Consider the following 144,179-nt stretch of genomic DNA (forward strand, 5'->3'; position numbering starts at 1 on the left):
TATCCTCATCCAGATCACCTAGGCAGGTTAAGTTATCAGGGGTATATCTCAGTTTTCCTTCATCATCTTTCTCAAAGTTTCCTCCATGATGAAACATTATATTCAACAACACATCCATCTGCACCAACAAATCAAAACCATTAAAACTCACACAATCATATCACACGACTTCAACATCGATTAAAATCCCTATACATTAATATCACAGTCACCACCATGCATTAACCCACTATTGAAAAAACCTCTGTTTTATTGCAAAAAAACAGAGCATATACACATCAAACCCTTTGCCCTAACAAAAATTCTTAAACACAATCCTTTAAGGTAATGCAGCCATGAAACTCTAGGACAACCCAACACAGTAACAAGACAATCATACACCTTCATCATAATTTGATTCATAAAATAAATTCAAAAATTATTTCAACCAACACATACCTTCAACAACGCAGAAGACAGAGAAACCACTTGACTAAGGAACACCAAACTCTTCAAACGACGTCTGACAGTGGAGGAGATGGGGAAGACGAAGCTAGGTCGCTGCCATTGATGGGAGAATGAGAAGACGAAGACTGAGCGTGGTGGAGAGGAGAGGAAGTGTGAGAGTGTTCAAACAAATATGGGACTGAAGGCAAACCGTTTTCAAGGGATGGAGCGTATGAACGACGTCGTTTACTTCTTCATTGGGCGCCAAATCGATACTGCGTCGTTTTGCTTGGCTCCAGCGTGGCAAGGGAGGTGCCAGATCATCCTTCCGTTTGCTGAGTTGGCGTCGGAAAGGGTTGAAGGACAACTATGGGTCCCGGAGTAAAATGTCAGGGATGCTTTTAGTGAATTTTGAAAGTCAGGGACAAGTATGGGTAACTCGCCCAATCTCAGGGACCACTTTGGGGTTTTAGTTAATTTAGTTTTATTTTTTTTTATTCTTTCTCTTTTGTTTTTCGTTACCTCACCCCAAAAAAAAAAGACTATGGGGCCTTTCTAATAGACTGTTAAAGAATTTTTAAAAATAAAATAAAATAAAAATAACAATAAATTCGAATATAATTAATTGAAGTAAGTCTAAATTATCCATTTAATGTTTAGTATGTAGTCAAAATAGTTTTGAACTACGTTAATAAGAAGAGTAAAGTATCGTTTTTGTTTCCAACGTTTGGAGTAAATTCTATTTGTGTCTCTAACATTTGTAAAAGTGATTCAATGTTATCTTGCCATCGATTACACATCATGAACGCTTTAATTTGAGTTTTAAAAATCTCTTCTTGAAGTTAGAATACAAATGTCTGTCATAGAATCAATAATCCACTTCGAAAAATAGCTTATCAAAAGTTGAAACTAATTCCTACAATATTTACATAATTTACTTTTCTAAGGGACATAATTGAATCTAAACACAAATAATGAGTATAATATTAAAATCGAACACATCCAAGTGAGACGTAATTGAAAATGAATATATTCAAGTGAGAATAATTGAAAAATATAATCTGATTTGTTAATATAATTGATAGTGGGATAATATTGAATCACTTTTATAAACGTTGGGGATACAAATAGGACGATTTAAATGTTAGAGATATAAATAGAACTTACGTCAAATATTGAGAACAAAAACCATATTTTACTCTAGTAAGAATTAGTTTTTCAAAATTTATTTAACGTGAATCAAATTAATATACCAAAACAAAAAGTACCCCCAAAAAATCACCACAATCCCCAAGGCCATGTATGTTTCCTAGTTCCTTCTCATTTTACTCAAATACATTAAACTCTTCATAATGATGCAGACAATCATGGGAAATAGATTATTTAATAGTCAATATTTAGTATATAGTAAATTGTTTTGAGAAGCTAGTTTTAATGATGAAGACCAATTAACACTTGTAGATCTTGACAACTGAATGACTTGGAGATTATTCCATTCATTGGAATGTTGAAAATGAAGATTTTTTTTCTGAAGTGACCAACTACGTGATCTCAATCATGTACACTTAAATAGTAATAGTTCATAATAAGAATATAATTGATTTAATTCTAACATTAAATTATTTTATTGAAATAGATAAAAAATAATAATTAAATCAATTTATAAATCTATAGATTTATATTATTTATTAGGGGTGTTAAAAATTTTCAAGAGGCGGGAATCCCTACGGGGACCGTTCCGAATGGGATTCTAATGGTGGAAAATTTTTTCTGTGGGGATGGAGAGCGAACACAGGGACCGAGCAGGAATTCCCGTCCCATCTCCGATAATTCTTCGAATTTTTTAACTTACTTAATAATTCTTACTTTATTTTTAATATAGGAAATTTTTTAGTAATTTCACTCATTGAAAAACCTAATTCTATTATTGAAAATTTTATTTTATAGACTATGATTTGCTATGTTATATTTCTAGACTTATAATATTAAATAAGATATGTTTGTGTGTTTGTAATAATATTTTGTAGTTTATTTTTTTTATATTTTTATTATAATTTCCATATGAAAATTAAACATAAAGAAACGAGGAATGTGGCCTCACAAAGAATGTGGGAAACTTAAAAAACAGGAATGAGGACAATTATTTTTCCATGACAAAAAACGGGACGGAGATGGAAATTAATTCTAGGGGCGCGGTCCATCCGCCCTATTGACATTCCTATTATTTATAATAACTAAACTCAAATTCCTTATTTTTTATAAAATTTTGTTGAAATTTAAATAAAGGGTTATATACACAAGTATTAGCTCATCATAGGTGTCCAGTGTCCTACTTTTTTTTTTATTTAACCAAACTAAAGCTATCCCGAAATTGTAGAAATGCATGGAGGAGTTTTATTATACACAAGAGCAGAGAGAAGAATAGGTGGTGGTGGACCTTGGATTTAAGGAGAATAGACGGGTATGGAGAGACAAAGAGAATGACAATGATGACGGTAGATGAGTTTAGAAAGAAATAAATATTAAAAGTCAAATATTTTTGGAATTTTGAAAAATATGGTATGATATATTTCATAATTAAATTTATAGGGATCAATGGAATATAGATGAAAAACTGGATTGGGATTAAAAGCGATTTATATTAGCAAATTTGATTTAACGAAAATTTGGATACTAATTTGACTTGTTAATAAAAATTAAGAGATTATTTTAATTATTGATTATTTTCAAATAGTATAATTTATTAATTATTTGTTTAAAATAATATATATTAATATTGTAAGTATATTGGGTATATAAAATACTTAAATGGCTGGATAATGATTTTATAAATAAATAAAATAAGAGAAGCTATAGAGGAAATGAATGAAGCAAAAAGATTTATTTAGTTGTTAATAGAATAATAATAATTAGTGGTAGGTGTTGGCATCGTTGAGAAAAAGGCTTTTGGTGAATTTGAAAACACACATGAAAACAAAGCAGTCTCAGCAAAGTAAGCGCTGTTTGTAGCTGTTGTTGTTGTTGTTGTTGGGAGGGGGTTTCTGTCCCAATCCTCACACAACACGTAACACGCACGGGGACACCGCTCTCTCAAACTGGTGAGTGGTTTTGGTTTCTGCTGTGGATCTGGGGTTGTTTACCGAGCTCTGAATTCTGATTTCACTTCTTGTCTTTTGTTGTTTTTCGCTTCTGGGTTTTGCTGCTTTTCTCCTTTGGGTCTTGTTTTTCACAGGATCATGTGTGTCTCTTCTGGAAATTCAGCTTCAATTTTTGTTTTTTGGAAGGGGGGATGGGGGGAGGGGATTAGATTACTACCTTGGGGTGTGGTAGAATCTGTTTCAAAGTTTTTATTTTGCTGAAATTGTGAGCTAGGGGGAGCTAGAATATTGAAATTATTGCAACTTTTGATCTCAGTGGTTTGAATTGTTCAATGAACCTTGCCCTATTTCAGCATTGTTTTGTGAAGTGGTTGATTATCATTGCCGTGGTTTTTCTTTTGCAGATCAACTGCTCTGGTTGAATTCAAAAGGAGAGAGAGGTGGTCCTCGCTGGTTCAGGTTCATGGTATCGTGTGCCTTACGCGGAGTCTCTTTGTCAAAACATTTTGGCTTTTAAAGCTTGAAAAAAGGGTTTTTGGTGTATGATTGTCTCAGCAAGAAAATCAAAGGCTTCCCCTTTGTGCTTGGTAATACTCTTTTGTTAAAAGGGTAGTTTCAATATCCTGAACTAGAAATTTCAACTATCACTTCTGGGTTTTGACCTTTTGTTTTGAGGAGCGAGGATTTGTGTTTTGGTATGGCTATTGCCAAGAGTAACAACAATAGCAGCAATGAGCCTTCTACTTCATACAAGTGTTACAAAGTAGCAGGCTTGACCGAAACCATATTAGACACAAATCATACTGCTAATTTGAAAGATCGATATGTTCTTGGGGAACAGTTAGGCTGGGGACAATTTGGTGTCATCAGAGCTTGTTCTGATAAGCTGACAGGAGAGCTTTTGGCTTGCAAATCAATTGCTAAGGATAGGTTGGTTACGTCAGAGGATCTGCGAAGCGTGAAGCTTGAGATCGAGATCATGGCTAGGTTGTCTGGGCACCCGAATGTCGTCGATCTCAAAGCTGTTTATGAAGAAGATGATTTTGTTCATTTGGTGATGGAGCTTTGTGCTGGAGGGGAGCTGTTCCACAGGTTAGAGAAGCACGGGCAGTTTTCTGAATCTGAAGCCAGGGTTATCTTTAGGCACCTTATGAAGGTGGTTTTGTATTGCCATGAAAATGGTGTTGTTCATAGAGATTTGAAGCCCGAGAATATTCTCCTTGCTACTAGAGCATCATCATCTCCAATCAAATTGGCCGATTTTGGGCTCGCAACCTACATCAAACCTGGTACTTCCATCCTTGCAGATTATTAGTCTTCTTTTGCTCAAGCGGAAAAAAACAATATGTGATATTTATCTTAAGATGTTGCGCTTTGTTTAAGCAGGACAAAGTTTGCATGGGCTAGTTGGGAGTCCGTTCTATATCGCTCCTGAGGTATTGGCAGGTTCATATAACCAGGCTGCTGATGTGTGGAGTGCAGGGGTTATTCTTTACATTCTATTAAGTGGGATGCCTCCATTTTGGGGGAAGACCAAATCCCAGATATTCGATGCTGTTAAGGCGGCTGCGCTAAGGTTTCCTTCCGATCCTTGGGACCACATTTCTCAGTCAGCGAAGGATTTGATCAGGGGAATGCTCTGTACAGAACCTTCTCGAAGGCTTACCGCCGAGGAGGTTTTAGGTAACTTTTTCTTTCCTTGGGCTGTTAATGTGAATCTAGTGAAGCTGTTTTGTTTAGATTTGTTATTGAAGTAGTAAGAGAGCATTTTAGAATTTAGACAAGTAGGATGATCACAAATCTACCAAGATGATACTATTACTCAAAATTGAATGTGAAGAGGCATACATTTACCATATATGTATCACATAACTCCCGCAAACCTTCGCCGTCTCTTTTCTTTTACCTAATATTTGAAGGATATAAATATCACCTTGTGCATTTATAAATACTCAGCATGTTTTCTTAGGCATTCCCCCAGATTTCTCTTTTTCAATGTTGTAATATTTTACCACCATGAAGCGTAAGAGTTTTGTTTTTGATATCTCTAACTCATCAATTGGTTACATGAAGAGCAAATGATGTCATATGTTATTTGTTGGCTTTTTTTTTTTCAAAGGTCGTGTGCTTCTTGTTTTGATGATATTCAGGGAAAATATTTTTAGTGGATTAGGTAACTGCACTAAAGAAAACATTTTAAAGTATTGCTGTGTTGTAATTACAATTACATCTTACACTCTTTCTATTATTCTTTATCGAACACAAGTTAATTAGATGGATTGTAGTTCTTATTTAATATGTTTTAACCCTCGCGAACCACTCCCAAGCGATAAAAAGCACAGGAAGAAGAATAAGACACAAAATGAGAAAGAAATCAAATAATATATTTTCTGATGCTCTTATGAACTTCCCCTTCATAGATCATTGCTGGATGGAAAGCAATCAAACAGATCCTGAACAACTAAGTGAGCATAAAACCGGAAGTTGTGAAGAATGGGATGTTGGTGGTGGCTCATTCTCTGCCTCTTTTATGTCCAGGAGTCAGGATATCAGCTTTGGTGCTGGTTCGCCTACTTGCGATGCTCAATCACCTACATTCACATGCAGATCATCATTTTCGTCGTTTCTCGTGGAACCAGTTACTCCTTGTTTGGTTTCTGGTGGGTTTTCATTTCAGAGCACCAAAGATTCCGAAGGCGTGGAATTTTCTTCTCCTGTTCAATCAATGCTCAGCTTTTCATTTATTAGTCCCGGTTCCGTTGTTGAGCAAAAGAGCTGTAAATTGGAGCGCTCAACTAACACAGCTGCAATAGATACGCTTGCTGGAGGTATGTGTAAATGTTTTTGGTTTAACTTTATTTACTTTTTCTTAGATACTCCAGTCTGATTATGTTCGCGATTTATTCCAGAAGCAAGCTTGGGAAATTTGCTTCTTCTATCGGAGTCTCCCCCTTGCATCGTCGGACTTGATGTTAAAGAATCGAACCGGAAGCCTGCAGAGACTAAAAGGGCAGGTGGAGTGAATGGACAACGGGTAATGGGAATCCACAACAAGAGAAACCGGACAATTGGACTTGGCGATTGCGAGCAACTAGATCTTGTGGTGACTGAGTCAATCATCCGCTGGTCGTCGTGCACACAACTCCCTACATCTTTGAGATCATCACTTGTCTGCTAAAACCAGATAGACTTCTTGAGAGATTAATCAAACAGCTCCATGTTGTGCCTAAGTGGGCGCATACCTGCACAAATTTTGCCTAACGCATTGTATATGTTTTCTCTTTTGCGTTGTTGATACTGTCTTTATGCTGGTGTGATGCTGTGATTTGTAGTATAGATTCTGATTGAGTTCTAATTGCTCAGTTTCTTGTTTTTCCTTCATTCCCTTTTAATGTTAAGTAGCTTGTTAAGTGTATGTTATAATCGGGTTTCTATACTTAATGATAAAGCTGCATGGCATGCTTTTGAGTTTTGAGCGTATTTTCTGATTTAATTTCTTTTATTTATTAAATCAGATCTATTAGCAAATCAATTATAACTAATTGATTTGATTAATTTATTATATGTATAATAGAGCTACAAATAAAACAAGGAACATAGATGTTGTGGGATGAATTGAAACTGAAAGAGATTTGGCCTATGGAAGAGGTGTGTGCTTGATAACCCTCTTCTATATATATATATTTTAATGCCTATTGCAGAAATCTAAATATGATGCTAAGTAATTTTTATTTTTAACTTATAGATTTTTTCCCTCTTAAACCTCAACTATAGATGCCACATTAGCATTATTGTTTGTCATCATAGCTTCTTCTATTTAAATCTTTGAGAAGCAATTTTTGGTAATTTACTCAATTTTAATAAATTTCATTAGTTGAATTAAAAATGGAAAAGAATCTATTTTATTCATAACTGTTAAAATCTCGATTTACCTCTTAAAATTTTTTGATATTATGATTTTAAATAAATAAATTAATTTTATTATTTGATTTTATTATTAAACTTGTTATAATGCCATGTTTTAGTACTTAATTTGCTTTTTCGGTTGAGATTATCAACGAAAAGTTTATGATGGGACCATCGATATAAAATCCAGTAACTGCTTTCACTCATTTCATGTATAATTAGTCCAAATTTGTAAAACATATCAAATGATCAAATACTTGAATCCAGCATACCCATATTAAGCACATTCGTAGCTAAATTACAAAAAGAAAAACAACAGCAAAAAAACAAAAACAAAAACAAAAACAGATTCATAATTTGGCATTTCATGAGCAATTTGTCACCAAAGGCCATTGTCCATCACAGCCGAAATGATGCCTTTAAGTGTTTCCTGCATGACATTGAAAGTAGCATTGCTCGGTATTTCTTTCTTTTCTTTTTCAATTTTGGACCTTCAGTAGAGAAAAGCATATACCAGTGTATGTACCTTAGAATGGTCTTTAAGACCAAGCGAGAGCACCAGTGGCTTAGAGGAGCCAGAGAGACTACAAATTAGGAATAGGGTATATATCAATATAATTTAGCTAAGTTGCACAAGCACAAGTATGTCTTAAAAGCATCTCTTGTAATGGATCTTTGTATTCTGAACGTCGAACGTTTTTTGGCTGAAATTACAATACCGGAAACACTACAGAAGATGTGCAATTTCAACAAGTTTCTCCTAACAAGGAAGAGTAGTTACCTTATCTTCTCAATCAGTTGACGGGCACACGCAGCCAACATTGGCTGCAGCAAATGAAGTTAGCAAAATATAAGGACAACCATCATTTAGAATATCAACGTGAACAAATAATTGCGACAGGAAAGCCTACCTCATCCCGTTTGCCAAATATAACAGAAACATTGAACGTTGGATTAATAGACACACCTTCCTTCCTGGCATTGGAAAAACATGTGATAATGCAAAGCATCACTTTTTTAGAAAGTGCAAGACAATCCTAATTCAAGTTGGCAAAATAGAAAATGGAATTTTCTAAAGTCGTAGTTCTCACAACAATTTTTTCGTGTAGCTGTTTAATTTGAAAGTTCCAATTTCCCCGAAAAAGTAAAATTGCATACACATCTTTAACTTTTAATGAAGTATATTGAAACTTAAAAACAATTTAATGTAATTAAGCCATTCATTATGCCGAGAGTATTATCTAGGTCATCCCAACCAAATTAACCTTAAAGACACCGTCTTCGGCAAACTCTGTTAGTATAAAAAATCTCAGTCTCTAATTACAGACAAACTTCATTGAAAGAATGACCTATCATATCCTACACAATCATTACTTTCCGCCAAAAGATAGATCACCTTCCTTGTATCTAATTATAGAATACTAGTATCTATATTAGAATTCCATAACAACACATTATGCACAAACAACCAAACCTTAACTTCAAGGGGTGGTGTAGTGAATTTCCATGAACCCACATAAGGAGACAGTAGTGAAAGAAATAGGGGAAAAAGTAATGAGAACTTCACAGTTTACAACCAAACATGTACCATGAATTTATCCCAGGAACACAATGGCATGGCTTAATTACTTACAAATATACTCAAATATACTTCATTTCTCAAGCAAAATGTAAACAAAACCAATGGTATAGGTACCTGGCATGCAGTATTGTCCCCATGGTTCCTATTTGAGTGGCTATAACCTGATAAGTGGGTCAAAAGGTTAAGACTGAAGCCATGAAAACATATATGTAGAAGAGGCAAAATGAACAAAGTCCACCTACCTGAAAATGGTCTTCATAACTCATAACAATAATCTGTGTTTTGTTTCCCTGACAAGCACAAATAAACAGGCTCAGTTATATAGAAAGCAAGTAGAGATAATTGCATCCACCCCCTTTTTAATACAAAATTATTTTTTTGTATCAAACAAATATCAAGCTTTTCCACAGGCATGCATACCTTGATTACAACAGATAAATGATTGTGGCGTACAGGAAACTGTGGGAAAGGCAAAGTGCTGGTGTTTGAATTCATTGGCAGAAGTGAAGGTTCTGATTTTGATATGGCACTACTTGATTCATCAACTTGCACAATGGATTGAGTCATTCAGTCACTGCTTTAACACAGTCAACCCTAGCATCACCATTATCACACACAAACACTAAAGTACTAAACCCTAAGCAGACAAACACAGGTAATGGAAAGGGCCTACCTGCACGGTGCAGATGCACGGAGTTGGCAACATGCAGAGGCGCAGAGAGGCGGCGCCAACGGAGGGGGAGGAGCCGATTGGCGCCGAGGCAGAGAGAATGAGAGGGGCGACTGGGCCAGAGGGTGGGAGAACTAGAAACTCAAAAAGACAAAAAATAAAAAAAAAAAGTTATTAAAAATTAAAAATTCACATAGGATTTGTCTTTCACTTAAAAAAAATTAATTTTAAAACAAAAAATCTACTTTTCTTCTTGACTCTATGAAAAATAATGACCCTCCATCACCATTTTCACACAAGGTCTGCTAGAAGCATTGGCCTTCCATCATCGTTCTCACGCAATGTTCCAAGTCTCATCATTTTTACTTAATGAAACATTTGATGGAAGTATTGATCCTCCACCACATTTTCAGACAATATTACATCTGAACAACTTACTGCATATATTCCTTATAAATAATTTTTTTTATCATTTTATCACTATTTTTTATTATTAAATTTGTATTCAAGTGTGGTATAAAATTTCAGTTTTAATTTTATTTTTTTCATATGTAATTTTATAGCTTATTATTATTTTCATAGTTAATTATAACAAGTTCTTCACCTCAATAAAGGAGAAGAGAGTTCTAATAGGAGTATGACACACATTTTATATTTATTTTTTATTTTCACCTACCATATCATACACAATATTAGTGATTAGGTTATGTAAAATCAACATTCAATATTGGAAAGTATTTGTTATCATCGTTATTTTAATATTCATTCTCTTTTGTAAAAAAAAATTATCTTTTGAGTTATTTATCCAAACGTTACAACTTTAAAATAAGTACTTTTATAACTAAAAATCCAAACACAAAATAACTTATTTATAAGCTGTTATTAATAAAAGTCCTTATGTTTTAAGTTCCTTTTCCAAAAGAACTTATTTAAGTTATTTACCCAAACTGGGCCTTAATATGTTTGATTAAATTATTATTTAATAATTTTAAATTATTAATTTTGTATGAAAATATTTATATGTAAATTGTTAGAGAAAATTTTGTTAATTTTTTAGAGATGTTAAAATAAATTTTTTTATTTATAAAATATATATTTTTTGGTAATTTAAATTTTTTTTAATTTATTTTAAATTTGTTGTGTTAACTAATATTAATTTTATTTAATTTTAAAAAAATAAATTATTTTTGATAAAAATATTCTTTAACAAAAGTTTTATTTATTTTTGATTAAATTTTGTTTAATAAAATATCTTTTAACATATTTTTTTACTGATTAAATTGTATTTTTTAAAAAAATTTTAATGACATTCTTTAATAATTTTTTAATTATTAAGAAACTTATTTTGTAAAGATATGAAAGAATGAGATGTTAATTTTTTAAATTTAGAATTTATCCATTTCGACTTATTTTTAAGTTTTGATAAAGTTTTTAATAATTTTCAATAATTTTATGAAATAAATTATTTATTAATATTAATTGTTATATATATTAATAGTGCTAAGATTTTTTTTTAATTTAATGTTAAAATAATAAATATTGATATCGAAAAATTAATAGTAATGTACAAAAATAATTGTTAATAAAATTTTTGGTAAAATCACAATTTAATAATTAAAAAATTATAGAAGAGTATTTTAGGAAAAAATAATTTAACCTTTAAAAAATTTTAAAGAATATTTTTTATAAAAATACAAATTAATCGGTAGAAAAATAATTTGTTAAAGAATATTTTGGTAAAAAAAATTTAATAAAAAAAATTTTACTAGAGAATATTTTTGTAAAAAATAATTAATTTTTTCTTAAAAAAAGTAAAGTTAACTTTAGTTAATATAAACATTTTTAAATGAATTAAAGATGATTTTTTTAAAAGTTATAAAGAAAAAGAATATATATTTTACAAATAGAGAGGAGGAGAATGTCATTTTAATATCTCTAAAAAAAAAGAAGTGAAATTTTTTCAATTTTTTATTATTAAAAAATTATTGAAATGCACAATAGAATAATATAGGACAAATTGTAATCTTAAGAGGGTGAATAATTTGTCGAGTCTAAATTCAAAAATATTTTTCTATAGACAATATTTAAAGTGCCACAAGTAGAGTACATTCAGTATTCTTTATTAGAACTTTTATCCATGAGAAATAATATAGAATTAATATAATTTATTATTTTTGATTAATTAATTATTAATATTCAAAAATATAGACTAAAAATATATTATTAAATTATTAAATTAAAAAATTAGATTAATAATTAAAAATAATAATAAAAAATAATAAATTTTACAAACTCCTAAATATTTCTCTCTACTCAATTGCTATGTACACTCTAAAATGTCATATAGAAAGAGAGTTTATGGAGACATGGAGATCCACGCGAAATTATAGTGAAAATCACCAAGTACTACAATGTTACTACCAAATGGCATGTTTGGTTTAAAGTTATGTGTAGACTATAGTACGTCCCTCAACAATATTTGTTTAAGATTAGTGCTTCATCTCAAATGATCAACTTTGTGTGAGAGATAAAACTTTCTACGAAGATCCTTGCTTAATGTTACAAATTGAATCCCAATCCATGTTAGGAGGAACTTTGAACTGGATGCAATACCACTTAACACCATGTTGAGGAAATTTGACCTCCTTATGTAAATGTTGATCATAATAATAATAATAATAATAATAATAATAATAATAATAATATATTCTATAAAATAATTTTTTACCAGTCCTCTATAGCCATAGATAAAAAGTAAAACCCACTAATATCACTTGTAATAGCATTTAAATCAATAGCATTTTTTGTTTTGCCACGATTGAAAGGTTAATCAAGTTCTGTTAATAATTCCTTTTTGTATAAAAATTATAAAATGAAAGGCTGTCTTCTTTGGCAGTTGTGTACTTTAAATCATGCTATCATATATCAATTCCTTTTAAGTTTTAATTTACAAAATTATAACAAAAGGAATACCAATATTTAGTTAGTTCAAGAGATTCGATACTTATTCTCTTTTAGTAGTGAACCAATGGATTTTCATACTCTAAAAAATAATAATTATAACAATAAGAAAAGAGAATGAAAGAGCAAAAACCAAAAGAGCCGCCCCACGATTATAAAGTACAGTTTGAATGCTTGGGATTTATGTATGTGTTGATGATGAGAACGGGCAATAACAGATCCACTACTAATGATGTTGTTGCTACACTCTTCAGAGAGAGACAGGGAAACGCCTCAAAGCTTCAATGTCTCCTTTGCCAAAAGCAATTGGAACTTTAATTTCCCAACATTTTTGGGTAATGAGACATTGAAAACATGGCACATTATTGTCCAATCCTTTTAGTGACCCTATACCTATAGTATGAGGAGAACAACTAAGTTACTATGCAATGGTTTATCCCTGCCACGTTGCACAATGATGTTGATTAATAAAAAAGAGGGACAAAAGATTATTCATTATGATTCCATGCTATATCATGGCATTATCGCCTCTCATGTTCTCAAACATAATGAAACATTTATATGCCAAAAAACTTGGAGCAGACGTGTGGATAACATTATATTTTGCTTTTCAAAGGAAACAATCATTAACTTGTGGATATAAGATTATCATGACAAGGGTTGAAAACTTGAAATGCTATTGCATCTTGTATGACCCATGTGGATACTACAAAATATAATGTCAAGATTTTTTTTGGTTATCTTGTTCATGTTATGGGCAAGTGAATGGTTTTATGGTAAAAGCTGTTTATTAATTTACCGAAAAATAAAAGAAACTGTTTATTCGGAAGATCCTTCATTTTTCAGGGAATAGAGGTGGCATAGGCCATGTAGTGTAGATTTGTATTTATACTCAAAAATAAAAAATATATTGATGCAATTCCTTAACTCCAATGCTATTAACGAATTGCAAGTGTTGGCTACTGATTGCACAAAGGAAAGACCCCAAGTGAAGAAGATAAGAGATTCGCAGCCACAGACCAACCCAGCCTCTTGTTCTTTTATTGGCCTCAGGATGAGGCATATAAGATTTTGGATTTTTTTCGAAAAATAATTCCTGTTAGAGACACACCATAGGAGCTGTAAAATGAACTCCTTAAGTGCACCAATTCCATGCAAATTTTACACAAAGGAACCAAATCTTAGAAGAGGAAGAAGAAGCAGCAGCATTATATTTTCTTCTACATCCTCCACTACAAGCACAACCACCATTAAACCCTCAAAAGATGAGTCTTACACTGTTAGTTTCAAGACACAAAGGGCTTGCAAGCTTGGCATTTCAAGGTACCCTGATTTTGAATATGATGCACAAGGTGGAATTGGAACTGGTTCTGTTGCAAAGGTGGCCACAGATAACATTAATGAGCTTCTTGTTTCATTTGACCTTAAGACACTCTATATTCCACCACTAACTAATTCTACAACCAAGTTTCTGGGTTGCCACTGCCCCCATTCTTAAAGATTGATATAGTCCCAGAAGCATTCTAAGGAACCATTAACCAAGACTCTGGCAAGGTAATCAATTTAATCTCATAGGAGATTAGTCTTTGAACTCTACAATTTTATATATATGGCAAAGTAATTCTTACATCAATAGTGGGAATTGAACTTAAATTCTTGTTAGATACGATATTTATTAACTGTGCCAATCATCTTTGTAACAAGCTAGGTTGATTTTGAATTCAAGGCCAAGTTCTTGTTTTCTGCTGGGAGTATCTACATGGCTCCACCACTAATGATGAAGACAGTGTTGACATCTGAAGAATCGAAGGGTGACATGAAAAGTGGTAGAGGGAAGAGATTGGATGAAGAGGGGAATTGCGGGCTGGTTGGTGTGGCAAAAATTTATCCAATTGATGATTTTCTCATGAATTCTTTCCTTGCCCTTCCAACTGAGTGCTTTGCTGACCTCAATGCTCTGATCTCAATTTCTGCCTCATCTTAAAGAAGAGATCATCATCACACTTTGGATATTGTTGAAATCTATTTTTAGTCTTTTGTAATAAGTTGGAAATATTGAGCAAAGGTTTCACTGTTTCAGCGAATACATAAGTTAAAATTGGATTAGTTTATTCACTCTAGAGCTTACTGTTATGTGTCTCATAATTTACATTAGTTTATTCTTGAGATTTGGATGTGAAATTTGAGAATGTCACAAGTCATAATATCCATGGCCAATTTACGTAAGCTACATAAACATTAATGTATATAATTATATTTTATAAGTATTTATTGCTTTAAATCAAAATCATAACACTAAAATAGTTTGAAGAACAAGTATTTAAAATAAATAGTAAATAATCTAAACAAAGACTTGGAAAAAGAATATATTAAAATCCAAAGATAAAAACTGACTGAATTAGGGTAGCAACCAAAGGGGAGGACAAAAAAACTTCACATCTAACAATAGTCTATAAAAACGTCTGTTTTCCAAACTAAAGACGCCAAGATCTTGAGCAGCAGCATAGTCAATTGATTTCTCTATCATGTTATCGGAGAAGAATATCTGATTTCCTGTCTTTGGATAAGATGCCGGTATTTGAACAGAAGAAGTAAATCCGATCATTAGTATGTAATCATCCAAATTATAAACTCTTGACCATTTCTTTCCATTTTTTTTCAGTTCATAGATGTCGAATTTGTAAGTTTCATCAAAGCGTCTTCTATTCAAAGGAGTGCGAAAATGTCTTACCAACATTAATAAACTTCCATTGGCACATCCAATCAGATATTTAATCGTTAAAGTGCTTGTGTCAACTCGAGATGGAGGTCTGACTTCATGGATTCCTCCCTCAAGCCGCCCTGATTTTGTCTTTGTATCAAATTCATATAACTGGCCAGCATGGTTTACTGCATATATCTTCTCTCCAAAAAATATAACATCTTCAAACTCGGTATTTCTAGTTGGAAACTCTACCCATCTCATATCATTAGGCTTGTAAAAGGCTAATCGACGTTGAAATCCATATATGGCAGCCGCCATAAAATTATGATTGTTGCAGTCAGGAGGTGAATTTATAACAACCTTCAAAAGTTGAATTTTATGAGTCGAATCGCAATCAAAAGTTTCACTTCTGTCTTGAAAATCCAACAGAGTGTATTCGTCTCCATGATTATCAGGCTCGTACTTAATTACATTAGGAAAAGTTGATATGTGAGGAAGACTAAACTCAACATTTGTAAATGGATTTAACAGTAGCAGGGTACCTTCAGATAAGGATACCATAATTAACCATCCATGAGAAGAACCACGGATGACAGAGTTCTGCATCTGCATGTTTGGCAGCATGACATGGTAGATTCCCCGCTCTTTAAGGCCGTGAGTATCAAGAATTTCTTGACCTGCAACAGGTAATTGCATGAGATGATAGATCTCCTCGTCTTCATAACAATTCTTCTCTGTTTCTTCAGGTATTAGCAGCCACGGAACATTGTTGGCATTGGGAATCTTTGGAAGTTTCAACCTCCATTCTTTGCAAACCAATCCAAGTTGGATATAATCATCGTATGAAAACAACCGTGTTGAAATTTCTAGCAACAAATCTTCATCAATGTGTGCCCATCCATCAATATCACCCATGTCTGAGGTACAAGCAATGATAAGAAAATAGAAATTAAGGATAAAAGAGATAAGAAAAAGACCACACAAAAATATAACAGAAACATAAAAAGATAGATAAATAATTTTTTAAAACTTTTAAAAAAATTGTTCTTAGTAACTTAAGTTACTAAAAAATTTTTGGAAATTCAAAGAATATTTTTTACGATCTAAATTAGAGGGATGAAAAGTCATAAAAAAATAGATGTACGGAAATTAAAAAAATACTAATATAATTACTTTAGTATTAGATCTTTCAATCTTTTTCATAAACAAATCACTCACCTCACTTAATCACACAATAAAAATGCGAATAAAGTAACTAACGAATTTTATTCACTAAATTGTCTCAAAATATTTAAATAGACCTCTAAAAGACTAACCTAAAAGATAAGATAACTTAATTTAAATAAGATTTGATCATATTAGATTATATCAAATTTGATTTAAATTTAAAATTATAAATATATAATAACTAATTTAAATCGGATTTGATCTTATTAGATTATATCAGATTTAATTTAATTTAAAATTCCTAAAAATACTACTAAATAAATAATAACTAAATCAAATCTTCTAACAATTCCTAACAACAAAACAAACTAAAATATAAGCCTAATAATTTCAAAAATTAATATTAAATTTGTATCTTTCATTGAACTTGAAAAATATTGTTAAACATCTTTTTTCACGCCCCAAAAGACGCTAAGCGCCACACTTTTTAAATAATAAAATAAAAAATAGGGCATAAAAAAATTTTAAAAAGTATAATTTAATAAAATCACAGAGGTAAAATAGAGTTAATTAAAATATTGAGGAACTAAGATAATTAACTAAATGTTGGTAAGTTAAAATATTGAGATTAAATGTAATATTTAAGTGTAATATTTAAAAGTTAAAAGATATAAGAAGAATTTAAATAAAGATCGAGGTAAGTAATGTAATTTTTAAGAATATACCGATAATTATAACAAAAGACGTAAAAAGACCATTTAATAGCCTAATCTATTTATAAAACACTTAGGAAAAGGTTCGAAAAGATGTTTATAATTGTTTGCAGTACTAACAAAGACTAGGAATATTAAGTGAAAATGATAATACAAGAGAAAAGATAAATGATATTTGTAAAAGCGAAATTATTAATCCTAAAAGATTAAAAAAATGGAATTTGTAAGTTGAAGATCGTTTACAAAAAATGGTAATTGTAGGTTGAGATAATAATCGCAATAGTTGCTGAGAGAGTCTTTGGACTAGATCGACTTAGGCCATTGTATAGTAGGAAGTAGGAACACCTACCAATTATTTAAAACTCTTTTTTAGATCTTTTTGTCTGTTATAAAGAGCAGAACTGTCATTGAAGATAGATGGCTTATTTTAGAGAGTAAAACTACCGCTGAAGACAAATAAAATGTTGTAATGTGAACAGTTCTAAAAAGTCATATCCAAAATTTGTATCGCGTAATATTTAAAACGGGTAAATAACTGATATATAAACTCATAATCTGCAATAAGACAAGACCTGCAATAGATAATTTTTTCTGTTGTTTTTTCAAAAATAATAGATTTGATTTGAAATAAGATAATATAACAGCGTCTGAATTAATTAAGATTGAAAATTTTGGTTTGATACCTTTTTCCAAATTCAATTTATTTGATGGTTAAGTTTTCAAGGCTTGATCTAATAAATAAATATCATGTTAAGATCAACCATTGTTGAGTTTTTTTTTTTAAATTTAATTAGAACAAATGTTAAAGTTATTGGTCAAACAATTTATTATAGAAAATTGTACAAAATTTAAGCTCTAGTGCCATTGTATGTATTTATTAGAATATAATACTTATAAAAGAGTGAAACTTTCTATTAATAAAAGAAAAAAATATAAATTTTTTTCATTTACCTCCACATACACAAATATTCTAATTTTTAGTGAAGAATTGTTGATGCAAGAAGTTGCAAGAAATTTTTCAGTTAAATTCATTAGTCAAAGAATTGACAATAAGGATTAGTCTTGGTAGAGATACATATAGTACATTCGTAATAATACTTATAAAAGAGTAAAACTTTCTATTAATAATAATTTTAATTTACGTTCAAAAAACATTAAACTCATTTTTATATCCGCATTAATGCTGAGGGAGAGAATACGGTTCCTGACTGCTGAAGGGAACAACTCAGTGATCAAATCCTGGTTCCATCTTCGCGTCTCGGTAAGTAAATCCTTTACCATATTAATTCCTGTTATTAGACTGCTGTTACTGTTTAGTTGAAAGGGATAAAGGGGTAGTCAAGGGTCGTGCCATATGCGAATATTCTCTCCTGTGCCAATGCTCCAACACAAACCTTTTTCCACCACTTTTCTCCCCTCTAATAAGCTCTGCCATCCCCAGGACGGCTGGTAACCTTTTACAGCTTGTAATGTGTTTGAGTATCTATAGTATCTCCCTTTCAGTATGCGAGCTAGCAATGAGTTAGGATTAATAGTAATACGCCAGAATTGTTTGCCTAGCAGTGCCATATTCTGAGCCTTCAAGTCCTTAAATCCCAAGCCTCCTTGTTTTTTTGGTCTCGTCATATGGTCCCAGCTGATCCAGGCCATCTTTCTCTCTGAACCACGCTGACCCCATCAAAATTGTGATAATATCCTGTGGATATCATCTATGAGTGAGTCTGGTGGTCGAAAACAGGAAAGGGTGTACACAGGAATAGCTTCTCCAACTGCCTTGATTAGGACATGTCGTCCCCCAGCTGATAATAGTTGCCGCTTCCATGTCTGGGCTCTTTGGCGGATCTTGTTTATAACTGCACCAAAAGTGGCTTTCTTGGATCTTTGTATCACTGATGGTAGACCAAGGTATTTATCCTGAGCTCCTATATGTTCGATGTTAATCACCTCTGCCAAATGCTGTCTCAGAGTATTAGGAGTGTTTTGGCTGAAGAAAATTGCTGATTTATTTAAATTAACCTTTTATCCGCTGATTGTTTCGTAGTCATAGAGTAGAGCTAGGATATTATTGCATGCCTCCTCTGTTGCTTTACAAAATAGTATTGAGTCATCCGCAAAAAGAAGGTGGCTAACTGCTGGACTTCTTCTATGAATCTGAATGCCTTGTATGAGCCTGTTTTGCTCTGCCCTGTGTAGCAGATAAGAAAGTCCTTCTGCACAAAAGAGAAAAAGGTATGGTGACAAGGGATCTCCTTGACGGATTCTCCTTGTTGGCTTAAAGAAGCCATAAGGTTGTCCTTCCACAAGTACAGAATAAGAAACAGTAGTAACAAGTTCTCGAATCCAAAATATCCATCTAGCATCAAAGCCCATTTTCTCCATTATAAACCATAGAAATTTCCACTCCACTCTATCATAGGCTTTACTCATATCCGATTTAATGGCCATTTCATGTACCAAACCAGATTTCTTGGTTTTTAAATAATGCATACATTCATGAGCCACAAAAATATTATCAGAAATTAGTCTACCCTTTAGGAAAGCACACTGATTAAGGCTAATAATATCATTCATAAAATATTGCAGTCGATGCACCAGAATCTTTGAAATAATCTTATAAAATACTGAGGATAGACTAATAGGTCTGACCTGAGACACTATTGTATTCTCCCATGTTGTTATATTTAATTTTTAGGCTTTACATACATTATACTTTTAATTTAAGACATTACATACTTTAATCCCTTTTTATGATGTTAATTTTGCAGGAGATGTTATTAATCTAGGAAGTTGAATTTAGATATGAAGAAAATTATGGATTAATTACTATTAATATGAGCGTGCCAGTGAAGAAGTGATACCAATGAAACATTTCTATGGGCTTTTGAATCAACCACTAAACCTTGCAACCACAAAGTTACCGTTTCCAAGAGCCAAAGGTACTGAGTTAAGTTATGTTGGTTCGTATGTTCATAGAATAACGAATGATAATGCCATGCATAGCACAATAGCTAAAAATTAAGAGCGTTCTAAAAAAAATCTCAAGAGTTAATCAATTATGAATTTGATTAGGGTAATCAAACAACACATTTGTATTGATAATTTGTGGTTCTAAAATGCTTCATTTATTTTAGAAATTCAGAACTACTAAGTTCCATATTTTCATTACATGTTAAAAGACTTCATATAAGTTTTTTGGAATTTCTAATATTATTATTATTCTTTTTCTTTTTTTTTTTCTTTTGGTATCATGTATAGGTGTGTATTATACTATTCTTTTGTTAAATTTGATAATATTAATTCGAAATAAGAAAATAAATGACTAAACCCAAAATTCATGTTGTTGCATGTTGGAAGGGAGAAATGTCTTTTGTGTAATAATATCAAAAATTCAAAATGCACAAATATAAATACTCTTATATTTGTTTTCTTTCTCACAAAGTTAAATCCTTATTTATTAAAAGAAATCATGATAGTATAAATTCATATCTAAAAGGCCCAAATACTCGATGTATTCTATATGCTTTACAACTTATTTCTTTTCATTCAATAGTCATTTAAAAGAAATGATATTATATTTCTTTGCATTAGGTATACCCTCTTGCTCTACCTTCTAATTGTTAAGAAGAGAAAAATCAAACTTTGCAAAAAGAATTAAAAGAATAGTTGATGAATCCATGGAGCGATTCCCCTTGATTTGTCAAAGTTGTTATACTTCATCTTCAGGCAATATTGTATCAAGAGAGTCTCTTGAGAGAACCCATAAGTAACTTCTGTTAATTCCTACACTTAATTTTATATATGGATTTTCCTAATGAACTCACTAATAATCTTCAAGCAATCATAGTCTATATATATTTATTTTATTTTATTATAATTTTGTTGTTATCCCATAAACTTAGTTACTTTTCAAACATCTTTGTTGTTTTTTAGAATCAAGGCGTCACTTTCTGTTGGAAAGTTGAAGTTTCTACTATGCGGTCTCTTTTTGTTAGTTTGTTTAGTTATGACAGTGGCTGGCGTCTCGATAGACTTTTGGCTGTGATGCTGTTCTTAGAGGTAAAGCCTTTTACTCAAGTTTCTCTTTTACCTAAGTTTTGTTTAATTCTGGGATTGTTTCGGTGTTTTAGCTCATGTTAGTTATGATTATGATCTATAGGTCATTATGGATACAAATTCAGCCATTTTGATCTGTGTTAAGGCATGTTTGCGACTTGCGAGTCAAAATTTTGGATCCAAATTTGGTTTTGTTTTTAAAAGCTATTTTTATAGTGGAGTTAGAATCTTTTGAATTTGAGAACATTATAAAAGCATGAAAAAAGGGTTAGATGTTTTGATTTCTTATTTTGGTATTTGCAGCAAATCATAATAATAAGGTTGAAAATATATATTTTTTATCTAATTCCAGGGCCGATTGCGTTAATTTTTTTGGGGAATGAGGGTAGTGTATAGATTTTCATCCTATTAAAAAAAATAAAAAAGCAGCTTTGTCACTAAGACACTAATTCACTGTTAAAAAATAAAAAAATAAAAAAAGGAAACGGAGTTTGCGACAAAAACCAGGTTATAATATCTATAAAAACATTCCGAAATTTACTCAACGGGTTTGGAAAGTAGTAGAAGCTATTTTTGTTCACTTTTGAATTGTAAAAAATCACAATACGCGTGTTTGGTATAATTTTAAAAAAAGTTTTTAACTTCCAAAAAGTTAATTCACAATTTTTTTAAAGAGTAAAAATATATGAGTTCTCCTCTTTAATAAATTATTATTCTATCACTTCCGTAAAAAAATATTTCCTGTTTTTACTTGAAATACTGATCCTCCACTACTATTTTCATGGCAAGGTTCCATCTGCTAGAAGCATTGACCCTCTACCACCATTTTAAAAACAATGTTCCATCTAAACACCAACTGCATATATTCTTTCCCGTTATTTTTTTTTATCTTTTTACTACTCTATTTTATTATTAAATTTGTATTTAACATTGTATTTGTGTGTGGTATAAAATCTCAGTTTTAATTTTATTTTTTTACATGTGATTTTATTTTTATATAACTTGCTATTATTTTTATAGTTAATTATAGCAAGTTTTTAACTCCAATAAAAGAGGGAGTAAAAAAATAATAAAAAAATAGTAATAAAATATATATTGACACACATTTTACATTTGTTTTTTTTATTTTTACCTACCATGTCATATATAATAAAATAGTTTTTTTTACCTACCATGTCATATATAATAAAATAGCAAATATTAACTATACAATTATTTTTTTGGTATTGCCATCAAGATTAGTATAAAGTAAAATTTTGTTACTATTCACCACATACAAGAACAGTAAAAATAAAGTAGAAGAACTAATTTCTAATATTTTATATAAATATAATGGATATTATGGACGTTTCTTTTCTGATTATTTGCATGTTTCTTGTGATTTGGCTATGGTGGTGAAATTATAAAGTGGTCCTTAAAGGACACTTTATAATGATTCCAAATGTGTGGCTATTGTGTAATCCGTACAAGTAGAATGTGAATTTATATTCTCACCCAAAATTTATAATAATTACAAAGAGGCATAGATCATTAATAAAAACTTTTTTATTTGGTTGTAATTAGAGGAGGATTAGGTGTATGGGCTTTTTGCAATTTGGGCTTTTAATGAACATTCATATAGAGAACTACAATTTCAGCTCTATATATAAAACTATATTGGACACCAATAAAAAATATTTTGTTTTTACCGAAAAAAAATTTGTTACGTTAATAGCTTATTTGTCACAAAGCAAAGCATAAAAAAAAAAAAAAACTCACCAGCAAAGTGTCATCAATAATAATAATAATAATAATAATAATCTTTTATTATATACATTATTTCAGCAAAATATTAATTTCGGCCAAAACATATAACAATTATTTAAGGGGCATGTTTTAGGATTCATTATGTTTAAGGTAGAGTAAAGAAATAGTCTAATCTAGTGATAGTTAAATTATTTTTTATCCCTCAAGTCTCTTTTTGAAACTCACATTTAAATATCACTAAAAAATAAAAAAAGATCTTATTTTTTTGTCAATAATTTATTTTCCGTAAGAAATTATTAGAATACTTATTAACGAATAATTTATATCTATACGACATTTAAATAAGTTTTTATTTCAAAAACAAAGAAGTAATAAAATAGAGTAAAATAATTAAACTAAAAGACAAAATATGAAAAAATATTTTAATTATAAAACATAATTAAACATATGTATAAAGTCTTTAATATGATATCATGTTAAAATTAAATTAAAAATATATAAATTTAAATTATTTTAAAAAGAAAGTAAGAAAAAAATTATAAATTAAGTTTGTATTATTTTATATAAATATATTTTTTATATACAGGTTTAATTTTTCTGATATTTATATATAATTTTAGTTTTAAATTATAAATATTAGTGTATCATTAGGTGCTAATGTATTAAGTGATTCAGTCTTTTATTATTAGGTGTGTATAAAAATAAATAAAAGCAACATTAGTTAGGATAATAAGTTATTTATAATTTAATTAAAATATTTTTAAGTTCAAATTTTAAAAATAAAAGATATTTTTTATAAATTATATATAATAAATAATATTTTAATAATAAAATTATTCCTGAACTCTTTTTAATTTTTATATCTCTATTATATTTTTAATATAATTAATAATATTCAACAAAAATTTATTTTAATATATATAATTTTTTTTATTCTTAAAATTTTCTGAGTCAATCACTAAATACAGCATAATGACCTCTCAATTTGAATAAAATTTAATTCAATTATGGAAAGTACAATCATCTTGTATATAACATTTTAAAATAAAATGTATGTTTGCAAGTATTTGAATAAAAAAATTGTGTTATATAATAATATATTTTTAACAAATTTGACTACAACAATATTTTTAAATTTTAACAAAATATAAATATTGCTACATGATATGATTTGGGTTTTTGGGGACTCTTGTAGATGACAAAAAAAAGTTTTCGGTTCAAGCATTTGTGTGGGGCACAAATTGTGGTTATGTGACAATAGAAGTTTATGATGAATTGTCATATTAAAAATGAACCAACAAACTTCTTAAAATTTTATAAACTATCCTGGTCCTTAGAGGACCACATTATACTTTCCCCATAGTAGAACCAGCCAAGAAGAAAGTAGATTTTTCTTATTAGTTTTACCAGTTTCAAAAATGAATGTTTCGTTTATTTGGGTGTTTCTTTTTCTTTAATTTGAGCTTGTTTGGAAAGCTTAAGAATTCATTTTCTTTAATAATATTTTCTTGAATGAATTCTTATGTTTTGGAACACACAAAAAAAATTCAATTCACATTTACTTCATTTATAAATCAGACTTTACTGGTTAAGAGCATGCTTTTTTATTGATTAATCGGATGCTTCTTTATTTATTCGATGCTGCTTTATTTGAATTTTACTTTTAATTCAAATGTATTTTGTTGAACTACTAGATATTTCTTTTAAATAATTTTAGATAAGTTTTAGCATCCCATGGTACAGTTCCCTAGTACTTTTTCAGTTTTTCTAATTCAAGTGAAAAGACTTAGCACTATATACATTATTTTCGAATATTTTCATTTTTCTCCCCTTTCAGTCCAATCATCAATGGGAAGACCACCGGTTCCACTGTTGCCTTCACCTCGCTTCCGTATAATTGCTCTCATTGTCTGCTAAAGCCAGATAGACTTCTTGAGAGATTAATCAAACAGCTCCATGTTGTGCCTAAGTGGGCGCCTACCTGCACAAATTTTGCCTAACGCATTGTATATGTTTTCTCTTTTGCGTTGTTGATACTGTCTTCTTGCTGGTGTGATGCTGTGATTTGTAGTATAGATTCTGATTGAGTTCTAATTGCTCAGTTTCTTGTTTTTCCTTCGTTCCCCTTTTAATGTTAAGTAGCTTGTTTAGTGTATGTTATAATCGGGTTTCTATATTTAATGATAAAGCTGCATAGCATGCTTTTGAGTTTTGAGCGTATTTTTTGATTTAATTTCTTTTATTCGTTAAATTAGATTAAATCAATTATAACTAATTGATTTGATTAATTTATTATATGTATAATAGAGCTACAAATAAAACAGGGAACATAGATGTTGTGGGATGAATTGAAACTGCAAAGAGATTTGGCCTGTGGAAGAGGTGTGTGCTTGATAACCCTCTTCTATATATCTTTTAATGCCTATTGCAGAAATCTAAATATGATGCTATGTAATTTTGATTTTTAAAGATGAAAACTATAACAGAGTCCATTTGTATTTTCTTTTTCACTTATAGATTTTTTCCCTTAAATTTGTTACCTTATGTGTGCTTAAACCTCAACTATGGATGCCACATTAGCATCAGCTTCTTAGATTTTCTTTGGGCACTTTTATTAAAGTTTTAAAAAAAATTTATAGCATTTTTTTTTCATTTTCTATTTGTAAGTTATTTCTTAGACGTTTAAATCTGAGATGCAATTTTTAGTAATTTACTCAATTTTAATAAATTTCATTAGTTGGATTAAAAACGGGAAAGAATTTATTCTATTCATAGTCAGTTGAAATTTCGATTTAATTCTTAATAGATTATGATTTTAAATAAGTCAATTGATTTTATTATTTAAACTTATTACAATTTCATGTTCTACGTATTTAATTTGCTTTTGGATTTCGCATAAAATCTCAATTTTCTTTGCTTACTTTCATCCAATACCACTTCAAAAACGAAAAGTTTATGTCTTTATGATGGGACCATCGATATGAAATCCAGTAACTGCAAATTGCAAATCATATCAAATGATCATATACTTCAATCCGGCTTACCCATATTCAACACATTTATAGCTAAATTACAACAAAGAAAATAGCAGCAAAAAACAAAAACAAATTCATAATTTTGGCATTTCATGAGCAATTTATCACCACAGGCCATTGTCGATCACAGCGGAAATTATGCCTTTCAGTGTTTCCTGCATGACATTGAAATTAGCATTGCTCATTATTTCTTTCTTTTCTTTTTCAATTTTGGACCTTCAGTAGAGAAAAGCATATACCAGTATATGTACCTTAGAATGGTTTAAGACCAAGCGAGAGCACTAGTGGCTTAGAGGAGCGAGCGAGACTACAAATCAGGAATAGGGTATATGTCAATATAATTTAGCTAAGTTGCACAAGCACAAGTATGTCTTAAAAGCATCTCTTGTCATGGATCTTTGTATTCTGAACGTTGAACCTTTTTTTTTGGCTGAAATTACAATACCGAGAAACACTACAGAAGATGTACAATTTCGACCAAGTTTCTCCTAACAAGGAAGAGTAGTTGTTACCTTATCTTCTCAATCGGGCACATGCAGCCAACATTGGCTGCAGCAAATGAAATTAGCAACATATAAGGACAACCATCATTTAGAATATCAAGGTGCACAAATAATTGCGACGATCACGGTAAAGCCTACCTCATCCCGTTTGCCAAATATAACAGAAACATTGAACGTTGGATTAATAGACACACCTTCCTTCCTGGCATTGGAAAAACATGTGATAATGCGAAGCATCAGTTTTATTTCAAAGGTGCAAGACAATCCTAATTCAAATTGGCAAAATAGAAAATGGAATTTTCTAAAGTCGTAGTTCTCACAACAATTTTTTCGTGTGTAGCTGTTTAATTTGAAAGTTCCAATTTCCCCCAAAAAAGTAAAATTGCATACACATCTTTAACTTTTAATGAAGTATATTGAAACTTAAAAACAATTTAATGTAATTAGGGCCATTCATTATGTCGAGAGTATTATCTAGATCATCCCAACCAAATTGTGCTTAAAGACACCATCTTCGGCAAACTCTGTTAGTATAAAAAATCTCAGTCTCTAATTACAGACAAACTTCATTGAAAGAATGACCTATCATATCCTACACAAGCATTACTTTCCGCCAAAAGATAGATCACCTTCCTTGTATCTAATTATAGAATACTAGTATCTGTAGTAGAATTCCATAACAACACATTATGCACAAACAACCAAACCTTAACTTCAAGGGTGGTGTAGTGAACCCACATAAGGAGACAGTAGTGAAAGAAATAGGGGAAAAAGTAATGAGAACTTCACAGTTTACAACCAAACATGTACCATGAATTTATCCCAGGAACACAATGGCATGGCTTAATTACTTACAAATATACTCAAATATACTTCATTTCTCAAGCAAAATGTAAACAAAACCAATGGTATAGGTACCTGGCATGCAGTATTGTCCCCATGGTTCCTATTTGAGTGGCTATAACCTGATAAGTGGGTCAAAAGGTTAAGACTGAAGCCATGAAAACATATATGTAGAAGAGGCAAATGAACAAAGTCCACCGACCTGAAAATGATCTTCATAACTCATAACAATAATATGTGTTTTGTTTCCCTGACAAGCACAAACAAACAGGCTCAGTTATATAGAAAGCAAGTAGAGATAACTGCATCCACCCCTTTTTAATACAAAATTATTTTTTTTGTAGCAAACAAATATCAAGCTTTTCCACAGGCATGCATACCTTGATTACAACAGAGAAATGATTGTGGCGTACAGGAAACTGTGGGAAAGGCAAAGTGCTGGTGTTTGAATTCATTGGCAGGAGTGAAGGTTCTGATTTTGATATGGCATTACTTGATTCATCAACTTGCACAATGGATTGAGTCATTCAGTCACTGCTTTAACACAGTCAACCCTAGCATCACCATTATCACACACAAACACTAAAGTGCTAAATCCTAAGCAGACAAACACAGGTAATGGAAAGGGCCTACCTGCACGGTGCAGATGGACGGAGTTGGCAACATGCAGAGGCGCAAAGAGGCGGCGCCAACGGAGGGGGAGGAGCCGATTGGCGCCGAGGCAGAGAGAATGAGAGGGGCGACTGGGCCAGAGGGTGGGAGAACTAGAAACTCAAAAAGACAAAAAATAAAAAAAAAAAGTTATTAAAAATTAAAAATTCACATAGGATTTGTCTTTCAGATATATATGATTTAATATGTTTGATTAAATTATTATTTAATAATTTTAAATTATTAATTTTGGATGAAAATATTTATATGTAAATTGTTTTTTATTAATTTTTTAGAGATGTTAAAATAAATTTTTTATTATAAAATATTTTTGGTAATTTAAAATTTTTTTAATTTATTTTAAATTTTTTGTGTTAACTAATATTAATTTTATTTAATTTTAAAAAAATAAATTATTTTTGATAAAAATATTCTTTAACAAAAGTTTTATTTATTTTTGATTAAATTTTGTTAATAAATATCTTTTAACATATTTTTTTACTGATTAAATTGTATTTTTAAAAAATTTTAATGACATTCTTTAATAATTTTTTAATTATTAAGAAACTTATTTTGTAAAGATATAAAAAATGAGATGTTAATTTTTTAAATTTAGAATTTATCCATTTCGACTTATTTTTAAGTTTTGATAAAGTTTTTAATAATTTTCAATAATTTTATGAAATAAATTATTTATTAATATTAATTGTTATATATATTAATAGTGCTAAGATTTTTTTTTTAATTTAATGTTAAAATAATAAATATTGATATCGAAAAATTAATAGTAATGTACAAAAATAATTGTTAATAAAATTTTTGGTAAAATCACAATTTAATAATTAAAAAATTATAGAAGAGTATTTTAGGAAAAAATAATTTAACCTTTAAAAAATTTTAAAGAATATTTTTTATAAAAATACAATTTAATCGGTAGAAAAATAATTTGTTAAAGAATATTTTGATAAAAAAATTTAATAAAAAAATTTTTTTACTAGAAAATTTTTTGTAAAAAATAATTAATTTTTTCTTAAAAAAAGTAAAGTTAACTTTAGTTAATATAAACATTTTTAAATGAATTAAAGATGATTTTTTTAAAAGTTATAAAGAAAAAGAATATATATTTTACAAATAGAGAGGAGGAGAATGTCATTTTAATATCTCTAAAAAAAAAAGAAGTGAAATTTTTTCAATTTTTTATTATTAAAAAATTATTGAAATGCACAATAGAATAATATAGGACAAATTGTAATCTTAAGAGGGTGAATAATTTGTCGAGTCTAAATTCAAAAATATTTTTCTATAGACAATATTTAAAGTGCTACAAGTAGAGTACATTCAGTATTCTTTATTAGAACTTTTGTCCATGAGAAATAATATAGAATTAATATAATTTATTATTTTTGATTAATTAATTATTAATATTCAAAAATATAGACTAAAAATATATTATTAAATTATTAAATTAAAAAAATTAGATTAATAATTAAAAATAATAATAAAAAATAATAAATTTTACAAACTCCTAAATATTTCTCTCTACTCAATTGCTATGTAGTCACCAAAAAAAAAAATTGCTATGTACACTCTAAAATGTCATATAGAAAGAGAGTTTATGGAGACATGGAGATCCACGCAAAATTATAGTGAAAATCATCAAGTACTACAATGTTACTACCAAATGGCATGTTTGGTTTAAAGTTATGTGTAGACTATAGTACGTCCCTCAACAATATTTGTTTAAGATTAGTGCTTCATCTCAAATGATCAACTTTGTGTGAGAGATAAAACTTTCTACGAAGATCCTTGCTTAATGTTACAAATTGAATCCCAATCCATGCTAGGAGGAACTTTGAACTGGATGCAATACCACTTAACACCATGCTAAGAAAAAAGGGGTGCCCCGACAGGCCTTTTTTCTTGCCACGCTTTTAAAGCGTACCCAAAAATAGTTTATGGGCACGTTTTTGCGAGAGTGGTCATTGATTTGTGATTTGGGTACGCTTTTTTTGTCACGCTTAAAAAACATGGCCATAGAGGGAAATTAGCACGCTTTTTTAAGGGTGGCCACTTATTTGAATTTTGGCCACGCTTTCTTACTGCCACACTTAAAAAGCGTATCCATAAAGAGAAATCGGCACGCTTTTAGGAGAGTGGCCACTGATTTGATATTTGGCCACGCTTTTTGTTGCCACGCTTGAAAAACGTGGCTATAAAAAGAAACCGGGACGCTTAAAAAGCGTAGCTATACTTTGTGTATTTTGGCACCGTAAAAAAAGGTACCCATAGAGTTTCTTCCCCTAAAATTTAGCTTCCCACCTATTTTGAGTGAAACCCCAAAATGGTCCTCCAGATTGGACCCGTGCACCAATGTTGCCCCTCAGTTTCTAAATGCTCTAAATGCACCCTCCAATTTAAGCTTCATGCGAAATCCTGGTCCTTCCACCCAATTCCGGGATGACTCAGCAGCGGAGCGCTGAGCTGGCAGTTCCACCCCCCTCCACGTATGCTTCATCACTCCCACCATCACCATTGTTCCTCCTCTTCTCCCAACGGAGCCATTACCCTTTTCTCTTCTTCCAATCCTCATTTTCCTTTCTCCCTTCCTCAAGCATTGTAGCCCTTTCCATTGGCCTAAGGCTGAACCACCACCGCGAGCCATCATAGCCTCCACCATATGCGACCACCGCGTCCAACCTCCTCTCTCTATCCTCTCCTTCCCCGTCAGATCCAGAAACGTCGAGCTTTCTTCCTGGCGAACCACTTCCGCCGGGCGCCGCCAATCTGCCATCTTCATCACCCTCTTCCACACACCGAACCCTAGCCCTATCGCAGCTTCCAGCATCTCCATAGCCACCACCATCACCTCTGGCTTTTACCCAGCGCCGCCACATCTTCCTCCCCCATTTCCTCTTCTCAGCTAAAGAGTCGGGTACCTTCATCTTTGTTCCTCATCACCGAACTACTGCTACCGCAATAGCCGCTGCAACCACTACTCTGCCGGTGTCCTCCCCTCGTCTGCTTCTCCTTGTCATTTTGATCACCCATGATGACTAACCCTACTCTCCTTCCTCACATTTCGGTTTGCCTTCTTTCCCTGTCTGACCACCCCAACTTCCCCTATTAGTTTAGGTTTATTTAGAATTTAGTTTTAATTTTCACCAGTTTTAGACTTAGTTTAGTTTAATTATCTGTTTTAATTGATTTTAGATGGTTATAATAGGTTAATTTAGTTTGTTGGATTCTGATTGTTGCTGAAAGTGTATGAAAATATTCTCCAAGCTTGAGGAAGAAGAGAAAAGAACAGAAGAAGAAGAAAAGAGAAAGGGTTGCGGCGATGGTTCTCAGGTAGTGATCTAAAGGCTGATGAGAAGGAAAGGCCGCCATGCTTGAGGAAGGGAGAAAGGAAAGGAGAATTGGAAGAAGAGAGAAGGGTAGTGGCTCTGTTGGGAGAAGAGGAGGGACGATGGTGATGGTGGAGGGTGATGAAGCCTACATGGAGGTGGTGGAACCGCCAGCTCAGCACTCCGGCTGCTGAGTCATGCCGAAATTGGGTGGAAGGACCAGGATTTCGCATGAAGCTTAAATTGGAGGGTGTATTTAGAGCATTTAAAAACTGAAGGGCAACATTGATGCACGGACCCAATCTGAAGAACCATTTTGGGGTTTCACTCCACCTATTTTTCCCCCTTTTTTTTTTTTTCTAAGTTATCAAATTTTACCCAACAACATACACTAATAACTTACATACTAACTAAAACAATGAAACCCTAAAAGTTCAGCGTTCATCTTCTCGCTCGAACCCTCTCGAACCCTAAAAGCTAAGGCGCCGTTAGCTTCATCTTCGCGATCGAACCCAGCCCTGGTCGTGGTGCTGCTCGCCTCTCTCTGTCGCGGTGCTGCTCAGCCTCATTGTGGTGCTCCTCGCCTCTCTCTGTCGCGGTTCTGCTCAGCCTCATCTTCTCGAACCCAGCCCTGGTCGTGGTGCTGCTCGCCTCTCTCTGTGTCGCGGTTCTGCTCGCCTCTCATCCCGCATCTGGCATCAAGGTTTGTTTTTTCTAGCTTTATCGATTTTGTTTACTTGCGATTATGCTTGGTGCGTTCTTTCAATGTTAATTCTCTGCTTATTATTCCATTGCGGATCATTTTCTATTACTTTCTGGATGGTGATTGGTCATAGGTGCTGCTGAGTAGTTGGGGAGCAGGTGTTTGCTCATCCTCTTCACTCTTTGAGCATCTCTCAAGAGCTAAGCTTCTTTGTTTTTCTTTTATCAGAACCATGTGTTCTCGAAGCTTTCCGGTGGAGGTGAGGTTTTTCAGCAATGTTCTTTTTTATTATTCATTATTATTTTATCAAAATGGTTATGTATTTTGATAGTGATAATGCGTCCTGTGGCATAGTGTTGTTCAATGTCATGTTTTTCTTCATATTTTATTTTATTTTTGGGAGTTTGGGTTTTATACTTCAATTTTTGATTTCTAGAATTTGAATCTGGTTATGTTTATATATGCGTGTTCCTCATATTAATATGAAACTACAATGTTTGGTGTGAATGAATTTTCTTTTTGCTTTGGATTTGGACCTCTCACCATTGATAATGTGGTTAATTTCATGGGCTTTTTTTAATGCTAAATATTTCTGGAAGAATGTATGGAACTACTAATTCAGAATTTCCTGTTTCAATTGAGACTCTCAATGTTTTTAAGTTTTTGTGATTCAAGGAATTTATAGGTACTCAGAACTGTTTGTTAGTCCAGTGCCAGAGATTGATCCGTACGGAAAACCCTGTTTAGTGAGATAAGATCGGATTGTTTTTCCAATTGAAACAAGTAATGAAACTTGATAGCAAAATAAAATGACATGCAACTTGATTATTTTCAGTGTTTGTTCTCAAAATCTTTGCACCAAGACTAGCCGTTCTTGTTATTGATGTCAAGTCAACTTGTTTGATCCTTGAATAATCATGTTCTTTTAGAATTGTATGGAAACAAAAACTGCTCTTATAGTAATTTTGATTTTCAAACTTAAACATCTCTAGAAAGCATTTTGCATTTAATCTGTTCATGATGAGTATAGCTTTTCTCAGGAGCAATGATGAGAATGGTGGTTTTCTGTTCTTCATGCCTGATATCCTTAGTTGATTCAGGCCCTTAGTTTACTATACTTGAGCAATGGATCAGGGAACACAAGGCATCATCAACATTCTGTAAGAATATTATATATTAATTTATGATAAATCCATTTCTGGTTAATTAGTTAATTTAGCATTAAGTATAATTAACACTTCTGATGAAAGCAATTATGAAGAATAATATCACACACTCTCTAGCTCTGAGCCTTGTTGATTCTTTTTGTCTTGCAAGTGCATGTGTGAGAATGTATATTAATTAATTAGAAATTGATGAGTAATTATGTGGTAGTAATTGAGTGATGATTGTAATTATCTAATGTTATTAGGTTCATCAGGGAGAGAAAAATTGTTTATTCCCTGAAGACCCCGGTCAAGTATGCTTTTTACATTGGATCCATTAAATCTTTTTAAGGGTTTTGGTGATTTTGAATTTAGAAATTTTAAAGAATTTACCTTACATTATATTATTAAATAAAGAAAAGCATATAATTAAAGAGAAATATTGTATCAAAAGCGACCTTTATCTGATGTAATATTATTTTAATTAAACTAATAGCTTCCTTTACTACTTTACTAATTGCAAAAAGTTGAACATAGTTTATTACATTCTCATTTTAATTTGTTTCACTTTTTGGTTATATAGCTACTGCATGAAAACTGCTTGAAGAGGAAAGCACCTACTAGTGAACAGGTATGATTATTGCCCTCTTCAACTTTAATATTTTAATATTTTTTCTTTGGTTTTCTTTCATAATTTTACAATGAGAGTTTCTGTTTCATAACCCTCTTCTACTAAAATGATGCAGTAATTTTATAACTGAATAAATAATTCTACAGTCAACGAAATTGTAATGAGTTAAATTCTTGGTAAACTAGAGTAAGTCTAGTTGCTAGAATTTAATTTTAAAAGGATTCTATTATTTGTGAAATTAGTTGTAAATTTTTTAAATTGGACTACTAAATCTGTTTTTCTGCATCACTTTAAAATAGGGCAGCAACTTTGAAGGGTTATAACTAATTTCACACTGATCGGAATCGCATGGGATAAAGTTTGGGGTGAACATAGAAATGTTTAGGACTAGGCTGAAAAGTTGGAAGGCGATTCGTTAAGTATATGATTTATGGTGGATTTTTTAAATTTGGTGGTCGAAAATCTGTTTGCTGCAGAAAAATCCAAGTGAGGCAACAACTCAAATTTATCATCAAAGAATTGCTTCCTGTAAGAATCACTCATAGAGGAACTACTAAACATAAATTACTTTACTTCAAAATCAGTTCCATCTAGAATCAATTCGATAAAAAGCAGAATCTTACTTAGGAAAAGTTGCATAATGCTATGCTTGGTTCTCTCAAATTTAATGTTGGATAGTTCTGAAGTCCTTGGCATTATTTGTAATAGTGAGTTTGAGTATAATTGACTTAGAAACTGGGAATCACGTGCATTTTGAGACCACAGGTCCTGAGATATAGGAGGATATGAATGTAAATGTAAATGTAAAAAATAATCAAAATTAGGATCTAAAAAGATTATGATATTTACTGAATTAGATTGGGAAATCTTTATCTATTGTTTCTTTTTTCAAATCTATGGAATCACAAACTTTGATATTGTTCTTCTAGATAGGTCCACATCATATTACTGGCAATGGGGTTGGATTTAAACCAGACATATTGGACATGGATGTAATGGAGAAAGTTCTTGAGGTAAATGGAAAAACACTACTTTAATTTGCTCACCTAACTTGAAAATATTATGCTTCTCCTAACTGTCATTTCAAACATGTGTGGTAGGTTAGCAGTGAAGATGCAGTCAACATGCCCAGGGTGCTGGCCTTGAAGGAAGGACTCATGGTAACTTTTTCAAATGACCATTTTTGCATACATCATGTTTAGAATCAATGACAAGTTTCAAACTTTATTCATTCAACCATTTTGTTCAGTCTAAGACATGCATCTTTTCTTTAAATAACTGTAACTGATATTCCAACTTCTTTTTTTATTGTTCCTAATTACTAGTGTGTTCCCCGCGCTTCGCGCGGCTTATCCCATAATCTTGTTTTTTTTTAGTTTGTTATTCAATATAATATACACATAAAAGTTTATATATAAATAATACATTTTATTTGCTTTTTAGGAGTTATTTTAAATAACGTATAATTTATATATTATTTTATTATGTTTTATTAAGTTATTAATTGTTATTTTGTTATATTTATGTAAAATCATTATATATAAAAAATTGTATATGAGAAATAGATTGATTAATATTTATCTATGAATTAAAATTTTTATCTTTAACATAAAATTAATCATTTTCAAAGTTTAAAATTTTTAAATTATCTAATCTTATCCTGTTAAATCAAATTTATTTTTTACCTTTTAAAATATATTATATTTCTGAAAATTTTATCTAATATCATAAATTACAATTATGATAAATTTTCAAGATTTTAATTATAATCAATAAATTTAACGTAAGAATCCATATATTAAATATTTTACGGTGTTATATTGAACATAAATAATTATTAGTGTTGGTTGTTTTATCTATTTAATATTATAAGATTTAGTTTATTTTATTTAGTTATTCTTTTGGTACTTAGAACTTAGAACACACATATTTTTATAATAGAGATTTGTGGAGACGTGATTAGTGTAAAACTTAAAAGTTATATATATATATATATATATATATATTAGTATTAGTATTAGTATTAATAAGTAGTTAATAGAGCATGTGTAAGACTGTAACAAAAATCATCAATACACATCAATGACCAAGGAAAATTGTAATATAAAAACTATAATTACGAATTTGGTATATTTAATAATATTAGATAAGTAAAAGTTTCTGGTATTTGAATGTATAAGGATATGATTAATTGAATTTTGATTAATCACCTTTTTATTAGAAATAAAAAAATTTATAATCAAAAGTAAAAAAAAATGGGTGAAGTTAGAATTAAATAATGTTGTATTTATTTGAAGCAAACACTTGTCCTTATGATGTGTCTTAAATGTTTACAGCTGTTAGTTGAAGAAGGTTCACCCACCTTTTTATTGAAATCCACTAACTTTTGATAAGAAGCATTCCTTCATAATTAATTATCCTACCTACTACATCCATCAAGAGAACAAAAAGGCATAGAAAGATGTTTGGTTTTTTCAGAAACAAAAAGGCTAAAATATTCCTTTAAATGAAGTCTCCGCCTCTTTGGTTTTTTCAGCTACTGACTATTTTCTTCGAGTAGAAGCTTTGTTGGCTCAGAAGATGTTTAAAGAGTTCGAATTTGGGCAAAAGGTAAACTAATAAAGTTGTGTAAATGAAGTTTTGCGTAAAGATGATATTATTCTCTATACATTTGTATAGTTTATTCAAGTATTAATCCCCTTTCTTTTAATTTCCTGAATCAATAGATGCATCGGAGCTTCTATTTTAAAATGGGTTGAAAAAGTAGATGCATGGAGCTTCTATTTTAATATGGGTTAGCTTTCAGAAGTAATTCAAGCTTGTATTATTTTGTTTTTTTTTAATTTATAAATTTATTTAATTTGTGCTTAATTTTTTTCTATTTGTTGATTATCTATTGATCGTACTTTTTATTTGTTATATATATCTATTTTTTTAGAACTGATGATAAGTTTATATTTGGTTTAATTTACGGTAAATTTAATTTGAAACGGATACCATTATTTGATCTATGCATGCAACTATAAAACGGATTCCCTTTAAATATTTATGGGGAAAAAAAATTTATCTTTATGATAGTATGATGCTCAATATTAAATTGTGAGTATAAGTAGATTGTACATAGATACCGTGAATATTTAGATAGTATGAATAATTTCAGAAATCTTTTAAAAGTAATATTAAATCACCGTAGAAAGTAAATATAGTTAATATAATTAGTAATCTCTATACCAAGTTGATTAATCTTATTCTGGTTCTGCTAATAAATGACTAATTAATGGTTTGGATTTAGCAGGTTTGTGAAGTTGCAGCTTTCTTTGAAGTTATATGAAGTTGCAGAAAAATAGAAACCTTTTTAAAGAAAGAAAACTGCAATTATATTTCATCTCCATAATGAGGTTCATTACTTTACTTGTAATATTTATTACTTGATCTGAATGGAAACTTTGATGTGGCTAAAGTTCTAAGATAAGAGTCTCAATGAGAGTTCTTAATGACTTAAAACATTAGTTTCTGGCGGAATAACTGATGTACCTCAAGGTATGTTGTAGAAATACAAATATACATATACAATTATTGAGACATTTTTTCTTTGAATTTTAGGCTAAGAGTATGGATGATGTTTGGGGAGAAACAGTTGGTTTCGATGGCCAATTGTGGCTTTTGTGTCGTATATTTTTGAAATTTCAGGTTTCCGTCCTCTTTAGATTTACTTTTGAAGTTCACAGCGTTGATTATGAGCAATATATATATTTTGAACACCGTACTGTGGCTAAAAAGTTGCTCTCTTTTTTCTTTGTTTTGCATTTTCTGTCTGTATCCACTCTATTTTTGTGGCGAAGATATTCTTTTAGGATTTATGAGTGAAGTTTGCAAATGGATGATTGGAATAATCTGTGAATTGTAATGTTACAACTGTTTGGGAATTTGATCGCTTATTTTTTTTTTTTGCATCACTATTTATAATTGTAGCATCTTGTGATTTTGTATTATCCGTATGACAATATTTGTTTTAGCCTATGCTTGCCAAATTCTTAAATATTTGTGTGCATTAATCTGTGCATACTCTCAGTATGTAAGCATCTCTATTCAAGATTCCAAAATGAACACTCTATAATATGAATTTAAAAGAGTTTTCGTTGATGTCAGAATACTGACGGTAGTGTGGCTATTGAAAGTTCAAAGGCTGCTGATGAAGCTGCTGAAATTGTTCGTAGTGAAATTATTCTGGCATCAAAGGTTCACTGCATAGTATTCACTGAATGAATTGCACAGACTTGATATTGGCACTACCATGGAAGAGGTACTGATCATAGCTTCTCCTTGATATCATGTATAATGAAATTGGAATGGCAATATCATTTCATAGGCTAATGATCTTTTTCTCTATGTATGTTCTTGGTTTTAAACATTTGTTTTCTTTTGTGCCAGTTGTAAGAATGTTTCCATAAAGGTTCTCTCATGAGCAGGGGTGCGCTCAATAACATTTCATCCAGATGGAAGAATTGGACATGAAGATGCCTTAAAGGTAAAGGATTGTAAAAGATAATATAATAGCACTTGAATAAGGATAAAAAGAGTCATTTAAAAGTGTCAAAATGATATATTGTTGGTGTATTCATGGGAGACTGTTAAGCTATTATTTCAGTGGCAATTTTATGAGTTTTTAGGTACCAAATTTTTTATTTTCAATAGAAATTTGAGAAATTAATATGTATTTATTAACTACTATATAAAATTAATAAACAATTTGAATTGAATTTTGAAATAATATTTTTTAAAATAATATGACATGTAGAGAAGAAAGGATAAAAATTTGAATGTTATCATTTTATTTTGACTAATTGGATCCAACACTAAAATAATATTTTTGTTTTGCTCCAATAAAAAATGGAAGTTTGAACTTATATTTCAGTAATAAGCTTCAATGTATAGTTATGCATATCATTCTGGACTTATTTCAAAGTGCTAACACGGACAAATTGAGAGAGATTTGAGCCTTTATACTAAATCCAACTATGAGGTCGTGAATATGCGCCACTTTTAATATGCTTATTTTTTATTATTTATAGTGAAAATCTGTTATGGCGCTTGGTAATTTTGCAGGGACTTTTCATATTTTTCTGATTAGAGGACTTGCGAGAGATAATAAAATCTAAGAAGATAGTGTTCTGGAGGCTGAAGTTGAGATGTTCAAGAAGATTTAAGATCAAAGTGAGTGATTTGTATATTTATCCAAAAGTTTTAGATGTTTTGGACATTGATTTTATATGTTATTTTGAACTTTGCATTAAGCCTTTATGTTAAAAGCTTTGTATCTTGATCTTTGGTTAGGGTATCAATTTGCTTTTTATTGGTGCCTATTATATCAACAGGGTGTACCTTTCATGGGTTTTCTATTATATTTTATTTAATTTTCAATATTTTTTGTGTATATTTTCTTTGTTACAATTTTGGATTTCTATGTTTTTCATTTTGGGCCTGACTATGTTAAGTGTTAGGAATGCTATAAAGCACATTTGCTTTAATTTTAATTTTTTTTATGATTTTCTAGTGTTCTTTTGATAACTTCTGCTAAGCCGTGTTGATAGAGACTGAATTTTTAGATGCAGAATAGGATACTTAATGACAATCTTCTAATTAGTCTTCAATTTATTACTCAGTTGAGGAAATGAAAACTTCAAAAAATGAGTTGTCCTATATGCCATTTAATTTTCCTTTCATATGAATTTAATCATTGTGAAATATTCTTATTTCTTCTGATATGGTGAATTCTGCCCGTTTGTATATTTTTAATTTCAATAAGAATTTACAAATGGTAGTTAATTTGTTTGAAATCCTAAAAAGATTCTTCTACTTCTTAAATTTAGTGAGCATTTCTTAAATTTAGTGTGCAATTTTTTCTGTATGAATCTGGTACTAATGGGAGAATAACAGGTTGGTTTAGCAAGATATTCTATTTTCACATCTTTATTTAAAGAATATAATCTTTTGTCATGTTTTAGCAAGATGTTCCAATAAGAATATACGCTTAATTATATTTCTTGCATTTTGTTGTTGTTTTGGTTCTTGCATTTTGTTGTTGTTTTGGGCCTTAGGCTCTTTAATTTGATGTATGAGTAGACTTAATTTACAATGGTGAAAAACTTCTGTTCGTGATATTCATTAGGTTTTTTTCTTTTCTTAATGTCAATCCTTTTGGTCTCAAAATATTCAGTGGCTTAAAATTTATATATTGCAAAATCACAATCTAGGCAACTATCTAGGCTGACAACGTTCAAGTTTCCCATTGTTCACTTACCTAAGAATAAGGATAATATTTTCCTTATAGTGATTTTGATGATTTGATATTATTTATGTTTATCTTTGTTATCTTTCAAGTACAAATATATTCATTTAACATTAGAAATCAAAATTATTGGTTACTGTAGTTTATTGCTTTTGCAAGTTTATTGGTTACAATGTTGCTATTGTTGCTAATCAACGTTGCTAATCAATGATTTGTGACTCAGGGATCGGACAAAGAAAATATTTAAATGTAATTCTGATATGAATTTATTTTTCAAGTTTCTAGATTTGATTATAAGCTGGTTTTTTAATTACTGAAGACTGAAGTATCTTGTTGGGAGCAACCTTTGTGATGGATGACACAGATTGAGGTTAGTTTAACCTATTTAGTTTTTTATTTGTTGTGTTATATCTCTTTTGTGATGATAATTGAGTTTAGGGTGTTATCCTTATTATCGAGTAAATATTAATTATAATTCATTTATCCTTTTTAGATATAAGACATATAATCTAACATGTGCAACCTAGGCATAGTTTCATCCTCTTTAGTTTTCTAAACATGAAAGTTTTGAGGAATAATTGGATTTAAGGAAAATGCTGCTAATGGTCATACTAACAATATGTCGGACAAAATGGTATTAAGTACCTGATTTGTGCATGGAGATGATTCAAACTGATTAGTGTCTTGAAGAAACATTCTCTACCGCCAAACAAAGTGCTGAAGATCCATGATTCAGTTTGGTTACATTATTTCAAAAATAACTCACTCATTTTTATATCAAAGATCATTGTTGATGCATTCAGCAGACATTCCTGAAGACTTCTTTGAATACTACATTATCCGTCTCATTCTTTTTCTTCTCATCATGACTTAGTAGTATCTTAAGTCCTTCTTTGTTTGTGACTCTAGAAACTGCAACATATAGCTGACCATGCGTAAAAACAGGCTTTTTGAGTAAGAGTCCAACCTTTGACAATGATTGACCTTGACTTTTGTTTATAGTCATTGCATAAGATACCATTATAGGAAATTGTCTCCGTTGAATGGTATTCGATGATCGGATGGACTTAAAGTCATTCTTGGGATGAACACTCTTTGTTCTTTGTTTTTTCCTGTGCTGCTTTGTGCTTCTATGATGTGTTTTCCAAGCTTGGTAACAACTAACGTGTACCATTGCACAATCCTGCCGAGTGATCAATGTTCCTAAGTAGCATTATAGGGGTTCCAACCTTTAATGTCAACTGATGGTTTGGAACACCTGAGCAATTGATTGTGTTCAGGAACTCAGGAGTGTGTATGGATGCCAGTAAATCATTATTAGACTCGTTGGGCATGCTTTATCAGAACTATAATATGTGCTTCAGTGGGATTTAAGCTCATCATGTAATTGTTTATTTCTTCCACAATTTGCAATGTTGGTGCAAGTATTGCTCGGTCTTTATATGTTGATCAAGATTTTCCCCTGAAAATAGTTCTGGATAAGTTACCTTACAGATTGCCTCTATTGGGTCATCCCAGTTCTTTACCAGAATGTCATCTGGGTTTCAATTCTTTCACCTGAATCTCTAGGTGTACCATAACTTCCGTCACCAATACTTAGAATCCAATCAGCAAATTGCTTCAAGTCATGCGACCTTTCAGTGGAATCACCTACTCTCAATCTCATGTTTTTTGTGAGGGTCAACAACTGACAGCTATTCCAAATATACGATGAGTTTATTGTGGCATTAACGATTTCCTGCCTAGTTCCTTTTGGGATCACTGGTAGTATTTGTCGAAAATCACCTCCAAATCGACTGTCTTTCCTCCAAATGGCTCCATTTCACTGTTCACATTCTTGAATCTTAGAATGTCTCGCATCGTCCTGTCAAGAGCTTCAATGCAGTACCTATTTACCATAGGAGCCTCATCCCAAATTATTAGTTTGTTTTTATCAACAATTTGGCCAAGCGCTCCCTGTCTTATATTGCATGTGGAGAATTCATCCAATTGAGTGGAATTGCAAACGTGAATGTGCTGTCCTGCCACCGGGTAATAGAAGTGATGCTATCCCACTTGATGCAACCGTGAGTACAATTTGTGATCGAGATCTCAATGCAGAAGCTATGTTTGCCAAACAAAAGTTTTTCCAGTCCCACCATAACCATACAGGAAGAATACTCCACCTTTCCCACTCTGAACTGCCTCCATTATTTTTTCGTACACCATCATTTGCTCATCTGTCAGTTTTTGCAGATAAGTAATATGATTCGCGGCTAGTTGCCTTCTGTCATACCGCAGTTCATCACAAATTAACCTGTTAACACCATCTGCTATTAGTTGATGGTTCGAACATTGACTCATATCTGGTACTGGCATTGGTGGGTAGTCTCTAAGGCTCTTGTTGTAACTGTTTAGCATATTTTCATTTGTATGAGTGTTAGCTCCTTCAACTCATCATCTGTAAGAACTAAATCTGCGTGCATAACAGGTCTCATCCAAATCAGTGTAATGTAATAACTCTATGTGTGGAAAAATTCTCTCTGACTTATAAGGATTGTAATAGCCAGCTGACCATATAAGTATCTGATTTGACTTACAATTGATAACACAATTTTCCAGACAGGACAATTTATTACAAATTAAAAATAGTCTAATTAGCATAAGAGCCTTCTTTTTTAAGTTAGTGATATTTGTCACAAATTCCTATCCCTTACCATCAATTGGTTATCCTTTTACTTATTTCCTATAAATTTATTGCAACTGTATTTTGATTAAACATTACACAATATACAAATATACAGATTCATGAAATTAATTCATTATTATATTGTGGTTGGTTGGAATAGCAAAACTGTTGTGATAAAATTTATTGATTAATTACAAAATATCATTTTTTACCTATTGAGATAGCGAAAATATCTAATTATGATAAACATGAATTGAAGTAACAATTACCTGGATTATCAAGTAGTCTTCTCTGCCTATGAAGTATATCATCACATAGTAGAGTCCATGTTTTTTCCAACATGTTCTGGTCTATCCATTGAATTAGAAATAAAAGTGTAGTAAAGAGCTTTCTCAGATACGCTCCAGATCCCAATGGCTAGCTTCTTCTATTGCATCAATATATTCCTTGTCATCATCTAGAAGACCACGTGCATAACATGCCTCTTTAAATGAGGAATAAACAACACCATCTACGGTTCTGATATCTTCATAGGAAGTTGGTCCTTTCACAAAATTAAGGAGTAGTCTGAGGTAGTAACTTCACCCGAACCTGGAGGCACAAAGAAGATTCTTCCAATAACATTGTGTGTTTTTCGAGGCAACCACACCCTATCTTTTGCTTCCACAAATTTGTAGGGAGTTCTGCATGTCAATGACCTAGCCATATATCCATTTGCTTGAAACCATCCAATGAACATAGATCCTTGACGGATGCTTGTTTCACCACATCATCTAAATTTTCATGGTCTTTAAATATCACATTTTGTTCATCGGGTAAGTGAAAACCTAATCTCACAACAGAAGGATCTCTATAATGGATGTATACCCAAAAATTCTCCAGGCTGCTTCACATGGAGATATGTCTACTACAATAATACATGCTCACTTCATCGTATTCATCCAACTCGGTGTTTGATGTAGCACTTTTATAGAATGAGGCTGTGACGCGGTCATGTCCTTTATTCATATTGAAAAATACTTTATTGACCTGATTGGTTGCACCACTCAACATTATATGAGCCCCATATCTCATAAGTAAGAGCTGTTATGAGGGACACATAACGGTTATCAAGGTCAATGCCAGACTTTTTAATTGTTTTCCATCTTCCCTACGTCTATATACCGGATAACCTTCATCGTCGACGGTGTGTTATCAACAAATTTCTTTGGGAAGTGACGAATGCATTTACCATCTTCCATACACGGTGAATCTTTCTTAACCAAACCACACGGCCGTGCATCAGGCTTTTCCACTGCTTCAAAGTAATCTGCATCTGTCTTCTTATCTGGTATCTCAGCTGATATAATTCTGTCAATGTCTTTTGCTGTTGGATATTTGTCATCCTTATGGAGAAATAGTAGTATATGTGCATGTGGCAATCCAGTTTTTGAAAATTCAATGTGTAAACAACTGCAAAATCCATTAATGAACATTTAATAAATAGTGTATGTGTAATAATATATATGATAACATGAAAGGTTTTAGTGACTGTGATTAGTAAGATTAGTAAAAATTACCTGCGCTCACTTTTCCAAATATTTGTGGCTCTAATATCTTTAATTAGAGTATAGTTTTGCCTTGAAAGCTCTACAAACAATGTCAGGTCTATCTTCGGGAGCTGTTGGATATTTTGTCATCCTTATGGAGAATAGTATATGCATGTGGCAATCCACGTTTTTGAAATTCAATTGTGTAAACAACTGCAAAATCCATTAATGAACATTTAATTAAATAGTGTATGTGTAATAATACTTATATTGATAACATGAAAGGTTTCTAGTGACTGTGATTAGTAAGATTAGTAAAAATTTACCTGCGCTCACTTTTCCAAATATCTTGTTGGCTCTAATATCTTTAATTAGAGTATCTAGTTTTGCCTTGAAAGCTCTACAAACAATGTCAGGTCTATCTTCGGGATTCAACTCTCTGTTCTTTAGAAAGTCCTCAACTTCAGGCCACTTAGGATTGCATGTGAAGGTAATGAAAAGATCAGGATAACCCACCACCTTACAAATAGCCATTGCATCTTGATAATTCTGTATCATATATCTGGGACCCCCCGTAAATGAAGAAGGCAATATAATACGTTTGCCACATGATGATGGTGTTGTTTCTCCACTGAAAACTGCTTCCTTTATTCCCTTGTACATTTCACATCTGAATTTATCTTGCTCTTGACGTATATAGTTCAACCTGGCTGATTCAATCATAGAATATCCGTCAACCAAAAATTGTTGGAATAGTCTTCTTGCATATAAGAGGGGAGATCCATCAGCTAATCTTTCTTGAATTCTAAATGCGAAAAACTCCCTCATGGACACCTCTTGTCGTCCTTTCCCACCACTATGATTCCGCTTATTAAGAAGTATATCTTCTTTGTAACCATCTTCCCCATAAGGAAATAACAAAGGATATTGTAATCCCAAATAAGCTGGATTGAGTTGATTGATCCTTTGCAATCTTCCACTTTGTGTCTCAACTACAATGTCTTGATCAGTCTTATCTATATCAAAATCTCCAACAATCAAAGCAGCCACTTCATCGGTTGAGGGCAAGTTATATCTTCTACCATCCTTTCTTCTTTTGCCGAGTAGCCTAAGCTTGATCGAGTTATTTGAATCCTTAGCAATTGAATCCCTGACCATACGAAATGCCTTGACCAAAATATTATTGTCATCAAGCATTTTTTTCAAATCTCTTACAATATCTTCATGAATCTGCTTGTTCTCTTCACCCCTACGGCAGCAAATCAAGTATAATATTATAATAGCAGCATATAAATTACAATGTTTTGGCTCTGAAAATTTTAATTAATAATGCGTTAATCAAAAGATGACAAACCTGATGGCAGCCATGCGGTTTTGGACTTCGTTTTGTGTATCAAATACATATAATTGCGCAAATTTGGCCATACTTCCTTCGGGTGGTATGAGACTACCCATTAAATGATAGTTCTCACCAAAGAGAATGAAAGTTGGTGGTCCTCTGGAATTATTCCTGCCACGATCTATTTTTGCGCCCATGGATGTGAACTGGAACATGCTATTGTAAGATCTAATATTTTCACGAAAATGCTTGCTCTTTGGACCATTACCGTATAACAACTCATACAACACTTTAGGAGCTTCTTGTAAGTGTGGAACTTGGACTTGTCCTCCTTTACAACATAGAGTGAATTTAGGTTGGCCTGTGTTATAATTTTTGTTTGACCTTTCGTCATACCAGAAAAGAGCATTACAATGCTCACATTCATACACTGCATCCCCCATGTGTACATACTCTGCAAGCAGCAAGAAGGATTAATTAAGTCGATACGATATTATTAGGAATGTCTTAGATTTTTTATATTTGTGTCAGTAAAACATGTTTTATCTAGTACGTACCGCCTTCTTTAGATTTTGTTTTTTTAGTGGTATTGGAAGATCTTAGGCCAGATCTTGTACCTACATCATTTTAAGAAATTTCACAATGTTAGTTTTATGTTAATGAATTTATTGATAATTGACACATTCTTACTAATAGACGAAATGTAGAAATCTGCTCATAACCTAATGACTGTTGTTCATTAATCCTATTATTAATATGATCAGAAAATGAACACTGACTTCTATGTTTATTTGATTATTAGTCAATTACTCATAAACTGGCTATGAATAGTTATAGGAGGATATATCTAAAATAACAAACAATTGTCCTTACCAATTTCGAACAGATCCTAAGCATTGAAAAATACTATCCACAACACAGAAAAGTGGTTGGTTGGGTATGATTTTAATTTCATATAGATATATTATTAACTCCTAATTTAAAAGAATTAATTATGAATACCTTGGTTGTGGATTTTGGTCTCATTTTGTCTTGAAGCATTTAATTTCAACCTTCTGCTCCTTCTGGCATTTCTAAATTCTTCTGTTTGGTTTGATAGTTTTAGTACACATATAGGCAACATTATCTTCATAAAAAAGAAGTATGGCCTCATTTATATTTTAAAACAAAGGATGGTCAGTGTTTCATGTACCTTGTGCATAGTTCTTCTGTTGTGCTTTATTATCCGCCATACTATTTACACTAATAGTGTTTGATATTTTTGTCTTGCTAGATTGAACTGAGTCCACTCTATCTTGAATTATTCTTGGACCACCTGAATCTGTATTTTGAAATGCACTGTCTCCATCATCAACTATAATTATCTCTTGCATAATTTAAAGTAATAATATAAAGATTTAATTCATTTAGCTTACATTGAATTGTAGTCCAATCCATGTTGCTTTGGTTCGATATAGTTATATCTACTGTACCTGTTAACCAAAAATAGATCTCTCTTTTATTGAGATACAAATTCGTTCTCTTTAAGAGCACCAAAAACCTGATTATCTATATATCATTTCAGCAATTCAGGTTGAATGTTATCTGGTCATACAAAATAAATTTTACCTTCCTTACTTTGAGAAACACTGGTATGTTTTTGTTGAGCTCGTTTCGATGCTCTTTTCATCCTAGCATGCTTTGCAAGGTCTGAATATCCAAAAGTTAATTTGTTTACCCGATATGCACTGGTAGATAAGTGTTTGGTGAATTGTTTACAATCTATTTCATTACCTATCATTGGAATTTCTGGTGCTAATGTATTGGTTGATTGAAGGGGAACCTCATTCAGATTATACTGTCCATTGCTGACATTCTCTCCCACCCTTATGGCTAGGTCTACATTCCTTCCATTACTAACAAAACAAAGGCTGTTTTCCTTATCCTCTTCATACATTTTCTTTGCATTGTTATGTACGCAATCTATAGTGCCTGCATTACGAATTCAAGGTTAACCCGAGTATTTTTTGAAAAAAATTATGTAGCCTTTTAAATCTGTATCTAAATAGTAATTACTTAATGGTATAGAACCCCTTGTTTGGCTAAGTCCCTCCATGCTTCTTCCATTGAATTGTGACTGTCCTGTAGATAAGAATATGAAAACATCAGTGCCTGAATGGAGGACCTGCCACCATATTTTTCATGAATGAAAATTATCGTAACAATAATTTTTTTGACCACATGACAAAGTAAATGCATTAAGAAAATCTGCACTAATTTTTTGACACTTGTATGTGTTTATATAACCCAGGTTTTAAGGTGTTTAACTTTTTACATTCAGCAGTTAATGGAAAATTCCCATAGTTTGTCCAAGATTCCTCACTGTCCAGATGCATTCAGTATAAGTATATACTTCTTAAGCTTAAATCTAATCCAATACATGAACATATATATATATATATATATATATATATATATATATATATATAACTTAAATTAAAGCCTCTAATGTATATGTAACTAAGACGTTAAAATAAAGTCTCTAACTTAAATTAAGTATTAAAAGGGTATTACCTTGTTGACATGCTCCATCAGTACGCTGTCTTTTCTTAGCTAGTTTGATAGCTCGTTCCCTCCTAGCATACTTTGCATCTTCTAACCATCTATGCGTTGCCAAAACTGTCAGGTAAGCAGTATTCTGGAATTTTCTTTGTCCAACCTGACTATTGGTTTCTCTTTGAATACCAATGACATTGAAATCTGGGCAAATGTTGTTTTCCTTTCCTTCATGAAAGGGCTCTTCTATATTTGTTTGAGCGAGCACTATGTGAAGTATATATTAAGGTAGTTGTTAGCTTGCAAGAAAATTTAATCTACTAAGGTTTAGATTGACCCCCCAAGTGGCTTATATTGGTCAAAGAATCTACATTATTATTTATTTTGGTTGATTAATTAGTTACCTTGTCTAATCTCTTGAATGCCATCTTGCTGGAGAACTGATTCCGTTGGTATATAATTCACATCTTGGTGGTTTGTGATGTTTGCATGATCATTGCTGTCATGCTGGTTCATCTTCCTTTTATTTTTAAGAGATGCATATTCATCTTCATCTACACATGGTGGTATGGAAAAGATTTTCGTTATCTGTCCACAGAAGCAAAATATTCTCATAGGTTTTCACTATGGTTGTTTTCTTGCTTATTTTGAAGTATAACTTGATGAGTGGCCAAACTTCACGTGCATTGTGTTAAGAATTTGCATAAAAATACCATTATTTCATTTATTTTTTCAAAGTCTAGTTTTGAAGTTGAATGATATTTTTTTTTAGTGACTCATCTTATAAATTTATGGATGTTGCCTTTTACATGATATTGCTAAAACTTCGTGTTTTGATTTGAGTTCCCCAAAATCTAAACCCTCATATGCATAACCCCTCAATTTGGGACCACACAGCAATTTCTCTGTGTCCTAGCTATATTTTGTAAATAATCTGAGTAATGGTCATGGAAAATTAAAAATCGATTTGTGTGTAAAAGCTAATTATAAATAACTTTTTAAAAGATAATAGTAATGATCACAGTTTTATTTAATTATTGTTTCAACATAATTTGATAGAACACTTATGTTTTATTGTCATACATGGATTAGTGATCATTTCCTTAATTAGATTATGTCAATATATAGATTAGTGAGTGTTTTTTTTTAATTCAAGATTCATTGGTGTGTTAGCTTGCATTTCACTATACTCTTCAGAATAAGATATATTAACAATAAATATATCATTTCAAGCCACTCTTACCATTACATATATTGCTAATACATAGATATTGACCTGAATTTGAAAACATAAATAAATCTAGCAAAATAAAGCTACTAATCTTTCAGGCTATCCCAAATTGATAAACCATTCCTATTACCATGGTTGCCTTCCATTGATAAAATTACATTATAATTTGTAAACAAAAAGGAAATAACTCCTAAATCAAAGAAAGTGGACAAAGCCTATCATATAAGACAAATTGTCTAGGTACTGAGTGGCACAAAACAAAATAACCGGAATCGTTATACTCTCATCCTACCCTCATCAAGATATACTAAACCATATACAGTCCATTGGAGTGCAGAGTGATTGTCTTTACATTAACGTGCTCTTGCCAAAATCGGTGCGCCAGGTGGACTCTTCTTGCTTCCATGAACCTCAGCTTTGTTATAAGTAGATCAGTCCTCAGTGTCATTTGAACAGTTTAGAACCATTCCTAGTCTCCATTACGGATATGATATCCTTACCAACTAATAAAGAAGGACTGTATGGAATTCCAAGCCCAGTAACCTTGATCATCTTAGCCCAATCAAGATTTTGTTCCCCATTTTGCTTCATTTCCCAAACCAATATCTGTCTTGACAATCCAACATTGTGATAGGTTAATAATCCTATACCTTCTTTAAAGGGAGTCAGGGAGTGATATTCAGATTTCACCTCTGCAGGTATTGTAGCCTCATGGAAAGATCTGTGCCTGAGATTGAATGTGATAATGCTTACTGGCTCAGGAAAGTTAGGTCGTTCCCAACCTATCCAGTAAATGACGCCATTGTCCACAACAGATTTGGGTCCAAGCTTCTGAACATTGCTTTCAAATGAACCTTCATGAGTCCACTCCCTTTCCACTGAACTATAAATACTCCAGGACATGGTGCTGTCAGAGTAGTGTCGCTTGTGTACATGCACAATGCGGTATTCCACACTATCTTCCAAATACCCAAAGGCATAAAGAGATACAACGTGGCAGCAGTGCTTGCTAGCTTCGTCTGGTGCAAAACGCCTCTTTCGGGTGAGGGGATTCCACATAAGTAGCCTAGAATTGAGACCCCCATGGAAATCCTCAAGCAAATGACTCCATGGTCGGAGCCTATGATTGAGTAGAAGCCATAATGGTTGATTTCTATCGGAACATTGAAATTAAACTGCCGCCCAGTATCAACTGAGGCTCGAACAAACCACATTGAGTTTTGATCACTTGGGGGGGACCCAATTCCAACAATGATGCTTCGGTCTGTCTTTGGTTTCCTTATAGTTTTGCTTGATAAATAAGTTGGTGCATAGTCTAGAATTCCAAGCTTTACTCAGACTTCTGCACTTTCCTACTGTCTTTGGATCTGTTTTCACAAAGATTTTTAAGATAATATCATCACTCAGGAATGGAAGATCGCATCTCTTTGGTGGGATATCACTCATTGTGGCTGTAAAGGGGTTGAACGTTTGGCTAATGGGGTTTAGTGACTTAGAGGAATGGTCACTCAATTGGAATACCACACAACAGTTTACTCTAACCTATTTATATAATTAGCTTATATGGGTGTGAATGTGCAGAATTGTTTAATCCTTCTATAAGGACGTGGGTGTGGTTACTTTAAAAAAATAATTTTTTATTGCAAGGCAAAAGAGCTATATAAAACATCTATTATATGATAATGTATTTTAATTTAGGGATATATGGTAAAATGTTGGAATCCCACTCAAGCAGAACATAATTATTATTGGTTTTTCTAACATTATTCCTTAAGAAAAACTCCCCACCAAGTTGTCCTTTTTAAGTAATGTTTCTTGAAGGTGCTAGATCCATAGTTATGTCATTAGCAGATATCTTTTCTCAATATATGGAGTATTAGTAGTGCTTAATACTTAACAACTTGGTTTAGCATAATCTTTTAATTATAATCTATATGATTATAGCATAGCAGTTCTGTTAATATGATATCCCCCCATAGTTGGGATATTTCAAGAAGTGTGCTACTAATGGAATTGATAAAGCAATTAAGTGAACCATGAACTAATGAATCTTCTGTTGTTATAATCAATGTTCTATAGTTCAACAGACCAATAAAATGTGATTGTAACTAAAAATAGGTGACTTAGTATCTTCACAAATAAACCGCTACTGTAATCCACCTTAATAAATTATTAGTTGAAATGATATTAGTTGAAATATGATATAAGTATAGCCTGATATCTCTTTAATTTTTAAGAAATTCTTTGATGAACATTCTGAAAATAATGTTCCAACCTTTTGTGATAAGATCTTACTTGATATGATTTGCCTAGGGATAAACTAAACGTATTAACGGTTGTGTATTTGCAAGGGTTAGGGTTTTTATCCATAAAAAACTTATATTGACCATGGTCACTCACATGATTATTATTTAGGCATAACTCCTTTATGCTAACTGCTTTATCCTATGACTCCTTTTCCAGCACATGTTTTCACTAATTAGTATAAGGTTCTGTATGCAGCTATACTTTCATATATTTAGGATTCCTGCAAGATGTCACTCACAATTGATTATTATTTAGGCATAACTCCTTTATGCTAAACTGCTTTATCCTATGACTCCTTTTCCAGCACATGTTTTCACTAATTAGTATAAGGTTCTGTATGCAGCTATACTTTCATATATTTAGGAATTCCTGCAAAGATTTATAAAGTCAACAGATCATACCATTGTGAACCTTCTTATTCTCGATGTTAGAAAACAGAACACGACATGATTTTGGAAAAAAATAATATTTCTGGGAAAATGGAGTCTACTATTAGTTAAATTTTATTCAGCAATATAGTCATGCAGATCATTTTATATCAGACATGCATTAGGTCCAGCAATTAAAATTCATTTGGTATGTATACAGTCATGCAAATCAATTTATACCAGACATGCACCAGGCCCTATATGGGTGGATTTCAAGTATGAAATAGAAGCCAGCAAATAAAATTCATTGGCATTTATACGTCATGCAGATCAATTTATATCATACATGCTGTTGTAATCCACTCTAATAAATTATAGTTGAAATATCATATAAGTATAGCCTAAGTTTCATTTTTATTTTAAGAAATTTTTTATGAAAGTAATTCTCGAAATAAGGTTCAAACCTTTTTTGTCCAGCAGTTACTTGATATGATTTGCTTAGGATAAACCTCCTTAAACGGTTGTATATTTGCATTGATGCGAGTTTTCACAATTGATTATTATTTAGGAATAATTGCTTTATTCAAAATTGCTTTATCCTTTGACTCTATTCTCAGCACACGTTTTTATTAATAAGGTATGTGTCATCATCTCCAATGACACATAGCTCTGTGAACCCATCATGTGAGCAGTTTATCTGTTGGTCATTAGCATAGATACCTGCACTTTTGGCACGTACCTAACTGGAATTCAAAAGCTAAATCACAATTTTTTTTATATAGCCCTGACCTAGCAAATGGTTTCATTTTAAAGTGCCTTAGCTGAATATGGTGTAACATGGTATTGTTTATCTTGTTTAGTAGATTTTCCTTTGTTGTATATTCAAGTTCTGCTGCCTATAAAGCATATGAGTTGCAGCAACCACAACTGGTTTTCTTTAAGGAAAAATTTTTAACTTGTACTTTTCTAAAAAAATTGTACTTCCTAAACCTATGATGCAGCTCAACTATTTTTTAACACCAAGACTTAAACCATAAAGCATTTTAGATATAACCCTAAGTACTAAGACTTAAACCCTAAACACTTTTCTTAATACATTTATTACTTATATAATATTTTTATCCAATATTATAAGTTATTTCTTTTATAAAATGTCAATAATAAAATCAATTCCTAAGGTAAAGTAATATATAAACTGCCATTACATACTTGACGGATTTAGTGCCTTTCTTTAAGTGGGTTTTACGAATTTCAATCTAAAAAATATAATTAATTTAATTTGGAATATCACAACCTTATATATAAAAAGGAACTATTATATATTAATAGATATATAATCGTAAACTGAAAACTACTTTATTTTTATTATTACTATATTTAGACGTTTTTAATTGGAATAATCATAACTTTATTTATAATTCAATCCTAATTGTGTTGTACATTGGGTCTCAGTGCCTTCTTCATTCAGATTAGCAAGGTTTGATTTTCGCATTGAAATGTGTAATTTTATTTGAATCTTCAAATGTCAGAGGACTAACATGGAGCTATGAACCTGATGCAGTACAAAGTTAGCTTCATAGATTTGGAGAAAACTTTTAGCTTCATAGATTTGAGGAAAATTTCTAATTCCTCATACGTTACACAGTGATCTCCCTATCCAATGGTATATAGATTCAGATCATTCACTATTTAGGAAAAGGTCTGTGTGCAGCGGGATCTTGATAGGCATTCCGTACTATTGGACTTAGTCAAAATTTAACAAATTTGTTCCCTAGCTTTGAAATTTGGTGATTATCAATCCTATCGATGGCTTGTCATATGTATTGAGAACACGCTAACTAAAGTCAATAATAAAATCAGTTGCATCAAAAAAATGGTAATACTTAAAGTGCGATTATATACATGATGTATTTAGTAAGTTTTTTAAGTGGGTTCTACGAATTTTAATCTTCACATGTATAACTAATTTAATATGGCTAATCAATCCTTTAAATAAAAAGTAATATTTTTATTAAAAATTTGTGGTATGTCGAACTATTTTTCCATGGAAAAGATATTTTGTCGTACATGGGGTGTCGCTATATTCTCATTGTCATTAGCCATGTTTTGATTCGGAATTGAAAAGAAAATATAATTGGCATGAAACATGTAGCAGGACTAACATCGAGATATGAACTTGATGAAGTTCAAAGTTAGCTTCATAGATTTAGGAAAAATTTCTAATATCTCATAACGAACTAAATTGATCTCCCTATCCAAAGTTCTATGCATGCATCCCATTCACTATTTAGGAAAGGTTTTGTGTTGATTGCTTTCTATAAATTATTACCTGACTAAACAAAAGTCATTGTATGGATATGCAAATTTGAAGTTAATAGTTATGACTATTTTATTAGTATACAAAAAAAGCTAAGTGGCTAGTGTATATGCTGACAATATATAAAGTAATAAAGTTAGATGAATAGCTATCATTATTGTAATGGAACATCTACATCCAATGTTACTTTGTTTGAATCATTAGGACATGTAGATAACAATATAAGGTTTTATCTACTACACGACAATATATCACAAATTATTTAAGGTTTTATTAAGATAGATATCAAATGGTATAAGCTAATTATATTAATTAAGTAACTGAATTACGTTAATTATAATTGATGAGCCCAAATTTGTTGGCTAATCACCAGGATTGATTAATTCAATTTAAATTGGTCCACCCATGACAGTATTAATTTTTATGACATCAATTAGCCTTCCCTTTTTATCAGGTATGACGAAGGCACTGGAGTTTTTCTTTTAATTCACCTAAACGGAAGCCATGCATTAAGTAAGTTCTACCAAATTTATATTCACATACACATCACTGCACCCATATGATAACGTCAATACTTTTATACGGATAGGTTGAAATATAGATGAAACTTCAAAACTTTCATGGGTCTACTTCTTAGGCAATTTGCAGTGAGTATCCTGCAAAGATTTATAAAGTCAACAGATCACACCATTGTGAACTTTCTTATTCTCGATGTTAGAAAACAAACACGGCATGATTTGGAAAAAATTATATTTCTGGGAAAATGAGTCTACTACTATTCACTACAATTTGGGTTTATATAAATCTAATGAAGTTTTAACCTGTTAAAATTCATTCAGCATTTATATAGTCATGCAGATCATTTTATATCAGAAATCCATTAGGTCTAGCAATTAAAATTCATTTGGCATTTATATAGTCATGCAGATCAATTTATTTCAGACATGCATAAGCCGCTATATCTGTGATTTCAAGTATGAAATAGAAGCCTTGGTTATGGTAGTATGACGTCTGAATTTTATAAATCTATAGACATTGTTGATAATTTATACTTGCTATTAGTACCTTCCAAAGTCTTAATTCATGTGTTTAATCCATCACAATACATACTGCAATACTACCAAAAAACACAAATAACTTGTCCATGAAGACATACATTAGTACTCAAAATGCTAGCATATATAAATCAATACTGGTTATCACATATTACAATATTTCTAAAAGACCCAAATAACTTGTTCATTAAGGCATACATTAGTACTCAAAACGATAGCAAACTTAAATTAATACTGGTTGATATATTATATAACCAAAAGGCAACGCATCATGTGTAATTTCCCAACTATACTCAAATATTGATTAGGGTTAATTATCACATTCAATGGTCTGCATCTTTTGCCTCTTCTGCCACCCTTTTGGCCTAACTTGTTAGTGGAGAGTTGGAAATCTTCTTCATTGTCAATGTTCAACGACACTGCATGTTTTACCCCATTGAGAGCTCTCCTAGTTGGGGTCTTGCACTTGAGGCTTGTGACAGAATCCTCCACAACATCCTGTGGAATACATACGTGTATATTGGGTTAGTTGACAATAAACTAATTATCCATAGATGTCCTTCATATGTTTAATGTAAACTTTAAATACACCACAGAGCACTGAGATTATTATCAGACTTGAGATTAGCCACAGTTGCTGAAACATCCATTGAATTGCTGATCCATTCTCCTACAGAAAGGCACACAATAATCCTTCTTAGATATTATAGCCAGTTTCTGACTTGAATGTTTATTAGTTTATACAGCAATAGATATAGAAGATACATACAGTTAACACGTCAGAAGGATTGCTGATGAATTCCATAGGGCAATTTTTTTCTACAATGTCTTCATCGTCACATATCTTCATGATAGTGTAAACCTGGTCATGCTTGTTGATGTTGGCTGTTTTGACATTGATTTTAAAGAGTAACTTTTTATCCATCATGTTATCAAGAGTTGGGGGGTAACCTTCCCCTTCCAAACACTGAAAATTTAAAAGAATGAACAAATCACAATTAGTGTATATGCACAAAAAATCCAAAAATTTGATATCTGAAAGGGATATATGTTGAACAAACATCTTTATCCTTGATTTGTTCAGCTTGTCTCCCTATAAGCTGTGTTGTTTCTCTATCCCACATTAACATAGTTATACTTCCTGTTCCATCATAGGCCATAACTTCAATCTTGTACCTATTATAAAATATGCAATACCAATTGTCAAAAAGGATTTCCTCTTAATAAATTCCCTTGCCAAATAGTTTAGTAGACCAATAAAATGGGATAAATTCTTTACAATTCATGCAAGAAAGTTAATATTAATTAAACTGCATCTGAAACTTGAAAACATTATTCTTTGAAATCTATTAAAGGCACCCAAATTAAGTCTTCTCTCACACCTAAGGGATGCACTGCCATGTGTGTGACCACATTTGGAACATTCATATCGATTTCCAATTGGGGTTTCTACTTTCTTTGGACACTTCCTACACGATTTGTAAAACCAATCGTTGTTGCCAGCATTGATAGAGACAATTGTCCCGCCAATCCATATAGGACCTTCCTGCACCAAGCCCAGGTGTAAGTATCAAACCATCATTGTTGTGTTTAATGAATGCATAATACACTTAATTATTAGTAAAAGTGTTAGCGAATTTGACCTCTGTTGAATTGAGTGCGTCCTCTATTGATTTCACTACGACACCTCCTCTTTTCAGTTCTGCAGCACCAGATTGCACACCATGACCGGATACCTGACTAATCCTGACCGAATTAGAGGTTACACTGTCAAGCAAGCTGCACATTCATTCCATTAAACAACGTCATTAATTGGGAACACAACAGAAAAAAGTGCTTCTCATTGATTGTTAGACAAACCTTTTCCGAAAATCATGTACTTCCTTCATGTCAGGATTAACATGTATTTTAGAGACATCAAAGTGGCTCTGAACCGATACCTTTTCTGAAAACATGAACAATAAGAATCAGTTTTGCCTTTAGTAAACATGGGTTTATCACATACCAACTTTCGTAAACAAACCACTTGTACTAATGGAGTGGGTTAGGAATTTTAACATGTTTATGCATACCATTCCATCGGCTGGGTTTAAAGAACTGCAACACCACTATTAGTGGTTCAACCCTGCCATCTTCAAGATGGGGAACTATTTGATCGACCATGTCACCAAATAACACACAATCAAGATTGTTGTTACTGCGTAACACAAAAACCATACAAATCCACATTAAACTGATGTATACTGTTTCAAACAACACAAAACTTGTCTATTTTATTCAAGAAACTTACTCTAGGTCTGCTATCACAACCACCATACGTTTTGTTTCCTTTCCTTTGCTTGTGATTATATCCCTTGGGTCCTCCTTCCCAACAACCTCCCCGATTATGTCTAACGAAAAATGAATGATACCAAATAAGTCACAATATGAAAGATACTGGAAAGGATGGTTACTATCTAAAGAAACAGACAAAGTAGTTGCTTACCCAATAGTTGAGAATCATCAAGCTTTTCGGCAGCAAGGAGCTCTGGGATAGGCTTCAAGCAGAAGGGTTCGAGAGAAAAACTTGGATTTTCCACACGAACCACAACTGTTCTGTGGGAAAAGTTCAAAGTCCACCTATTTCTTGTTGTTTTAATCTTCTCCATCTTGTCCACAACTATGAAGTTACTCATAGTGTACATTTTAAACTCCTCAAAAAAACCCCTCCACTTCTTGAATAAACCTTTATTGATTGACGCTTGGATCCTTCCTCCCTGGAAAAAAAAAATTCATTTGCCATAAGAATCTCATTGATCAACAACGAACTGAAATGAAGTAAATAAAATTAACAGCTTACCTTAATATCTTGAAGTACCATCTCTATGCTATTAACTTCCTTTTGGTTGTACCTGTTTGGATTTTCCCATATACGAACAACATACACCTGAAATTTCCATTCAAGCTTCTTGGCATTGACATTCATTAGCATATCATACCCTTCAGACATTTTTACGCAGCTTTGAGAAAAATTAAACTGCTATGTGTTTATTGGTGAGAAACTATTTCAATACCTTTTATACTATAATTTGAAATCTTTGATTTATATCCATTGAGGTTGGGTTGGGTTGGTATACTACTCTACATATTGACTCATTTTGTTGTGTTGTATTAGGTTGCCAGATGTCATTGAATTAGGAGATACACTTGTCAAGCAAATGATGTTCCACATGTCAACCGAAGACCACTACTACACTCCTATTATATATTAATAGATTATTTGTAGGTTGGTATTTCATCCGGAGCTAATACAGTTGCAGCTCTAAGATTGGCTAGTATTTGATTAAGGAATACGCATGTTTGTCGGTATTTGGAGGTAACAAACTTTTTCTTACTAATTAATAAAAGAGTAACGCTAAGAAACCAATTTTTTTCGGCTAATATTAAATAAATTTTTAAATTATTTTATTTATCTTAAATTTTAGATTATAAATCCTAAATTTTAAATTATACACATTCTATAATTAACTAATATTTACTAATTAAAAGTTTATTTTCTATACTTTCTCATTTCTTTTTTAAAAACAATAATCAAATTTGAAATTATACACAAATTCTATACTTTCTCAAATTTTGCTTTAAAGATTTTATGATTCCATGTTCCAAATTTTGTTTACCAATATGTCAAATGCCTTATATGCAGGATGGGAACCGGAACAAGACCTTGGCGTTTTCTGAGAGGCAATCACTAATAACTTGTCTAGGTAACATAGGAAATAAATTCCAAGCTGTGTTATTCAGCTCATGTTTTGTATCATTGTATGTTCATCCTTTAGGATTGAGTGTCTCCCTTTTTTTTTTTTCCTATTATTAGGACATGATAAGATTATCATCATTGTAGTGCCCTGTTTACATATTTTTGTTGATGTTTTTTTTTTTTTTGGAGTGTATTAGAGTGCATGTAAAAAAGCATATACTAATTTTTTTAATTTGATAAGGATATAGCCATGTTTTTAAAACGTGGCAATAGTTTTTTTTTAAAATTGACAAAAGCGTGGCAATAGGTTCATTTGTAGGTACGTTTAGAAAAGCGTAGCCTTATTGTCCTCTATCGAAAGTGTACGTAAAACCAACCTTCTGGGACGTTTTAAAAGTGTGGCGATATGTGCACTTTTAAGTACCTATAGGTTAAGACCTATAGCCACGCTTAGAAGCGTGGCAATAAATGAAAGCGTGCCAACAGAAAAAACGTGTCGATAGATCCACAAAAGCGTAGCGATAGAGCAATTGGCACGCTGACTGATGTGACCCTTTCAAAAGCGTGCCGATAGTTCAAAAAGCATGGTGAAAAGCTATCGGCACGCTTTTTTGCACTTTTTGGTACACTTTTAAAGCGTGGCAAAAAACTTATTTTCTTGTAGTGATGAAGAAATTTGACCTCCTTATGTAAATGTTGATAATGATAATAATATATTCTATAAAAGAATGTTTTACCAGTCTTCTATAGCAATAGATGAAAAGTAAAACCCACTAATATCACTTGTAATAGCATTTAATCAAATAGCATTTTTTGTTTTGCCACGATTGAAAGGTTAATCAAGTTCTGTTAATAATTCCTTTTTGTATATAAATTATAAAATGAAAGGCTGTCTTCTTTGGCAGTTGTGTACTTTAAATCATGCTATCATATACCAATTTCTTTTAATTTACAAAATTATAACAAAAGGAATACCAATATTTAGTTAGTTCAAGAGATTCGATACTTATTCTCTTTTAGTAGTGAACCAATGGATTTTCATACTCTAAAAAATAATAATTATAACAATAAGAAAAGAGAATGAAAGAGCAAAAACCAAAAGAGCCGCCCCACGATTATAAAGTACAGTTTGAATGCTTGGGATTTATGTATGTGTTGACGATGAGAACGGGCAATAACACATCCACTACTAATGATGTTGTTGCTACACTCTTCAGAGAGAGAGACAGGGAAACACCTCAAAGCTTCAATGTCTCCTTTGCCAAAAGCAATTGGAACTTTAATTTCCCAGCATTTTTGGGTAATGAGACATTAAAAACATGGCACATTATTGTCCAATCCTTTTAGTGACCCTATAGTATGAGGAGAACAACTAAGTTACTATGCAATAGTTTATCCCTGCCACGTTGCACAATGCTGTTGATTAATAAAAAAGAGGGACAAAAGATTATTCATTATGATTCCATGCTATATTATGGCATTATCGCCTCTCATGTTCTCAAACATAATGAAACATTTATATGCCAAAGAACTTGGAGCAGACGTGTGGATAACATTATATTTTGCTTTTCAAAGGAAACAATCATTAACTTGTGGATATAAGATTATCATGACAAGGGTTGAAAACTTGAAATGCTATTGCATCTTGTATGACCCATGTGGATACTACAAAATATAATTTCTAGATTTTTCTACAATTAGCTGAAGTTCATTACAAATAATGTTTAAAATTAATTAACCTCTCTACTCATACGACTTCTTTAAGCATATAACTCTTATTTTATATATACGCGTGTGTGTAATCATTTATACCAAGAATAGTCTAATTACAATTATGAATCACTACCACTCTTCCTATGGGCATTCCTAACCTTTTCTAGCATGAAAGTAACAACGAAACAGACACACACACAACACAGTTGTGAGATAGCCTCTGTTGTGTACTGCGTGTAATTGCGTTGCTAGTGAGGTAGCCCACATCGGGGTGGAGTAGCGAACAAGAACCACAGGCTTTGATATAAAAAAAGCATGGCTAGACAGAGCAACTCATACCTTTCTCGGCCTTTTGGCTAAGATCAAGTGTAGTATCTGTTCTTATCAGTTTAATATCTGATATGTGGGCCATTGGTCCACACGGTATTAAATTTATTTTTTGAGGGGGAGTGGGCCGCACAGTAGCTTGCTACTGGGCCTCTCGAGCGTCGCCCATGCGTTGCACTATTGCAAGGGCCTGGCGCACCCCACCAAGCCCAGTTTAAATACTTGGTTATCTTGTTCATACTATGGGCAAGTGAATGATTTTATGGTAAAAGATGTTTATTAATTTACCGAAAAAAAAAAGAAACTGTTTATTCAGAAGATGCTTCATTTTTCAGGGAATAGAGGTGGCATAGGCCATGTAGTGTAGTTTGTATTTATACTAAAAAATAAAAAATATATTGATGCAATTCCTTAACTCGCTATTAACGAATTGCCAAGTGTTGGCTACTGATTGCACAAAGGAAAGACCCAAGTGAAGAAGATAAGAGATTCGCAGCCACAGACCAACCCAGCCTCTTATTCTTTTATTGGCCTCAGGATGAGGCAAATAAGATTTTGGATTTTTTTCGAAAAATAATTACTGTTAGAGACACATCATAGGAGCTGTAAAATGAACTCCTTAAGTGCACCAATTCCATGCAAATTTTACACTAAGGAACCAAATCTTAGAAGAGGAAGAAGAAGCAGCAGCATTATATTTTCTTCTACATCCTCCACTACAAGCACAACCAGCATTAAACCCTCAAAAGATAAGTCTTACACTGTTAGTTTCAAGACACAAAGGGCTTGCAAGCTTGGCATTTCAAGGTACCCTGATTTCGAATATGATGCACAAGGTGGAATTGGAACTGGTTCTGTTGCAAAGATGGCCACAGATAACATTAATGAGCTTCTTGTTTCATTTGACCTTGAGACACTCTATATTCCACCAATAACTAATTCTACAACCAAGTTTCTGGGGTTGCCACTGCCCCCATTCTTGAAGATTGATATAGTCCCAGAAGCATTCCAAGGAACCATTAACCAAGACTCTGGCAAGGTAACCAATTTAATTTCATAGGAGATTACAGTCTTTGAACTCTACAATTTTATATATATGGCAAAGTGATTCTTATATCAATAGTGGGAATTGAACTTAAATTCTTGTTAGATACGATATTTATTAACTGTGCCAATCATCTTTGTAACAAGCTAGGTTGATTTTGAATTCAAGGCCAAGTTCTTGTTTTCTGCTGGGAGTATCTACAAGGCTCCACCACTAATGGTGAAGACAGTGTTGACATCTGAAGAATCAAAGGGTGATATGAAAAATGGAAGAGGGAAGAGATTGGATGAAGAGGGGAATTGCAGGCTGGTTGGTGTGGCAAAAGTTGATCCAATTGATGATTTTCTCATGAATTCCTTCCTTACCCTTCCAACTGAGTGTCTTGCTGAACTCAATGCTGTGATCTCAATTTTTGTCTCACCTTAAAGAAGAGATCATCATCACACTTTGGACATTGTTGAAACCTATTTCAATTCATTTCATAATCCAAGTCGGAAATATTGAGTAAAGGATTCAGTGAATACACAAGTTAAATTCGGACTAATTTATTCATTTTAGAGCTTACTGTTCTGTATCACATTTCATGTATAGCAACAAGCCAACAATGCTGAAGCCTATTATAGTGCATTACAATATAATAGACCCCATCTTATTTGTATTTTGTATGACAAATTGGTAACTGTATAGTTGTTAGTGTAATGTTATCGGTTTTTACTTTGTATTTATATTTGTATTTCTCTGCTATATTGATCTTTTTTATTGTTCATGCTTAAGGATTCACTTATTATGTTCTTGAAATTTGGATGTGAAATTTGAGAATGTCACAAGTTATAATATCCATGGCCAATTTACGTGAGCTAGTGAGCTACATAAACATTAATGTATATAACTATATTTTATAAGTATTTATTACCTTAAATAAAATAAAAATAATAATACTAAGATGGTTCGAAGAACGTATTTAAAGTAAATAGTAAATAATCTAAACAAAGACTTGGAAAAAGAATATATTAAAATTCAAGGACAAAAGCTAAGAGCTTTGAATTAGGGTAACAACCAAAGAGGAGGACAAAAAAACTTCACATCTAACAATAATCTATAAAAACGTCTGTTTTCCAAACTAAAGACGCCAAGATCTTGAGCAACAGCATAGTCACATGATTTTATCTCTATCATGTTATCTGAGAAGAATATCTGATTTCCTGTCTTTGGATAAGATGCCGGTATTTGAACAGAAGAAGTAAATCCGATCATTAGTATGTAATCACCCAAATTATAAACTCTTGACCATTTTTTTCCATTTTTTTTCAGTTCATAGATGTCGAATTTGTAAGTTTCAACACATTCGCTGTCTCTTCTATCCAAAGGAATGCGAAAATGTCTTACCAACATTAACAAACTTCCATTGGCACATCCAATCAGATATTTAAGCGTTAAAGTGCTTCTGTCAACTCGGGATGGAGGTCTGACTTCATGGATTCCTCCCTCAAGCCGCCCTGATTTTGTCTTTGTATCAAATTCATATAACTGGCCAGCATGGTTTACTGCATATATCTTCACTCCAAAAAATATAACATCTTCAAACTCGGAATCTCTAGTTGGAAATTCTACCCATCTCATATCATTAGGCTTATAAAAAGCTAATCGGTTACGAGGTCCATATATGGCAGCCGCCATAAAATTATGATTGTTGCGGTCAGGAGGTGAATTTATAACAACCTTCCAAAGTTGAATTTTATGAGTCGAATCTCGATCTAAGGTGTAACTTTCGTCGTCTGGAAAATCCAACAGAGTGTATTCATCTCCATGATTATCAGGCTCGTACTTAATTACATTAGGAAAAGTTGAGATGTGAGGAAGACGAAACTCAACATTTGTAAATGGATTTAACAGTAGCAGGGTACCTTCAGATAAGGATACCATAATTAACCATCCATGAGAAGAACCACGGATGACATAGTTCTGCATCTGCATCTTTGGCAGCATGACATGGTAGATTCCCCGCTCTTTAAGGCCGTGAGTAACAAGAATTTCTTGACCTGCAACAGGTAATTGCACGATCTCCTCGTCTTCATAAGAATTCTTCTCTGTTTCTTCAGGTATTAGCAGCCACGGAACATTGTTGGCATTGGGAATCTTTGGAAGTTTCAACCTCCATTCTTTGCAAACCAATCCAAGTTGGATATAATCATCGTATGAAAAAAACCCTGTTGATATTTCTAGCAACAAATCTTCATCAATGTGTGCCCATCCATCAGTATCACCCATGTCTGAGGTACAAGCAATGATAAGAAAATAGAAATCAAGGATAAAAGATAAGAAAAAGACCACACAAAAATATAACAAAAACATAAAAAGACAGATAAAGAATTTTTTTAAACTTTTAAAAAAATTGTTCTTAATAGCTTAAGTTACCGAAAAGTTTTTAGGCATTCAAAGAATCTATTCTTAACAATCTAGATTAGAGGAATAAAAAGTCACAAAAAAAATTTAGAGGGATGGAAATTAAAAGGATACTAATATAATTATCTTAGTGTTAGATCTTTTAATCTTTTTCATAAACAAATCCCTCACCTCACTTAATCACACAATAAAAATGCTTATAAAGTAACTGACGAATTTTATTCACTAAATGGTCTCAAAATATTTAAATAGACTTCTAATAGACTAATCTAAAAGATAAGATAAGATAATTTAATTTAAATCTTTTAAAGATAAAATAATTTAATTTAAATAAGATTTGATCATATTAGATTAGATCAAATTTGATTTAAATTTAAAATTATAAATACATAATAACTAATTTAAATCGGATTTGATCTTATTAGATTATATCAGATTTAATTTAAGTTAAAATTTCTAAAAATACTACTAAATAAATAATAACTAAATCAAATCTTTTAACAAATTCTAATAACAAAACAAACTATAATATAAGCCTAATAATTTCAAAAATTAATATTAAATTTGTATCTTTCATTGAACTTGAAAAATATTGTTAGGTCTCTTCTATTTTGATTTAGTCCAATGGATGAATGCTCAAAGGCCCTGGACACCAAAAACGGGCGTTTGCCGCCTACGACGCATTAAACATTTTTTTTTTCACGTTCCAAAGGCGCTAAGCGCCACACTTTGTGAATAATAAAATAAAAAATGGGGCATAAAAAATAATTAAAAAAAGAGTATAATTTAATAAAATCACAGAGGTAAAATAGAGTTAATTAAAATATTGAGGAACTAAGATAATTAACTAAATATTGGTAAGTTAAAATATTGAGATTAAACGTAATATTTTAGTGTAATATTTAAAATTTAAAAAATATAAGAAGAATTTAAATAAAGATAATTAATTGGGTTATGCTATGGTGCTGAACAATAAATTTTTCAGCAGGTGCGGAAGATGCGTTGATCTTTGGAGTGCTTGACGCTTGACAGCGGTGTCAACACTCACAGACAGAGACTCAGAAGGAACAGAAATTGTCAGAAAGTAAATTAATTAGAGGTGTTTCTTTTGAGAATATAAAATTATATGATAAGAATATAAATTAAAAGATAAATTTAATAGTATTATTAGTTTGAAATTATAAAATTTGAAATAAACAAAAATAGTAGAAAAAATTTCAAAATTTGAAATTATTAAAAATTTGAAAAAAAATTTAAAATTTTTTAAAATTGACACTATTGGTAATTAACGTTATAAAATAAATTTTAAAATTTAATTTAATAATTTAATTTAATTTTAATAAAAAAATATTCAAATTATTATATTTATATGATTAATTTAAATTATTTGAATAAAATTAAATTAATTAAAAAAATAAAAATATACCAATAGAATTCAAATCGTACAAAAATAAAAAAAAAACTCTATAGTAGTACTTTTGTTTAAATTTTTTCATTAAAATTACTTATTGAAAAATTTATTCTATAACGTTAATTACCAATAATTTTAAATTTAAAAAATTCCAAAAATTTTAATTTTTTTTTTCAAATTTTTAATAATTTCAAATTCTGAAATTCATTCTATTACCTTTATTTATTTTAAGTTTTATAATTTCACACTAATAATACTATTAGATTTATCTTTTAGTTTATATTAGTATTTTTATCCATTACGGGAATATACATTTTTTAAAATTACGGTTTATTTTGTTCTGACAGTATAGATTATATATGGCACAAAAGATTTATAAAATTAAACTACTTTTACAAATAAAAAGTCGTAGGTTGACAAAAATCTCTAGCTAAAAAGACCAAGGTATCTATAGATAAAAAATCAAATAATAAGATTTTTAGTTATTATTTTTATATGAAAAAGTTTAATTTTTATTAATAATTAATTTTAACATTCGTTATCTAAAATTTGAAACAATTTAACGTGTATACGTTTACATTTAATTAGGTGGTAAGTCTGTTGCACAAATAAAAATAATTAGGTGTTAATATTTTTTCTCTTTATGTCTATAAAAGTATAATTAGATATTAGCATAAAAAATTATACTGATAGTTATAAAATTAACTCAAAATTAATTTTAAAACAATTGAATCTTGATTCTAACTTTTAATTATAACATTAGTATTCTCTCCAAATTATATGTAATAAATATTTGAAAGAACAGAAATAAAAATATAGTAAAAATTTAAAACTAAATAAAAAATTAAAATAATATGTATATAATAATAATATTTTTTATTTGAATTATATTATTTTGTTAATTTTATTTTTTGTAGAACAGAAAGATAAAAAAAATAGAGAATGAGAGAAAAGAGAGAGAAAGATAAAGATGAAGAGTGAGAGTTTGTTAATTTTGAAAGAAAAAATTTTATTTTAATTATAATAAAAAAATATCGAATAACATATTTTGATTTATCAAATTACTAATATAAAATATAAATTATATATAGAATAGAAATGGTAGAGAGAAATAGAAAAATAGAGAGAGGTAGAGGAGAGAGTTTAGAAATGGAGTTTATTAATTTTAGAAAAAGATATTTTTTCTCAATTTTAATAAGAGAATGTCATGTGACTCATTTGATTATTAAATTAGATAGTAATATATGATACATAATATAGGTATATTTCAATTTCAATTTCTCAATTTTAATTTTATTGCAATTAAAGAATGTCATGTTACATATTCTGATTGTCAAATTAGTAATTAGTCATTGATATTAATATTAATAATATTAATAATGATATATAAAATAGATAGAGTGGTTGAAAGAATGAGAGAGCTGGAAAAAAGAAGAGGGAGGAGGGAAAAATGCTTTAATTTTGGAAGAAAAGATTTGGTTTTAATTGCAATGAGAGAGTGACATATGACACATTTTAGTTATAAAATTAGTATAGAGAGGAGGGACGCATTCTTTAATTTTGAAGGAAAGATTTAATTTCAATTACAGTAAGGGAATGACATGTGGCATATTTTGGTTGTAAAATTAATAAGAAAGAGAGGATAATTCTTTAATTTTCGAGAGAAAGATTTAATTCTAATTATCATAAAAAAGTAACATATGACACATTTTGATTGTAAAATTAAAAATATATAACATAATAGAATATAATAGATAATAAATTCTTATCATATAATTTTATATTCTTAAAATACATACTTGTTTTAGTATGGAATTATAAACATTTTTTTTGTCAATTCCTGCATATAAGAGCTATTTTAACCAACAAATTAAAACTTCTCGTAACTTTTTTCATATTCATCAATAGTACTACATATAACCTTTGGCTACCAAAAATGCAACCTCCAGCATTACCAAAAAGCCCAACATATTACTCACCTTTATTAACTTATAATCTAACCTCTCTAATTAACTCACTCCCCAACAATTTCTGTCCCTTCTGAGTCCCTGTCTGCGCGTGTTAACACCACACTGCCAGGCGTCAAGCGTTTTAAGAGGCCACGCATCTTCCGCACTTGCTGAAAATTTTTTTGTTCAGCACCGTAGCATTGGCCTAATTATAACAAAAGACTTAAAAAAAATCATTTAGTTGCCTAATCTATTTATAAAACACTTAGGAAAAGGTTCGAGAAGATGTTTATAATTGTTTGCAGTACTAACAAAGACTAGGAATATTAAGTGAAAATGTTAATACAAGAGAAAAGATAAATCATATTTATAAAAGCGAAATTATTAATCCTAAAAGATTAAAAAAAATGGAATTTGTAAGTTGAAGATCGTTTACAAAAAATGGTAATTGTTGTTTAGATTTTCAGGTTGAGATAATATTCGCAATAGTTGCTGAGAGAGTCTTTGGACTAGATCGACTCAGGCCATTGTATAGTAGGAAGTAGGAACACCTACCAATTATTTAAAGATAGATGGCTTATTTTAGAGAGTAAAACTGCCGCGGAAGACAAATAAAATGTTGTAATGTGAACAGTTCTAAAAGGTCATATCCAAAATTTGTATCGCGTAATATTTAAAACGGGTAGATAACTGATATATAAATTCATAATCTGCAATAAAACAAGACCTGCAAATAGATAATTTTTTCTGTTGTTTTTTCAAAAATAATAGATTTGATTTGAAATAAGATAATATAACAGCGTCTGAATTAATTAAGATTGAAAATTTTGGTTTGATACCTTTTGTTCATACCCAGGCCCAATGTTAAGGGCCCAGGTCCAATCAAAAGGCCCGATCCAATAGATTAAGCCTAGCAAAGCACCGACCTCCACTTAAGAAATCGGTGTCAACCACGACTTAGTATGAAGAAGTCGGTTATGAGATTGGCTGGCAGATAAACACTCATTCAAATGAGTAACCGCTCATAAAATCTCTCTAACCACTTCATAAAGCCATATCTTAACCTCCCTAAGATAATGGGACGGTTAATATCCTAAAGATACGGCACTACTCCAACGGTGGTTATTGGCTCACCACTATAAGTACACTGACACGCCTCAGGTATCTCTAAGTCCAATACTCTCTAGACCTGCTCCCACTCTTGCTAACTTAGGCATCGGAGTGTCTTTGCAGGTACCACCCCCCATTCATTCACGCGCACAGGTCGGACGGAGCCTCCCGAGTCACAGACACACCTGGAGTTCTCCTCCTTCACACACCTGGGCCATCAAACGTCCACCATCTTATTAATCTCCGGTTACCCACCGTAACATTGGCGCCGTTGCCGGGGACCCGAGAGATCATCCATCGATGGCGGATAGATTCCACGAAGAAGTCCATGCGGAAACGGATTCCGAAGAAGAGAATCCGAACGCAGGTAACGACAATGTGGATTTAACCCTCCACCAAGAGGTTAATGACCAGCATAGAGAGGGTACCTCCGGGGTAAAAAACCCGAAGGCAAATCCCTCAGACGAGCGAGAATCGGAAAAAGGTGGACCATCCCACGTAACTGAACTAATGGGGTTAGTCCACAGTCGCTTAGAACAATTGGAGCAAGAGCGGGAGAAGTAGAAAGAAACTGAAAGGTACCTCAAAGAGGAGATGGAACGGCGAAAAGAGTTAGAAAGAAAACTCTTACAGCTAGAATCCTCCCTCAAGGGCCATAACTCCCGCGACGACCAAGAAGATCAATTCCCAGGTGGAGAGGATCCCTTCAGTGAGGACATCATGAGGGCAAAAGTTCCGAGAAACTTTAAAAGCCCTGATATGGACCTCTATGATGGGACCACGGACCCAAAGCATCATCTAAGCAACTTCAAAAGTCGGATGTATCTAGCCGATGCCTCCGACGCTACGAGATGCAAAGCTTTCCCGACCACTTTATCGAAAGCGGCAATGAAGTGGTTCGATAGCCTCCCACCAAGATCAATCACCAGCTTTGAAGACCTCTCAAGGAAGTTTTTGATGAGGTTTTCAATTCAGAAAGATAAAGTAAAACATGCACCGAGCCTCCTGGGAATAAAACAGGAGGTCGGAGAGTCTTTACGAACCTATATGGAAAGGTTCAATAAGGCATGTTTGGAGATCCAAGACCTGCCCACAGAGGCAGTCATAATGGGGTTAGTCAATGGACTTAGAGAAGGACCCTTCTCACAGTCCATATCTAAAAGGCACCCCGTTTCTCTAAGTGATGTACAAGAAAGGGCCGAAAAGTACATCAACATGGAGGAGAACGCAAAATTGAGAGACCTGAGTTGGCGACCTGGACCCTCTCCCTCATCCAAGGAGAGGGAAAGGGAAGTCAAGAAGAAGGAAGAACTCGGTCTCGAGAGGCCCAGAAAATATCACTCTTATACTCCTCTCAAAACTTCTATAGTGGATGTATACAGAGAGATTTGCCACACTGAAAGGCTGCCATCCCCTAGACCTATTAAAAATAAAAAAGGGGGAAGCCGCAGCGACTACTGTGAGTACCATAAAATATATGGTCACTCCACCAATGATTGTTACGACCTCAAAAATGTGATAGAAAAGCTGGCTAGAGAAGGTCGGCTTGACAGATATCTCATGGAAAGGTCAGACACTCACGGGAAAAGAAAGCGAGATGATATGGATAGAAGAGATCCACCACCGCAGACTCCAGAGAGACATATTCATATGATCTCGGGAGGATTTGCGGGAGGGGGCCTCACTAAATCCTCTCGCAAAAGACATCTCAAAAGAGTCTATCAAGTCGAGGAAGAGACACCCGACTTCCCCACTATCTCATTCACAAAAGAAGATGGGCAAGGGATAATTCCCGGGCATGATGATCCCGTGGTAATAACTATGATCCTAGCCAACGCCCATCTCCACAGAACCCTAGTAGACCAAGGAAGCTCGGCGGACATCCTTTTCAAGCCCGCCTTCGACAAGCTAGGGTTAGATGAAAAAGAGTTGAGAGCCTACCCCGACACCTTATATGGATTAGGGGATACGCCAATAAAACCACTGGGATTCTTACCCCTTCACACCACTTTTGGAAGAGGGGAAAAATCAAGGACTCTGAGCATAGACTTCATAGTCATCGATGAAGGGTCAGCCTATAATGTCCTAATCGGCAGGGCTACCCTTAATCGCCTCGGAGCAGTGGTATCCACTCCCCACCTTTGCATGAAATTCCCGACTTCATCGGGAATAGCAACGGTGAGGGGAGACCAAAAATTGGCAAGAAAGTGCTACAATGAAAGCCTAAATCTGAGAGGAAAGGGCAAAGAAGTCCACACCATAGAGCTCGGCGGCACAAGGGCCAGAGAAGAGCTGCGACCACAACCGGGAGGAAAAACCGAGGAGATACAGGTTGGTAAAGAGGAAGGAAAAAACACTCACATAGGAGCCAACCTAGGGGAAACTCTAAAACAAGGGTTGACTAAGCTCCTAAGAGAAAATTCCGATCTCTTCGCCTGGAAGGCCTCCGACATGCCTGGGATTGACCCCGAGCTCATGTCCCACAAGCTCTCGGTTTATCCAGGGTCCCGACCTATACAGCAAAGAAGACGCAAGCTCGGCCCGGAACGAGCCCTAATAGTAGAAGAGCAAGTGCAGGCACTCCTAGAAGCCGGCTTTATTAGAGAGGTCAAACACCCAACGTGGCTAGCCAATGTAGTGCTAGTCAAAAAGCAAAATGGTAAATGGAGAATGTGCGTCGACTATACCGATTTGAATAAGGCATGTCTTAAGGACCCTTATCCCCTACCGAGTATTGATACCCTGGTGGATTCCAGCTCGGGGTATCAATACTTATCATTCATGGACGCCTACTCGGGATATAACCAAATCCCGATGTATGAGCTCGACCAAGAGAAAACATCTTTCATCACACCAAGGGCAAACTATTGCTATGTGGTCATGCCATTCGGATTAAAGAATGCAGGAGCCACATACCAACGGTTGATGAATACAGTGTTTTCCCCCCACCTAGGGAGCTTGATGGAAGTATACGTCGACGACATGCTAGTAAAGACCAAGGAAGAAGTCGACCTCTTAACCAACCTCTCACAAGTCTTCGACACTATAAGGTTGCAGGGGATGAGACTAAATCCTACAAAATGCGCCTTCGCGGTTGAGGCAGGAAAATTTCTAGGGTTCATGCTAACACAGAGGGGGATTGAAGCCAATCCCGATAAATGCAGAGCCATCCTAGAAATGAAAAGTCCGACTTGTTTGAGAGAGGTTCAACAGCTCAACGGCCGACTTGCAGCCCTCTCAAGATTTTTGGCAGGATCGGCACTAAAATCCCTCCCACTATTTTCCTTATTAAGGAAGGGATGCCAATTCGAATGGACTCCGGAATGCGAGGAGGCGTTCCAAGAGTTCAAAAGGTTCCTAAGCCAACCTCCTATCTTAACCAGACCAATACCGGGAAAAGACCTCGTCCTATACCTATCCGTAGCAAACAAGGCTGTCTCGTCAGCCCTGATCAGAGAAGACGAGGTCGGACAACACCCGGTCTATTTCATCAGCAAGGTCCTGCAAGGCCCTGAACTAAGGTACCACAAACTAGAAAAGTTTGCCTACTCCTTAGTAATAGCCTCACGAAGGTTACAACCTTACTTCCAGGCTCATACAATAAGAGTCCGCACAAACCAACCCATGAAGCAAATCCTCCAAAAGACGGATGTTGCGGGGAGAATGGTTCAATGGGCGATAGAGCTCTCCGAGTTCGATTTGAGATATGAAACTCGGACAGCAATTAAAGCCCAATGCCTCGCCGACTTCGTTGCAGAATACGCAGGAGATCAAGAGGAAAAGCCGACTACATGGGAACTCTATGTAGACGGATCCTCCAACAAAACGGGAAGCGGCGTGGGCATAATATTGGTAGATGAAAAAGGAACCCAGATAGAGGTCTCCTTAAAATTTGAATTCCCGGCTTCTAACAATCAGGCAGAATATGAAGCCTTGATCGCCGGATTAAAATTAGCGGAAGAAGTTGGCGCTACAAAGGTGATGGTATACAGCGACTCACAGGTGGTGACCTCCCAAATAAGCGGAGAATATCAGGCAAAGGACCCCAATATGAAGAGGTACTTGGAAAAAACCTTGGAGCACCTTGGGCGTTTCGCGGAAACCGAGGTCCAACACATAACTCGGGATCTAAATAGTAGAGCGGATGCCCTCTCCAAATTAGCAAGTACCAAACCAGGAGGAAACAACAGAAGCCTGATTCAAGAAACTCTCCAAGAGCCCTCAGTTGCAAAAGCAGAAGATAAGCAGGAGGTACTTGAGGTAGTCGGTTTAAACCTCGGATGGATGGATCCCTTAGTCGAATACTTGAAACTCGACATCCTCCCTAAGGAGGAAAAGGAGGCCAAAAGAATCCGAAGGGAAGCACAGCATTACACTTTGGTAAGAAATGTCCTCTACCGAAGAGGAATATCAACACCATTGTTAAAATGCGTACCGACCTCAAGAACCGCCGAGGTGTTGGAGGAAGTACATAGCGGGATCTGCGGAAATCATCTCGGAGCAAGGTCATTAGCCAGAAAAGTAATCCGAGCTGGATTCTACTGGCCAACCTTGCAGAAAGATGCCACAGAATTTGTGAAAAAATGCCAACCATGTCAGATGCACGCAAATTTCCACGTAGCTCCACCAGAAGAGCTCATCAGTATCACTTCTCCCTGGCCTTTTGCAAAATGGGGAATGGATTTGTTAGGTCCTTTTCCCCAAGCACCGGGACAAGTCAAATACTTGATCGTGGGAATAGATTACTTCACAAAATGGATAGAAGCAGAACCGCTAGCCACTATCACCGCTCAAAGAAGTCGCAGGTTCCTCTACAAAAATATTATCACAAGATATGGAATACTCTATTCCATCACTACAGACAATGGAACCCAATTCACCGATGCCACCTTCAGAAATCTAGTGGCCAGTCTGAAAATCAAGCATCAGTTTACCTCGGTAGAACACCCACAAGCTAATGGGCAAGCCGAGGCAGCCAACAAGGTCATACCGGCAGGATTAAAGAAGAGACTACAGGAAGCAAAAGGAGCTTGGGCTGAAGAGCTCCCTCAGGTGTTATGGGCTTATAAGACAACTCCTCAATCCGCCACAGGGGAAACACCCTTCCGACTAGTCTATGGCGTGGAAGCCATGATTCCAATAGAAATCAATGAGCAAAGCCCAAGGGTAATTCTCCACGACGAGGTCGGAAATATACGGGGACACAAAGAGGAGCTCGACTTGCTCCCCGAAGTCCAAGAAGGCGCCCAGATAAGAGAAGCTGCGCTGAAGCAAAGAATGACTACAAGATACAACAAGAAAGTCATTCGAAGAACATTTGCTACAGATGACTTGGTCCTAATCAGAAACGACATTGGAGTCAACAAATCGGGAGAAGAAAAGCTCGCCGCAAATTGGAAAGGACCGTACAAAGTCAAAGAAGTTTTAGGAAAAGGTTATTATAAAGTAACCGACCTAAGCGGAACTGAGCTACCGAGGTCGTGGCATGCTTGTAATATGAAAAGGTACTACAGTTAAAAGCGAACTCTACTCCCTGATGTACTCTTTTCCCAACTTCATGATTTTTTCCCAAAAAAGGGTTTTTTCTGGAGAAGGGTTTTTAACGAGGCATCATAGTAGAGACTAAGGGAAAAAAGGCTATCAAGACCCTTAGTAGCGAAAGAAGGTACCTCCCCAATTAATAAAGATCTTTTTTCATTCATAATATCTCTTATAAATATCCTTCTTTATTTTTCTAAATCCTTCTACGAAACGCCGACTTAAGCTCGACAAAACGTGAAAATCCCATGAACCGACCTAGATGGTCGTCAGGATAAAACGACGAGGTACAAGTCGGTGTAAAGAGGTTATATGAGTCGATCGTAGAAACTCGGAAGACAAATCCGACTCATAAGTCGGAACAACATTCCGAGTAGGAAAGCTCGGAAATACACCGATCCTTAAATCGGAGTGTAGAACCGAGTAGAAGAAAAACGCATCGCAAGAGTAACCTAAGTCATAAGAACTCACTAAAACAAGTTGAGTCTAAGGGATAACAAAAAGAGATAGCAAAACCTAGAAGGAAGTTTAAAGGATGTCCCGAAAATCCTTAAAACGAAAAACAAGGAGAAAGGTTTTCAAGAAAAACTAAGGGGAATTTAGAAAAAGCATACACGCACAAGGTAAACTCAAAACCCTTATCCAAAAAAGGGTATTTCGATTAAATCAAAACCCTTTATTCAAAAAAGGGGCACTTGCCAAAGTATTTTGTTTACGGCCTTAAAAGGCCAGAGGAAATTGTTCACACAAACACCAACAATAAATAAAGTTTAAAAAAGGGGGGACTCACAGGCCGAGCCCCCATATAGCCATAAAAAACAAAGTTATCTTTTCAAGGGAGTAGAGGAATCACCACCGCCAGATTCAGGAGGGGCGCCGCCAGGACCAGTCGGAGGAATGGAGGAAGAACTCGGAGATTCTTTAGAATGAGGAGGAGACTCGATAATCCTCTGCCCCCGAGTCTTTAAATCTGACTCGGAAACAACCTCGGGAGCAGGAGGATCCACGATAGCACCATCGATGACGACCTTGTCAGGATGCAAAGGAGAAAGATCCAAGTCGGGAGCGATAACTCTGACTTGTTCCAGGAAAATTCTCCAAGACTCCTCGGCGCCATCGGCAATAGAGTCCTCCAACTCGGCGTATGCGTTCCGAGAATTCAACAAGTCCTTCCTCACGGCCACAATATCCTGAAATAAACTGTGATAGCTGTCTTGTGCCGTTTTCCTCAAATTCGCCTCCAAAGTACACTGAGCCCGCAGCTTACCCTCCTCCTCCTTAAGGTGATCCCTCTCCTTCCTCAACTTATCTCTCTCCTCCATCAACTCCTTCTCATGTTTTTCATAAATAAGAAGCCTCCCCTCCAACTCCTCAACCCTCGAGGATGCCCCCAAAGAGCTGAGGGGAGCCTTCTCGAAAATGTCCAAAAGTTTGCCACAAACACCCGCTGCCCTAAAACTCTCCTCAGCCATGGTGGTGAGGTGGTTTCGAACAGAAACATCATCCATACTGATAAAAGGATAGATGTTCTTTCGGACGAATGCCATAGCATCCGTCTTAACCCCATCATCAAAAGAAGAAGAGCCAGACTCTAGAGCCTTACGCTTCTTCTTTTCTGGCTCGGAGAGAATTTGGGCAGAAGGGGGTGGTCGAGACAAACTCGAGGAAGAAATGACAAGGGGTTGAGAAGGAGTGCCAGTATTTTTAGGAGGAGGAGGAGGAGGAGGAGGAGAGGTGATCGCCCTGGCACCACCGGACCTAGCTCGGGACTTCGCTTTAGCCTCCTGGACCCTTTGGTAAGCCTCCTGAGCATTCTTCCTTGCCATATCTACAAAGGAAAACAACCAACAGTTATAAGTCGGTAACATTCAAGTCGGTAGAAACAACTCGGAAATTAGGAATGCATGCGCTACCTAATTGAGATTGAACAAAAGTCGGCGTGCCCTGAAGGATTTTTCTGGTATCCAAGTATGGGGCCCTCCCCCACGCTTCTCGGAAAAACCCCACAATGGCCGCCTCCACCTCGTCCAGATCATCTGGACCATACTTTTCACGAGGGGAGGCCGCCAACCAATAAAGGGGAAAGCGAGGGGAAGAGTGCTCATCAAGGAAGAAGGGATGGTGACCCTCTACAGTTTGTACTTTGAAAAAATAGTTTTTGAAGTCATGAAAAGATTCGTCGAAGAGGGTGAAAATCCTCCGACCTTGTATGGCTCGGAAGGATACCCACTGCTGTTTGTTGTTTAGCCCACTGAAGGGCTTAGTCATATGAAAGAGAAAGAAGAAAATCCTCAGAGAGGTCGGAAAGTCCAGAGCGTGGCTAATAAACTGATAGATCTTCAAAAAACCCCAAGAATTGGGGTGAAGTTGAGTAGGGGCAACTCTACAGTGGTGCAAAACGGATATCTCGAAATCAGAGAAAGGAAGAAAAACACCCAAACGGGTGATCATACATTCGTACATGAAGAACAAATGAGGGGCCGCCTCATTAACTCTCCCAAAACAGACCCGGTCTTCAGGACCCGGGATTATCAGTTCATATTTTGGCTCGTCCTCCTCCGAAGTACAGAGCCGGTGATGAGTACGAAGATGAGTGATAAACTCAGCGTCGACCAGGGGTTCCTCCCCAAGAACGGTGTCATCAACCCACAAAGAAAGAACATCTACGGAAGCCATTTTTTTTATATATAAAGAAAAGTGGCAGAAACCTACAAAAAGGAAAAAGAAAAAGAAAAATAAAAAAACACGGCCCCTAAAGAGGAGAAGTACGAAGCTAGAATCTACAGGCCAACCTATCCACTCACAAAACAAAACATGCAAACATAAGGCATGACATGGAAGAAATAAAAGCTAACCTTTATCCAAGAAATGAAGGTTGGAGAGAGCGGAAATCTTCAAGCACACCAATATAGCACGAACAAGGAATGAGAAGTTTTGAAAGATTGCAGAAATGGAAAAACGAAAGAGAGGGAAAGCATTTATAAACATACTAAGGGGCATAATGGTAAAAACGAGGCAGTCATAAATGAGATTGCACCGTTACCAAAGCCCTCAATCCCTAAACGCTTCCTCAACGGACACGACGCTTAAATTGACGTAACTGTCAGAAACAAAAGGTCGCGAAAATCACGTCGGTTTCAAAACCCGTGAAGGTCGGCTACGAACCCGAGTTAAATACTTGAACCCAAGCCTTGAAAGGATCTTGGGCTCAAGTAGGGGCACTGTTCATACCCAGGCCCAATGTTAAGGGCCCAGGTCCAATCAAAAGGCCTGATCCAATAGATTAAGCCTAGCAAAGCACCGACCTCCACTTAAGAAGTCGGTGTCAACCACGACTTAGTATGAAGAAGTCGGTTATGAGATTGGCTGGCAGATAAACACTCATTCAAATGAGTAACTGCTCCTAAAATCTCTCTAACCACTTCATAAAGTCATATCTTAACCTCCCTAAGATAATGGGACGGTTAATATCCTAAAGATACGGCACTACTCCAACGGTGGTTATTGGCTCACCACTATAAGTACACTGACACGCCTCAGGTATCTCTAAGTCCAATACTCTCTAGACCTGCTCCCACTCTTGCTAACTTAGGTATCGGAGTGTCTTTGCAGGTACCACCCCCCATTCGTTCACGCGCACAGGTCGGACGGAGCCTCCCGAGTCACAGACACACCTGGAGTTCTCCTCCTTCACACACCTGGGCCATCAAACGTCCACCATCTTATTAATCTCCGGTTACCCACCGTAACACCTTTTTTCCAAATTCAATTTATTTGATGGTTAAGTTTTCAAGGCTTGATCTAATAAATAAATATCAATTTAACCATGTATCTGTTAAGATCAACCTTTGTTGAGTTTTTTTTTTTAAGATTTAATTAGAACAAATGTTAAAGTTATTGGTCAAAAAATTTATTATAGAAAATTGTACAAAGTTTAAGCTCTAGTGCCATTGTATGCATTTATTAGAATATAATACTTATAAAAGGGTGAAACTTTCTATTAATAAAAGAAAAAAAAATTTGAAAAAAAAAATACAAATTTTTCTCATTTACCTCCACATACATAAATATTCTAATTCTTAGTGAAAAATCGCTGGTGCAAGAAGTGGCAAGAAATTTATCAATTAAACTCATTGGCCAAGGAATTGACAATAAAGATTAGTCTCAGTATGAATACACATAGTACATTCGTAATAATACTTGTAAAAGAGTAAAACCTTCTATTAATAATAATTTTAATTTACGTTCTAAAAACATTAAACTCATTTTTATATGAATTTAAATAATTAATTACAATAAACACTGCATAGATTTAATGTTTTATATATTTTCTCCCTCTAATATTTAAAATACAAATTCAAACATTTTAAAAATTAGTTAATTTAAATTAAATTCAAAAAATAAAATTATCTCTTTCCAACATTTAAAACACAAATTAAAAATATTCTAAAAAACAGTTAATTTAAATTAACTTAAAAAATAAAAATTATAACTTAATCAAATCTAAAGTCACAAAATAAATTAGAATAAATCTAAAAAAAATTGAAAATTAACACATGACAACTATAATTATATTGAACCCTACTAACTGCTAAGTAATAATAATTTTATGATAAATTGGGATGAATTATGTGTTTAAAAATATTTTATGTGTTATTATATTATCTAATTAGATGTATAGTTTTGTTATGATTATTGAATGATTATTTTGTTACCAAATTATTATTTTTTAATCTATTTATGGATACTATATATATTAATTATATTCGTAAATTAAGTTATTTTATATTATGGTCATCTTATTTATTATCATAAATGCCGAATTAAATTAGTCATTATTACTTTTGATTTAGAATTAGATGAGAATAAAATTAGAGATACTATTTTATTTGGTCTTTAGGATTTAATGGATGTCACAATTAAATATAAATAGTGACTTTCGGATTTTGGTCTCAATACATCAAAGCCACCTCGGTAACTCTTTTTTCATAAAAAGAATTGCGATTCAACTCTATTAGGGATAGAGAAGGTTTTCAAAGAATAAGAGAATGGTTTAAATTTGGACAAATTCTAAATGTTCGAACTTACGATGTTGTTTCACTTAGTTATTGTTACGAGAATGACTCTAATCTATACGTGTCTAAGGACTAGAATAGATTAAATATTATTTAAGTAATTTATTTTTAATATTGGTATTTGATTAATTAGTTTTGGAGAAATTTAAATTATTGACTCAATTTATATATTACGACTATTCTTTTTGAATATATTACTTTTACATTTTTTAATATAAAATTTCTTTTTTTTTTTGATTTTTAAGATTATTTTTTCTTGGATATATATATTTCACCTTTTTTCTCATTTTATATTTCAGATTAGTAATGTAATTATTAAAAAAAATATATTTAAAAAATAACTAAAACATCACTATTTTAAAAAAAGAGAAAGATACGTAAAAAAAACAAAAACGAAAAAATTAAAATATCACTATTAGAAAAAAAATATTAATATGCGTATAAATGGAGCCGGAATCGAAAAACATATATGGATATAAAAAATAAAAAATTATTACACAATTGTAGAATAAAAAATAATTATATATATATATATATAATGAAATAATTATAACAAAAACTAATTAATATATATGATTTAAATATTTTTAATAACCGATAACATAGATTTTTAACAAAATATAATTCATATTTTTTTATTTATGTATATGTATGAAATTATTTATGTATATGTATATATTAAGAAAAACTATGGTAATATATATATATATATATATATATATATATATATATATATATATATAACAAAATTAATATATAAAGTTATGGAAAGTCTCATCCAAAGTTGACAAGAATAAGACGACTTACATAGAAATGGTTTTCATGGATAATAAGGTAAGTTGATTATTTTCCATGATTATTTCAAGTGATGCTAGGTCCATTTTATAAATATTTTTTGTTCATATATTAAGTTTATTTGATAAGTAAACTTTTGCACGAATCAAAAACAGTGCGATTTTATAGATTTATAAGTGCTAATAGCCTTTATATTTAATTTTTTTTATAGTGTGATAATAGCCAATATATTTGTTAGTGGATTTAACTATTACTATATTATTTATGATCATATTCAGTATATATGTCTGATTTATTGAAAAAAGTAGATTATTAAAACCAATTAATAACCATTTTAGAATTAATTCAATTAACACTAGATTAAAAAAATAATGTATAACATGTTACTTTTTTATTAATCAAATTATTATAATTTAAATTAATTTAAAAAAATTAAAATTATAATTTCAATCTTATCACATGCATGACATAGGTAATTATACTTGTTGTACTCTAAACACGAGAGAGGGGGAACGGAGGGAGGGAGGAAGAGAGAGAAAAAAAAGAGCGAATGGCTAAAAAACATTTGATCTTATATAAATAGATGTTATTGAGAAAAATAAACTAATTAAATTAATTCATATATTTTGTTATTATTATATTTACTATTTATTAAATAATTTGATATTTACTCCTATCAAATAAAATAATTAATATAATTAACTAAATTAATTAATTGATATAATTAATTAAATTAATTAATTCATATAAATTATAATAAATAGTGAAAATTGAATGTCTAATTAAATTAATTAATTGATATAATTAATTAATTATAATTGATTTGTTTTAACGAATTAAATGAAATAAATTAGGAAATACTTTAAGAGCATGCCACATCAGTTCTATCATTAAGTGCATAAATTTTATTTTTATATAATATATAATATATAATATAATATAATAGATAGATAATAAAAACTTTCTTAAATTAGTATAATTATGCATTATTCATTAAATATTAATTATAATATTGTAATATAATTATAATAAAGATATTTTTTTAAAATAAATTTATTTAGAAAAATATAAATTGGTTATTAATAACCTTATCATATAATTTATTTAGAAAAAAATATACAATTACTAATTTTTTGTTTGTCAATTACATTTCTATTAAAATTAGTAGTATCAGAAAAATATTTTAAATTTAATATTATCAAGAAAAAATAAAAAAATTATATAATAACTAATTTGATTAATTTTTAAAATTTTAGAGATAAAATGACTTACGTCTGAACTTTCAAGGACTATTTTGATTATAAATAATTTTTTTACATGTCAAGTGACACGTGACATAACACGTAGTGTGCCACATGTCACTAATTTGACACATCAACCAATCATCTTGTGACACGTAACATTAACCCACCACGTCATCATGTGCCACGTGTTACTTAACGTGACACATCATCATCCAACTGACGGAAGGACTAACGTGATCAAGTCGTGTATTTTTCGGGGACGATTTCGATTAATTTACCAAAATGGAAATCGGAGTATCACATGTGATATAAAGGAAATATTGTTTTAAATGTCATTTTTTTTTTCCTTATAACCTAATGCTCTTGTTGTAACTATACATCATATATCTTTTTCTGTTATGACACATTTCTCCATTTGCAAGACAATTTCAATCTGTTTTGGCCAGCCAACAAAAAAAATGCATCTTCATGTCACAAGCATGACTATCTTGTGTGACTAAGACTATCATAGCATAATTTCATTCAAATGCAAGCCTCTGAGTGCTAACCAGGGAAGCATATTGGCCCTTCTTAGCCAATAGCTCAAAATGTGTGCCTAGTTCCGCGATCCTCCCTTCGGAACAAAGCGCAATTTGATGAGCATTTTGAACCGTGCTTAATCGATGAGCTATAACTAGTGTCGTCCTCCCTTTCATCAAATGGTTGAGAGCTTCTTGTACCAGCCGCTCGCTGACAGCATCCAGCGCACTCGTGGCCTGCAAAGCAAGGAAATACTGTTAAGATTATCATGGCTACATGTTGCCAGCATTACTACCTCATTGTTGATGGAAAGTATATAGAATTCGACATGAATATCACCTCGTCCAGTATAAGGATTGGAGCATTCTTTAAGATAGCTCGGGCTATGGCGATTCTCTGCAATTTAGATACACTGAAGTCAAGAACCGCTGAATGTGCATGCATGAAATTTAACGGTGCATGTTCATGCAAAGGGAAGGGTTATATATAAACTCGACGATACCTGCCTCTGTCCTCCACTCAATAGGCCTCCACGCTCACCGACAAGTGTATCATAGCCCTTTCAGATAAATATAAGGTGAAACTTACATGCAGTTGTTTTCATGCGAAGTTGATAGTTGAGAATAGTTAAATGATAATTTACTCAAACATGTTAAATCATCTAACGGTTTTTAACTATTAACTTTACATGAAGACAACTATATGCGAGTTTTCACCAAAATATGAACAGTAAACAAACAAGTTAGTACTTTTAACTTTGTAAAACAATCTGAAAATGAAGATAAACAAACCTGTGGAAGTGAGATGATAAAATCATGAGCATTGGCAGCTTTTGCTGCCTTAATGACATCCTCCTTAGAAACATTCTCATCTGGAAGACCATATGCAATATTTTCTCCAACCGACACCGAGAAGAGAACAGGCTCCTGTAACATTTTAGTGTTAGTGTATCATTCATGAAGCTACATGATTCTTAGTCTCTCTTGTTTTTAGTTTTGGTTTTCATACTTGATTTACAATAGAGACAACCCGGGCCCATTCGCTCTTGTCAAATGTTCTTACATCCTCTCCCGCAACCGTTATGCAACCTCTTGCTGGCTGCAGAATAAAATACCATTTGGCACCATCAATTCTCGAAACAACGAAATAGAATGAAACTTCAACTATCAACTTATGAAACAGAAGTTAAACCTCATAGAATCTAGCCAATAGCTGCACTATGGTACTTTTGCCTGCGCCACTAGAACCTACCAGTGCAGTTACAGTTCCACAATTTAGTTTTAAATTTAACCCACGTAAGATTTCCACATCTGGCCTTAAAGGATAAGAGAAATAGACATCTGCAGTATAAAATAGGCAAGTAAGCATAACTAAAAAGAGAAAAGGAAAAAGAAATATATTGTGTTAATGTGATACTTAGTCGTCGTTCTGTTTATTATAAGAAGACAAGCTCACATGCATGAGTTTTGTTACATGATACATTAAAACAAACTTTAGATTGGACAGTTCCTCGCAGGAAAAACCAAATTAAGGAGAAAAAATTAAGATAATAAAGCTTGCACTGAAGAACATTAGCAAACATGGGTCTTGAAGCAGTTAAGCTATTCATTAGAAAAGCACAACGGTGTGGATATGAAGAATGATGCAGTAGAGATACCTTCAAGACAAACATCTCCAGACCAAGCCAAGCTAAACAAATTGCTAGATGTTTTTAGTGCCGACATGTAATGCATTTGGTTTTTCTCAGTTGAACTATTAGAGAAGAATAATTTATATTTCTCATCATCCACTGCTTTCTGTTGCCTTAGTTCTCTTTCTAAGCCATAGGCAAGAGAATCATCAACTTGAACTCCAGATAAAACAGAGTTGATCCTGTCAACGGCCGCAAAAGCTCCTCGAAGATCCCCAAAGGTATTAACCAGTCCTTGAACCTAAATGATATAATATCAGACAGTCAAGTGAAGATCAAGAGATAAGATGAAATAAATAACAAGTCACAACTTAATTTCCTTACAGCAAATGTTAAAGTGAAAGTATATCCAATAAAAGATGCCATAGCTCCGACAGAGAGCTCACCCTGCGAACAGAAACTAAAGCAACTTAAAAATATTATTTTAATGGTTGAACTTGTTGCAAAAGAAACAGTGAGAGAGAAATATAAATGGAAAAACATAAATTTTGAACAGATTAGAACTGCTTACCGCCTTAACTTTGTTCCCTCCAAGACAATATAATGAAATCAAAGAGATATAAACAGCAACCCTGGTCATAGATTCATTAAAAGATTTGAAAGTACCAAGCTTTATCCCACTTGACTGGAAAGACAGAACCTGTAAAGAACTAATAATTAGAGGTGTCAAGCCTTTCACAACAAAAACCTATTCGTTCTTGAATAATCTTACCTGTTTAGCAAATGTAAACATCTGCCGCTTTTCACCACCAAAAGATCTTACCTGTAATAATTTATTTTACTGTTATCAACTGTCTATTACAAATACAAGACTTTACAATGCACAAAGTTACTATAAATTTGAAGTATAAACCATGGAGAACTCACTGTTCGAATAGCAGAGAATGTTTCTGATACACAATCAGCTATTGATGCTTGGGCCAACCCATGTGCTTTGAAAACAGGAAATGTTGATCTCTTGTAGACAGCTTCAGAGAACTAAAAGAATCAGCAGAAGAAAACACAAATTGACAAGCAACATGACTCAAATTTTCTATATATGATACTTTTATAGTAATGTATTTCTAATTCAAGCTACAAGAACAAAGAAACGGGTTGAATATGCCCACACTTGATAATAATAAATCACAATACTATTAGAGTCGAACCTAGAACAACCTGGCCATTAGACTAATACATCAAGTACAATAGAAACTTACCGACTGAGACAGAAACCGTGAGCATCAGAATACCAAGAAGTGGGGCTAGCTGAGGGGATAAAGAAAAAAGAATGAATATTGTCCCAATGACCTACAAGAACAGAGAAAACAGAAGATGCAATGGCAAACATAAGCTACAGAATGCAGACTAAAATAAGCATGAGTGTGACATAAGTAAGTAAGTAACCAAAAAAACACGGGTTGTCTCTTGAAAGATAAGGAAGCAATTTATGTACTCAGACATCTAACTGTTGTAAAATAAACTCCCACTCCTCAAGAAATGAAGGAAAGTTAACCCAACAAATTGAAAAAAGACATCACACACATGCTTAAATATAGGAAATACAAAGCTCACTTCTCATTGATGTAGAGTTGCTTGCCTCAGATAATGCCCTGAAACCGCGATCCCTTGAGACATTCTCGCTCACAATATCTTTAAGGGAACCCAGATCAGATGTTAACAAACCAGTGAGTTCTCCAACCTAAAAAGAGCAAACAAAGAAAGCACAGTTGTTCTAGCACCTACCAATGCTTAAATAAAACTAAAATAGACTAAAACAATATGGGATAGAAAAATGAGATTTTTTTATACGTGTAAAATTCTTAATACACATAAGATATAACCGAAAGGAGTAGATAAGGGAACTCGCTGGATGGGAAAGTAATGTAGAGAAATAGACAGAAGGAGAAGGACAAAGACAAGAAAATACCATGCATAAAATTAAGGTAAAGGTGACAGTGCAATTATTATTGACAATGTTTATTTGGCACATTATCACAGCTCTAAGTCTAAGTATCACAAATAGCAAAGTAAAAGCACATATAAATGAATAACCCATACACATACCTTGTATTTGTCGAAAAATTCAACCTGCATAAAAAGAAAGAACACTTAGTTACAGCAAAGCCAGAAAAACTTATAGACTCAAATTTCAAGCTACCATGCATGTTCTAACAAACAACTCTCTTCGAGAGAAATGACATAGAAAAACAAGAAATAAAATATAAGTGGCAAGCAAAAATTGAGAAAGAATTGACTTTACCTTTTGAATCAATATTCTGCCAAAGATCTGAGCTCTAAGAGTTGACATAACTTTCTCCCATACAGTGTTCATGTTTACAACAAAAATAACGGTTAAAAGTGGCTCCATTGCATACAGCACTCCAATTTGACTGAGCAACTTCCACAATGGCTCTGGTCTAACACCAATAAGGACTTCAAAAAACCGCCCTACAGAAAATCAATAGCACATAAGAATGTGTAATAAAAATACTTCCAACCTTCAACATTCAATCAGAAATTTCTGCAAATGCATTGCACCAGTAAAGAAGATAAAAAGGAATCAACAGCTATAGTACATCATTCTGAATAGTATAATTTCTAATACTAAAATACCATCTTATGTAGTGATTCATAATGGCTCCTAGAAAATCTTAATATTAAAAATGAAATATTTTCCATTGACACTGCATTTCATTTCATTTCAATTCTTTTCATTCACGAATCCTAACTGGAACTAGACTGAAAAGGGAATCATTACTTTCTTCCTTGTATTAAAAATTACAATTGTGATTAAAATTGGAAATTGTATCTTACAAATTGAAGCAGAACGATTTTACTGCTTTGAAATTAAGATTTTTACTATTTCTGTTCCCTATACACCCCAATTTGAATAATGAAGGAAAAAAAATATCTTAGTGACAATAAAGAGGATAAAACCGCTTTATTTTCCTATGAAACAGTACATAGTACATAAGAGCTGATTCTCCTTTTTCATTTTCATCGCTACGTAAGCCTTTGATTTGATCCAAGCATAATGAAAAAAATTCATTAACCTATGATCCACCCAAACACAGTACAAACTAACAATTAAAAAAAAAAAAGCTTTATGAAAATCCCATGAAAAATGAAAAACACAAAGCTGTGAACTTTAAAGCAATTAAGCTAAAATGAAGAAAACCCAAAAGAAGTTTTGAATTACCAGAAAAAATGGGCATGGAAAGAGTGCAAGTGGAGCAAGCAATGAGAGTTGCAAGCGAAAGAATCAGCCTCAGCTTGTGCTTCATGAGAAGCATCCATAGCAACCCCCAGCTTATGACCTTGGGTGGGGTGTTGGGTTTATCCTGACCCGACCCGTCAAGCTTTGGATCCAGTTCAGCGAAGATTGGATCCGAACCGGGGCCCGTGACGTAGGCACTTGGTGTGGCAGTGGTGAACTTGACATTGGAAGCAGGAGAGAAGGAGAGAGTGGGTGAGAAAGAAGAGCGAGAGAGAGATAAAGCGAGCTTCGGTTTGAGAGAAGAATGAGAACATGGAAAAGGAAGAGGACTGTGACACAGAGAGAGCGCCATGGAATTTGGAACAAGAAGCGAAGAAGAAGAAGAAAATGTTGTCTGAAGAATTTTTAAAGACATGAAATGATGACACCTGTAATATGTATATCTAATTATCTTTTTTCGTTCTTTACAATTTTTCTTGCATTTTTTAATATAAATATAGGATTGCTACCTGTTTTGTTTATAAGAAAGAGAAATTCTCCATGCCAACAACTTTTATTATTTTTTTATTATTATTTAATTAGTATAAATATTGAAATGGGTAATTACTAATTTAATATTCAAAAAATTTAGTATTCGAAATAATGATACATAAAAAATATTGTTAATAAAACAGTTTTTAAATAATTTTAAAGTACGAGTAAAAAATATTATATTTTTATAAATAATAAAAAAATTTATATTTAAAAAATAGCTTGTCTATTAGTTTTAAATTTTTGTAACATTTGTATAAATATTTAGAAAGTGCACAAAAAATTTAAAATAAAATTTGATTTTTAAATTTTTTTATTTTTTAAAAATATATGGTCATTCACTCTTTTGAGAAAAATTTATCAAATTTTAAGGATGAGATGATTTTATTTTTCTAATAGTGATTGCCAAAATATATATTAAAATTTAATCTTTAAAGTTATTTTTTAAAATATATATTCAATATTTAATTTTTTTGTGGTTTTAAATTTTTCAGGCACTTATTTATCATTTACGTCTTTTAAAATTTATTTTATCAACGATATAAGTATAAATTATTACTAATAAAAAATAATAATATTTTTTAGCTGTATAGCATTACTAAAAAAATAAGTTTACTTAAAGTAAAAAATAAAAATATTTTAATTTAATGTTTTAATGATTTTTGTTCACTTATAAGACATGTTAGTAATTTTTGTTCACTTATAATATTTTTTTGTCAAGTGAATTAAACTGTTAGTAATTTTAGGCATTATTTATGTACACACACTCATACATATTACATGTGTTCATTTTTAGATTTTTTTTTTTTTTTGTGGAACTTAAACTCGGATGTGGTTATTAAGTAACACAACCAATTCTCCAACCATCTCAAGTCTTGTTTAAACGGATTAATAAATTAACTATGAGACTAATCCAACTTATTAAATAAATTTTTTTTGAGTCACCAAAAAAAGGGAAGTCACCAAAAAAAATAAATTTTTTTCGTTGACTTGTCTCTTGTATGTCTTTCCTTCTACAAAATTTAAAAAATGACGATATTATTTAGTATTGGGCTAATATGGGCTGAAATCTAAAAATTATGATCATTAAAGTTTTGGGCTAACATGGACTAACATATGGATCACTGTTGGTGTTATTTATTCACATATTGGACTTTTAATCCAAAATATTTATTGGTCAAAAAAAGGAACTTCTATTTATCTATTCCCTTAAAATAGTGTCGAGTCAATGACAATATTAGAGAAGCTAACTATAACAGGAAAATAGAAACATTACGTTATTTCTGCATTGTGATTTGTGAGACTATTTTGGAGTTTCTCAACATGATACAACACACTAGTAGTTACAAATTTGTTAAGTTCAAATACAAACACAAAAGGCTGGAGAAAAATATTAATTAAATAAATGATAGGAGATTCCTGATGATAAAACAATATCAACACATATCACGTTACCTCAACTGCTGAAAAATAAATAATAAATTATAGAGGGAGTAGCCATTAGAAGAGTTGTTGGGGCATCCAAATAATGCATCCATGGCATAAATTAATATAAAATAAAAGTGGAATCATATCTTGGAGGAGCACACATGAATATAATATCAATGGTTTTTTTTATCATTTGGTACTGGTGTGTATAAGAAGTATATAGGGGTTGATTACTTGGTTATTAATGTTTCCATAGAATTGTGGGCACTCTTTATGATGAACTTATTTATGAGCATTGACGTGGGTTTATCCAAATATATTGGGAGCTGGGTTTTCGCAAGATCTTATGGTGTGGGAATCCAATCACCTCTTGAAGATTAGAGAATCTGATTTCCATGATTATGGGAGCTCTTCTTGCTGATTTTGAAGATCAACCATATCATGTATGAAGCTAATTCAAGTTATACAAATTGAAGGAGTTATTCAATTCAATATTCATCAACATTTCTTCATGCTTAGACCTACTCTTGGTCTTAATGCCTCTCTTTTAATAATTTTCTTTTAAGATTATCACCAGATCTACTAAAATGTTATAAAAAATTTAAATCTTAATTTTTTTTTAAGATAATTAAAAGTTGACATAATAACTCAACTCTGTCCATTTGACTTATTTTTAAATATAGTACATTTCTCTATTTTAAGGACTTCATATTGTTTTATTTTAGACATTATAAGTCTATCATGAATTTTTTTCAAAAACGTATCTAATATTTTATTTTCTTAAAAATATACAAGTCATTGCAAAATCATTACCTACTTATCTTTTATTAATCATTTATTCTTATAGTCAAATCCAAAAACTATAATTAAAGAAAATGATAAATAATTCATAGCATTTTATTAAAATAATAATTAAATTATTCACCAAATTTAATTACAAATAAAAAATATATGTCCGATCCTCTATTTATAACAGAGAAAATATTTATTTGTAATTAAATTGATAAAAAAGTAATTTTTCTAAAAAAAATAAAGTAAGGAATTTATTTATATTTTCTCCCTAACTAACTAAGACCAAGAGTAAAAAAACATTTAACACATTAATGAATTGTACATGTGTGATTGGTCAAAGACTGCCTAAGTTAAACTAACATGATTATAATAATGTTAGTAAACTTACAAAAATACTATTTATATATTAAAATAAGTTATTAATATATTTATATATAAATATATATAGTTTAATTCATTTTTAATATGTATTGATATTCTAATTTTATTTTATACTAATGACTAATTTTAATAACTGATTTGAATGTACATGTATCATTACTCACTCGTAAACTTATAATACAGATCATTCCGTGAACCATTATTAAGATTTAAGATTTAAATAAAATTTAAATATTAAATTAATAAACATAGAAAAAACTATATAAAGAAGGGAACAACATGTGTCACCTCGTAAACCGTCTGTGAGATATATCATCTTCTCACGAGATTCTTGGTTCTTCACTTCAACTCAATTCAGCTCAGCTCAACTCGCTCCGAGTTGACTCAGTTCCCCTTCTTCCTCCTTCAACAGCTAGTCTTCTCCGTCAAATGCAAAAGCCGCTGATTCTCTCCGGAATCTCCACACCTTCCTCCTTCTCCTTCTTACCCTTTTGACTTGGCTTTTTCCTTCACTTGAATCTGATGGCTCCGCATCTTCGCTATTCCTTCTTGCTCCTCACTGCTCTATGCTTCCTCCTTCGACTCATCGCTGCTGCTGAAGACGGCGACGCCGATCCGATTTACAAGTGAGCTTCATTCTCTTTATAAAATTCCATGTACTATTGAGCCCTGGATTTTGCTCTAACTTCTCACTCTAGAACCGGATTTGGTGTTTTACTATAATTGCCATGACAAAAATTGGAACTTTCAATCATATAGTGTGTTTTGATAGTTTGGGAAGAGTTTAATGGGTGGTCTTGGAATATTTTTAATCTATATATTGAATGATTCCGTTTAGTATATTTTTGGAATCTCAGTCCCTGCATAGGGAAATGAATGATGATGTATATATTTGTTGGGTTTAATCTCTGTTGTTAAGCATTCTTATCATATCTTCTGTGTGTAGTTCATAGTACTGTTTCTTCTCGGAACTTTGTTGTTCTGTCTTTGTGTAATTAAAATTTGTGTCTGTTGTGATGTTCAATAAAACAGTTGTGGCATTGATGTTTCGATCACTAATTTGGCGTGTTTGGTTTCTATTTGGAACCCAAACCATGGTTTAGAACAAACCTATAAAGGAGAAGCTTTTTCCAAGTGAGGTTTTCAAATTGGTAAACAAGACAAGCTATTTTTCGTGGGATTACAATCCAAACGGTAAAGGATTGACTTTATGTAAATAAAATGGCATGCCTTTGTGTTGTTGGTGTTAATTGTTATGGCATACCTGGTGAGACTCATTTTTTGGTCATCTATTGAGGTAAGCAAGGGAAATTGTTGTCAAGTTTCAACTATTTCCTGACCTTGCATAAATGCCCTTTGATTTGATTAGTGAAATATCTATTTTCACTATTATAAGTCTATGTAATAATTAAAATTCCTATTAGTATAATAAATCTAAGGTCACAGCAACTAGGTTGGTCTTTATTCTTTATGGTTACGACCGACGAGGACTGATATGTTGAGAAGAAGATGAGATTGAAACCCTGCTCCCAGAAAAAGAAGTAATTTGGATTGAATGGGGATTTTATGGCATTAGTATAGGAAATTTTATTGCTGCTGTTATTGTGAGATTCACCTGGGTTTCATCATCATTCACACATCCTGCGCAACTCTCATGCTTCAAGCAGTTTGAATCTTTTTCATGCAATTGCTTGAACATTTTTATACATATGATGTTTCAGCGTTAATAGCTTTATCTAGCACATTTAGGTAAGCACAAGTATCCTGTTCAAAGTTGTGTGTGACTCTCTTTCAGCTTCTCTGTTTTCTTGGTATGGATGCATTTGTCTCCTTTTGACATTTTGCTATCTATCAACAACATGTTACCATGGTTATGCAGCTTCAGTCTTGACTTTTATGCAAAACATCAAATAATTCCTTACCCTTTTGGTTAAGTTCTAAAGAGTCTAAGAGCTTGATGGAAGGAATTTAACTTTCATAAGGTCCTCATTCCATTTGCAAAAATCTAACTCTTGTTTTTTTTTTAAGGTGGTTTTAATTTTAATATTAGAAAAGTTCGAGGCTTATTTATTGTTGGTTGTAAGTTGTAATTTGCAAATAAGTCAGGTCAGAACAGCAACTGCAAAATTTACACACATCAACGAAATTTCTGTGTTATTGATAACAGCAAGAAAATTATCCCATGTTCTATTCAACAATATGATCAGTTTTATTGTGATTATTGAATTTCAGAGGTTGCGTGGAACAGTGCGAGAAAACTGGATGTGTAGGTGATAGATGCTTTCAACACTGTAAATTCTCATCAGACGGAAAACCAGTTGATGGTCCATGGTACATGCATGAACCCCTTTACCTGAGGTGGAAACAATGGGACTGCCGCACTGACTGTCGGTATCACTGCATGGTAGCTAGAGAGGAAGAAAGAACAAAACTTGGTGACAAGCCTGTCAAGTATCATGGAAAATGGCCATTTCGGCGTGTTTATGGGATTCAGGTTCTTTCATGAATCTCATATGAAAAGCTTAGTTGTTATATGGGTTGGTTGGTTTCAGTTTCTCAATGTGGCATGGATATGTTATATATGGTTTCAGGAACCAGTTGCTGTTGCTCTGTCCGCTCTTAATCTTGCTATACAGTTTCATGGCTGGGTGTCCTTCTTCATTCTTGTGTATTATAATTTGCCTTTGAGGCCAGATAAGAAGACCTATTATGAGTACACTGGCTTGTGGCACATCTACGGAATCCTATCTATGAATTCATGGTTATGGAGTGCTGTTTTTCATAGTAGGTAAGTTGTTTGCTAGTGATTACCATTTATGTTCTATACTAAATCTTGTTTCAGTGTTGTAGACTTATAGTAACAACCCCTGTAGCACAATTTTAGTTTCTTGTTAGTTCCTTACTAATTTTCTTACACTTTAGGCATATCTATTTTGAAATTTTACACCACTATGATCATAAAATATTTATACTGACTACATCACAAGACAATTTAAAGAAGGTAGATTATGATCATCCTTAGTAATATATATTATTACAAGGGATCTGTGCCAGCTATGCTTTGTTTGATATTTCATTTCTGTGATTATAATAGGACCTTTTTCTGGAGGGTTTTAATGTGTATTTTAAATAAACTTCGTTATCTGTAGGGATGTAGAGCTAACACAGAAACTAGATTACTCTTCTGCTGTGGCATTACTTGGATATACCCTCATCCTAGCAATTCTTCGAGCTTTTAATGTGAGGGATGAAGCTACAAGAGTTATGATTTCCGCTCCCTTGATTGCTTTTGTGACAACTCATATCATGTATTTGAACTTCTATGATCTTGCTTATGGTAATCTTCTGTTCTTAAGATTGCTCTCTGTCCCCTTCTATGCAGTATACCAATCTTGCACACGTATGCTGATGTGTCGACTGTTCTTTTCAGGTTTGAACGTAAAAGTTTGCATGATAATGGCCATTTTGCAGCTTCTTATTTGGGCGGTATGGGCCGGCATTTCCAAGCATCCAGCACGGTGGAAATTATGGTTGGTGGTAGTTGGAGGAGGAGTAGCTATGTTCTTGGAGAATTACGATTTCCCACCTTACAAGGGATATGTGGATGCTCATGCATTGTGGCATGCAACAACCATTCCTCTCACATTCCTTTGGTGGAGTTTCATAAGAGATGATGCTGAGTTTAGAACCACATCACTTCTAAAGAAAGTGAAATAGCAGTGCTTGTTGAATGACTCAAATGGGTAGAAGGGGTGGAGGATTAGGTGAAAGATGGCTTCTTATTATGCCTACTTTGATTTGTACATCAGAACTTTCTCTTTCATTTTTGATATGAGCCATTAACAACAGCTGCTACTTTCGGTCCAATACAAGAAAATGAAAGCGATGAGAAAGCAATTGGGCCAGATAAGCTGAGCAGAAAAACAAGCGTGGGAAGAAGCAACCAGCTTGGATGTCTGAGCAGAGTAACCAGCTCTATTTCACAGCTCCTAGTTTTTCATCCAAGCTAGTTGCTTCTTCACACGCTTATTTCTCTGCCCAGCTAACGGTGGCTCAATTGCTTTCTCATCGCTTTCAGCTTTTGTGTTGGGTCAGAAGTAGCTGCTGTTGTTAATGGGCTCGTATCAATTTTCCTCGTGTATAGCATTTATTTTGTAATGCTTAACACGATGGTTTTATTTGGTCTTTTTTTACTTTGTTTAACACCTGTTTTCCTCATTTGTTAGAGATATTTTCTTTGTAAAATTTAAATTTGCAATGTCTACTACTCCTTTTCAAAACACCAACCTCCCTTTGATGAATCAACTAATCTAGAAGGCTAGTGCTTAGTATAACAGATATCTGTTTTTATTTTTTATAAGAACTTTGGCTTTGAAATAAACTAGTGAAGGATTTCCTTACTGCTATGTTTTCCCTTCCCCACCATTTTTGCAACAAAAAGAAGGAAAAAGAAAAGAAGGAGATATCAGAAGTCAAATAAAATTGTTATATGTATACTAAAAACTAACCACTAGATCAGTTAATATGTATTTGTGTATATTATTTAATTTATTTTTAATATATATTTTATATTTTAATATAAATTATTAATTTAGTATATACTTTAGTACTCTGGAGTCGTCTTGCTAGGTGTGTGTTACTATATATTGTACACATATGATAAACCAAATACTAATACCAATGATAATGAATGAGGTCAGTGAGTAGGATCCACATAACAATAATACAGAAATATCGTCGACCTTGTATTATTTCATGCTGTCCACCTAAAAATAGAAAAGAGAAAAAAAAGTTGTATTACTTCATATCATCCGACATCCAACCATGAAACATCTCCACGATTCTGGAAATATTCTAATTAGAATTTTTTTTTTCTGTTTCTGGCGCTGATACATTGCTCTTACCCTGAAACTTAGCAGCAATTATTTTCTAAGAACTTTAAGAAGTCAGAACTATTGAATTAAGGTCTTAAGATATGGATGAACTCAAGGTACGTCAAGAAGCGTGTATAGTAGCAAAATCTCTCTTGGCCATATTATACCACCTAAAAGCTACAAATCAGTACAAGCTTAGGAAATGTTATTTTGGCAAACTTACAAGCATGCCTTGTGTGATTTTACACGATTCTCCTTGTGTGGAGAATCATACTGATATGCTTGTAAATTAGGTATTTAACTGCAACGTTACTTCTTAAAATAATTTGTAATATTGAATAGAACTTTTTAAATATACTCCTCCTCATAACCTATGTAAACTTGTACAATTGAATTATTGAGTAAATTACTGAATTCTGTTGTAGAAATAGTGCTTTTGTACAATTTTTTAGTCAAAAATGATAACTTAGCCGCCTTTAGCTCTATTCAAAGAGGGTCATCAAAGAGCAAGTTGGCCACTTTGTCACTTAGCACCTTATCTTAAGAAAAATGAAACGTACTTAGAAATCCTAATTTTTTTTTTCTTAGTAAATTCAATTCAAATTTCAATCATCAAAGAAGTAGCACTGTTATGATTGCTGCTAATTAAAGGATTCTCATCCAAAAACATCAATGATATCCTTTGTACATGAATAACTTCATTCCTACCCATTCCTAGTCACTTTCACTATAAAAGAACTAGGGGCTCACAATAAGGGAAAATGAAGAGACATTATTGTTTGAGTCTTTATCAAAAGAGTATCCGTACAAGAGATTAAAAACAAGTACAGATACATGCATTACAAAAAAGAAAACAAAACCAGACAAACACATTAGTTAAAAAACTAAATTGGAAAACTCCATAATGACACCTCAGTATCACCAACGTCCACGTCATCATATCCGTACTCATACCCCATGCAATGTGTTGGGGACATGAGCACCATATTTCTCAATGATTCCGGCAATCCCAACACCGTCTCGGCCTCTTCCTCCTCCATACAAAACACTCCTTGCTCCTCTTCTTTTGGCACGGCTGCCGTCACTGCCACCTCATCATCGATACTTTCTTTGGAATTGTCATTAGTCTCCAAGGCCAACCTAGGTCGGAAGGCTTCGGCAGCCTCTGCTGCAGCCTTCTGGATGGCCTTGGCATCTGACGTGGCAGGCAACTGTAGCCGCCACGCGGAGTCAGCAAAGTTAAGGCAGGCATGGCGGCCTCTCAAGGCGATTGCTGCCACGTCATGGGCACGCGCCGCCATCTCAGCCGTGGGAAATGTCCCCAACCAAATCCTAGACTTCTTGTTTGGCTCCCTAACTTCACAAACCCACTTATCAGAGTTCCTCCTCCTCACACCCCTATACACAGGGTGACGTGTCTCCTTGAACTTCTTCCTCCCCGCTCGCTTCTTGGGATGGGTTGCCGCCAGCAGCACCTCCTCGTCAGAAAACACGAAACCATGAGCGCCGCCTCCACTGGTACTTGCGTCAGAAACGGGCGAGGAAGTGTCATAGGAAGTGGAGAATTCAGAGTTAACAGCCGGCCATGTGGTGGAGTTAGAGTGAGTAGTAGTGAAGGTAAACATTATATTAGTGGGAAAATACAAGTGAATTGGTTATATATGTTTAGAAGGTTTAAGTTGTTGGAGAGTGTGGTAGCGATGGTGTTATATATATAATAATGATATGGGTTTGGATTTGGAGGTTGCAGAAGAGGAAATTAAAGTGAGGAGTGGGAGAGTGAGGGTTAGAGAATGAAGAGGAGCCAGCTGGGGTTGATGACTGAGTAAATGGCGATGGGGGAACGTTGAAGGAAGGTGGTGGCAAGGTTCGTACGAGGAGAAGAAGCTAATAAGACAGCTCAGCCTCCCAAGGTGGGACCATTTTGAATTAGTATGCAGTGAGCACAGTTGGTTAACGGTGGATTTGCGTGGGAAATCGTGACACGTGGACAGGTGTTCGTGCGTATTATCTTATCTATCACCACATGTTACAATTAAGGAGGAAATACAAGTACATATTGCGCGTTTCCTTGAATGGGAAAGCCATGCATGCATCACACTAGTGACCAGTCGCACCAAAATACAAAGAATCATATCATCATGCTCCTTGACTAGACTAGAATACTATATATACCAGTATCTGAATTACTGTTACACATACTTCTAGACCTAGAATATACATATTATTACATATGTGTGATGATGCCTTACAATCATGAATATATGAATAAACTTAGTCACCATGCTTATCCTATCCGAGTTATAACTTCTTTATTTGTTTTAATATTATAATTCATTCTAAGTTTCTATGTAGTTGAGGATACAGATAATAATAATAATAATAAAAATATAATTATTGATGTATTTTTTATTAATTTAAATTTGATAAAAACTCAGCTGCAATATTTTTTGTATGAAATTGATAATTAAAAATTATTAAATAATAATTTAATTAAATATATAAAATTATTTAATAATTTTAACTAATAATTTTACATAAATATAATTGTATGTGAATTTTTATCTTTAAATTTTTATAACTTAAAAATTTTAAAATTGAATTTATGTTGACAAAAAAAATTGTGAAGGCAAATAAAAAATAATAAATCACGTACAACATCACAAGTTCAGAATAAGAGACAAAGTTCTAAGATTCAATTTCATTCTCCACAGGCTTAATTATTTGTATATTCGATAACTTTTATAACCTATCATTGTGTTAGCTATGAAGGAATTTCAAATAAATTAAAGAACTCTCCAATCAAATTCTTTATTAATTGTTCAGACTCTATTTTGACTCAAATTCTAAGAAAAAAATTCAAACGAGTTTTAAAACCACATTCCAATAAACTATACGGCAAAAAAATATTTGCGACCTAGAAACATGCACCTAAATGCCTAACACTCACATCATTAAACTTATATAGAAACTAATTTTAGATATTTCAACATGTTTTCATTACGCTAAACTTTAAAAGTATCTTATAATTGAAGTTAATAAAGATTCGTTATCCTAATCAAAAGAAGAAGTCTACTTTGAATATTCAATCAAAATATAAATCCAATTTAGATGCTAAATTATAGAGTGATAAGAGCCGTGAGAGTGACGGTGAGTACACGTGGCACATGGATAACACAGCTAATGTTACAGTTATACATTGTCTGAAACGCAGACAAATAGTTTCCAAAACACGGTTCAGTTTGACAGTTAGTAACCGCCCTTTGATTTCTTTATTATCTATTGTCAACCAATCACTTTTTTTCAACAGAAAAATAAATAAAATAAAAATAGAGAGAACTTTTTTGAATTGACAGAAATATTGTTGTATTCAATTTCGCATCCTTCCCGCGGAAACGCGTACATATGTACGAACAAATGAATTAATCCAGCCCAACAATATCGATTAATATTAATTTATAAATAAATAAGTGGTACTAGTACTCGAATTAATACAAGTAAAAATTGTATTAGGCTGTAAACAAAATTCCCGTGCAGAAGTTTATTACTGTTTAATTTATATTTGACCTTAATAATTAACTTCCATTAGATTTCAGATTATGCAAAATAATACATTATAAATTATAAAAGTTAACGAGAAATGACAGAGATAGATAATAATAATAATAACAATAATCATGATGAGGATGTAAATTTGTAAGTATTTAGGTCGTGTTTTTCTCTTAACTATGAGATTTACTTTGCATTTGAATCAACAGTAGTTAATTCTCTACATTTTATCAATAAAAGTATTGATTCCTTTTCATTTTCCTGTATGTGAAAATGATGATATTCAAATAGTTAAACTAATTATAGTAGAAAGACAATAATTTAAAGTTATTTTATTTAATTTAATATTTATAATTTTATATATGTAATATTTATAATTATATATTTATTATATTTAAATTTATTCAATTGTATATTCTAACAATAATTAAAAAATTACAAAATAAAAAAATTTAATACAAAATAAAATAATTTATATTATTTATTTTTTATTTTTGTATTATCTTCTAAATATTTTTTAAAATAATGCGGGGGTGAGACCCATTACTTGCATCTTTCATTATTTATTTAATTGTAACTTGGGAGTGATTGGTTGGCCTAAAATCTAATCTTCTCCGCAATAATTGATACAACCTATATAGGACCACTCTTTCTTGGCATCTTCTTTTACTTGTTATATTATTATTTTCTTAGTTTTATTTTGGGGTAAATTAATTTCATTTTCTGAATACTAATAGATTAATTGATATTAACATATTTATTAATTTAGTATATTTATAATCAGTGATAGACCCAAAAATATTTAGTAATAGAGCAAAAATAATATAAAAATAATTAAAAATATACATTTAAAATAAATTTAAAATATATTAATTACGTTTCCAATAATTTAATTAGCATTATGTTAAAAGTATGTTAATTTAAAAATATTTTAATATAGTTATTATTAATATTAACACCTTGTTAGATATTCTATACCTATTAAGTCACATTTTATTGATTTTTTATATAATACAAAAAAAATTATAGCTTAATAATTAAAAAGAATTATTAGAAATATAATTTGAATGGACCAATTTAATTTTTTTTAAGTTTTTATAATTGTGTGAGAGATTAACAAAAAAATGCAAAAAAAGATAAATTCAAATTTAATAGCTATGGATAATTTTGTCTATATATATAGATAATATCTCTCTGTTTTTCTATTAAATAATTATTTAATAATTTTTCTATTTAATTGTAAAGTTAAAATTCTATCATATCTATAAATATTTGTTTGATAAAAAAATTATTATATATAAGGCCAAAATTAAATTAAATAAAATAATAAAAATAAATAAATAATATATAATAGGACAATTTACTCAATTAAAATGGGTGTGAAAATTCTTTATTCAAATGCAACATTTTCAATTCGTTTACGTGAGTGTCCTTTTTGGTTATTATGTAAACTGTGGTAGGTAATCACGATTTTTAATTTGTGCATAAATCATGGGAGGTTGGTACGGTTTACACTTAGAAAATGTTGTACGGAAACCGCGGCTGCTTACTGCACGGATTGTGAAAGAAAAATGCTACTAGAAATCGTGGTTGGTCACTACGGTTTATGAAAAAAAGCTGTGAGCATAAAACTTTGTTGGCTACCACGGTTTATGAAGAAATGCTACAAGTCAAATTTATACTTAGAACACTTAACGCGGATTATGCTCACAGTTTTTCTTCATAAACTGTGGTGACCAACCAAGGTTTCTAGTAGCATTTTTTTCATAATCCGTGGCAAGCAACCGCGATTTATGTATAACGTTTCCTAAGTATAAATCGTGCCAACCTCTCACGGTTTATGCACAAATTGAAAATCGTAGTTACCTACCACGGTTTACATAATAACCAAAAAGGACACACACGTAAACGAATTGAAAATGTTGCATTTGAGTAAAGAATCTTCACACCCATTTTAATTGAGTAAATTGCCCTATATAATATTATCTCAATTAACTTTAAAAAAAACTACTAAATACTAATAATATTATTTATATTTAAAAATTTAAGTTTGGTTTTGTATAATTAACTAATTGAATTATTATTATTATTATTATTATTATTATTATTATTATTATTATTATTATTATTATTATTATTATTATTATTATTATTATTATTATTATTATTATTATTATTATCATCATCTCAATAGATTAAGTTTATATATAATTTTTTCACTGTATTGATATTTAAAAACATAAAAAATTTTATCATACATAAATAAAAAATTTAAGCATAGAACAAATTTAATGACACAATGGATATTATATATTTCTATGTATATTTATTATTTTTTTTTTATAATTCAATGAGGACAAATGCCCCTACAATTTTGTATGTGGATCCGTTCCTTGGCCTGTTTATAATAATAATAATAATAATAATAATAATAATAATAATAATAATAATAATAATAAATGTCAGATTGATCAAAATAGTAAATAATATAATGTTTTTAAATTAATTTTTTCGTGTTCAAAATATAAAAATAATATATGTATATAGGTAATTTTAGGGGGAAAAAAGCAATTGGATGCCAACTCTCTCTTCTATCTTCTTTTTACATAATAGATAGTTAGATACTATTTGGAGGTAAAGCATATTATTGATTACAAATAATTACTGTTGTAGTTCCCCTCAAACCGAAACCCAAAATTATTTTTAAAACATATAAGGAAAAAATTGGTTTTGCAATGATAAAAATTTATATAATATATATACATTAAATTTTAAGGTTAAATTTCATTATTAAGAACTAAAAATAATGATATTATAAAATATGAATTTTTCTGAAGAAAATCTGAGTGGTTTCTGTAAACTTCCGGCAGACAATGGTTTTTGACTCTTTGTTCCCCACCACAAACAGTGGTTTTTAATGTATATTTGGAAAGAGATATAGAAAATGCTTTTCATTTTTCTCCCCATCGTTTTATATTAATGTGTACACCACTATGCTAGATATTCCATCCATTATCAATTAACTAATTTGGAACCTGCATTTACTGCTACCGTTCTCTTTCCCTTTTTACCTTTTATTTTGTTTTTCTCTTTATTGTTTTAGGGTGGTGGAACTCGTGGGAAAGAGGAGGGGGGGGGGGGGTTTGTTGGTTTTGTTTCCTAATTTTTTCCTTTTGATGTTAATTACAATTCTTCTCAAAACCATTTATATTTTATGCAGATTAAAAGCTCATTTTTGCGAATCTAAATTTTATTTAATAATTTGTTAATAGAAAATGAATTTTATTTAAAGATTAATTTTTATTATTAAAAATATTATTTTTAGGAATATAATATTTAAAAATAAGATTAGATGGTATATAACATTTTTATGTTTGATTATAAAATTTAATATTTTGAAATATTATGTAATAATTTTAGAAATAAATAAATTTTTGTTTAGTTGAGTTTAAATTTTTTTTATTATATTATATAATATATTAAAATTATCCTTATTCATTTAAATTAAAATATTAATAATTAAAAATTAAATATAAACTTAATTAAATATTATTTTTTATATTAATTTTTTTAATTTACAAAATATCTCTAATAATAAATTTATTAAAATATCCCAAATAATAAATATGTTTAGTTAAAATTATTATTGATTCTAATTTTTTTTAATTTATTAAAATACTCCAAAATGTATGTTCTATGCAATTGTTCGTCTAATTTAACTTCGTAAAAGAAGTTGTAGTTTTGTTGTTATATCCTATGAAAATACTATATTAAAAATTGCGCATCTCCTTCTTCTTATATAACTCTTACACTTTTTGTTACATGATTTCGAAGATCTTTTTCAGTAAAAGTCAATTTGTCATTGCTACCAGCAGCATGCTAAACTCTTATAGGTGTTTCTCATTGTAACACCAGCTTTATCATTGATCTCAGCTATTGTTTGGCATGCAAGCTTAGTTCTCTATTTTTTTTTTTCAGAGTGTTTGCCATGCTAGTACTAATAGTATGGTTATGCTGGATTGAAGGTTGTAGAAAGCTTAGAGAAGGGGGAGGGAGTTGAATCTCTGACCTTCTTTTATTTTAATGATGTAACTCTTTTATAACAATCTTTCAGTCTGAATCTGTTTGAACTCAGCAGCAAAAAATTTATGAGACAATTTCATTGTGTCTCATGAATATCAGAAAACAGAACAGAGAAGGAAAGAGAGAAGCTGATACAATCATGTATCCTAGTTCAATTGCTTTGTGCAATGCAATCTACATCTAGTCTCCACCACAACAGTGATGAAAATTTTACTATAATTAAAGTATTACATACACCAATTCCGCAAGATTGACACGATCCTTTTACTCTCAAGTTCTAACCTAACTTGACTTGGTTATGCTAATACCTAACTCTTCACTCTTAGTGCTCACCCAACTAAGAAAGGGGTACCTCACTAGTACAAGATACAAGACACAAAACCAACCTAAAGAAATCTAAAATCACTCTAAACTTTTCACTCAAGTGTATCAGTCAGCCTTTTTATCACTCTTTGACTTTTACTTGATCTCTCTCATTATGTCTTTTCATACTCAAGAAATTACAGAAAGATATACATTAAAAATAAATTACAATCTGTAAAATATAAAGAAGATTGATGATTCAATAGCCTCCATTGCTATGTGATGAACCAGATTTGCTTAACTCTGATTTAGTTCCTCATTCTGGCAGAATGCTCATTTGACTAGGAAGCACTGTCCAAGTTGATTAACTTCTTTAAAGAACTCATCTCAAAACATAAACTTCAAAAACTTTTTTTTTCTCCTTACTTCAGCAGAAACAAAATTTTTCTTTTTGTATCTCCTTATATGTTGTTGAGATGCTCTCTTCTAAGTCAACTTCTCGAACTTTGTGCTACACCAACTTAGCCGTTCACTTTCTTTCATTAATCTCCAATATGAAATTTTAAAACTGATATCTTTCTCTTGACCGAAAGACTCAGAACAGCAAAGAAGAAAAGTTTTCAATGACAATCCCACATCTGAACTCTTGAGATACTATTTGGTCCCCAAAAAATAATTTTGGTCTTTGATTCACAGCAGTGTATCTCAGAAATCACTCTTTTCATATCTCAAAATGAAGTAGCATAGAGTTGGAGAAGGATGGAAGAAAGTAAGATGCATGTAAAAGGAAATGAATCACCTTTAACCTTTGATTTAGCTTGATGTGGTTTGATTTGGGTGATTAGACCTCAACCTTTCTTGCTTAATCCTTCTCTTTCTTTCTTCTTTGGTGAATAGTTGAAGAACAAAGCTTTCTCTCTCTTTCCTCTGAGTTATGACCGAAGTAAAAAGTGTACGTTGCTTTGGAGGCAACCACTTAGAGAGATTAGCATGAGAGATCAATTCGGACTTGGGTTGGCTTTGTCCATTCAGCCAATTTGATTTCTTTGTTCTAAATTAATTTAGGCTTGTTTGTAAGTGTTGCACACTGTGAGATTTCTGATTTTTATTTCAGTTATTTGGGTAACTGCAAGGGTGAATTTTAGCCTGCAACACTTTTTGGCCTACACACTTTAAATAAAATAATCAAAACTAATCGAATAATTAGCCCAATAAAATAATGTTTGTCATCATTAATCATGTTAGTTAATTTTTTAACTCAAAAATCTCCTTCTTAATGACAAACATAATTGTAACATTAATCAAAAGGAATTGAATTTGAATAAAGTTAAGAAACTTTTCTTTGAGTGATGTCACTTACTTTTGTGTTACTTTTCCTTTCCTTTTCAAGGGATGCTCCTCCTAGATTTATGCTATTCTTTTCTTTCCTGTTTGCATATACTTATTTAGAACCCAATAAAGTGCTATATACTATTCAAGAATGCAGTAAACAGTAACAGTTTTAAACATTTATAACATTTCATGAAACATGGCTAAGTGAATTTGTTTAGTCCAAATCTGAATCATAACAAGTCAGCAATTGTGACAAATATTCAGCTCAAGCCTTAACCAAAAAGAGCATCAAGACTAATAAAAACAAAACAGCAACAGATCCTTTAAAACAATTTCAAATTCACATGCTAAAATAAATCACAGCAGCAGCAAAAATTCAAAATTCTATGTTACTACTCCCCCTTTTGTCATCAAAGACAAAACAAAAGTGAGCTAAAGCCAGAAAAACAAAGTGTTAGTGCAAAGTCCAAAAACAAGTAGGTAATTAACTAAGTACAACAGTAGTTAAAAGTATTACAGTCATCTAAAATTAAAACATAGAGTAGTAAAATCATGAACCATTTTTTGTTTATGAACCAAATAAGTCTAAATTTTCTACTCTTCTTCCTCCCGCAAGCTTCCTCAAATCCTTCAAAATCCCTCTCTACACAATCCTCACACAACATTCTTAAGTAACTTTCAACTCTTTTTTGCGTTTTGCGTTTTAAAGACCCTCCTCAATACTCTCTTCCAACATGTGGCGTTCATACAATCGGGGAGACTTTCAAACACAACCTACATTTTGGCCTGGTCAACTGTCAAATGCAGCCTCCATTTTTGAAGTTTCAAGATGGTCAACAAGGCAGGTCATGTCTGCATACAGGGGACAGGAACATGTTTCGAGCCCTCCATCTCCTTTCCTGCCAATCAGAAGTTATGTTTTGTAGGTTGATGCAGCTTTCTCATTTTGGGTTCACACAAAACGTAACTTGCGTTTTATAAATTACTCAATTTTTTAATTTTTAGTTCATTCAAAACATAACCTGTGTTTTGTAAATTACTGACTTTAACAAATTCACATTTGTAGAATACATACCATACCACAATATAATTATTGCACATCACCATTTTTACTTTCATTCATAAATTAATTTCTGACACCACTATGCTAGATATTCGATCCATTATCAATTAACTAATTTGAAACCTGCATTTACTGCTACCATTTTCTTTCCCTTTTTATCTTTTTTTTTTCTCATTATTTTTTTAGGGTGGTAGAACTCGTGGGAGGGGATTTTGTTGGTTTTGTTTCCTATTCTTTTCTTTTGACGTTGATTAATTACAATTCTTTTCAAAACCATTTTTATTTTACGCAAATTAAAAATTAATTCGTTACAATTTAAATTTTATTTAACAATTTGTTAATGGACAATAAATTATTATATATATAATGTAGAATTTAAATTTTTAACATTTATTTGATCAGATAAACTAAGTAACATATGACCAACTTAAATTAATTTGAGGTTTTTTATTTTTCATTAATATTATGATTGCGTTTGTTTATAAAAAAAAGATATCAATATATGAATATAAAAATAGAAAATTGTATTTAACATATGAGATATGAATAAAGTAACATTGTATAATAAAATACTAAATTAATATATTTTATATTTTTTTATAAAAAAATATAAAGATATTGAATAGAGACACAACTTATATTTTTAAATTATCACTATTAAAGTTTTATAATTATATTTTTTATTCTAAATTTTATGTGAAAAAAATGAAACTAGCTAAATCAAACTTTTTATTATTTATTCTATCTTATATTTAATTCATTACTCATTAACAAACAAAATATAAAAATATTAGTTTTTATATTTTTGTTATTTATATCATATTTTGAATGTTCTGTCTTGTTTTTAAAACTAAACACAATCTTTTTTTTTTGGTGATTAAACTAAACGCAATCTATTATATTATTATGCTTAATGTGATCGGCCTGAATAGGCCCATTATTATATTGTATAGCCCAACAGAGTTCATATGGTTTTTTGGTACATCTAAATATATTTTGATAAGAATTTAATTAATAAGTTTCTCTGATGTAGTTGATGCTTTAATTATAGAGATATATCTTGTTTAATTAGGTGAATATTTTTTTAATAAAATGCACATGCGAATATATAAGAAATTTTCAATGCATTGATAATATATATTTAAGTCCTACTAATTTGAGTTTGGCATTTTCTACATTAGTTCTAATGAAGCATATTCTTCATTGTCTATCTCCAAAAACCCAACATATTTTATTAGATTCCAAAATTTTGTTCGTTCTAGTCAACTGCACTTATTTTCTCATTTTTTTTATAATAGTATCAGGATCAATTATCATGTTTGTATATTTGAGAGGAAGTATAATCCTGGAACTATAATGTGTGCTAAAAATTTAATTCAAGAAATTAGTACTAATGTTCTCAAACTTGATATATACAATAAAATTTAATTAATCAATAAACTGTTCTTGCTACCACGATAGTCCACGACTCATGTACGTATTGAACTAACTCACAATTAAAATAGTCTCCGATGAAATTTGATACCGGTAGTAAAAGTTTCAAACGATGACGTAGATTTTAATTTTATTCCCATCAATATTCATTTGGAGAGTTTCTTTTAGTAGTTAATTCGCAAGCCTGATTGAACCATGAACTATTCTTTAATGTAGTGGGTTGATGAATACTAAATTTATCTAAAATAAATACAGCACGGCTCTAAATTAGTCTCTAAATTTTTTTTAGTGGCTACTTTAGTTTTTGGTCTTTGTTTATTAGTCATTAATTTCTGAATTTTTAAGTTGATGTGAAATATGTTACATTTTTTAAATATAAGCTTTGGTAATTTGAAATTAGAATGTCTACTTTTATCGGTTTAAGAACTAATTTTTCTCACAATTTAAAAGTTTAGAAACTAATTAACATCTAATAAACAAAAATGAGAGACTAAAGTAGATGGTCCCTTGATAAAAAGTTTGTGCACTAATATAGTTTTACTTTTTTTTTAAGTTAAAAAAATAGCTCATTTTCACTTATAAAGTGTCAACTGTCAACCTGAGTCAAATATTGTGAAATCTTATAAGATGGATGCTATCATAAAGATTTTACTATTATCTTTATATAAAGATGTTTTTTTTACCATTAGACGATAAAATGTAAAGTTTGATTTTAATGTGTTACAAAAGTGTTATTTTTTTTTTAAATATGACTAAGCAAACAAAGTACAATTTTAACACAAGAATCTTTATAAAAAAATGTTTATAGTATCTTCATTTGAATAGTTACCTCTTATAAACAATGGAACCTGTTGAGAGAAACCACTCTGTTTGGTGAAATTTCTTAAATATTAATAATTTTTCACCAAAGATATTTTTCATTAAGCAGTTGAAGCTAAATATTCGGGTCATCCATGGATACTATTTTAAAAAATGCATTATATGAAAAATAAAAAAAGATTTAAAAAACTGGTTATGTCACTAAAAAATAAATCAGGTATAATAAGGGATAAAATTCTGATAAAAGATCATTCAATTGCTCATTTATTATAATACATTTTAGAGAAGTTATTTTGTTTACTTCTTCATATTTGATTATTAGTTTTTTTTATAGAAATAAATATGTATAAAGTATCATTTATATTTTTAAAACAAATTATTATATATTTTAGTTAGTTTTAATAAATTTTTAATATGAAACTATTTAAAATTTATTAATGAATAAATTTTAATAGAACAATATTTTATTATTTACATTTAATACAATATGATAAATACGAAAAAATATTAAATGCTATTTTTATTATGGAAACGAAATAAATGCTCTTGTTCTTGTACAGTTGTACATGAAAAAATAAAAAAAAACCTAATATGGTATATATAATACTACGACCGTTTCTTGCACGTATGTAATGATACATCATCTTAAATTATAAGGGACATATAGACGTATAAATTTATACAACTATTTGCATTAAGTAATGAATAAAAATATATTTTATTATATAGTGTTAATATTTAATTTGATCTCTGAAATTTGAGGTAGAATTTTTAAAATTACAATTAATTCAATTCGACTTTCAAAATTTATAATAGTAATTTACGTTAGTCTTGAATTGATTTTTATAAATAGTATGTTAATTTTAAGCGTTAACTTGTTAAAATTTAGATTTATCATCTAAAATATATGTGACTAAAATTTACTAGACTTTCTAAAAGTTTAATTAGTTCTCCAAAATTCTCGTAAAGAGACTATCATAATAAATTTAATTTGAAGAGAAAGTATAGATGAACAATATATATTGAACAATATAAACAATAATTTAAAATAGAAAGAATTTAAATAAAATTAATAATTAAGATTAGTTAGTAATATGTTCTAAAACACACCACAATCCTTTCTCTATAATTGTACCGTGACCATATGCAGTGTCCACCACCATTAGGAAAAGCGCCAACCCAAGGTGATCGACGAAACCGCAATTATCGACTAGCCATAAACTCGTAATCCGGCAAACGTTGCTGACTCGCGTTCCTTTGCTGACGTCACAGCTGATATTAATAAAGTTTTTGAAATTTTAATAAATCTTGATTACATAGAATCTAAACAAAAAATTATTTAAATTACAACAAATTAATGTAATAAATTAATACATTCATTAACAAAAATTAGTTTAATGGTTAACGTGAATTGAAATTATAAATTTGAGAGTTCAATTTAAATTTATTAAAATTATAAGAATTAAATTAAATTCAATTTCAAATTTTAAAAACCAAATTAAATATTACTTCAACTAATATGATATATTAAGATTGTGCTTAATTAAATTTTGACATTCTATATTAAATTTTTTGTCTCTATATGTTTTATATTCATTTAAATTATTCATTACTCCCTTAAAATTTTAAGATACTCATCTTTTTCTTTTCTTCAATAAAGGAAAGTTTTAAAATGAGCAAAGTCAACCACATGAGTAGGATGGATCTAGAGGGAGAGTGAATAGTGATTTCGGTTCTTCACAATTTTAAAAAATTATATTTATATATGAGATATGTGTTTAAAAAATAAAAGATATTATATAATTTAATAATTTTATATATATTATTTTATATTATGTAATAAATTTATGTCTTAATTATTTAATTAACTATTATTTTTTACTTAACTAATTTAATATGATATCTTTAAATCTTTGTATTTTTTTAAATAGTTTTATATAATAATTTTTATATTTATTTTTAAAAAATTATTTATTTTTTATATTAATATATTTAAAATTTATATTATTATATTAATAATGACTTACGTAGTTATATTTTAGTAATTAAATGTATTTTAGATATTATTTTTTTATAAAAAAATACTCATTTTTCTTTTAAATTTACATTGTTAAATTTTTTTATAAAGATATTTTATATTTTGTATTTTATAAGGGTACTATATCTTTCAAATAATTAATAATTTATAATTTATTTTTAAATTTTTTAAAATTTTTAAAAGAATTAATTTTAATTAATAAAATATGTGATAATTTTTAACTAAATAAATTATAAATTATTGATATTTTATAATTTTATAATATATTATTGATATTGTTATATTTTTTATGTAATTATCATATTAAAAATAAAATTATAAAAAAAATTATAATTATATGTATATTGATAATTTTTTTAAAAAATTAACTCTAATAATTATATGTTAATTATTTTTATAGAATAAAAGAAATTATCTAAAATTTGGCTTATCTATATTAAAATTTATGGATTCGCCAATATACATGAGATTTTAAATTCAAATTTTATTCGTGAATATATACAAGGAAAAAAATGCTACTTACACAAAAAAATTAATTATTAAATTAATTATTGTACATTTATATATATTTATATATATTGATCTATGTATTTTTAATTAAATAATTAAATATTAGAAGAATAAAATTTAATATAATAAAATAATTAAATTTATAATAAATTAATAATAATTACATTTATTTACAGTAATATAATATAAAATATTTTACGAGATGCCAAACGATAGAGAAACTAGAATTGTAGCAATACGAAAACCAAATTCTTATAATTAATTTTATTATGTTTGCTTTAATAATATCTCAAGATTATAGAAAAATACTAATATTAAAATAATTATCTGTATATCTAATAAATTAAATATTTAATTATTATTAATTATACATAAATAAATCAAATAAAAAAATTAATTAAAATAATAAATATAATTATTTATATATTTATTAAATTAAATATTTTTAATATATTTATTATTTATATTATTTAATATTTTTATTTTTTACTTATACTATTTTTTACATTAATATCATATAACTATGAAAAAGTTAATGCGAGAGAGGGGACCATGGTCCACGCTAGCCCTCTTGGTTTTGCCAGTGATACTAAATACGTATGGAAAAGTATAGGGAGCCAATGGTCTAAGCTAGGGGTGCACAGACTCGACCCGGTCCGAAGGCCCGACCCGATCCTAAACACTTTAGGAACTAGTTTGGAGTGATTTCATTGGGTTTAGGGTCGGGTACGGGTCTTAAAAATAGACCCGGTCATTATTTCGGGTCGGGTCCGGACCATAGCTCGGGTCACCCGAAGTCGGCCCGGTGGCTCAGTCATCATACACAATTAATATTTTGTGTTATTAGTGATGGATCATGACTATTCTTACGTAGAATTTAAGTATTGTAAACCTTAATCTTTTGTGTTATTAGTCATTATAAGACTATAAGTTAATGTTTTATGTTTAGAATGCATAAGATTTTAGACTAATACATAAGATTGTGTTATTTGTATTGATTTAAATATTTGGTATTATTAGACAATATTAGTATTGATTGTGGTTATGCTTTAATTTTGAAGAATGGTTGGTTCTTGTTATATTTTTCTAAGTGAATTTTACCATGTTAACTAATGGTTGGAGCTTTGGATATTTGGATATTTTTACATGCTAGTTTACAAGAAGGTATCAACGTAATGTAATGTTAACGGCCCGATTTTCACCCGGTTTTCACCCGGTATAATTGTGGCCCGAAAGTGTATTGGTTTCATCGGGTCTAGGGCCGAGTTCGGGTCTAATAAATAGACCCGGTGTATATTTCGGGTCGGGTCTGGGTCACATCAAACCCGAATTCACCCGGCCCATGTGCACCCCTAGTCATTAGAGATATGATCATTAGTGTTACATTGTCCTGTCAGGTTATGCTTTTGGGATGAGTGGGTTCATGACATGGTATTAGAGTTCTAGATCCGAAAGGTCAAGGATTCGATCCTTGGTGAACTCCAAAATTAACTTAAGTTTTTAGGATGAGATGTTTATTATCCCTGGTATTCGGATGGAGTCATTGGCTCCCTAGCACTACCCAATACGTGACTGATTTGTGATTATTGTTTGTGTAAATATATAAAAAATTATGTTTTGTATATATTAAAAATAATTATTAAAATTAATTATTAATATAAAATATGTATTAAAATATAAATATATATTAATACTTAATTTTAATATATAAATAATATTTTTAATATATGTAATATGACTATAAAAATAATTTATAGAAATGATATTTATAGATAAAGTTGCAGAAATCAAAAGTTTAAAAGAGTAAAGTATTAATATGGTTTAAGACTAATTTTTTGAATACTAATACAATTTTTTTTCACAAAAAAAAAGAGTCTACAGTCTTTATTTTTTATTTTCGTAACATAGCGCAATTTTTCTGTAATTTTTTTTTGTTAAAGTGGGGTGGTTGTTATGCATTAACATGGACAATAAAAAATAGATATATAAGTGATTAATTATCTCTAAATCAAATTGATTAGGAAGTTTATTCTATTCTTTAAATAAAATAATGTCATTTTAATATTAAATTGGTTGTTAATGAATTATAATTTAAATAACATAATCTCTTTATATTTATCTAAAAAATGTCAGTTCAAGACTCTTTATCTTTAATAAAATAAAATAAAAAAAGGTCAAATTAGTTAAAGACTTATTTATCAATAACCTACTTTTTTTTCTAAAAAAATTTGATACAATATATTTTTAAATTATTTTTTATTTATTATATTAATATTTTTTAATAAATTATTAAATTTATGATATAATAAATATAAATTAATGAATAAATTATTTAAATTTAAAAATATTATTTATTATAAAATTAAAATACAGTAAATACATTAATAATGATAATTTCATAATATATTATTAATATTATGGTCTAAATAATTTTTATAATAAAATAAAAATTAATAAACATATTATTTGATAATTGATTAAACAGATAAAAAATTAAATTTTTTATTATTCAAAAAAAATTATATACATAGTAAGAATATTATAATTATAATAATTATTATCAATTATCATTACTACTACTATTATTATTAAATATCACGTATCACGTATGTTAAATAATATGTTCATTAATTTTTATTTTATTGTAAAAATAATCTAAATCATAATACTAATAATATATCATAGGGTTATTATTATTAATAAATTAAAAAATATTTATTTAGTTTTATAATAAATAATATTTTTTAATTTAAATAATTTATTAAGAGAAATTTTATGTGGCCATCATATTTTTATAATTTTAGCTATCATTTAATCATCATAAATATTAAATTATTATTTATATGTGTAAATTCTAAAAAATGTGGATGCAAATTATATTAATTCAGGTATATAAAATGTGATAAATATAGATGTAAATCATATGTTTTTTTTATACAAACACTTATAAATATCGGTGCAAACTATTATTCTCAAGTGTTAGCCCAATATTATGTGTACATTACAAAATATAGACGTAAATTATATTATTTTATGTGTACAAATTTTAGTAAATATGAGTGTAATTTATATTAATTTTTGTGTATAAATACCTATAAATATGAGTGCATATTATTGTTGGTCAAATAATAATAAAAAATAATAAATTTTAATGGTATTCTAGCATTCTTCCTTCATTAATTAGTTTGTACTTATTATATTATACATTGAAGAATTTATTGAAGAATGAATATTAATATAATGAATAAAAATAATTGAAAAAAAATATTGTATCAATTTTTTTTAAAAGATAGGTTCTTAACTAAAACGTCAAAACAACGTCGTTTTATCTAAAGAACATGAATAAATAAATTAATCTTTAATCAATTTAAATTTATACACAATTAAGTTTCTATTCATTTTTAATTGTCCACTTTGACATATAATGGCTACAAGTAAACATGACAACTCAATTACATATATATATATATATATATATATATATATATAACGTGAGCTTTTCGTTCGGATTTAACGAAAAAATTATATAAAACAGAGGGATCGAATTGAAGTGGACAATTTTTTTTTGAAAAATTACATTGTCATTTACAAAAATAATCAGGAGTTAAATTGGTAGTTTACTCAAATCTTAAAAAGGATCAAATTAAATTACGATAAAAAACATTTTTTAAAAAACTAATATTTAATCCTCCTCCATGCCTATCCTTTAATCTGACTAGTAATATTAATTGCTCCGCAAAAGAAATCATCACACAAAGTAAGTACACAACAGGAATAGTTGTAACCTCCTTGCCTAATATTTCATATTGCTAGATGCATCATAATTCAATCAATCTAGTCTTGCCCATGAATACTATATTTTAAAGTTTATTATTATTTTTTTATTTTCTTTTGTGGGGGCTTCCAGTTGGTTTTTTGAATTTCTGTTTTCACCGCAACAGCGCCCAAATGCTTTGGAACATTTAGATAGTAAGGAGTCTTCTGTATTTTGTTACTAATAAACTTCATACGTTCAGAAATCAAAATATTTAAAGATGAATTTCACTTGCATTATGATAACTAATAAGTGGTGGTAAAAGTAATGGGCATTTCAAAAAATCACATTTATTATTTTTTTATTTGCATAAATATGATTTTATATAAATAAATCAGCAACTTTGTTAATTAGTTTGAGTTTTGACGTATTAAGAGTATAAAATATTTTATAAAGTTATTTAATTATATCCATTTTTAAATAACTATACATACAGTTGTTAAAAGTAATTATTTTTGTTTATATAATAATATTTAATTAATTACACATATAAAATTTGTTTTGCACTAAAATGTATTAAAATTAAATTTTGAATTATATTAGCATAGATATAACTTTGTACTTATTTGGATGTTATTAAATTATTAAAAAAAGATTTTTATTAATAATTTTTAGTACTTTTGATAAAATTTTAATAATAAAAGTATAAATATTTGAAAAAAAATATTTTTTAAAGTTATAATTTATATTTATTTTTAAAAGATATTTTTTACTTAAAAAAAGACATTTTTAATATAATAGATAAAAAATATTTTTACACAAAATATTTAGACATAAAATTATTTTTATTTTTTAAATTTTTTTAAAAGAAATAACTTAAAAAAATTATACAATAAAAAATGATACTATCTATCATTTTTATTTTTTATAATGTCATTCTAAATATATATGATTAGCATGACTTTTTTATATTATTGTATATTAACAAAAATGTATAAAAAAATGTGATATTATTAAAATAGGAGTGATCGATATGCATGCATTCCCTATAAAATAGTCTCTGTTTATTAAATTTTATTATGATTAAATCAATTAAAATAACTTTATATGCTAGCAAAGTTGAGCGTTTATACACTGTCATTTATTATATTTTTTTTCCTATTTAACGTTGCCAAAAATCATATAAATGTTTTAATGAGTTTTAGTTTTTTTTTAGAGGAGAGAGATATTTTTGCTAATTTTACAATAAAAAATATTATTTGTATACTAAAATTATTTACTAAAATTAGTTATTATATATTCGTGTATAAATATAAGTAGTGTTTAATTTATTTTTAATATGTATTTTATATTCTAATATATATTTTATACTAATAACTGATTTTGGTATTTACGTAACATAGTTGTATTACAATACATTATTGAATGTTTATCTTAAAAAGTCAACTATGATACATATATACAAAAATCCAAACACCACATCACTTATTTATATAAAATACTTGTTAAAATACAAAATCAATTTATCATGTAATCATAAAAAATTAACTATTCAAATTAGCTATTTATATAGAATACATATTAGAATAGACGAATATTAGAAAGCCAATAGAATTTATTATTTCTGACCAACAATTAGTCATCAATATTTAAAAGTGTGGGCTAAAAATATGTTGTTAGATTACTAGACTAAAAGAATTAAATTGATGACTAAAAGTACTGACCAAAAATAATAAATTCTACTTGCCATTGAGTATTTCTAATTAGAATATAAAATACACATTAAAAATAAGTTAAATAATACATGTATTTATACACAAACAAAATGCTATTCGTATACTAAAATCAGTTATAAAATCAGCTACCAATGTATTTGTGTATAAATATAAGTGTGGTTTAATTTATTTTTAATATATGTAATGTATTTCAATATATATTTTATACTGGTGACTAATTTTTAATGACTGATTTTATTATACACATAGTATAATGGATACACAAATACATAATGGCGTGACTAATTTTAGTGTGCACATATTATTTTTGGTACAAATTATAAAATATATATTAAAAATAAATTAAATTTTATATGTATTTATACATATAAATATATGATGACTAATTTTTTTTTATGTGTATATAGTATTTTTGTAAATATATATAATAATGAAAAGTGTTTGAATTAAACAAAAAATTAATTGCTGAAATTAAGTATTAATTAAATGAATTTTTCTCACCAAAACCAAATATGGATTATTTTATAGGTTTGTTGGAGCCTTGGAGGCTGTTCAAAAAGTACATAATACCAATGCAAGTCCTAAGGGTGTGGATGTATAAATAGAGAGCTAGCCTTAGTGTCGATCTCGCTCTCAGAGAAGACAATTAGAGAAAAGACATACATTCTCATACATAAAAGAGAAAAACCAAAAGAAAGAAAGAAGGAAACACATCACCAAAATGTTCAAAGGTTTGCAAAATAACCTTTTTCATGTGAACTATCTTTGAATTGTTTTTTTGATGAGCAATGCTAGGGGGCCAGCAATTTTTGTGATTGTTAGCCATCAACTAGCCATCAATGATGATTTGATAGTGTGAGATTGGTGTGAAATTTCATCCAATGGCTCACCTTCCTCTGCTGGTTACATGCTGGCCAAAATTCAATAAAACTGCTGGCCCCCTAGACTTTTCCTTTTTTGATTTGATCCTTCATTCCTTACCTCTTCGGTTTTGTTTCTTTGCTCATTAATGCAAAGAATAGGGAACATACCAGAATAAAACTGTAAATCCTTTATTTAATTTTTAGTGAGTAAGATATATATGTAACATTTGAGACTTTTTTTTTTCTCTTTTTGATTTGTCATGCAGTGTTGTCTGCAAACATACACAGTGCCATGCCCAAGAGCTTTGTGGCTGGTCCATCACTTCATATGCTGAGACCCATCACATGGAATGATAGGCCGGCTCCAAGGAATGATAAGCTGGTACCAGAGCCAAAGTCAGCTCTGATTCCGGCTCCAATTCTGGCACCGGCTCTGAGCCCAGCTTTGGCTCCCGTTGCGGTCCCAGCTCCAGTTCTGGCCCCAACACCGGCTCTAGCCCTAGCTCAAGGTACGGCTCCAGTTTCAGCTCCAGCTCAGGTCTCAACACCAGTTCCTGTCCTAGCTCAACGTCCGGCTCCAGCATCGGCTCCGACCCTAGCTCAAGGTCCGGCTCTATATCCAGTCTCGACACCGACTCCAGCAAGGGCTCCAGCTCCAATTTTGACACCGGCTCCGGCTGCCATAGAAAATTCATTGGAAAAAGAAGGACAAGAAGAGTTATTGCCATCACGATCTGCACCATCGTCAAAAAAGTCTAAGGCTAATAAGGAAAAAAAAAGAAAGGGTAGTGAAGTAGCCGCATCGGCTCCTAAGAAGCCTAAGAAAAAAATTATTTGGACAAATTACCTTCATAACCTATTCCTCCTAGCCATAAGGCACATTGGAATACATAGTAAGTTTAATATCTAACATTTTTTATTTATTTTATTTCTAACCAGGTTGAGGGACAAACAAGATTTATTTTAGTCAGATTATAAAAAAAAAGAAGCAGCTTAATTTCAAGAGACTTTTAGAATTTCTTAAATCAGATTTATGTTAAATCTATTTATTTATTTTAAAAGAGCTTCATATGTAATTGTTTCTCATGTGTTGGTGTTTATTTTTCACTTGTCCAGAGGCGGTGCCAAAGAAAATTCTTGAGGTGATGAATGTGCCTAACTTGACTAGGGAAAATGTTGCCAGTCACTTGCAGGTTTGTTTTTAATTTCTAGTTATTTCACTTATACATACATGATTTTGCTTAATTTGATAGAATTATAGTAGTAATTCCCTATTTATGTTTATAGTTCTTTATATATGCTTGATAAGTTGATATGGAGCCACTGAAAGATAATCTAATATCTGTTTGGTTGAATTTGATGAGTTTGTAAACTTGGATATTTTGAGTGTAATATTGCAATGACTAGTTTTTTCTTTTCTTTTTTTTTTTTAATGTTCTTAACTAAAAAAAGTTATGATTTTTATACCACTTTTGTTTGAAAAGTGGTTTTGATAAAATTTTTACGAAAAATAAATGTTGACACACAAAAAGTAAGATTCCTGTGACACTAAAAATAGAAAATAATAATTAATTTTTTTAAATTTTCTCTCTCTATATTTGATTTTTATCTTTATCCAGTTGACTTCTTTAATTTTTTACGAATATAATTAAAATAGACAATATTTCTATACAATTCTTTAATTTTTATTATTAAAATCTTTTGACTTTTGATTTTATTATGAAAATAATAAAAATAAGTCAATAATTAAAAAGAATTTCACACATCCAAATTTTTTTTTCTAAAAGCTTATTAATTTAGTAGTTAAAATTTTAATTTAACATTTATAACATTTCGATATTATAATTTTTAATGAGTTAAATAATCAATTTTAAAAGGTTTTTACTTAAAATTTTATTATAATTTTATATTTTACGTATTTAATTTATTTTTTAGATTCTATGTAAACCTAAAATCTCAAATTTACATGCCTTGATATATATACTAATACAGTAATGTCCTAATTTCAATATGCATGTGATACCCTAACAAAATTATGCATCTAAAATTCACAAAAAGTAATTATTGACTTTTTGTGTTGTTTTCGTATTTATCATATCACCTTATACGAATCTAATTAAACCATCTAATTCGATGGTACTATATGGTATTACTATAAAAATGATTGATGTTGGTGAAATACTATCTAACTGAAAAATCCTGTTTGACATAATAAAGGAAGCCACAAGTTTGCTTCGAAGCAAAAACTGAAATTTTTTTATGAATCATTAGCTCAAATATGTGTACTTGGGTTTTCATTGGTGTCTGGTAACATGATAAAAGTTAGCTATTTTCTAGAAAGAATTCGGATTTTATTTTTGAGGCTCACTACTCATAACATGCAAGAGGTATATATACCATGAATTGAGATGATTTGTGTTGGTGAGAATTATTAAGAAGAATAATAATGTAACATTCTGAAACAATAAGTGCTAACGTTTATGCATGCATACACATGCAGAAATACCGCATATTTCTGAGAAAAATTGCAGAGAAAGGGATAATTGCAGGAATATCTGATAGAACACTAAGGTCAAGGTTCGCTGCTGAGCTTCCAATTAAGATGATCAGAGCGTTACAAGCCTTATATGAGAAGCTTAAAAATAATAATAATTTTGGAACCCCCTTACCAATTTCATTGATCCAAGCTCTCCTTGATTGCCATCACCCTTACAACCCTAATTTTCCTCACCTCATTCCAACCAATAATAATACTGCCTTGAACCAAGTCATGAGTCTTGGAGTTGCACCCCAATTCCTTGGACCAAAAGCTCCTATTGGTAATGCCAACAACAACACTATGATCCACCATCAGCTTCCAATTAATGCTCCATATGATCCAGTAATGCATCATCAAAACTATGCTCAATCACCAATGGGGATTAACAATCATCATCAGCAGAGGTATGATCCAAGAGTGTATCATCAAAGCTATGATCTTGGAAAGGGAAACATGGTTTCTTTGGGAAACCCTAATGTTAATAATAACATTCCCATGATGAATGCTGCTCCTTCTTGTTACCCTAGTGTTCCCCCTGCAGGGATTCACAATCAAATGAAGTATAATTATGGTGTCCAATTCCATGGAGGGTTCAATGGTGTTGGTGGTGCAACTACTAATGCTGTTCCTATTCCTATTCCCATTTCCAATAACCACTATAATAGTAATGTTAATGGATTTGGATTCATGGATGGAGCTCCTATCAATAATGTAAATGTGGGAGCTTTTGGGAATAATGGAAATTATCCTGCTTCGGTTCAAGGATGTTATGTTCCTCCTGGATTCTATGCTCCTTCTCCTTCTCCGGAATGTTATGCTTCCCCTTCTCCTCCTCCTCCTACTGGATATTATGCTCCTCCGCCGCCTCCTCCTGCAACCGCGGCTAACAATAATCTAACAATTATTGATGAACTTTCGGCAATGTTGCTGCATCATGCAGCAGCACAAAAGAATTCAGGAGGGATCCAAGACCAAGAATTGCCTCCGCTAGTTGAAAGCCCTTGCGACAGCAATGAAGAACACTCTAAAAATGCAAGTGCAATCAATGAGGATCAGAGTATTCTAGATGATGATTACGTTCTTTCCAACCTTCTCTTCATGCTAGAGGACATGCATATTCTTAAAGAGGTACATGAGTTATTTAAAAATCAAAACTTATGTGCATGGATATAACTTTAATGCATGCCTATCTACTTTTATATTCTCAATTAACCAAAATCTTTGATTGAATTCATTTGCCACATTATCTAATTTTAGTAGTATTTTATGTTACTACATTAAAGGATTACCATTACTCTTTAAAATTATCAATGGTATAATATAGGGTTTGGAAGATCATTGCCTAGGAGGTAGTAATTTAGATAAACATTTTTTACAGGGTAATGTAGACTATCACTTGCAATTTAAACGTTAACATTATTTTTACTAATGTGACGTAATGAAATTAAATATACGGATAAAATTATTTTATATTGATAGTGCATAATTTTTTTTTAAAACGTTTACAAAATGTTGGTAACTGTATTCACTTGCTTCGTCACTTTTTTATAGTATGACCAAGCAGCGGAGAAACAAGACGGCAATGAATTTTTTAAGCCTCACTCATCCACTTCTTCTAATGTGGTGCAATCTCCTGAACAGGTACATTATGTTTTTCATATATATAAATAATAAATGGGAAAGTATGAGGAGCCAATGAAATATTTATACAATGTGTACAATGGAGATTTATGGAGTATTAGAGATATAATTATTAGTGTTACATTTTCTCATCAGCTAAAGCTTTTGGGATGAGTGGTATCATGACATGGTATTAAAGCGCTAGATCCTAAAAATTAAACTAATTTTTCGAGAAGATGTTTATTATCCCTTGTACTCGGATGGTTATTCTAAATAGTATAGGAGATGTTCATTTCATAACTTAATAGTCATTGTACACATTGTACAAATAGTTCATTTCGTGTAATTGGTGTTTAAAGAAGTATGAAAAGTTTGTCATCACCTCAACCAAAATATTTTAACTAAATTACCTACTACTATAAAGTTTCAAAAGAAAAATTGTTATTAGATAATAATGTAGATACATTTTTTTCTTATTTGATCAGGTTGTAGGGAACCAAGTCCCTGATGACTTTTTTGACTTTTCTGGCTCGGCTAATCTCATTCAACAGGTTCATCATACTTTATATAATTTTTATTCACATTATTTATAGTTCACTGTTAGAGAATATATTTTCATCTTTTGAGTATAAATATAGCTGAAAATAGTTAAATGATAATCTAACATATTATTTAATATAATATATATTAATATCTTGTCTTAAACTAAAATTCTTAATTGCAACATGACAAACTCAGATTTCTGGAAATGTGATTGTTCCATTCAATGAAAACAACATGAATCTGTCAACTGAGACTTCAAAAACAAGCAACAACTACAGTCCAATTCAGGCAAGTAGCTACTAGTACATACCACATTTTATTTCTACCAATATACATGTGTTATTGTTCACTATTTTTTTGATGAAATAAGAGCTTAGAGAACTATATAGAGAATTATTGAATCTCCAAAAAATTAGAGATGAATCAAACTCAATTTGAGGCTAATTAATTAGGCCTAGTATACCAATTATTATAGCAGGCCAACTACATGGATCATACGATGTCATAGTATTTTGTCGTAGATTAATTAACGAACGAACCAATTGAATGTCTCAAACTTTTGTGAACAGGGCGATAATGAATTTCTGGACATTGAAATCTCTGATGAGATGTTCACTACTACAAACAATGGCTCTGCAATAACATGTAACTACTCAGTTTCAAAGCAGGCAAGTAAACTTACTAGAACTTGTAACTATTCTTAATTGAAATGAATTTGAAAATGTTTTCTAATATAGGAATTTTTTACCGAAATACATATGCAGGATTGGGACAAGACCCTCATTGAACTCATGTTTGGGAATCAAGCAAACTAAGCTAAGGGCCATCAAAGGGTTGCTGCTGATGAGGATCTTCACTTGACGAACTTACACCTTATATACATTGCTCAGTGCTAAGATTAAGATTATGAAAAGCTATTAGAACTTAATTATAATTGTTGTTACATAAATAATACAGGGAGAAAGTGTTGTTTAAATAACATGAACTGTTTACTTTATATGTATGCTTCAAATTTTATGGAACTTCACCTAACTATGGTGCATTTTCAATTCATTTTCTTTAATTTTTCTTTTACTACCTGTTTTTTAATATTTTTAAGTTATTGAAAGTTTAATTAAAGATGGTCATTTCTAAATGATTTGTACAGTTATGTCAGCTTGATCTAACGTCTAAGATTTGCCATTATTTTCATTTTGGTCCTTATTACTAGTCCCTGCTGTATTTTCAATTTGGTCCTGCATAAGCAGAAAATTAGAAGACATTCATTATATTAGAAATTAAAATTAAAAAGAAATTAAATACCTGTTGATCATGGTGTGGAGTTGAAGATTGCGCTATTTTGAATCGTTGAATGAAAGTTTGTATAGTGGCAAGTTCAATTTGACATTGTTTGATTAAGTTTCGATAACGACAGATAAGCTCAACAGGACCAGTAATAAGGTATCGCTTCCACAAGTTTGCTTCAATACCCAAAGATCTTGCTGCTTCTTGTTGCTCCTCAGGTTTCACTTTCTGGTTTCTGCCAAGAATCAAATAATTTTATAACATTAAACATATATTATATCAGAAAAAAATTTGAAACTTATTCATACAAAAACAAAAAAAACTGAACAATTTGTGCACATCACATGCTCAAGAAGAATACTTTAAGGAAGAAGGTATGGAAAGTAGTCACATAGTGATTTAAGTTGTTAGAGGAGCAGAAAGTATCATTCTAAAGTTTTGTGCACAGTAGGATTAGGAGTGTGTTTCTTTTGTGGATAACCCGGACACCTGGCCTGAAATTGCTCAGAGAAGAAGAAGTAGTATGAGACTGGTAGGGTCCAGCGCCAGAAAGAGTGTTCACCACTTCTGCAGCAGGTGTTGAGGGATCCGAGATACTGATAAGAGGTAATTGTGAAGTAGTCGAAAAATTTTTAAGTATTTTATTTGATTCTGGAGCTACACATTCATTCATAGCATTTGAAAAGGCTAGTGAGTTAGGATTGAAGATTGTAGTTTTGGGTTATGATTTAAAGGTGCATATATAATGCCACTTCTGAAGCCGGTAGACTAGGTTAGAATGTCCACAAGTATCATTCCGAGTCAAACAGCATGATTTCGTTCATGACTTAATTTGTCTGCCGATGACTGGTCTTGATCTCATCTTAAGATTGGATTGGTTTTATTAAGAACCACGTGCTGTTAAATTGTTCTGAAAGGACGTTGCATTTTATGTCGGAAGGGTCAGAAGGGCCGCTTGTGGTGAAAGACTATTATTTGAACTCTGTAATTGTAAACTGCAGTGGGTGTGAATGTGAGGGTGTTGTTCTATAAGCGACAAATGTGTCAGGTAAGAAACAAAATTCAGAGCAAATTCCGGTTGTATGTAAATTTTCTGAAGTGTTTCTGGACGATATTCCTGAATTCCCTCCTGCTCAAGAAATTGAGTTTGCAATTGAGTTGATATCTGGAGCCGGGCCAATCTCAATTTCTCCTTATCGAATGTCTCCGTTGGAATTAACTGAACTCAAATCTCAGCTGGAAGAACTGATGAGTAAAAGTTTTATCCGACCGAGTGTTTCTCCGTGGAGAGCACCAGCATTACGGGTAAAGAAGAAGGATGGGAGCATGCGTCTATGTGTTGACTATCGACTGCTGAAAAAAGTTACTGTGAAGAATAAGTATCTGTTACCATGAATCGATGATTTGATGGATCAGTTGCAAGGTGCTGGAGTTTTTTCTAAGATTGACTTATAATCTGGGTACCACCAGATAAGGGTTAGAGACGAGGATATTTCGAAGACTGCCTTCAGAACGCGATATGGTCACTACGAGTACACGGTAATGTCTTTCGGGTTAACCAATGCCTCCACAGTATTCATGAACTACATGAACAGGATTTTTTTTTCCGTTTCTAGATAAGTTTGTAGTCGTCTTCATTGATGACATATTGATTTATTCTAAAAATAATGAAGAGCATTTGGGTCACTTGCGAACTGTGCTCCAAATCTTGAAAGAGAGAAAGTTGTACGCCAAGTTATCTAAATGCGAGTTCTGGAAGAGTGAGGTGAAGTTTCTTGGTCACGTGGTAAGTCAACAGGGATTGCTGTGGATCCTGCTAAGGGTACACTACGGCAGAGGCGGATGTTAGTGGCGAATAAACAGTGGCAACGCCCATAATCGCCGAGAAATCGAAAGATAGCGGCAGAAGTGAGTGGCGGTCTGGCAGATGCCGCCATGCACCACTGGATAGCGGCTGGCCAGTGACAACCGCCGCTCATTTGGGAGCGATTTCTTCAACTCCCCTCTTTTAGGCGTGACTTCTTGGCGCGAAGAGAAGCAACAGCAGAGGCGCGAAACACGCCCACCCCTCGTTCAGCAACGTATACTGGCATATCACCAAGAAACGCCGCTAGGTAAGTTTCAGTTAATAGTTTGAATTCCCTCTTATTCGCGTTTCCACCAATTGATTCCCCCCAAATTGTTCAGAAACCCGCGAATTGAAGTTTGGAGCGCGCCAAACACATAGGAGCAAAGCCCTAATTCATCAGTGGAAGAACCCACCCAGGTGACCCCCTTATCATAATCCAATTTGTGAGTTCCCCCTTGTCATGTTACAGCCATTAATCGACTACCCCAATTTTGCTGAAACCCCCAATTTCTTGAGCTTTTGCCCATAATTACAGAAGCCCACCAAGCTGCCATCCGTGCTTCTCATCAATCGTGGGTGAAAACAGTTCCACCATTCTTAGCCATCCGCCAAGTTGAGCTATCACCGTATCGCGGCATCTCCCCTTTCATCTGGTTTGTTCTTTAATAACTGATCTTTCCTTCTTGTTTACATTCTTGGTTCAGAAGTCTGATCGAGAGTTTGTCTATATATTATGCCAATTTGAGTTAATTGATGCTGTTTAGAGTTAGGAATTTCATTCATTCGACTTGTTCTACAATGAGCAAGCTCAGCTCGGTAATCAGTTTTATGTTTCTGTCATAACTTAAACTATTTGAACACTTCAGATTTGACTAGCTAGATAGCTAATTGATCTTAATTAACTAGCAGATTGTAATTTTATCTTGTAAAAGATAATTCTAATCAGAGTATGTGACCGAATTACTGATTCTGCGATGAATTGGTTGAGATTCTGATTTTGAGTGAATTATTGACTTGTTTGATGTTGAAGGGGATATTTGATGAATGGGAATGGCTGTGAAGTTTACTTGTAACTAGTTGAGATTGGTTTTGGTGGTTATTGAAGGATTGGGACTAAGAGATTAAACTGTTTTGAGAACCTGTGATTTTCTGAAATAATATAGTAAATTTTAAGAGTATCTAAATAATTTTGTAATGGTTAGACTAATTCTCTGTGTCATGATTTATTGATTCTGACTTGGCTGTGATTGTGGCCGGTTTCACTGTTGTAAGTGATTGATTTGATGATTGTGCGTACTGAATGTTGTAAGGGATAGAATAAATGGTGTTACTTTTGTTGCTGAGCTTGCTGGTGTGTATTGATGAGTTATTATGTGTTTGAATGATAATGAGTGTATATGGAAAATTACGCTTGGCATAGTGTAGAAAAGAAAAGGTTTGATGATGCTTAAGTACTTGATATCGTGTGAATTATTGATTCTGGGTTCTTGGGCTGTGTTGGCAATGAAGACAATTTTGAATAACTGGAAAGAGGTTAAACGTGTGATTTTGGAAGGGTTATAAGTCCAAATGTGGTTTTTGATAAGTAAGGTTGTTGAAAATGCTTAAGGCAGAATTTCTGCATACATGACAGTAGAAAGAATCAATTTCTGGGAGCATCCCAGGTCATATACTTGAATGAAACTATTTTTGCATGAAACTTTACTGTGTTTTGAGCATCTCATAAAAAATTCAGAATTTATTGATGAGTATTTTGGGAGAAATGAATTTTTGAAGATTGATGGTTTCTGCAGAAAATTCTGTTTCTTTACTGCAGAAGCACCAACTTCCAACTCACTTAACTTTCAATTCTGATAAGTATTTGGGCTGAAACCAACGACATTTTCAAACTTCCTGTGTCCACAATCTTCATCTTAAATTTCATGTCAATATCCTATTTAACCAAGTAGATATGTTGAAAAGAGTATGGATAACTCACTGGATTTTGGAAACCGAATTCTAAAAGGCCTGGCTGTGTTTCTCACTTCATAACTTTTTCATATAACATGGTATTAATCTGGAAGTTGATTCAATAAAAAGCTAAAAGAGTCTTGTTTTAGATCGTGAATTTTGAAAGGCATTGGGTGAAAACTGGATTTTTAAGGAATTTACCAAACTTACTACTTGCTGCTGTTTTCCTGCATTTTCTTAGGAAACAATAACAGAATTTTAAGAGAGATGGTACAAGTTTTTATTATGACCAAATTACCTCAACACCAAGTTTCTTGGAATACTAGTTTATTGAGTTTAATTTTGAAAGAATCCTATGATAAATGAAAGTTAGTTACGAATTGATAAGGTGAAAGTTGAATTGATATTGGAAAGGTTGAAGAGAGTTTGGTAAATTGTTTTGTTGGGACCCGTAAGGGTGGCTAAGTTCGAGTTTTAGGGGAGGTGCTGCCGGAATTTTGTAAAATCTGAGGCTTTACTTGAGAAAGTTTTAAATGAGAGGTTACGTTTTGGAAGGAGTTTAATGAATTTAAAATAAATAATTTTCTTGAGCCTTTTGATAGAGAACTAAACTGAAAAGTTGTTTTAAAGTTGTTTTAAAGTTGTTTTCTATCAAAGCTCGTTGATTGTACTTTCTGTACGTTGTGAACCTAGTTCTTTTCGATATTTGGCAGCATTCATACATGTTTAGATCTGATTGATGAACGAAATGTAAAATACAAGAGGAGTGTCTAAGTTCTAACAAACATACATGACACATGGGTCTTTATTGTTAGTATTTTGTGCAGCTAGCTAGCTTCGCTAGTTTATATATTAATTATTAGCAGAGAAAGTGCTGTACAGAAGAGTGAAACAGTTTTGATGTTTTTACAAGTATGTATATAATATTGGACTTGTGGTATACTTTGCGTGATTCATTTGGCTTAACATGTATTTAATTGACTCCAATTTCTGTTCATTGATGAAAGTGTCCCCTTTCTTTTTCTACCTTGGTTAAAACAGTTTTCCTTTTTCATTGCAAATGCACCCAAAATTTCATAATATCTCAATTATATGCTTTATTATTATTACTATAATAATTATTATCGTAGCATCTTCTTCCATGGCTCAAATCCAAATAAAGGTACCCCAATAATTCGTGTGTACCAGGTCCAGTTGCAATAAGTCTTAGTTTCATACAGTCATAACCATGCCGATTTTCTTGTTCTTTATCAAAATTCAGATTCTCACGTTTAAATGTTCTTGTTCGAACTTTGTTTTCCCCAAGTAAATAAAATATTGGGTTTTTCTTGAGTAGATCATACAGTCATATAGTTTCCGTGTTTTCTACTATTATGATTCATCTCCGATGATTATGAGATGAAAACTTGTATAGTCTATCTGTGTGTAGAGAAGAAGAATAATGAATAAAAAAGTGTTAGGCTTTTAGTGTGTTTCCTGTAGGTCCTACAGGTCATGAAGGAAAGGATATTTCACCTGCTATCATTTTTGGTTCCCATATCTTTTTTGTCTGACTCTTCTTGCTGTGCATTATTTATTTTTTTTATTTTCTTTTACAATGAACAAGTTATTTTTCTTACACGCTAGAAGACAGCACAAGATGACTAGTTATATTTATTTCACTCGCTAGCATTTTTGGTACCCATATGTAACATTCAATCCTGTTTTCTTTTTCATATTTTGAGGTCATTTGAATATCCCGTTCTCTATGCCTTATGATGGATTAATTATAGTTATTGTTTAATTTATTTTTTATTTTTAACAATTATTTTTTATTTCCTTTTTATCTTTTAAGGGAGTATTTCTTAATATTTTCATTTTTTGGACTTGGAACCAGCACTTCTTTCTATCAGTATTTTTAAAAGAAAGCACAGAATTTTACAATGAGTAAGAATCCTTCCAATTACCTTTCCTGTGCTACATGTTATTCGGGATGCTAATAACTTTGTATCTTTTCCCGTTTTGAGATATTCTGTCTTATAATTGTGATTAACTGTGGTTATTTCTCTTTACACATATCCGAATTTTATTTCAATAGATTTCTTAGTGTTATGCATCTACTTACTGTATATTTATTTGTTCGTGCTATTTCATTTAATAAGACATCGATAAGAGTTGGATTACAAAGCCACGAGGTAGTGCAGAATATAGGGATGGTCTGAATAGATTTCTTGATTTTGCCTTTGCCAATGCATCATCGGATGGGATGATACATTGTCCATGTCCTTTGTGTGGGTTCCGGTTTTTCCAAACTAGAGAGAATGCTTACGATCATCTTCTGATGAAACCCTTTCCCCCTAACTATACCTTTTGGTTACATCACGGTGACAGGACCGTAGACGAGAGCTCCAGAGATACAGAAACTTTAGAACCCACTGGAAACTCAGGAAATCAAATGCTTGACATGGTCCACGAGGCCTTCAACATTCCGGGACTGCAGGGTGATAATGAAAACATGATGGATGAAGTGGTCGGAGATGGTGCGGAAGGGTTGCCGACTTATCTGACGAGCTAGCCGCGAGGCTCGTGCCTTTCAAGAATTGCTTGAGGATGGCGAGCAGATTATATCCAGGATGCTCAAGATTCTCGAAGCTGTCTTTCTTGGTGAGACTTTACCATATCAAGTGCATGTGCGGAGTTGCAACAAGGCTTTCGGATTGATTCTGGAGCTATTGGGGGATGCCTTTGAGCATGCAAGGATTCCGAACCTTGCACGATGCTAAGACGATCATAAGGAAGCTCGGTATTGAGTACAAGAATAGATGTATGTCCAAATGACTGCATGCTATATACGGGTTCCGACGACCTCTCCAGATGCAAAAGGTGTGGAGCATCCAGGTGGAAGCAAAACCAGGAAGAATTCCATTGTAAAGATCAACGCCGTTGTCAAGAAGAATGGGAAACCTCAGGCGGCAAAAGTTCTTCGTTATTTTCCTCTGATTCCACGGTTGCAGAGATTATTCATGTCTAGCAACAGCCATGGACATGTTGTGGCACAAGAGAGGAACCAACTCTGACGGTTACATGAGGCATCCCAGGGATGGCGAGGGTTGGAAGTCATTTGACAGGAGATACACTGACTTCTCTGGCGATCCGCGCAATGTTCGCCTAGCCTTGGCCAGTGATGGCTTTAACCCTTATGGAAACCTCAGTTCAAAGTACTCAATATGGCCAGTGATTCTTATTCCGTACAACCTACCCCCATGGATTTGCATGAAACAAACCAACTTCATTCTCTCTATGATAATTCCCGGTCCTAAAATGCCTGGTAATGACATAGATGTCTACCTACAGCCCCTGATCGACGAGCTCAAGCTGCTGTGGGCTGGTGTCGATACGTATGACGCCAGTGAGAAGAAAACATTCAAGATGCGAGCTGCACTGATGTGGACTATCAGTGATTTCCCTGGCTTGGGCAATTTATCTGGCTGGAATACTTACGGCGGGAGAGCTTGCCCCACGTGCAATTTGGATGCCGAGACTAGGCGACTCACCTTCAGTCAGAAATGGTGTTATATGGGTCATCGTCGCTTTTTGAATCGCGATCACAGATATAGACAGGATCGGAGTAGATTTGATGGCAAGGTAGAGGATAGATCCCCACCTACCAAATTGACTGGTAGGGATGTCCTGAGACAATTGGAGGGTGTTCCCGTCTCACAAGGCAAGGTGCAAGCGATGGGCGGTAAAAGAAGGCGCGGACAGCAGACCGTGGTCCAAGACGAGTCTCCTTGGAAAAAGAGGAGTGTATTCTTTGATCTGCCGTACTGGGAGAATAACGAATTACGTCACAATCTTGACGTGATGCACATAGAGAAGAATGTATGCGACAACATTGTTTTCACCATGTTGAACGAAAGTGGTAAGTCCAAAGACCACCTAAAAGCTCGAAAAGATCTCCAATTGATGGGCATCCGGCAGGATATGTGGCCAATTGAAGGTGGAAAGTACCTGCTGCAGTCTTTACCATGCGGAATCCAGAGAAGGATGTCTTTCTTAGGACAATCAAGAATGTGGTCTTTCCAGACGGGTACTCTAGCAACATCTCTCGCTGTGTTGATTTAAAACAGCGCAAGTTATTCGGCTTGAAGAGTCATGACTGCCATATCCTAATGGAACATCTACTTCCAATTGCGTCAAAACACGTGTTGCCCACCCCCAGTGTCTGCCGTCGTGGCTGAGTTATCAGCCTTTTCCGACTTATATGCAGTAATTCATTGATCCTCAACAACTTCCTCTCCTTCAGGATCGTGTGGTCCATACTTGTGCCATGGAGATATATTTCCACCTTCCTTCTTCACGTTATGGTTCATCTAACGGTTGCATTTGGTCGAGGAGGTCCGTATTGGTGGCCCAGTGCATTACCGATGGATGTACCCAATTGAGAGGTAAAGATCTACTTAAGTTTTCTCGACCTCTATAACTAGGATGTTGTCACCTATTAATTTATGTTATTTACTCGAAGGTACCTAGGTCGTCTCAAGCAGTACGTGCGTAACAGGGCACAACCAGAAGGATCGATTGCAGAGGGCTACTTATCCGAGGAGATTCTCACGTTCTGTCAGATACTAGATAATGTCGAGACTAGGATTAGAAATTCTTGGAGTAAGTACAACAGCCTAAGTTCTAAAATTATACAGTTAGCCAATTTGGGTATTGATAGAAATGAACTTGAACAAATTTTGTCTATGCACAGTGAGTACAGAGCCTCACAAAGAGAAAACTGCGAGGTAAAACAAGGTCGCAGTCTCACATAGATACTGTTGTGCACAGAGAATTTTCGAACTGGTTCAGGCATAAGGTATCTATAATATCTCAGGATCCTACAACCCTTGATGCCTTCTTGTCTCTAATGGTTCAATGTCAGGTCCAATTTGGAAGCACGGATCATTCGAACGAGTTACAGTGGCTCGCCTGCGGTTCCCGTGCTCAGGCCAGTCGCTATCAGGCTTACAACGTCAATGGATTTAAATTCAGGACCATGTCGAGGGAGGAAGGGATGAAAACACAGAATAGTGGGGTCTATGTCACTTCGGATACTAGAAGTTATGCAAGTAAACGGGATGCCAATGTTGCTGTTGGCGGTGTCTCGTATTACGGGAGATTAGTAGACATCATCGAGCTAAATTATAGCGGTCAATTCACTGTAGTATTGTTCAAGTGCCTTTGGGCGGACACTACGTTGGGCAGAGGCATCCGGCAAGACGTTTTGGGCCACACCTGTGTCAATTTTGCCAATCCTATCCACACCGGTGATCGAGAAGATGATGAGCCGTATATCTTGGCATCTGAGGCGCGTCTTGTGTTCTACGTATAGGATGAGGTGGAGAACGGATGGAGTGTAGTGGTTCATGTGAAGCCAAGAGATTTGTTTGACATGGGCGAAGATTATGAACATTGTGAGGTCGACCTTCATCCACAATCCTGTATGAGTAGCCTCCCTGAATTTGATGTCGAAGGCCTGCGGTTGACGAGAGACGGCGATTTAGAAGAGTCCACCATCGAAAGGGTTGAAGATTGTGAAGAGGCCGCCGAATCCTAAAATGCTATTCTCCATCATGCATGTAGTTCATATTTCAATAGATTGTATTTTAGTCATATTCTCCGACAATAGGTTGATTTGATTGAGTTATTTTAGATTTTTCAAAAACGCATCGTCTCATATAAAGCTCTTTTATTTATCTGGGTTTTGACAACGCTGTTTTCTATCCTTTAAGACTTCCTATAGTCACATTTTTATATTGTCTTTGTACATTCTTTCTATTTTTGGTGGATTATCAGGGAAATTGGAGACCAGAGACTTCTTTCTCATTACTAGAAGCCATTGGTTCGCAGAGAAGATGATAGAAGCGTCTCCGTTCTCTTCGTTGGACCACGCAACGTCCTTTGCAAGGCAATTGTGGTTCAAAGAGTCCCGCATACAATCATGGTTGGATGCGTTCTCTGGACAAAGTCACCTTTTTCGAGCCATTAGTTATGCACCTGGTTCAATGATAAAGGTTTGTTTGCCGCTGCACAGTTTAATTTTTTAAACCATTTTCTTATTTTTCAAAAGAAACCATATTCATGTGGCTATTCTGAAATTTTAGGAAATGCTTCATTGGGACCGAAAGTACCGGGCTAAATTTGGGTTTGAGTTTATAACAAGTACGGAAAAGTGGTGCTCACAGGAAATACTTGACGAGGTGAAGGTAAATATTCATGATGTGCACTGGCTCAATTTGGGTTTCATATTCTACTTATTGCTCAATATTTTACTTTTGGAAAATGAAATTTACTTTTTTTTCATAGCTGCAGTACTTATACATTAATTATGCTTGTTTGTGCAGTCACGCTATGAGAACTCTCTTGTTGTTGAACTGGATTATGCAGCACAGAAGGAATTTAAACTCATAGCAGTGGGCCTTGAGCGACTATGGGATAGTAAGAAAGACTCGGATTTTGTACTGTTTATATGTTCTGTTTATGTCTAATCCACTATAAGCTTCACAAAGGAATTTAAACTCATAGCAGTGGGCCTTGACTATGGGATAGTAAGAAAGACTCGGATTTTGTACTGTTTATATGTTCTGTTTATGTCTAATCCACTATAAGCTTCACAATCTTATATAGAATTATTTAATTAACCCATACATGAATGCAGACTTATATATATCATCACTCTACCTTATCTCATGTACATATAAGATTGTATCTTTTTATATTAATTCTAAAGACTCGGCCTAGTTGAATTGCATAGACTCTCCATCCAATTTGGAGCGTATTTGAAGTAGGGGTCACCCTTGGCTTCACTAATTATAATCCCAATGTTGTCTGATTAAAGAAGTTATTGACTCTAAATGTTCGTTGGAAGGAGAGAATGTTGTCTCCCGAGATCTCTGGGCGAAGATTCGCTGGACGTAAGGGTTCGATGCTGTCCTACGACCTCAATAGAACACCCGAAGAGAATGAATATCCCTATAGTGGAATGTCTCCCGAGGAGAAGAAGGCGTGGCACTTAGCTACGTGGGCAACAAGATACTTGAATCCTTGAAGGAAAAGCTTTGGTTTAGGTGAAGGACTTAGAGTCAGGTTGCATATGATAGCGGAGACAATACTATGCTATATTCATTAAGAAGAAAATAATTTTATAACTATTTTATCATGGCACTTTTATCCAGTTCTCTAATGCTAATAAGTATGTTAGTAATACTTATCAGATATATACTTATTAAACTTGCTAACGACAATTGAGGCTTTCTTTGTGCAAATATTATATGGACAATATAAATCTAACATACACTTGTCAGGTTTCGTATAAATATATTAAAATACCCAGACTTTGTCCATTGTTATCATTTTAGCCAATTTTTTTATGTTTAATAATTCTAGTGTTGATTTTGGGTTATTTTATATATAAGTTGTTACTGCTTCTAGATATATTTCTATTTTAACAATAAAACCCAGGAGTTAGCCTAAATAACAATTTATAATTTCGAAAGAAAAACTCCACAGGAACATTTCAACCACAATTATTTGAATCAAAATATTCTTCTAGACAGATCCACAAAGTTTTGATCTCAGCAAACACAGCCATAACCAGTGGACCAAGTTTGAGTTCTTCTTTGGTGGTGTTGCCTGTTTCAATGAATTTTGAATTCTTAAAGAAATGGACAAAGGAAATGTTGTTGCTTACCCATAGAAATGCTTGTTTTGTACTCAAAATTGGTGAAGCTAAAATATTCATGATACATACAAAAACAACAACAAAACATGCATAGAGAGAGCAGGGGAACACGAGGAGAAAGATAGATAGATAGATAGATAGATAGATCGATAGGTATGGAGCTTTGGTTTGCCTTAGCAGCACGGGCACCTCAAAGTGACTCGTATTTGGGGAATTGGACAATCCTTGTATTTATATTTTGGTCAACATTATAATATTAATTTTTAGATAATTTATTTATCTAATTATGTATGAAACATGGTAATTATCGTTATGCAGTAATACAAGTATGAACTTTGTCTATTAGATAGGGATGCTATATTAATTGGTCCAATAAGAAGACATTTTTTATATATTCGATATGAGAATAATATCCCCTATTTAATAGTAATAGAGGTCAGTCGGTCACTATGATTTACTTTTATGTGGAAATTATATCTTGGAAAATATGTGACAACTAATTTTTGTTTCAGATATAGAAAACCCCTATATTATCATTCCTATGTTTATATACACTTTAACACTCCCCGATACTTGTACTTAAGGCGGTGTGCAGGTGGGAATTAATAATGACATGCCTTTGTTACACATGGCTGTTTTTATTATTATCCTACTGTTGTTATTATTATTATTATTATTATTATTATTATTATTATTATTATTATTATAAAAGACCAAAAGAGTGGGAACCCAAAATTTCACACTAACAGATTGCTAAACCCAAATTTGAGATGATATAAGGAACGGCGCCCAAATCCTTATTCTCCCTTGCGAGACTCCATTTGAACCTCCAGCGGTGTCTCACACAGTCCCACGCCCCCTCCTGACGAAGGCCTGAAACCTATTGCTTCTCTCGTCGATCGCAATCATTCCACTTCAAAGGACTGCACTCCCGTCTTCTCGTCTGCGGTAAGGGTTCCTCCTCCCATTATTTCTTGTGTTCTTATTTTAACTGAAGCAAGAGTTTACTTGGACATGGCAACATGCATGGCTGATATAATTTGCTCATAAATGACCCGGGGGTATAGTTCATGAACCTGCATTGTCACAGGAGCATGTTGCTAAAAATGCCTCTGTTATTGGAAACCTCGTAATTCTGCAGATTTCATAGAAATAAAAATAACAGGGATTATAAAAACAAGTATTGAGTCTCATGAGCTGCTTGAGATTATGAAATCCGATATACAACTATGGACCATGACTACTTTATTCCTTTTTGTGTTCTTGTTGGTGTCAGGATTTTAAGATGGCCCGGAAAGGTCGATTCACAAAAATCAAAGTTTGGACCAGGGTTTCAGCAACCTCAAGGGGGAGCGAATGCCACTTCAGACTCCCACCATGATGGCTCTGAAATTCACCCGAACAGTGGGGATAGTGTCCCTGCAAGCGGTGATAGTGTCCCCGCTACTTCACGCCCTTTTCGTCCCCCGCGAAGTGAACCAAGGCCTGCTCCACAGATGAGCACACACAGTGTCCGGAACTCGCTGCCAGACCATCTAAGCTTGGACGCTAATGCAGATGAGGAAACTCTTCTTGATGAAGAAGTTGACAACCTTCATGATGCTTCTGGAACTCAGATTCGCAGAGGACGCAAGACTACCGAATTTTGGGCGGTTAGGACCATCGGTATGGTATTTATTTATTTTTTCTTTCACCAACATAACTTAGGCTCCATCCATTATTAACTTACAATATACTCTAATTCGATTATTCCAAAATATATTATGTGGGCTATCAAAATATTTTAAAAGAATTCTTAATTATTACCCTAATTTAATTATTGCCTCCCACATTTAAAATTAATTTTAAGTTTGTCATTGTACTTAGTTTTTTACAATAAAAGTCAAGCAGTTTTTGTTAAATTTTTTTCAAGTGCTGCAATTCTGTACCAATTTAAACATGTTTTATGCTGGTCTGATCCATCATGCTTTCTTTGTTAGGCACACAATAAGGTATAATGTTAAAATTATTATGTTATATAAAAAATTTCTGACATGCTGTTTACAACGTAAATGATATGTTTGGCTTATAGATTCTGACGGCACAATCAAGCCGGCAAAACTAAGTGTGAGGGAGGCTATGAAACGGCCTAACGGTAGGAAGATCGTGCTTAGGTTCAACAATGCAAAGCAAGCTATTGGGGACGAAGCTGGAGTGTTGAGTGGCGTGCTTGGTTTACTGGGATCTAATTTTGGAAAATTTCCCATCTGTAGAACAAGTTGGCGTGAGATTACCACGAAAGACAAGGTCTATAACGAATGTGTCAAGGTAAAAGTTTATACCCCGGGTAAATTAAATTTGCTTATTTTTACAATTATTGATTATTATTATTATCTGTGTAGCAAATATTCCACTTTGATGAAGACAGCGAAGGACTTATAAAGAAAAATATTTTGAAAAGTTTGGGAAAGTCTTGGAAGGAAACAAGGCTGAGGTTGTATGACCGTTTTTATGAGCCAACATTCACGACTGAACAAAATCTTGAGAATCGGCCGCCGGGAATTGATCGAGAGCATTGGAGATGGTACCTTGACTATCGCGCCAAACCTGAGACGAAGGTAATATACTGTATCGTTGTTACACAAGAATACCAAGTATGTTGCATTGAGTCCTTTTCTATCAGATTCTAATCGCCTTTTGTCTTGGATGGACCAATAGGAGAAGTGCAAGAAAAACGCGGTCAATCGATCAAAACAACAATATACTCACACTGGCGGCTCGAAAAGCTTCGCACAGCGGATGGAAGAAGAGGTACTCTACTTGTTTTATTTAGTTATTGGACTATCTCTATTATTTAATTTTCATTGATTTTGTGAAAAATTTCAACTCGAAAACTTTGTTATTACAGTCGGAAGAACAAGAAAAGATAGTCGGTAGAGGGGAGTTGTGGATCAAGGTGCACAAGAAAAGGATGGCTCATATATTAATGATGAAGCGAGAGCAATTGGTGTAAGTACTACTCGTTAATTACAGCCTATATTTTTAATAATTTTTTTAATTTATAACGACTAAGATATTTGAGAACTAATTTTAAAAAATTAGTGATCTTTCAAAAACAAATTTCACTATTAACTCAATCTTTTATTCAATGTCTGGCGGTATCCGATTATTTACATTACATATATCTAAAGTATTAAGGATATGAATAAGTGCAGACAATAGTTAGTTGGGCACACGTGCTTATTATTACCATGCATAACATCCATGTCAGGTTGAAATTAAATATCTTCGAAGCAACAATATTTTGTGTGATTTATTAACTGGTGTACTTATAATATATTTATAATTAAGGTGATCTCTTTAAATTTCAATATTGAGAGCCGATGTATTTGACTGGGTGTGCGAGGAGTTTTGGTGGATGTCACGGGAGTCTACCACCATATATGAGTCTGGTCTTTAGTTAATTAGTAGTCTTGCTTGAACAAATAAAATAATAATTTAACTAACTATATTAACTTAATCTACTAGAATTCTTATTACTATAGCCACTTTCTATTTTTCTACGTAGAACCTACGGAAACCACTGCTGCTTCTCTGATCCACTATCATTAGCTTTACTTTGCATTTCATTTACTATCAGAAATCACTTTTAATCTTTCGATTGTTTATTATTTTTGTTTTCATTAGCCTTTGGATTTTTTATTGATTGGGGATTATGTGTAATCCTAAATTTTTTTGCTGTTATATTTGTGTGTTTTTTATCATGATGTAAGTGATAAGTTAGTTGAGGAGATTGTTAATTTGTGTATGTAGGAAAGAATTGAGGAGATCGAGCAACAGGATGAGTCTTCTAGAATGTTGTCTCAGAATGATTCCATTGCTCAAGTTTTCGGAAAAGAGAAACCGGGTAGAGTACGTGGTATGGGATCTGGACCGACTCCTAGCCAACTCTTCGGTCCGAATTCACATGCATATGGCAACGGAGTCCAACAAGAGGAGACCCAGAGGAAGCTGCTTGAACTGCAGGCAGAGCTGGAAGGCGAGAAGTTGAAGAGAAAGGCGATGGAGGATGAGGCAGCATCAGATAAGAAAAAATTGAAGGCGATGGAGAGTGCTCTGATTTATCTATTTCAACGGCAGGGTGAGGAGCTTCCCCCAGAAATCGCTGCAGGGATGAGTTTCGTGGAATGATAGAGTGAAAATAGAATATTAGGTTTGAAGTTATTTTGCATTGAAGCAAACATTTTATTGGATTAGACTGAGCAACTCTACAGAATAGATTTATTTACTTCGTATTTTGATGAATATATAACTTTGTTTTGCTTATATAGTCAATTTTGTTTTTGCTACAAGTTTAGCTTCTATTTTTGTTGAAAATACTCACTCTTAAAATAATAATAAATATAAAAAAATTAAAAAAATAATCCAATAATATTTTAAATAAATTGGGCGGGTTTTTTTGAATGACCGAAATTTCTTTTTTTTTCCCTTAAATTGGCGGCGGTTTTAAACCGCCTTTGTTTGGATTTAGAGATCGTAAAAACTTTCGGATTTGGCGGCGGTTTGCAACCGCCGGCAACATTGAGTGAAACTAGTGTCCTATTTAGCGGCGGTTTTAGACCGCCCTTAAACTAGTTTCAAGTTGGGCATATTGTGATAACTTGCGGCGGTTCAAAAACCGCCGCTAAATATGAAGTAAACCGTGTCAGAATCATTTGGCGGCGGTTTTATATTGTGTGCCACAAAACTTTGATTTTGTGGCGGTTATACCGGCGGTTTGTGAAAATCGCCGCCAAATGCAATCCCGGCGCCCATATCCATGGCGATCACGTTAACCGCCGGAATTTGTTTTTGCGGCGGTTTAAAATCGCCGCTAATGAAGAAAAAAACCGCCGCCAATTCCCGCCTCTCTTGTAGTGGTAAGGCGGTAATGGACTAGGGATGACCAATTTCTGTGACAGAGATTAAGAGTTTTCTCACTTTAGCGGGTTATTATCGAAGGTTTATCAAAGGATTTTCACAACTCACTTTACCTTTAACGAAGCTGACTAGGAAGGATGCACCATTTGTCTGGACTCCTGAGTGCAAAGAGAGTTTCCAAGTATTGAAGCAGAAGTTGACTACTACATCTATATTGGTGTTACCTGAGCCAAATGAACCATTTGAGGTATATTGTGATGCATCACTGAAGGATCTGGGGTGCGTGTTGATGCAGCACCGTAATGTCGTGGTATATGCCTCACGGTAGTTAAGGCCGCATGAGATAAACTATCCGACTCACGACTTAGAGCTTGATGCCATTGTGTTTGCTCTAAATGTTTGGAGGCATTACCTCTATGGCGTCAAGTTTCAAGTTTTCTTAGATCACAAAAGTCCGAAGTACCTTTTTGAGAAAAAAAAAACTGAATATGCATCAGAGGAGTTAGATGGAGCTTCTAAAGGATTATGAGTTCGAGTTGAATTATCAACTTGGGAAAGCAAATGATGTGGCGAACGCTTTTAGTCGAAAGTCTCTATGTGCTGCTTGGATGATGTTACGAGAGGAAGAATTGCTAAAAGCGTTTGATAGTCTGAAATTGGGGGTTAGAGAAGAATCTGGTACATACTTTACGTTTAAGTCAATTGCAAATTTCAAGTGACTTTAAGTCTGAACTCTTGAAGGCTGATGAGCGGATAATTTATACGCTTTTTGGCATTGTTTTTAGTATGTTTTTGATATGATATAGTTAGTTTTTAGTATATTTTTATTAGTTTTTAGTTAAAATTCACTTTTCTGGACTTTACTATGAGTTTGTGTGTTTTTCTGTGATTTCAGGTATTTTCTAGCTGAAATTGAGGGACCTGAGCAAAAATCTGATTCAGAGACTGAAAAGGACTGCAGATGCTGTTGGATTCTGACCTCCCTGCACTCAAAGTGGATTTTCTGGAGCTACAGAAGCCCAATTGGCGCGCTCTCAACGGCGTTGGAAAGTAGACATCCTGGGCTTTCCAGCAATATATGATAGTCCATACTTTGCCCAAGATTTGATGGCCCAAACCGGCGTTCAAAGTCACCTACAGAAATTCCAGCGTTAAACGCCGGAACTGGCACCTAATTGGGAGTTAAACGCCCAAACTGGCATAAAAGCTAGCGTTTAACTCCAAGAAGAGTCTCTACACGAAAATACTTCATTGCTCAGCCCAAGCACACACCAAGTGGGCCCGGAAGTGGATTTTTATGTCATTTACTCATCTTTGTACACCTTAGGCTACTAGTTTTCTATAAGTAGGACCTTTTACTATTGTATTTTCATCTTGGTTCTTCTGGTTCCCTCTCTGGGGCCGAAACCAATGATCACTTTTGTTCTTATGTATTTTCAACGGTGGAGTTTCTACACACCATAGATTAAGGTGTGGAGCTCTGCTATACCTCGAGTATTAATGCAATTACTATTGTTCTTCTATTCAATTCCGCTTGTTCTTGTTCTAAGATATCACTTGTTCTTCAACTTGATGAATGTGATGATCCGTGACACTCATCATCATTCTCACCTATGAACAAGGTGACTGACAACCACTCTTGTTCTACAAGCATTCGAGGCTCTAGTGAATATCTCTTGGATTCTTTAACCGGAATCTTCGTGGTATAGGCAGGACTTGATGGCGGCATTCAAGAGAATCCGGAAGGTCTAAACCTTGTCTGTGGTATTCTGAGTAGGATTCAATGATTGAATGACTGTGACGTGCTTCAAACCTGTAACCTGCTGGGCGTTAGTGACAGACGCAAAAGAGGGATTCTATTCCAGTAGGGAGGGAACCAAACCGGTGATTGGCCGTACTGTGACAGAGTACGTGAGCATTAGCTTTCACTGCGAGGATGGGAGGTAGCTGCTGACAACAGTGAAACCCTACACGAGCTTGCCATGGAAAGGAGTAAGAAGGATTGGATGAAGGCAGTAGGAAAGCAGAGAGACGGAAGGGAAGGCATCTTCATACACTTGTCTGAAGCTCTCACACCAATGATATGCATAAGTATCTCTATCTTTATCTTTATGCTTTATTCGTTTATCACTATACCCATTTGAGTCTGCCTGACTGAGATTTACAAGGTGACCATAGCTTGCTTCATACCACCAATCTCCGTGGGATCGACCCTTACTCGCGTAAGGTATTACTTGGACGACCCAGTGCACTTGCTGGTTAGTTGTGCGAAGTTGTGTTTATGCCATGGTATTGAGCACCTAGTCTTTGGAGCCATTACTAGGGATTGTTTATGTTTTGAAAAGTATTGATCACAATTTCGTGCACCAAGTTTTTGGCGCCGTTGCCGGGGATTGTTCTTGTGTATGGACAACTGACGGTTCATCTTGTTGCTTAGATTAGGTATTTTTCTTTAGAGTTCTTAAGAATGAATTCTAGTGTTTCAAGGTGATGTTCTTATCATCATCAAAGCTGATTGATCCTCATCAATTTAACTCTTGAATGCAATGTCCTGCTGAAGCTTGGCTAGCCATGTCTAATTCCTTTAGACTAAAGCTTTAGACTAACATTGCATGATTCCTGGAATTCTCATTAAGAATTTTGATACCTTTATTTTCTCTTTCCACTTAATTTTCGAAAAAGCACAAAAAAATTTACAAAATCATAAAATCCAAAAATATGTCTTGTTTGATTCTAGAGTCTCATCTTAAGTTTAGTATCAATTGCATGTTTTTTGTTCTTATTGCATTCATGCATGTGTCTTCATTGATCTTCAAGTTGTTCTTGATGATTTCATTGCTCTGATCTTTGAATTCTATTGACTTGAGTGTTTTGTTGTTTCTCATATGCATTCTCATCTTGTTAGTGTCAGTAGTATACAAACTGCTAAGTTTGGTGTCTTGCATGCATTGCTATTTGATTTTTGTTGCATTTTGATTAGTCCTTATTATTAAAAATCCAAAAATATTTTTAATTTGTGTCTTTTCAAGTCAATAATACAGAGAATTGAAGATTCAGAACATACTGCAGAGGAATCACACAGAAAAAGCTGAGCATTCAAAAATGCCCAGTGAAGAAGACAGACTGGCGTTTAAACGCCAGCCAGGGTGCCTGGCTGGGCGTTTAACGCCCAAAAGGGTATAGTTTTGGGCGTTAAACGCCAGAATGTGCACCATTCTGGGCGTTTAACGCCAGGATGGCAAAGGGGGAAGATTTTGTTTTCAAAATCAATTTTTTTCAAGTTTTCAAAATTTTTCAAAATCAAATCTTTTTCAAATCATATCTTTTCAATCAAATGTTTTCAAAATCAATTTCTTTCCTTTTTCAAAGATACTTACTAACAATTAATGATTTGATTGAACATTTTTTTGCCTTTTCTGTTGAGGAAGGTTTTATGTTTAAATCATATCTTTTCTTGTTAGGCAAGTCATTAATTTTTAAAATCATATCTTTTCAAATTGTTTTCAAATCATATTTTTTTAAAATTGTTTTCAAATCATATCTTTTTAATCACATCTTTTTCAAAATAAGTTTTCAATCAAATCTTTTTAATTTCTAATTTCAAAATCTTTTTCAAAAATCACTTGATTTCTTTTTCACTCTTATTTTCGAAAATCAATTAAGTGTTTTTCAAAATGTTTTCAAAATCTTTTACTTAAATTTTCGAAAATTACTTCCCTTCTTCTCACATCCTTCTATTTATGGACTAACACTATCCCTTAATGCAAAATTCGAACTCCATCTTCTTTGATAAGTTCGAATTTTCTACCTCTGTCTTCCATTTTTCTTCCTCTGACACCTCAAGGAATCTCTATACTGTGACATAGAGGATTCCATATTTTCTTGTTCTCTTCTCTTTCTTATGAGCAGGAGCAAGGACAAAAGCATTCTTGTTGAAGCTGATCCTGAACCTGAAAGGACCTTGAAGAGAAAGCTAAGAGAAGCCAAAGCACAACTCTCTTTAGAGGACCTGACCGAATTCTCCAAAGAAGAAGAACACATGGCAGCCGAAAACAACAATGCCAACAATGCAAGGAAGGTGCTGGGTGACTTTACTGCACCTACTCCCGACTTCTATGGGAGAAGCATCTCTATCCCTGCCATTGGAGCAAACAACTTTGAGCTTAAGCCTCAATTAGTTTCTCTAATGCAACAGAATTGCAAGTTCCATGGACTTCCATTGGAAGATCCTCATCAGTTTTTAGCTGAATTCTTGCAAATCTGTGACACTGTCAAGACTAATGGGGTTAACCCTGAGGTCTATAGACTTATGCTATTCCCTTTTGCTGTAAGAGACAGAGCTAGGACATGGTTGGATTCACAACCTAAAGAAAGCCTGGACTCTTGGGAAAAGCTAGTCAATGCCTTCTTGGCAAAGTTCTTTCCACCTCAAAAATTGAGTAAGCTTAGAGTGGAAGTCCAAACCTTCAGACAGAAGGATGGTGAATCCCTCTATGAAGCTTGGGAAAGATACAAACAATTAATCAGAAAATGTCCTTCAGACATGCTTTCTGAATGGAGCATCATAGGTATTTTCTATGATGGTCTCTCTGAACTATCCAAGATGTCTTTGGATAGCTCTGCTGGAGGATCTCTTCATCTGAAGAAGACGCCTACAGAAGCTCAAGAGCTAATTGAAATGGTTGCAAATAATCAATTCATGTACACTTCTGAAAGGAATCCTGTGAATAATGGGACAAGTCAGAAGAAGGGAGTTCTTGAGATTGACACTCTGAATGCCATATTGGCTCAGAATAAAATATTGACTCAACAAGTCAATTTAATTTCTCAAAGTCTGTCTGGAATGCAAAATGCACCAAGCAGTACTAAGGATGCTTCATCTGAAGAAGAAGCTTATGATCCTGAGAACCCTTCAATGGAAGAGGTGAATTACCTAGGAGAACCCTATGGAAACACCTATAGTTCTTCATGGAGAAATCACCCAAATCTCTCATGGAAGAATCAAGAGAGACCACAACAAGGTTTCA

At 32.4% G+C, this 144,179-nt stretch overlaps 12 protein-coding genes, 1 long non-coding RNA gene, 2 other non-coding genes and 1 pseudogene across 27 annotated transcripts; 9 read left to right on the forward strand and 7 right to left on the reverse strand.

Annotated features, from left to right (window-relative positions):
- The first annotated feature begins 3,297 nt into the window (after nucleotides 1–3,297).
- LOC130982151 (calcium-dependent protein kinase 26) lies at nucleotides 3,298–7,004 on the forward strand. The gene is made up of 5 exons (XM_057906027.1): nucleotides 3,298–3,524; nucleotides 3,929–4,813; nucleotides 4,911–5,207; nucleotides 5,945–6,352; nucleotides 6,434–7,004. Exons 2-5 carry the CDS (start codon nucleotides 4,222–4,224, stop codon nucleotides 6,700–6,702), a joined length of 1,566 nt encoding a protein of 521 aa, XP_057762010.1. The 5' UTR covers nucleotides 3,298–3,524; nucleotides 3,929–4,221; the 3' UTR covers nucleotides 6,703–7,004.
- A 606-nt stretch (nucleotides 7,005–7,610) lies between these two features.
- Nucleotides 7,611–9,853, reverse strand: LOC130982245 (uncharacterized). 2 transcript variants are annotated; one of them, XM_057906159.1, is made up of 8 exons: nucleotides 9,686–9,853; nucleotides 9,433–9,606; nucleotides 9,255–9,302; nucleotides 9,127–9,173; nucleotides 8,342–8,405; nucleotides 8,212–8,255; nucleotides 7,957–8,014; nucleotides 7,611–7,860 (listed from the first exon to the last, which is right to left on the reverse strand). In XM_057906159.1, the coding sequence occupies exons 2-8, from the start codon at nucleotides 9,577–9,579 to the stop codon at nucleotides 7,810–7,812; spliced, it is 459 nt and encodes a 152-aa protein (XP_057762142.1). In that variant the 5' UTR covers nucleotides 9,580–9,606; nucleotides 9,686–9,853; the 3' UTR covers nucleotides 7,611–7,809. The 2 variants fall into 2 exon arrangements, with proteins under 2 accessions (XP_057762142.1, XP_057762141.1); XM_057906158.1 differs by having other exon boundaries at nucleotides 9,433–9,586; nucleotides 9,686–9,845.
- A 3,704-nt stretch (nucleotides 9,854–13,557) lies between these two features.
- On the forward strand, nucleotides 13,558–14,846 carry LOC130983189 (uncharacterized; annotated as a pseudogene).
- A 193-nt stretch (nucleotides 14,847–15,039) lies between these two features.
- LOC130981479 (F-box/kelch-repeat protein At3g18720-like) lies at nucleotides 15,040–16,262 on the reverse strand. Its single transcript, XM_057905071.1, has 2 exons — nucleotides 15,375–16,262; nucleotides 15,040–15,200 (listed from the first exon to the last, which is right to left on the reverse strand). Exons 1-2 carry the CDS (start codon nucleotides 16,260–16,262, stop codon nucleotides 15,042–15,044), a joined length of 1,047 nt encoding a protein of 348 aa, XP_057761054.1. The 3' UTR covers nucleotides 15,040–15,041.
- A 9,733-nt stretch (nucleotides 16,263–25,995) lies between these two features.
- LOC130982535 (uncharacterized) lies at nucleotides 25,996–28,207 on the reverse strand. Of its 2 annotated transcripts, none has more exons than XM_057906573.1 (8): nucleotides 28,041–28,207; nucleotides 27,788–27,941; nucleotides 27,610–27,657; nucleotides 27,483–27,529; nucleotides 26,703–26,766; nucleotides 26,574–26,610; nucleotides 26,313–26,368; nucleotides 25,996–26,216 (listed from the first exon to the last, which is right to left on the reverse strand). In XM_057906573.1, exons 2-6 carry the CDS (start codon nucleotides 27,932–27,934, stop codon nucleotides 26,575–26,577), a joined length of 342 nt encoding a protein of 113 aa, XP_057762556.1. In that variant the 5' UTR covers nucleotides 27,935–27,941; nucleotides 28,041–28,207; the 3' UTR covers nucleotides 25,996–26,216; nucleotides 26,313–26,368; nucleotide 26,574. The 2 variants fall into 2 exon arrangements, with proteins under 2 accessions (XP_057762556.1, XP_057762555.1); XM_057906572.1 differs by having other exon boundaries at nucleotides 27,788–27,961; nucleotides 28,041–28,179.
- Nucleotides 28,208–31,818: 3,611 nt separating this feature from the next.
- On the forward strand, nucleotides 31,819–59,925 carry LOC130980010 (uncharacterized). 9 transcript variants are annotated; one of them, XR_009086842.1, is made up of 16 exons: nucleotides 31,819–32,105; nucleotides 32,239–32,364; nucleotides 33,146–33,265; nucleotides 33,834–33,881; nucleotides 34,811–34,894; nucleotides 34,982–35,041; nucleotides 36,418–36,491; nucleotides 36,608–36,675; nucleotides 37,177–37,279; nucleotides 38,031–38,184; nucleotides 38,313–38,409; nucleotides 38,988–39,095; nucleotides 40,449–40,540; nucleotides 54,919–54,977; nucleotides 58,674–58,874; nucleotides 59,202–59,925. It is a non-coding gene; the product is annotated as an uncharacterized LOC130980010 (long non-coding RNA). The 9 variants fall into 9 exon arrangements; XR_009086844.1 differs by having other exon boundaries at nucleotides 40,456–40,540; XR_009086843.1 differs by having other exon boundaries at nucleotides 34,815–34,894.
- A 1,378-nt stretch (nucleotides 59,926–61,303) lies between these two features.
- Nucleotides 61,304–61,499, forward strand: LOC130932265 (U2 spliceosomal RNA). Its single transcript, XR_009067422.1, has one exon. It is a non-coding gene; the product is annotated as a U2 spliceosomal RNA (small nuclear RNA).
- Nucleotides 61,500–61,833: 334 nt separating this feature from the next.
- On the forward strand, nucleotides 61,834–63,081 carry LOC130982471 (uncharacterized). The gene is made up of 2 exons (XM_057906485.1): nucleotides 61,834–62,334; nucleotides 62,491–63,081. Exons 1-2 carry the CDS (start codon nucleotides 61,906–61,908, stop codon nucleotides 62,764–62,766), a joined length of 705 nt encoding a protein of 234 aa, XP_057762468.1. The 5' UTR covers nucleotides 61,834–61,905; the 3' UTR covers nucleotides 62,767–63,081.
- Nucleotides 63,082–63,384: 303 nt separating this feature from the next.
- LOC130981480 (F-box protein SKIP23-like) lies at nucleotides 63,385–64,608 on the reverse strand. The gene has a single exon (XM_057905072.1). The coding sequence runs from the start codon at nucleotides 64,606–64,608 to the stop codon at nucleotides 63,385–63,387; it is 1,224 nt and encodes a 407-aa protein (XP_057761055.1).
- A 17,566-nt stretch (nucleotides 64,609–82,174) lies between these two features.
- LOC130979342 (ABC transporter B family member 28) lies at nucleotides 82,175–87,667 on the reverse strand. Of its 3 annotated transcripts, none has more exons than XM_057902761.1 (16): nucleotides 87,256–87,667; nucleotides 86,317–86,504; nucleotides 86,121–86,144; nucleotides 85,654–85,755; nucleotides 85,274–85,364; nucleotides 84,942–85,042; nucleotides 84,787–84,837; nucleotides 84,586–84,714; nucleotides 84,399–84,461; nucleotides 84,042–84,315; nucleotides 83,576–83,724; nucleotides 83,393–83,482; nucleotides 83,176–83,310; nucleotides 82,887–82,943; nucleotides 82,724–82,780; nucleotides 82,175–82,620 (listed from the first exon to the last, which is right to left on the reverse strand). In XM_057902761.1, exons 1-16 carry the CDS (start codon nucleotides 87,623–87,625, stop codon nucleotides 82,384–82,386), a joined length of 2,118 nt encoding a protein of 705 aa, XP_057758744.1. In that variant the 5' UTR covers nucleotides 87,626–87,667; the 3' UTR covers nucleotides 82,175–82,383. The 3 variants fall into 3 exon arrangements, 2 of the variants coding, with proteins under 2 accessions (XP_057758744.1, XP_057758745.1); XM_057902762.1 differs by having other exon boundaries at nucleotides 82,386–82,620; nucleotides 82,891–82,943; XR_009086633.1 differs by having other exon boundaries at nucleotides 82,486–82,620; nucleotides 82,887–83,082.
- A 3,046-nt stretch (nucleotides 87,668–90,713) lies between these two features.
- On the forward strand, nucleotides 90,714–94,687 carry LOC130982096 (uncharacterized). The gene is made up of 5 exons (XM_057905952.1): nucleotides 90,714–91,031; nucleotides 92,638–92,899; nucleotides 92,997–93,193; nucleotides 93,555–93,742; nucleotides 93,836–94,687. The coding sequence occupies exons 1-5, from the start codon at nucleotides 90,928–90,930 to the stop codon at nucleotides 94,120–94,122; spliced, it is 1,038 nt and encodes a 345-aa protein (XP_057761935.1). The 5' UTR covers nucleotides 90,714–90,927; the 3' UTR covers nucleotides 94,123–94,687.
- A 1,204-nt stretch (nucleotides 94,688–95,891) lies between these two features.
- On the reverse strand, nucleotides 95,892–97,122 carry LOC130979491 (dehydration-responsive element-binding protein 1C-like). Its single transcript, XM_057902948.1, has one exon. It carries the CDS (start codon nucleotides 96,902–96,904, stop codon nucleotides 96,164–96,166), a length of 741 nt encoding a protein of 246 aa, XP_057758931.1. The 5' UTR covers nucleotides 96,905–97,122; the 3' UTR covers nucleotides 95,892–96,163.
- Nucleotides 97,123–129,611: 32,489 nt separating this feature from the next.
- LOC130981482 (uncharacterized) lies at nucleotides 129,612–131,904 on the forward strand. The gene is made up of 3 exons (XM_057905073.1): nucleotides 129,612–130,534; nucleotides 131,053–131,317; nucleotides 131,455–131,904. Exons 1-3 carry the CDS (start codon nucleotides 129,612–129,614, stop codon nucleotides 131,902–131,904), a joined length of 1,638 nt encoding a protein of 545 aa, XP_057761056.1.
- A 60-nt stretch (nucleotides 131,905–131,964) lies between these two features.
- LOC130981483 (uric acid degradation bifunctional protein TTL-like) lies at nucleotides 131,965–133,060 on the forward strand. The gene is made up of 4 exons (XM_057905074.1): nucleotides 131,965–132,106; nucleotides 132,369–132,586; nucleotides 132,677–132,778; nucleotides 132,917–133,060. Exons 1-4 carry the CDS (start codon nucleotides 131,965–131,967, stop codon nucleotides 133,058–133,060), a joined length of 606 nt encoding a protein of 201 aa, XP_057761057.1.
- A 2,422-nt stretch (nucleotides 133,061–135,482) lies between these two features.
- Nucleotides 135,483–138,423, forward strand: LOC130981484 (uncharacterized). Its single transcript, XM_057905075.1, has 5 exons — nucleotides 135,483–135,918; nucleotides 136,325–136,560; nucleotides 136,635–136,850; nucleotides 136,951–137,043; nucleotides 138,046–138,423. Exons 1-5 carry the CDS (start codon nucleotides 135,483–135,485, stop codon nucleotides 138,421–138,423), a joined length of 1,359 nt encoding a protein of 452 aa, XP_057761058.1.
- A 5,170-nt stretch (nucleotides 138,424–143,593) lies between these two features.
- On the reverse strand, nucleotides 143,594–143,701 carry LOC130984776 (small nucleolar RNA R71). Its single transcript, XR_009088687.1, has one exon. It is a non-coding gene; the product is annotated as a small nucleolar RNA R71 (small nucleolar RNA).
- Between the last annotated feature and the right edge of the window lie 478 nt (nucleotides 143,702–144,179).

The sequence above is a fragment of the Arachis stenosperma genome, chromosome 5 (genome assembly GCF_014773155.1).
Source record: "Arachis stenosperma cultivar V10309 chromosome 5, arast.V10309.gnm1.PFL2, whole genome shotgun sequence".
Lineage (NCBI taxonomy): Eukaryota > Viridiplantae > Streptophyta > Magnoliopsida > Fabales > Fabaceae > Arachis > Arachis stenosperma.

Bases quoted from the DNA above. Each gene is read 5' to 3' on its own strand.
- LOC130982151 (XM_057906027.1), top strand. From the start codon at position 4,222: ATGGCTATTGCCAAGAGTAACAACAATAGCAGCAATGAGCCTTCTACT. The intron at 5,208-5,944 runs GTAACTTTTTCT...TCCCCTTCATAG, and splicing joins TACCGCCGAGGAGGTTTTAG to ATCATTGCTGGATGGAAAGC. The intron at 6,353-6,433 runs GTATGTGTAAAT...GATTTATTCCAG, and splicing joins AATAGATACGCTTGCTGGAG to AAGCAAGCTTGGGAAATTTG.
- LOC130982245 (XM_057906159.1), bottom strand. From the start codon at position 9,579: ATGACTCAATCCATTGTGCAAGTTGATGAATCAAGTAGTGCCATATCA. The intron at 9,303-9,432 runs GTATGCATGCCT...TGTGCTTGTCAG, and splicing joins ATTTATCTGTTGTAATCAAG to GGAAACAAAACACAGATTAT. The intron at 8,256-8,341 runs GTAGGCTTTCCT...CATTTGCTGCAG, and splicing joins TATTTGGCAAACGGGATGAG to CCAATGTTGGCTGCGTGTGC.
- LOC130981479 (XM_057905071.1), bottom strand. From the start codon at position 16,262: ATGGGTGATATTGATGGATGGGCACACATTGATGAAGATTTGTTGCTA. The intron at 15,201-15,374 runs GTAAGACATTTT...TCTTATCCAAAG, and splicing joins ATGGAAGTTTATTAATGTTG to ACAGGAAATCAGATATTCTT.
- LOC130982535 (XM_057906573.1), bottom strand. From the start codon at position 27,934: ATGACTCAATCCATTGTGCAAGTTGATGAATCAAGTAATGCCATATCA. The intron at 27,658-27,787 runs GTATGCATGCCT...TGTGCTTGTCAG, and splicing joins ATTTCTCTGTTGTAATCAAG to GGAAACAAAACACATATTAT. The intron at 26,767-27,482 runs GTACCTATACCA...TTCCAATGCCAG, and splicing joins GGGACAATACTGCATGCCAG to GAAGGAAGGTGTGTCTATTA.
- LOC130982471 (XM_057906485.1), top strand. From the start codon at position 61,906: ATGAACTCCTTAAGTGCACCAATTCCATGCAAATTTTACACTAAGGAA. The intron at 62,335-62,490 runs GTAACCAATTTA...GTAACAAGCTAG, and splicing joins TTAACCAAGACTCTGGCAAG to GTTGATTTTGAATTCAAGGC.
- LOC130981480 (XM_057905072.1), bottom strand. From the start codon at position 64,608: ATGGGTGATACTGATGGATGGGCACACATTGATGAAGATTTGTTGCTA.
- LOC130979342 (XM_057902761.1), bottom strand. From the start codon at position 87,625: ATGGCGCTCTCTCTGTGTCACAGTCCTCTTCCTTTTCCATGTTCTCAT. The intron at 86,505-87,255 runs GTAATTCAAAAC...GATTTTCTGTAG, and splicing joins TTCCATGCCCATTTTTTCTG to GGCGGTTTTTTGAAGTCCTT. The intron at 82,944-83,175 runs GTTTGTTTATCT...TTTATCTGAAAG, and splicing joins TTATCATCTCACTTCCACAG to GGCTATGATACACTTGTCGG.
- LOC130982096 (XM_057905952.1), top strand. From the start codon at position 90,928: ATGGCTCCGCATCTTCGCTATTCCTTCTTGCTCCTCACTGCTCTATGC. The intron at 91,032-92,637 runs GTGAGCTTCATT...ATTGAATTTCAG, and splicing joins GACGCCGATCCGATTTACAA to AGGTTGCGTGGAACAGTGCG. The intron at 93,743-93,835 runs GTAATCTTCTGT...TGTTCTTTTCAG, and splicing joins CTTCTATGATCTTGCTTATG to GTTTGAACGTAAAAGTTTGC.
- LOC130979491 (XM_057902948.1), bottom strand. From the start codon at position 96,904: ATGTTTACCTTCACTACTACTCACTCTAACTCCACCACATGGCCGGCT.
- LOC130981482 (XM_057905073.1), top strand. From the start codon at position 129,612: ATGAGGCATCCCAGGGATGGCGAGGGTTGGAAGTCATTTGACAGGAGA. The intron at 130,535-131,052 runs GTACCTGCTGCA...ATTTACTCGAAG, and splicing joins TGGCCAATTGAAGGTGGAAA to GTACCTAGGTCGTCTCAAGC. The intron at 131,318-131,454 runs GTAAAACAAGGT...GTTCAATGTCAG, and splicing joins CACAAAGAGAAAACTGCGAG to GTCCAATTTGGAAGCACGGA.
- LOC130981483 (XM_057905074.1), top strand. From the start codon at position 131,965: ATGGGCGAAGATTATGAACATTGTGAGGTCGACCTTCATCCACAATCC. The intron at 132,107-132,368 runs GTGAAGAGGCCG...GTGGATTATCAG, and splicing joins CATCGAAAGGGTTGAAGATT to GGAAATTGGAGACCAGAGAC. The intron at 132,779-132,916 runs GTAAATATTCAT...TTGTTTGTGCAG, and splicing joins AAATACTTGACGAGGTGAAG to TCACGCTATGAGAACTCTCT.
- LOC130981484 (XM_057905075.1), top strand. From the start codon at position 135,483: ATGGACCATGACTACTTTATTCCTTTTTGTGTTCTTGTTGGTGTCAGG. The intron at 135,919-136,324 runs GTATGGTATTTA...TTTGGCTTATAG, and splicing joins TTGGGCGGTTAGGACCATCG to ATTCTGACGGCACAATCAAG. The intron at 136,851-136,950 runs GTAATATACTGT...ATGGACCAATAG, and splicing joins GCGCCAAACCTGAGACGAAG to GAGAAGTGCAAGAAAAACGC.